Genomic DNA, 144,179 nt, shown 5'->3' with positions numbered 1-144,179 from the left:
CACTGGGATTCTAAAAGCCCATTATTTTTAAGAGTGCAGAGAGGATCAATAAAATAAAGAGACACATAAAAGCTCAAGATACTCTTTGCACATCCAAATAAAATAAAATAGGAAGTGCAATGTTCAACTTACAGAGTACAAGATGGGAGATGAGAAGAGAGTCTGTTAGGGATATACCAGGTTTCCTGAGTGCATCTTCTGTGGTATATTACAGCAATTTTCCCCTGAGCAAGACCCTAGCATTTTGTCTAAGGTTTGTTTCATATCTAGACTTTGGGTGAAAGAAGAATCTTGAAACATTTACTTTTCACAAGTACCTACACGCAAGGATGTGATTTAATATATATTCCTACTTAGTCAGATATCAAACTCCCATAAGGTCACAAAGCAGATTTTTCTCCCAGTTTAGTACAGATCTAAACAGAATAAAAATGCTTTCTGTCAGCCACATGGTATATAAAGTAATCAAATACCTGAAAGTGCTTTCTCACAAAGGAAGGTCAGAGTTCAGTAATTTAAAAACATTAATAATCTTTTATTTACATATTATAGTAAGATATTTTATGGGAATATGTCTTTGGTACCAATCTTGCTTATGATTATTTATACATTAAAAACAGATTAAAATTCAGAAAGTTCATAAGATTTGAGCAAAGCAGACCTTGTTTATTTTAAAACTATAATACTGATACCTCAACTGAATATTTTACACTTGGCTTTGTAAAGAACTGACAAACATCCCAAAGACAGCAAACAATTTAAGGAATGCTAGTGAAGCTTTGACCTTGCCAAATTAGAGTCTAAATTATTCATGATCAACATTAACAATATATAATGGATTTATAATTGAAATAATTGCTTTGCCGAGGTGTATGCATTTTTTTGAATTGAAGGGTCAAATTGTTTTTCCTGTTCAGTTGCATTTCATAGTTGAATGTTTGGGCTCTTTTAATGCACTTAGCTCTCTATGGTGGAAATAATTGTAATTTATTTTCGAAATTTGATCTGATAGGTGCTACTGAAAATAAACATTTTCAACAATTGGGAAAATAGCTTCATAGAGATAATTTGAAAATTGGCATTTTCTTTAAAGCATTAAGATTTATGCAGCTCACAGACCTGTGTTTAACCCCTTAGTGGGATCAGCTCTGTTGCTCATACCCTGACTGAATACGTAAGTCTCAGGAAACTGTGCCTTCTGAAAGAATTGTCTAACCTTGCCATTTTGGGAGATAATCTGAAGAGCTTTCTTGACAGAGTGTGGCATGGAATATATCTGGTTATTATAATTATTATAACTAGCTGAAGGTCCATTACACAGTAATATATACTCAATAAATCATTTGCCAGTTGTGGTTGCTCCACCTGTCAAATCATATTTCAGCTAACTGCTAAGTGTGTGTGTGTTTTTGGTGGTGGTGTTCTAATCTGTTTCCATTTTTTCAGTGATGTTTGAAGGATTACTATTTCTAATTTTCTATATTAGCATAAAAATAATCTCTTTTCACCTAAATAAAGAAACAGAGGGAAAGGTTAAGTCCTGAATACCTTACTGCTGAGAGAAATGTCTGTACAGAGTAATATGATGCAAATGAACTGGGCGAAGAAAAATATCTACCTTTACAGTAAGTAATTCATGTGACAAGTTGGGTATGATAGCTGGTCATGATGTGACATATTTGAAGAATTTAATAAACTAGAGAAGCTTTTCCTATAAATATTTTGAGAGAGAATCAAAACTGCGAACTCATTTACACTTGTAAAAATTTCCATGTGCACAATAGCTGCAACTGACATGTACTTGTTACTGGAATGTACTTTGATAGCTAAAATCACCAAAACTACCCTATTTTGAAAACACAAACCTGAAATGTCCACTGACACAACAATGTCAGGATCTGTTTAGGCCAGGACTAAAGTAATAACTTAATGTTCAACGTATTTTATCTTTCTTATGGAGCTTATCATCACTAAGAAACTTAAGCAACTCATGTAACTTAGACACCTGAATACTTGCTATTTTAGGTGGATCATATAAAGGACTTTATGTTCCTTGCCTATAAAACTGGTAAAAACCAATGAACAGACTCCATAATGTGTAGTCATTCAGTTGAGCAACACTTTGGAAAATTATAATTGTGTGATAGAAAATTATTCTTACAATATAAAAATGTATAGATACTGTTTACATTTTTTTGGGCCCTGGTATATTAGAATCAAAGAGATTTTTTTCCCCATATTTCAGTAGTGCTAAGAAAATCAAGGAGGGACAAGAAGGCTCAAAGCAGGGAAAATAAGTATATATTCCGCAGAAAAACATATTTAAAATGTGCTAATGTTGCAGAGACAACCTGCATATGAAATGTAGACAATGTCTAAATTAAGTTCATTTGTGCACCCTGTGCATGTGCATCATGACAGTTTATTTACATGTCTGTCTTAGTACAACACTTGAATTAGGGCAAAAGGTGATGGGATACTATGAGTGAAAAAAGACCATCTCTGGGAAAGATGACAACGAAGATATGCTTTAATATTTTTATGAACCACGATAGTAGAAGACAGATTCTGACGTGAGGTGTTTTAACATCCTTTAATGAAGGAGATCTGGCACACTGACCATAGGCTGGGCCAGCCTGGCAGGAAGCTGTTGCACAGGGAGAAGGAAAAAGATGCTCTAAAGCATCATCCAGAGCTTGCCAGCTGTTAAGCCCATTGAAAATGAGGTGTTCAGCTGGTAAAATGTCTAGTATTGAATCTCATTAATAAAATAATTTATTTGTGTCCATTGTTTGAACTCAACATGCTATATGATCTATCCTTTCCCTTTCAACACAAAGGACTGGTGAACAGAAGATGAACTGGCCTCCACTGCCATAAGAAGATGCATATTCTAGTGACCTTCAGGGTCTACCCTGGGGAGAGATCTGGAAGAGGCAAAAGTAGCTGCTGTTCATGCAATCTATTTACACAGTTTTTGTAAGAGGAAGGCTATAAGCTGAAATATATCTTTCCATCTGTTTGGTATCACAGTGTGTCAGTATCTCCAGGGTACTGCTCAGGCACCCTCTCTTACCACTTCTCTGCTCTTTTCAGGCAACACTGGCCAGTTAGGTTCTCCAGAAGACTGAGTGCTGTACATAATTTTAATCTTAACCATTTTATGAGTAGATTTTCTATGTATGAGTCCCAGTGCACAGTGCCACCCTAAATCTAGTCATATGTCAGTAGGTAAATAGATTTGCTTAGCTCTACTTGTTTATTCTGTTTCTTAGATGGAGAAAACAATTGAAAAGTTCATTGGTGGAACAGAAGGAGGAAAGAGCACATAAGTATTATTCTAGCAGAGATTTTATTATTACTATGGACTACAGAAAAAAACTTAAAACCTTTCTCTAGCAAAACCCGAAATTTATACAGACTTATTTAAAATCCACACTATATTTTCATGCCCCTATTTTTCAGTGACTGGAGCAAAATGGCAAGACAATGTAGGTGTTGTTAATTCCATTCCTGAAAGGGAGCTGTTAACTCCATGGTTAAGTAAATTATTCATTAAATGTAAAGGAAAAAGAAAGAGTAAACAAAATTAGCATGTAACTTGCTTTTAGCTTTGATAACCTCTCACATCTAATTAAAAATAAAAGCCTTCTCTGTATCTGTTGTCAAAATTAAAATAACGGATATTTTCTACTTCCTCTCTGGCCCTTTCAGACATCCTGTGAAACTACAATAGGGTGCTGAAGTTCTGCCTCTCTCTGGGTGACTTCTCTGCAAATGAAGATGGATGGAGTTTTTCCATTTTAATTAGTAAGACCAGCTGCTCTCTAAAAGGGAGAGTGGGTTGGATTTTTGCAGGTCTTCCAACCTAATGTATCATCAGAGTTCTAGTGATTAAGTAACTTGCCGGCCTAAGTTTCTATAGATAAGACTTCTCAACAATTTAATCAGACATCATACAAAGTCTTCTATCCATACATATGTAATTGTTCATATCACATAGCAAAGATACTTATTTTTGACCCATTTTTAGAGTCCTTTTTAACATTCTAAAAAAATCACTATTATTTTGCATTTATTTATCATATTTCTTAAATTATCATCCTCCTCCACCTTCTTTCTCCGAAAATAGATTTTTTGTGATTAAAAAGATGTTTACACCACTAAAAGTGTGTTGCTGTATACTTTGTACTCTTTTTTTTTGATCCACTTCTTTTTACTGAACAGCAGGAGCTTGATTTTTTTTTCTCTCAGCAACTTTCTCAAACACCTTGCTTTGCTTGGAGAGCTATAGTTCTGCTTAACAGCCAGAAAATGTTTCTACAAGCACAAAGTAGCTGACTTTTCTCGAAAGAGCCCCTCTTCAACTTGATAGGCTTCTATCCATGGATCTCTGTCAATGAGGTGATATCTAGTTAAATCTGAAATTTCTACATTGCAGTACACAATGCAGGCTGTGAACAATCTTTTAAACTTATTTTCTACTGAGTTTCATTATCTTGTGAGTTTTTCTTCTGTTTTGTGAAATACACAAAAATAGTAGTTCTGTGCTCCGTTTTATAGCTTAATAAGTTTTCACAGCTTATATCATAACACCATAATTGAAAGTGTGTAATGATTCTTAGAAAGGGGTGGTCCATTCCTGCTACAGATAGCCAATGTGCTGGTGTCATAAATGGCCATTTTATAGATGGATAATGTACTATAGTCATAATTCTTTATTGCTGATAGTTATTGCACTAGATCATGACCCTTGGATATTGAGAGTCAGTTTTTAATATCACAGGCATTTACAGAGGTTAATGGACTAGGTTTTGCAGCTTTTGACCTTTTGATGGTGAGGGTTAGGAGGTTGCATTTGTGCACTAAACTGCCAGAAAATATCTGTTTATTTATCTTTGCTATAATAGACATGGTTACTGCTTTTAATCAAGAAGCTGAGAGCAACGTGACTTGCAAGAATTGAAATTATTGGAGCTGCATCTTCTCAGGTACACTTAGTATGAGATTTTTCAATTCTTATTAATGTTTATTAACATTCAAATCTCTAATGTGTTTCATCTACATAAATATAGTTGCAAATGAATTGTGTTAGCCTGAAAATATTTGAAAAGCATTGTTCTCAATATGGAATTGTTTTGAGGATCATAATCAGGTTATGATTTTCCTGGATTACCTATGAATGACTTGCTTAGGTGTTGCTTGTACTGATCTGAAACAGTCACAAGAGGCTAATCACAAGGTAAAGTTAAGTTTTCTGGTTGAAGAATGTGAAGTCTTTTTCAGAAACCATTTTTTCTCATGCTATAAAATGCCTGCAAGATGAGGCAGCCATTTTACTGCTTCTCCAACAATGAAATAAACATCAAGTCTGCACTATCAAAAATAACATGGACCACAAACAAACAAACAAAAAAAGCTTTTTTTCTTCTAGAAGTTTAAGTCAGCTTTATTACCTACCTAGAAAGTAAAAGGCAGAGGTGAAGGAAAGACAAAAAGCTCAGAAAAAAATGCAGGAGAATCCAGTAATTATTCTGAAGTCAGTACTTCAAAGGATGAACTAATGTTGAATCTGGGGAATGGTAAAGGACTCTGTCCATATTTAAAATAACCTTACAAAAGTAGGTTTTGATTTGATTGTTTAAGATTCATATCACAGTGGAGATGTTTAAAACAGGTGGAAAAAAGGTGGTGAAGCTATGGCAGAAAGAACTGGGAACACTGAGTAGAAAATAGTAAAAGCACAGTGAGTTCTCTAAGTACAGACCAAAATCTGATGCTCTGAGCAAGGTTTCTAAATGTCCTAGTCATCTTTTTATGAGTTAATTTTAAGAACTAGAAATTTAGAGATTCTTACTTTGTTTCTAGTCAGAAAAGTTTTGCAGATTTCTGATTCGTTTAGAATTATTATTACTATTATTTCATTTCAAAAGTGTTTAGACTACAGGGTAACTTAGATAGGCTCATAAGAAATTTGTCCAACTCTAACCTGAGAGAATTTGTAAAGCTCCTCAAATGCACTGGCTCTTTTATTCTTTTTTTCCTCCGTACAGCTTTTATCCTCCCTTTCCCCTCTCCTTTACTGCCTCATCTTTGCTATCATAGCAGTGTGGGTGGGAGTGCTGCATTTTGTTTTCTGAGCCTGTGATGCTGAATGATTCCAATATAATCAAACTACACTTTTATAGTGCCGCTTTATACCATGCAGCCCAGGGTGCTAACAGAATAATAAAATTAGCAGCTCAGATAATGACGACCAAGGCAGGTCAAACAAATAATCTTTTAGATCTGAAATTGAAACTGGAATGGTATCAGAGTTGCAAATAGCCAGAGGCAGTGATGAGAGAGATGAGACAGTACTTAACCAAGCCCCAAGCATAGATATTTGGGGAGTGTTTTGGAGATCTCATCATGGATGATACTGAGTGCTTCCTGAAGGCCAAGGGAAAGTCAAAGTGAATGGGATACAGCTACAGTAGCAGTACTGACAAATACACAGCATCTGAAAGAATTGGACTCTAATGCCCAACCTGAATTTTTATTTGTAATCAGTATTGTGCTTTTGAGGTACCTAGGGGCAAGGGTATTTCTACTCTACCTCATCTGTAGTTGATTATCTCATTTTACCTTCAGTTTGACTCCATTTACAATGAAAAAAATGTATCAGTTAACCAAACATTGCTGATGTGATGAAGTACTTACGTGGATTTCTTTTAAAAGGTGTTTTGGGAGGTAAAAGCTAACACTGTATTTGCAGTTTGAGATCATGGAAATTTCTTCTTTTTCAATCAGGTAGCTTACAAATCTCACAGCAGAAGAGGAAATGTTTATATTACATTACATTATGAGGATCTAATCCAAGTCTATCAAGAAGCTGCCCTCTAAAAGTGTGGGGGATTCTTTAAGATTTACACCGGTTAGGTACAAGTGCTTTTCGCTTATCAAATGGTGACGGTCAGATCGATTAACTACAGTATATAGTACTTAAAGTGATGAAGAAAGACATTGGATGGTCAAATGATTAATGTCAAGCTATCTGTTTTGATGTTCAAAATCCTAATTGTGTTTAGCTCTGACCTCCACCCTCATTGCTACCAATATAATTACAGGATCTCATCTAAATGAGATGGATAAAGAAAAAAAAAAAATAAATTGCTGTCTCCAGTTTTTCCTCAGAAGATTATCTTATATATACACATAGAAAACAGTTAAATTCATCATTCTTTTGGATGTCTGAAATAGGCTCTTAGAAGATAATAGCACTTCATTGCTTAGTTTTACATTTGTATGTATTTCTTTCTTTCTCTTTTTCTTTCCTTCTCTCTCTTGTTCATTGCTTACTCTTTTGTTTGTACAATGTTCTTTTATCCTGAGCAATATAACATTTTAGTTCTTGTAATAAATGCCTTCATGTGAGGCAGTTCAGCTAAGAGAATGTTATTAGACTGTGCTCTCAGGCAGTGCACCTTCACACGATCAATACGAATCTGAGGCTCTGTTCATTCCCTCTTTGCTTAAATTCCCTGCAAATGTGCAAGGGAAGCAGCAGAGGGTGTCATCAATCATGGGCCACTCTGACATATGCTGAAACCTGACCAATGCTGAGATGTTTTAATAAGGCATCCATTAAAACCCTCAAATAAATTGCAATTTGAAAACAGAACATAATACCAGCCAAGTTTTCCTCATCCATCTCATGGAATGTCATGTAATGTAATTGCACTGTTAATTTCTCCAAGAACTTTCTCTGTACATGATTCCATTGGTGTTGCTTAATTTCCCTGCAGGCTATATCTGTGTGTATGTGTGCATGTAGCTGGGCGTGCATGCATGTGTTGTGCATATATGTATATGTATCTGTTTCCCCTTTAGGGGTAGATTAATGGTTCTGTTTAGCATGGCATTAGCCAGAGAAACAATCAAGGATTTGAAATGTTTGACATTTTGTCAATAGCTCCCAAGCTTTCTGGTATTTCCTAACCAGTTCTTGCCTGGAGCAGGCCCCCCCTTCCCTCCCTTCCCATCTTGCCATTGGTTTATGCCCCTCAAGAGTGGGATCACTCAGAGCGCCTGTGGATCCCATCAATAAATATTGACAAAAGGGTTGAGGGACCATTTAAGATCGCAAAGCAATGGAAGTCAAAACAAGACAATGCTGATTTCTGTTTCTGTGCTTAGGAGGCATGCATGAAGTTTTGACAGGGGTGAGGAAAGTGAGAAGGTGTAAATCAATAGGACAGTATGAAAAGGTATTTCTGTAAAATAATGTCAAAGCAATTATTTTAATTTTTTTTTTTTTTTAAACACAAGTGCTGCAAGGGAAGATACAGGCAGATACATACAGGAACTCATATAGATGTCATCTCCCATGCATAAATCTAAAAGTAATGCTATTCCTCGTGTATGGCTGCATCAGCAGTTTCTTCACTTTTATTTATACTTCTGGTTTTTTCTTAATCCTTTATTTGCCATGAAAAAACCCCATTCATAGACATAAAGGCTGCTGCCATGTACACCCACTTTAAATTTGGTCTTTCATTCTAACTTTAATATAATTTAGGATTTTGTTTGTTTCAGTTTCCATTTTGAAGTCAATAACTGCCATATGAAAATAAAATTCAGTGCTGAGAAATTAAAACCAAATATCAAATACTAATAAATAGCTTTTCAAACTAAATAAACCAGAAGAATTAAATTTGACTTCTACAGTTTGATACCTTCTAGCACAATGCACCCCATTTCTAAAGAACTGTTCCTAAAGCTATTTTTTTATTTCTGTGTTTTCAGTTAAATTGCAGACATGTATAGGGACATGTTTTGTATATGGATAGAATTAAAGGCCTGGCTTTCTGAGTCACTGGGTACCCCAGTTTGTGAATGCCACAGAAACTACAGGGACCAGTACTGATGGTAATCACAGCCCAAACGTACATGCAGCACAAGGTTACTCAGCACGTAATGGATATTCCAGTCATTGTACTGCTAGCATCTTAAATCTTTATGGAAGTAATTTTAAATCACTAGGAAAATAAACCCCTAAGTTTTAGTTTTTCAAGGACCTGATTCAATTTTTACATCAGACTTCAGGTATCAGTGTAATGCATTTAAAAAGAGACATGAGACTTTGTTAATGCAACCACTCACAAAGGCTTCTTTCCATGTTGACATTCAAACAACTGAATAATACGTGTTACTAAGGTCCAGAGCATCAGTTAATATTGGCTTCAGCCACAGACAGAATTTAGAAAAGTGTGAATATACCTGCTGATAAATATATGCACCTGATTTTTCATCATTTTCTTCCATGAAATTATTGTAAGTGTATGTTCAAGTTAGGCAAACACAGATTTTCCAGAAGACTCCATTTTGTTAATTTTCTCACACGTAAGGCAGGGTTTTATTTCTTTGTTTCTGTTTAATCAACCTTAAGATCAACACTGCAATTATATGAAAGATGCGGTGGGGGTATTTGATCAATTATGCTGTAATCATGCTTGAAATGCTCGTTTTGATATCAAAATGATGCCACTGTAATCATCCTGAGTAATCATTACTTCACTTACCTCTTTCTATGTTTAATATTTCTAAACTGCAAATATTACAGATGAGAAAAAATAAACAGACATCTATAAATAGTGACTTGTTTAGACATGTTGGTATTATTTTTGAGATATATATATATAGGATTAGTGAAATATTAATACACTGAGAATGTTGAATTCAATTCTGTCAGTCTACTTTAAGGAGAAGAAATGAATATGAGTCTTAAAATGATATGAAAAACATTAAATAGAAATGTGCTTGTTAAATAAAATTAAACAGAGTTTATGTGTCTGTTTCACACGCACTGGGCATGATTCTCACATTCCCTAAGGACACTATACATCACTTTGCTAGTGTAAAGGGAGCATAAATCATATTTACACTTACTTCATGGCTGCTTTATACTGCCAGAGTCATGTAAAACACTGCAAGTGTAAATGAAGTTTGAAATAAAAGGAAATGCAACAAAATTCTGTAAGCACAGGTAAAGCACAAAAGACACACTCATGTGTTTCTGGTACTGAACTACAGCCATTATGGAAATGAATGGAGGGACTATTTAGTTTCTTCCTTAGGAAACACAGGAAAACACAGGAACATTTAAAGGAAAAGGGCTTGACTGTTGAGTCCACTGTGGCCTGCCCCATTTAACCCTGGGATGTTTTTAAAAGGGCTGATTTGTTTTACTTTTTGATTTCCTTTCTCTGAGTTCTTTCTTGAACTGATTTATAATTCTTGCATCTATTGCTGCCTTCAGCAATGTGTTCCATAATTCAGCTACCCTTTGTGTAATTAAATTCTGCTTGAATTGCTTATAGGCTTATATTGTTTATAAGCTTCCTCCTTAATTTCAGTCTGTGATCTCTTGTTCTGAGTTACTAAAATTGTACTGGGTATACCAGGAATAACATAGTTTGACTACTAAAATACCTGTGTCTGAATTCAGTCTGAAACTCAGATAAGTAGGCAAGAAAAGTCTCTGTAAACTCACAACTGAATTGAAATTTTGTTTCTTAGCATTTTCTAGTGTGGTGTGTGACAGCTGAAATCTACAGAGATAAAATACGTGACACTATAAAAACTCCATCGAAAAGAAAAGAAAATTTTCAAACCTGGTCTAATGACATTTCTCATATTTTCTTAACTGTTTCTTAGTCCAAATTTGGGTATGCCTGAATGTTTAAAATTCCATTTGTGCTATTTATAATGGACATTTTTACATGCTTTCCTAATGCTCTGATAGTTATGTGTCTCTTAAAGGAACAGGCTTCTTTCTCCTCCTCCTCCCCCCTTCAGTTTGAAAACAATATCAGGAAAATATGCCAGTAAACCAACATGACCACATGCAGAGATATTTTCAAGAAAACCTCAGGAGAAAACCATTTAAATTTCATAGCATAAATCTGAGCTCTTGGCCAGCCTTCCGTTTTCAAGTTGCCTGCACAACTCTCATGCTAATTCTCCACCAAACCTCCAGTTTTATGAAAGCTATATTTTATCTGTTTGGTTCTTTGCAGTCACATGAGAGTTGAAAAAGGAATATTAGCACCACTCACATTTTATAGTGGGAGTCACAGTACTTGGTTGACCCCTTTTTCAGGTCCTATTGAATTTCCTATACAAAGGAAATGAAAATGTTTTATATTTAATACAGCAACATATAACAAGAGGTTTAGTTATTACACATAGTGCTGCAATTTTCTGCCTTTTGTTTCAGTTGCCTGAACTGAAATTTCAAAGCACAATGTTTTGAGGGTTTTTTTATGTTGAGGCTTCAGAGAGGAGGAAAAAGGAACAGGATCATACATAAGCAGTTCACTCTGAGCAGGTAACATGGAAATCAGAGAATCCAAGCACTGTATGCACCTTTTGTTATTTGATCCCCAAACCTCAGTTAAAATAGATGGGAGATACCTTTTGAGTAAGGTCTTTTTATTGTAGAGCTATTCACAAATAGGTAAAGGTATTAGTGTTTAATGCTGGCTCCCTGCACCTACCCACTCTCTTCCACCTGCCCTGAGAGGAGTTTTAGTATTTGGGTAATTCTGGCCCCTGAATCTTTTCTTCTAATCTTTTGACCTGTATATCTCTTCTGGTTGCTATAAACCTGAAAAAAAATGTCAGCTCATAGTACCTAAATTACACCAGCTGTATAAAACAACACTAAATTCTACTTACTGTGGCAAGCAAATAAAGCATATTTCCTAACAAGGAATTTAATACTGATGCCACAAAGTCAATGTTATGACATAATTTAGATTGTTTAAAACCTCTTACTGTGAAATAAAATAAAGCAAATGTGTGAAATCCTAATTCTGGGAATTAAGCCATTAGTTTCAATGGGTCAGGATTTCACTCAGAATATTTGAAAGGCCAAATATTTGGCAAGTCTGGAATAGACAGAAAGCTCAAGTAGCTTTTGGAGGGATAATGAAAATATGCGAGTTGGGCTATATATCTGTTGTTCAAACCAATGCACTTATGTATACTCAATTTATTTATTTCAGCTTTAAACAGAGAGAGTACAAATTCTTATCTCACGGCATTGCTTACAAAATAAAAAATCCAAACAATCTCCTATGGGAAATGGCTAGATTCTTGGCTGGATTATTACACTAGTGATGAATGAAGATAAGAATTTAGAAGAGGTTAAAGTACAGAACAACATCAAATATATGCTCAAGAGGACGTTGCAGGCAAGATGGTAAAGGTAAAACAAAGCCTAGCTGAAAGAAACCTCACTGCCTTCTGGCAGATGCTATGAGTATTTGTAATAAAAACTGATTAAATAGAAATCACATATCTTCAAGGATGAATATGAGATTATAATAACAGAGAGACAGCAAAACTAAGTTCATGGCAGGAAAATGTAAAATATCGCAAAATAAAACTAAGAGAAGAGATAGGTAATTTAAAGGGTTTTTTTAAAAGAAAGAGCAGTAGTATGACTAACAGTTTATATTCAGAGCCTACAGTTCCACAGTATCTGGAATCTTGAATTAAGATTTTCTTGCAAAACTTGATGTCTTTCTGCAGTATTACTTTTACTTATATGCAATGAAATTCTCAAGGTTTTCTGGTTGCGAGAAAACCTAAATTTTCTCAGCATTCTTTATTAGCTCCCTCTTGGGTTCCTTCTCCAGTCACTGGCCTGTTCTTGAATCTTCCAGTGTTTGCTATCAGCATGGATGCATCCCTAATATAACATCCCTAGTTTAACTGAGGAAGCCCTGCAAGCATGACTATTTAATTGGCTAAGGGTCTGCATATCACAACACTGGTGTTGCCTGTGTGAATGTTTCAAACATCTTCTTCATCCCAGTTAATGGAATCCTTATCTACACTCTTATCTTTATCTAATCCTTATCTACATACTTGTTCATGTGTTAACTAGCTGCAAATAATATGAGCTCATGACCTCTCTCATTGCCTCACTGACTCCAAGACCATCTTTGTCTGAAGAGGACAAGAAAAAGGGTGGAGTCTTTTTTTTTTTTTTTTTTTTTTTTTTTTAAGTGTTGTGTTGCTGTCCCTGAGTTAGAATTTGGTGGGATCTCTGTTGTCCATTTGACATACAAAATGCTGACATGACAGATAATGCTGAAAAGGAGAAATATCCAGATCATGCAATCAGTGCAGACAAGAAAGATGATACTAAGCTGAGATTCATAGTACGATACGATCAAACAGTGGTGACGCTTAGGAATGTCTTTTCTAATGGACACCATGATGAAAGTTTGAAGTGAGGTTTGGATTCCAAATCTCAGCATTTTGGGGGGATCATATTCTGTGGTTTTGTTTCAGACACAATTGAGGGAAATTTGAAAGCATTTTTTGAAATTGTTTTTTGTTTCTTTCTCTCTCTTGGAGTAAGGCACTACCACAAGAAGGAAACAAAGCTTTTTGGTGGTCAGTGTTATTCCTAACAAGTTCATCATTTTGCAGTATATTGAAATAGGATTTTTTTTTAAGAATTGACTTTTAATGTTTGAAAGTCTTACTAACACTTTTTTCTCAGTCTTTGGTAGGGAAAAGGCAGAGTTGATGCAGATATTGAAGAAGAACTTATCTATTAAACAGGGATAGCAGACTTCGCTTTTCTGCCCATAATATCCTGTATAAACAAAAGCAATCCAATGTTGAAAATTTCCAGGCTCCTGAACATCGAGCTGAGCAAACTGCTTCCCACAGGCACTGTACAAGTTATTGAAGGGCAAGAAGTGAGGCACAGGTAATCTGAGCTTTAGAAAATCAGGAATGGAGGGAAAATATTGAAATTTTAGGAAGAAAGAAGGAAGTAAACTTTTCCTGGGCAAATGAGGTGATGAATTAGTCAAATATCCTCCTCAGCTCTTTCCCTCATTTGGGGTGGCTAAGCAGTCTATGCAGAGCTGTCATCTATTCATTTTCACCGTCAGGAATGATAAAAATGTGTACAGCACAGCTGGGTTGTTTTTATTTGCTATCCACAGGCAGTTCTGCAGCAGGGACTTTTCAATGGCAGGGCCTGATCTGTAGCAAACAAGTTGGATCAAAATGGGTGATAAACTATAAATATGAAACCATGTAAGTAGTATATCTTTCTATACACTGTATCTTCTCTTACAGGGCCAGCTATTATTGTAAGACAAAGCTGATATAGTTTAGTAGGAAAGACAACATGCTCTGCTCTTAAGGAGATCTTGTTTTCCTTCCTTAGTGTTTACTTCAGATGAAAATAAAGGCAGTTCATGATGTGAATACATGTACAACATATAGGGACTTAAGTCTATTGGACCTGGAATAAAGTTGATTTTCAGACCCAATTTTTTCGTGTATAACAAATCTCAGTTCTGATGTTACACAGTGACTGATGTCACCTACCTTTTCCTTGCACCTTTCAATAATGAAGCCGTCTGCAGTATCTGCTCAAGATCCTGAAGAAGCTGAGTGCAGCTGGCTGACTACAGAATATCTCAACTCTCAACTGCCTTGTACTGCCTTCTTGGCCAACAACATTCAGTATTGCTGCTGATGTATGGGAAAGCGAAAATTGCTTATTCTCAAAGATTTTAATCAGAAGGCACATTTTGATCTTCGGCTGTAATTTCTTGTCTAAAACAGTATCTCTCATATGACACACTGTAATTTCTGCATCAAATCTAGCAATTCTTTTGACGTCTTTTAGGAAGGTATTAAACCTTGACATAAAAGCTGCACAGCATCATGTGCATCACTGAGAATCCACCTCACTAAAGTATTCATTGTTACTACTGGAAATTTATTTTACCTTCAACAGCTCTGTATCTGTTGATAAAATAAGATAATCCTGTGTAAGCTTAGTTCTTTATGAAATTTTAAGTATATTTTTTCTATACAATGTACCAGGGACTAATTTGTTAAATCCATTAAATAGTAGAAAAACTTGTATATACATTTGTCTTCCATTTCACATAAGTGAGTGGAAAGAAGGGAAGTATCTATCTGCTAAATGCTGGTATAATCTTGGAATTCTGGGACTTCAAAATAGAATTTCAATATCATATTCAAAATAAATTGGTGTCTCTGATGGTATCAAGTCTACAGAGGAAACAGATGTAAAGATTTTGTCCAACACAACAGAAACAATTTGGAGACACATTAAGGAAAATAGAGATCACTTGTCCTAAAGGTTTCTGGATTGGCTGTAGACCTCTTGTGTTGTTAGAAAAAGGAAATACAATCTCTCTTAATAGGTACAACAAAAAACGTGAAGAAGCTGGGTTTTAACCCAAGGACTTTTTTTGTTAAAATGTTTGAGAAAAAGCCTGTGCCAAAGATAAGAACTCTGTTTCTAATAAAAAACACTGCAGTTGATTCAAATCAGAAATTTCAAAGCAGAAATTGCAACTGTTGATATTTCTCCTTGGTTAAGAAGGCCATGGGTTGTGCATAGCTCCAAAAGTGACTGAAGTTTCTCATAATGTCTGAAAAGGTGCTGAAAAAAGTATAGTGAGAAATACCATATTTTGTACATGTAATATCTTTTCTAGTTATCACAGTTTAATTTCTTTCTGGCATTCTATGCTCATCAATTTATGTATTCTAATCTATTTGGATAACAAGGTGACATGAGAGCAATGCATATAAAAGAGAGATCTTGAGCAGTCTAACGTGAAGATAATAACATCCATTCTGCACAATGACATTTTAAAAAATCTTGTTTGTGAAATGATGGAGATTAAGCTTGAAATCCTGTATGCAATAGCACTGTAAACCAGGCTCTCCAATCTTAACGCAACACTCCATCACGTAACCAAAACCAGTGATTCTAAAATGAATCAAGAAACTTGGCAGAAATCATGTGTATGAGAAACTCAAAAGTTTGTTCTTCAGAGATGATTATAATCATGCAGTGATCCATTAGTGAATCCATTTGCCTACTGTTCAATATCTGTAGTACTATCTGTAGCCCTGTAGAGCATTAGATTATCCCTTACTAAGCACTATATAAACATGGAGGAAAATGACAGTCCTTGCCCCAGAGGATTTACAGATTGTTTGTAAAGCAGCAGCAGATTGTGTGCATACAGCCCAGCAGAAGAGTTCATGGAAACAATAGCAGATACTTCCAGTTCTCATAAACTGTGCCCAAACAGCAGCCTAACGTACATGAAGCTTGCTCTTACACTCAGAAGTTGTCATAGGACTAAACTTCAGATTTATATCTACCATATGTAAAGGTTATTTTAATTTTTTTTTCCAAAGTAAATGGATATTTCAATAGAAAATCTATTTTTTTAAAGGAGTTGAAGTTCATTCGTAAGCATTTGTATCCAAATTAATACCTACCACGCTTTGAAAAGAAGGTAGAAATTTTAAGTGGTGTAGTAAGTAAGTAAAGAAATAAATAAGACTGTCAAATATAGTTCATGCAAAACAATTCCAAGGAAACTTGTGAGCTTTACAATCTTCTGTGGAATTATTTTCTAATTTTAAAAATTTCCATAGAAACCGTTATATGTAAATGGAAGTCTAACTAAATAAACCTAGATATGAGCTAGAATAAGAAGTGATGTAATTTCATTCAATTTTTACATTAAAAACTGCAAGAGAAACTCCAATTACATTGTGAAGATATTTGCAAAAGTCCTGAAACTTATTGGACTAATATATCTAGACATTTTCTTGCAGGCTTCTGAATTGATTCAGTTCAGGGAAATGCAGTACAGTTAGCATTCAACTTTAATTGCAATGAGGTGACAACATACTGGGTAATGAGTTGTTTATGAGTTGTAGATGTGTTTACAATGAGTTGACAATGTGTTGGATAAAGTGTTCTTCTAAAGTTGTAGATCTATTTACAGTGAGCAGTGGGGAATGTTCATTAGTTGTCGATTTGTTTGTTTACATTGTTTTCGATTTGCAATTGCTATAAAACAAATCTTAGGCTGATGAAGGATGATTGTTTGTGTGCTTTAATGATTTACTGTAGTAGCTTGTCTGAAAAAGTACTTAACTCTGCTTCATCTGTCAGTTCCCACTGCAAAAGCTCCCAGTCACAATAGTTTTATTAGCACAGCATGGGCCATTTGTAAGAACGTTCTGCATCTAAAAAATCTCAGTGCTTTCCTGTTCAGTCAGTTGTATTTTGGCTGGCTGAGCTGAACAGAATTCCTTCTGCTCTGTACAAGTTCATACCTTTTAACGTGCTTCAAGATGTACACTTGAAGCTATACATATACCATTCCTGGAAATTCTTTCCCTGCTATCTCCTCAGTAATATTGCACACTTAAAGTTATACTGCTGTTGCTACCTTCTCAAAAAATAGTTAAAAAAAAAAAGTCTACCATCAATTTATGCTGGATTACATAACATGAAGAAAAACAGATATACACTGGAGGGTACTGGCTTTTGGTTACAGAAAATATTTCAACAATTTGCAGCAATTTGGCAAAATATACATTGTAACATACTTTGTTACTTCAATGACTGTATGTTTAATATTTTTTATTCAAAACAGACACAAAAAATAATTTCTGACTGTTTTGTTCCCATGTTAGTTTTTCCCAGTTACATTTCCTGTGGCCCAGAACAAGACCATTTCACAGGTTTTCTCCTTGTTATTTTCAAAGAACATTATATTACATATTCCACAGTTCCCCTTTCATTTTCCCCCTCCATGCTTCATTGTGCCCAGTGGTAACTCCTGCAAAAAAAAATGTGATCATCTAGCAGTGATTAGAATGGTTTTTTCATGAAGTCAGATTTTGGGTTTTCAGGTAAACTGGAAGCAGCATTGACTCTGCAGAGAAATTGAGACAGTACCTAGCTCTAGATTTAAAAATAAAATAAGAACTAACCAAAGTAAAAATGTACTAGTCCTGATTTTAGCCTTCAGCTTATTACAGTATTATGCATATATTCCTATCACAAAGAATCTGTACTGGGGAAATCTCAGAGGAAATTATGCACCCTCTTGGTTGTAAATAGTAGCTTTACTTATTCGCACTGGCAATTTCCACCACAACAGATAGACCAAATTAAAGCAATGCACATCAGTGATGTAACCCAATATGATAACATCCAGATTTTTCAGACCCCTGTTTGTGTTCCTATGTGAAATTACTAAATGTGTGATTGTGAAAATGTGCTTCATCGAAACATCAGCACTAACTTTTATTGTCCATTGGAAAAGGAATGGTGACCTTCACACCTCATGTCACATCACATTGCAGAGAAAGGCCAGTGGTGTGGAGAGACAGAGAAGTCTTTACGTGCAAGTATGGAGCTTGAAAGTGCTGGGGGGGAGACAAAGTATGGGAAGGTCAAAGACAGGGACTAATGGAAAAATTAAAGTCCTCTTAACCTGCCTTCTTTCCCATCTGTAAAAGCCACACCTGCTTTTCCAGCTGCACAAAATTCGTGCCAGTAAATACAAAGTGTGGACACAGACATACTCTAATGAACTAAATGTAAGCTTTGCTAATCATGTCAGATGCATCTTCTATAATACTTTTAATTTTTTTTTAATATAGCTTCTTAGTATTAAATGCTACAGAGGCAGGTAAGCTGAGCTCATCATTTCAGCATCATTAGATCTCTCTGAAAAGAGATCTGAAAAATATGAAGCTTTAATCTTCATTTTTGCCAGACTAAAAAAAAAAAAAAAAAAAAAAGTTTTTAAAGCAAGTAGCTGATATTTATACAGTTTTTAAGTACTCGGTCTTGACTAAGTTTTTCCAACCCATATCTTACCATGGGTTTTTCCAAGTGTTCAAACACATTTTGCCCTCAAATACCTGTATAAAGCACCACAAAAAGCTGGTAAAGGAGTCTAAGAGAGATGTCTGAGGCCTAGATTGCATTGTTATGCAGAAAACCTGCTCTACCTAGTAGAAGCTAATAGCTTCTGGACCATGTCAAAACGTGATTTTGAATGTCCTGAATAATATCATAACTAGTTCCAAAATATAATGTCTAAAATGTCAGGCATCTGATGAGTCTCTGAGATCTTAGACACATCAGAGAGATCTGGAAACCAAAAGGCTGAATATATAACATTGAGAAACTTTAAACTGCTGGTTATAATGTGAATGAATTACCAGTGTCCTGACTTTATCTTTCTTCCTTATTATGCTTTTATCATTAGTTTGTAATTAGCAAGTTAATTGGGTTTTTTTTACACTGTAATTCTCCATCCCTTTTCCCACAGTGAATGTACATAAAGGATTAAAGCTGTATCTGCAATGAGAGGTGTCAGTTCCGCGGCCTTCCCGCTCCTCGGAGAGCAAGGTCTGGCCACACTGGGGAAAGGGGGAGAAGAAGATTAATGGGACCACTGGCTAGACTCTTCTGTAATTCTGTCCCACAAAACCAAGAGTGGGCAAAGAGCTAATCCAGATACATTTTTATGCTGCCTAGGCTTTCATATCATATCAGTCGTGATGTTAATGCACTGAAGCTAAAGGCTGGCAAGCTAAAAATCATAGGGGCAGCGTGTCAGTACAAGAACTTTCTGTGCACACTTCTATATGGCTATGGACCTCAGCTGGCTTTGCAGCTTTTTGAGGAGAAAAAAAAGTTAGATCAGCAGAAAAAAAGTAACTTCTCCCCAAATCTAAACTTTCTTAGGCATTTCAGCAACTAGAGATACCCTTTTCTGTGAATGACCTCAGCACTAGGAGTGTGGTCCATGTTGATGAAGTGTCAAATCTGCATTTGTTTTATCCCATTAACAAATAATACCTCTAGAATACTGATGATTAAAAAAATCAGCACTTATTTTATCATTATATTGTCTTAGTGAAACTTCACAAGATGCCCATTTGTCCAGAATAAATAATAATATTGAATTTAATGTACTTTTCTGTTGGTTTTTTGGGAGGAGAGTAGTATTGTAAGACATGTATGTGTGCATGACCTTTCTCAAGTATAACATTTAAAACTAGAATATATATATTTTTATACCTCTATATCATGCTATAGAACATTTATACTATAACGGGATATTTTTTTCATAGTATAGATTTTTAAAAATCCCAGCCCTATATAAATATTATTTAATTTTTAAAAAACAGTGTCCATTTATACATAACACTTCTGTCATGGTGAAATTTCTTATTTTTTCAGTTACTTATTAGTTTGCTCTTCATATTTAGTCTAATTATGGCAAATGGAAAATATTACTACAAAACCAGCTGCTGAGGCTGTGAAACCTAGTTCAGGATTATTTTCTCTCACTGGGAAGTATTTCAGCATGTAAGCTGTTGCTTTTCACATTAGGAAATAAACAAATATATAAGGAAATAAAGCAGATTTTTTGTGAGTGACAATTAGGGGGCAATTTTCTAAAGCATGAATGGGAGGCACTCATAGAAACCCCATTAATGAATAATCAAGGCTGTGGTTATGCATCCATTCACACTGCTTTTGAAAATATACCCCAGGATGAATAATTTTCATATGTACAGTAAGTTCACAGCTGATGCTTTATTGTCCACTGAGCCATCAATGTCCTCAGCTGGGAAATCAGCTATGTACATGTTTTTCCATCAAGAAGTAAGGTAGTGTTTTTATTAACTAATATGCAATGCCAGAAAACTTTGAAAGGAATTTTAATGATATTTGCAAATTACTTGAGTCTAAAACTCACCTAGCAGCAACGAATACAGAGAAGGTAATAGAGAAACTGCTGTTCATGTCATTTTCATAGCTTCTTACATATTCATGTTCCAAAAGGATTTCTTTCACAGAAGCTCATGCTCATCTAACCAGACACTTTGTAAGTAAAAATGCATGAAATTTAAACCAGCTTTTCATATGGACATTTTTTTTATGGCTGAGTGTTTTAGCAATCCAGCAATGGTAGACACCTATAAATGTATAATGTGATGGATTAGATTGTAATGCAGTCTGGATGCATATGGAGGTGGTGTTTGCCCTTCAGTGCAAATCCATTTTAATGTCAAAAGGAATCCATTGGAATTAATAGTGCATTGTCCAGGCAATAAGTAAAACATTACAGTAGTTTTTCCTTTGGAAAAGAATCCAATCTTGCTCTTAATGATAACAACTATGACAAAAGATAAATATGCTTCTAATGAAGAAATAGTAAGAAAATCAAAATATCAGTGCCTCAGTGAGGTTTGGATACCTGGTTTGAACCTGATTTTAAAATAGGAATTTTAAATAATTTGTTAAAGAAGATTTGCTCTCTTCATGGTTTGTCAAGGCACATTGTAAAACCAGCAACAAACTTACACCTTACACAGACATACATGAATTTGGGGCATGTCAACCTGGGGAACTTGGGAAAGTTAAACCAAAATAGCTGAAAGGTGTGAATATAAGGCATGTTATGTAAAGTGCTCTACAGTTCCGTGTGAATATGCTCACTGAAAACGAAAATGCTTCTGTAGCTTTACAGCAATAAGACCACTTTGTTTCTCTGCAGGACTCAAAGGCTCTTTAAACAGAGGTCATGCTTAGACAACTCAGTTAAGATTTTCTGAGAGTCTTCTAGTAAGTGTATGCCTAGCTTAAACACTACATTAGAAATTATTATTTAACAGAAAAAAATATCACAATTGGTTTCACTTCTGTGCAACCTATATATACTTTAAGACTATTCATATGTTTGAAATGAAGAACAGGCTTCGATATCTTATTTCAATGAGCCTAAGAAAAGATTAGTGGAACTCTCCAGATAAAAAGGAATAGGTAGATTAAAACAATTGAATACATGAGAATACTGTTTCAAACAAAAATAATGTATTAAGGGTGCAACATCTTCATGGATCTTCAAGCAAGCCCCTGATGCTTAAATCCCCATTGAGCATATTATAGACCCCAAAGTACTTATCTGTTCATTAGAGTCAAAGGAAGATTTCCACAACATTCTGTTCTGTAGGAACTGATATAAAATGCCCTTTCCTTTTTCCAGATATCACTTTCAACATGATTTTACTTACACTGCTTGATTTAAAATAAAATCAATACTTTGTTGTAATATTGCTTAACTAAGGGGATATGTTTTTAATTTTTGTGAATAAATCCTCCTCTCCTGACAGTATGAAGGATCTTTTCAGCAGCCCTCTATATTAAAATAGCAAATATATACAAATGACTCTTCTTACCCTTTTTTTCCCTAGGACCACCCACATATTTATGAGGATTTCCAGTGATTTACATCACTGGGAAAATACTCTGGGAAGTAATTTGTCTTCCAGGCTCTGTTGGAGAAAAGAATGCACATGAGTTCCACAATGATGTGTCAGAGAGTGATGTCCCCTTGTGATGTCTCCACTGAAAAACAGTGCACAAGGATGTCTCATAAATGACTCAGTATTGCTGGTCCCAAACATTCTGTAGTAAAACTTCCTTCTCTTTCTCAAATTCCCCCAAATGGTTAAGAAGAATGACATTTTAAAACATAAAAAGCCTCTTATATTTTCAACATTCTGGTTTAGTTGCAAAGTTTTTTTCCATGATAGTAAAAATCTTGTTTCAAAAGCAAGGAAAGAATTACTAATTTCATTTTACAAATGGCTTATATTTAAATTCCTGTGGCTACAAGTCTCAGAACAATAAACTTTAAAAGAAAATCTTCATCAGATATTTGGATTAGAGAAAAACCTGTAAGTGCACATCCAGCTCCCCTAAACTTAAAAAATTACTATTCTCCTAAATTAATTTACAATAATATATTATCGCTCCAGTATTATGTCCAAAATTTTAAAATGAAAACAGGTTACCCATATTTCTGGTACATGCAGTTTCTGTCAGCATATTAATTGGCCATTGTTTTTATTTGAATCAGTCTTGTCCCAAATTTTCATATCATCATATTTTGATATTCATGTAACATTTGAAAAGTCACGAAATTTTTTTTTTTTTTCAAAAAGGTTCTTCTGCGATATGGAGAGAGTTATCCTTTGCTATAAAGTCACAGAAGGGCAAACATGGTAATATAATGGTAAAAACAAAATCTATGCATTCAGGTTGCATAGAATGAACGGCAGTTAATAGTTTAAATCCTTTTTTACTAACTTTTCAACCTTAAAAAAAAATAAATCTCTCCAGTACTTCATTAGCTATTGAAAATCTTTTTTCTTTTTCCAAAATAAATCCCTTCAAAAATACAAGTTATATTAAGCTGCCTGTCAAGTATTACTTACTGTGAATGCCAACAAGACATTTTCTTCTCTTTTCTAATTGGGTAACACAGCTAATTACTGTTGTCTGTAGAATCATGTTTGATTGGCAGCTTGAATGCAAATGGAAACCATAATTTCAGATGATATTGTATAAACATTTGGAGTAAGGATGTACAAGCAATGAAACTTCAACCAAGGGAAATTTATATGCTAGATAATAAAAGTTACCTGTGCTTCATGGATATCTAATCTCTGATAACAATTCTTTAAAAATATATGGATTCCTGCCAAACCTCCACAATACTTTCCAAGAATGCTTTTGGCAAACTATTCATCAGAAAAGTCAGAAATGTATTGAAAATTACACAGAAAACACAAAATCCACATGTCAAAGTAAAGTAGTCTTTGGATACACTTTAAAGCCCTTCTAGATTAAATCTATAAAAAGTTAAGGAAACAGAGATGTAATCTGTAGCACAAAAGCACAGGAATCAGGAGATGTTAAAACTAAGTTTGAAAATGTCTCTTAAAATACTGTATACAAATTAATTTCAGAAGTACTAGGATTATTCATTGAAGGGACTTGCATTAGGTTGTGAACATTATCAATATGTCAGATTTTATAGTTGTATTCCAGAGTTGTCTTCCTAAATTTCCTTGATCGCTATATCCTTTTTGATCTTAAAAAAGAAAGAAAATAATTTAGCACGTTACATAAACACAGGTCAAAAGACAAGATACTTGGGACTGGGGAGGGAGGAGAACATTAAGTCCTGATTTTTAAAAAAAAAAAAAAAATTTGATCCAGTACATCAAAACCATGACAATGCAAAAGACAATAGAAGGGATGAATATCTGTCTGAAGGATTTATTTAATGAACTGATGTCCTTCCTTCACCTTTTCTTCATCTAGCTGTTTACCAAGTTAGCTTAACCACTGCTCTTTATATTCCCAGACCTGATTTGATTTATTTATATGCTTAACGAAGACATTTGGGGAATATTCAGAATTACCATTGACTCAATGCAAGTCCTGCTGGACAATTGAAACTGCTTCAACGTGTAACCAAAAACCTGTTAAAACGTTGAGTTCTTTTTGAGAAGAAATTTGGAAACTCTCTTAATTCTGATTTTTTTATATGATCTGTTGTTTCCACCAAAAGTACCCAGTAAAAGATCTTTTTAAAGTTTACTCTCAGGCTTTTGTATTCATGAAGCTGACCTCTCTAAATTTCTTATTTGAAGACAAGAAAGGAAAAACACATATCTCATTTAAACTATTTTAAAAAAACAATATTGCTAACTTATAAAATATTTCAAAAACCACAAAATAAAATATAATCACAATCCCAAAGTAAGTCTTGGTTGTATTGAAGTTCTATTTTCCTAACAGAAACACATTGCATAGAATGCTCTGCTGAGTCTAGCAGACATGGAAGTTGCAGTTTTGAGCTGTAATTGTCAATCAGAGGTCTGAGTAGCAATATTTTTCCTAAAATTTTTTAACTGAAGCTAAATCTAAAGGTTCTGTCTGATTGTTAAGAAGAATTATTTTTCCAGAGCCAAGAGATTCTGTGCCTTGTACTCTGCTATACATAGGGACAACCACGTTCTAGAATATCATGTGTTGTCCCTTGAAAAACACCGCTTCAGGATCAATGACACCTGGCAGTAAATGATGCAGAACATGACTTTATGTGGCAATTCAGGCATTGAATGTTGTATTACTTTGAATGGCAGTTGCAGTACTGAGTGTTTTCCATTCATGAATTTTTTGAGAAGCTGAAATACTGCAGAATATTGCATGATTTGTCCCTTGTGCCTTTTTTCCTTTGAGCTTGGCTGAATAGTTGTAGTATCTGAAGTCCTTGATTTATTTACAAAGTAGGGAGCTCTCACATTGAATTATTCTCTCTGGCCTGTAATGCTGTTTGTGATTTGGCATAATTTGTACCACAAAAAACATAGCTGTGGTTGTCTTATGTATAAACGATCAGTTGCCTTTGTAATAAATCTGTTTGCATATGTAAAATTGCAAGAGCATATATAATTTTGATACCTGTACACTAAAATTAAACCTTTTTCACATACTATATGTGCAGTCACATAATGTTCATTTCTGAAAACACAAACCTTAACTTTACTGGGATTCAATACAGTCTGACCACACCATCTTTTTTTTTAAGTTTGTATCATGTACTATTGCTCTTGTCTAATTATTTTGCTATGGATAGGTTTACCTCCCGATTTTGTAAATTTAAGATCCCGTGTGGCTCTAAGTTTTTTAGCTCAATGCATATTTTTAACGCACTAGTCTAGATGGCATTGCTTGGGAATTGAATTAAAATGTGAATATATGGAAAAAACCAAACTGATTTATTAAAGGCCAACAATTACATTATATAATGACTCAGCCAAGCAACAGAAGTTAATGTGATATATCTGCTAAGAAGGGAATCTGCTTTCATGACTGGAGGCAGATAGCTCAGCAGGAGGAGCAAACACATGGGATTAGCTCGCTTGCAACAGTCAGCAGCATCTGGTACACTGCATCTGAGGGGATTGCAGAGGGGATTCCTACCACAGTGAGCAGAATAGAACCATGATCGCCTAATCTGCAAAATACCTCTTAAGCATAGACTCACAGTGAGATCTCAGACCTAAAAAGCACTACCCTTATTTGCAAGGACTTTTCACTCTAAAAATTTTAAGCATATCACAAGGTTCACAGTCCTGCCCTACTCTGAAAAAGGGCCAAATCCCTCTTCCATTCCCAAATAAGACGTTTGTCCAATTGCCAGCAGCATGTCTGGTCAGAGATTTCGATACTTCTGTATGCCAACTACTTTTTTAAAAAACGCAACACCAAAAAGGAAATTAAATTCCAGCTTTTCACACTATTATAGTCACTGACCTTTAGGACAACTACAGGCCATCTTCTGCCACCTCTGTGAAAAAGCTTCTTATTGCATTTATTAAGCATTAGAAAGAATTTAGAAATACAAGATAAATATTTTCATGTATTGATATTTCAAAAAAAATATTTCTAGATCACTAATAAAATCTTACTTAATACATAATTTGTACCTAGATATTGTTCATATTATGCTATATCTTGCTCTCTGATCCAATTGTAGTTGATGATCATATCAGTAACAGGTATATCCTCAATATGGATGTTCTACTTCCTTCCCTTTCTTATCCATACAGCATCTCAGGACTTCTATGTACACACTAATAATAGTAATACAGATTCTACCAGAGTTGGCTTTCTTTGTGATATAGCAAAGGTCATTTGCAGGGGCTAAGTGACATCATGTTACTTAGTGTAATAAATATCAACTGCAAGGTGAGCTGACTGGTACTGACACTACAATAAATAAAAAGCAGAATATGTAGTGAACCTTGCAGTGTGTGAAAGGGGAAACCTTTAGAATGCAAAGTTAGACCTTGTTACCTGGCAAGAAGACTTGGGGCTGATGAATGCATGTAAGTTTTACAACTGTAGGAGTAGGCCAGTTAGTTGTATGCCTGCAAATTTATTAGCTGATAAACATTAATCTTCAACAGCCCTGTCTATTAAAAGTAGAAGTGGAGAAATTAAATACCATATTGCTGAAATCTGTCATGTTTAAAATCTTCTATATCATGTCTAAAATCTTCTTCCCTGTGAGGGTGGTGAGGCACAGGCACAGGTTGCCCAGAGCAGCTGTGGCTGCCCCCTCCCTGGCAGTGCTCAAGGCCAGGCTGGACGGGGCTGTGAGCAACCTGGGCTAGGGGAAGGTGTCCCTGCCCATGGCAGGGGGGTGGAACTAGGTGATCTTTAAGGTTCCTTCCAACCCAAACCATCTTGTGTTTCTATGATTGTACAGAACAGAAATAGAAGTTTTAATTAGTCTCAAACACTTTAACTTATACTCTTTTATATCTGCTACTACTTCTTTATCAAAGGAATTCTTTGTGGAGGATTTAAGCTATGCTAAAAGCAAAGAACACATTTGGAAATAATTTTTGATTTATCATCTAGGAAGCATCTTAGATCAGACATCCTCTGAACAAATTGCTGTATACAATGCTTATATCAACACTATGATTTCTGCCTCCCTCCATTACAAAGAAGGATAATAATTTATTTAAAGATTTTATGGTTTGGCAATATCAAGACTTTAATTAGAAACCATCAAGTCAACCAATGTTAACATTTAATTTATATGAATATTCTCTATTTACAAACTCATAAGTATTTCCTAGTTAAAAGAAAAACAAAACTAATATTTCAAGCTTCTTTTTCTTCACATAATGGTAAATTAAACATGAGTTCTGAACAGTGGAACAACCCTTAGACAAATAGTTAAATAAAGGTCATAGAATATTCAAGGAAATAATTCAACCAGACTGGCTGGCCTAGCCATTTAAATGTTTTGTTTGGTAAGCATACTTGCAAATAGTAATCTAGAACACAATTAATTTCATTGTATTTGCTCACAACTCACTTTTTCATTTGATCATTCTATTAGGAAAATTATTTATTGAAATAGTCACAGAAGTTAACTTAAAGGAAGACAAAGTACATGTTTATGATCTGTTATTATCTAAATAGGACTTGTTTTGGAGCATTGTTTCATCTTGCAGACAGAAGCATAATGTCCAGTGACGGAAGGTGGAAGTCAGCAAAGTGCAGACTGGAAATAAAAGGCAATTTTTGATGGTGAGGACAATTAAGTGTTGAAACAGTTTTCTAAGGGATACAGTAATTTTTTTCATCACTTGGAATCTTTAAATCAAAATAGGTGAGTTTCCAAAAGATAATCTGTTATGCCTCTGTGGGTTATTGTTTCCTACAGGAAAACTGGATGAAATCTCTGGTCTTTTTGGTGCAAGTCAGACAACATGATTATAAAGGCACATTCAGAATGCATTAATGTATTAATTTAGCCTTCTAAAATTTGAACTAATATTAACAGGCTTTTTAAAATTTTCTGTTTTGTGGTGTATTCTGGTCTAAAAATGAATGTCATGTTTGTGACATTGATAGCAGCAAAATTCAAACACCATAATTTCCTTTGCTATAATCACTCAGACACCAAACAAGGAGAGGTTTCCACTTTCTGCCTTGTTGCTGTATCGCTCACAGGTAATTTGTAAATAACAGTAACTGGCTATGCTAAAATTTGTCCTTGTAACAACAAGGAGAGAGATGAGAAAGGGGGCGGGGGGAAATTCTGCACACTTAGTGGCAGTTTGGGGATCTGTTTGTGTCAAATTATCATTTCCATTTCATCTTGTGATTGTAACCTTCATTGTGAATTAGAGCATTCATTGTGTACCAGCATCTTGACACCTAGTGAGGGAATCATAATAGTCTGTGACAGACCAATCAACAGCTGAGTTGAATCAGTACTGAGTGGCTCTTCCTTACTAGAGCAAAAATACTCAGATTGGTAGAGCCATTGATGATAAATAACTATGGAGGCAAAGGGGAGGACAATGATGGCAAAGGTTTAGAGCTGAAATCCGGACATTTTCCTGCCCACTTCCAACTCTTAACACATAATCCAGATAGGAAGAAAGCACATATTAAAAAAAATACTTCCCTGAGCAAGGCAGGCCAACTAGCACCAGAAGTAGTAAGACCAGGCAAAGCACCAGAGGAGATTTACTTGACCTGACTCAGATATAGATCAATCTTAGGACTCTCAGGTGTAGTAATATCTAGTCATATAGGCTAGACTCTAGAAAACAGTGTTCTTCACACAATGTTACTCCAAATATTCCTATTAAAGAAGATAAGGTGTTGAGGAAATGTTTCTTTTTCTGACAATTCTCTCATTAATTTTGTTTCTTCAATGACAGCAAAGAGTTATTTCCCCCTTATAATTGTCACAAGGAAGCAATTCGCTTAGCTATGTTCATCAGAACGCGTTACAGATCAGTGTCAGAGAGAAGGGAAGTTTCAAAACTGAAAAGACCAACCACTGTGTAATATTCTGTCTTCTGCCTGTTGATGTAACTGGAAAACCCTGTCTTAATTATGCCAGAGCTTTATATAGTCAAATATATATTTATTCAAAGTAGCTTACTTGCACATTTCTGTACTACCCATTCCTTCTTAAAAACCCCCCAACTATTAGGTAAGATAGTTATTCTAAAGAAACAAGCAGTATATTATAGATATAATCAAAGCTAATTTTTTTTTGAGCCAAGTCACCTATGCCATTTGTTTATTAATTTTGTCAATTACATCTATTAATCGGGAATTTAGTGTGTGATGTACAGCAAAATCGTTGAAATTATTATTTTTGAATACTGAATAGATAACTCATAAACAGATGGTGCCTGTTGAAAACCTTATATAAATAAAATGTAAAATAATGTTAATTAGAAAACATTCCCATATAAATTGCTTTTCCAATATGCTAACAAAGTTGCCATCTATATGCTTGTTTAAAATGAGTTCTCTAGTAAATGTGATTTATAGCTATACAGTATTAAGAATTACCACTGACTTTCTCTATTTCCAGCCGAAGAAACTGCAATAAAGGCATCAAAGTCCATGAAAATCTCTTCATCTTAGATGTTTTAGGAAAAATCATTGTTTTTCTGTGCAGGTAGATTATATGAAAAGATAAATACCTAATTGCATAGGTTGTGAAGCAGCACTTTCAGTAAAACAGAATAGACTACAATATAGCAGAACTGCAAGCAAATGAAAAATTAGGTCACCTACATTTAGAAAATATATTTTATTTTTCACAAGGAAAATATATGACAGGAGTACTGGTATGATTGGAATAAAACACCCTCCATTGTTATACTGAATCAGATTGTCTTTCAGTGATGTTATAAAATCACCGGTTTTCAAGATCTTTCTCCTTCTGCACTAAATCTCTCCCTGATACACCAGTGAAATCAGCAGAGTTTTGCCAGGAATATACAGAGCTCATTGCCTTTGAAAACTGTTTTGACATTTTAAAACCTCATTTACTAACTGTTATGTCTTTCTCAAGTTTCTTAGCATTATTTCCACTGAGATCTGAATATATACAAGGGGCTTTTTTCTGGGTAAAGAACCAGAAGAAAAGGAAACTTTCCTCTTTGGATTAACAGTCCCTACTGAGGAATTTGCCCATTTAACTAGCTTGATCAATTAGACATTACAGACTTAACATTTCCTTTTAAAAAAATTGAGAAATCCTTTAATTCTGCAAATCCACTGGGCAAGTGTACCCAAGAATATCAATATACAAAAATATATGAGAAGCAAGAAGACCATTTTAGAATCATATTCTTCCAGCCCAGTCAGTGCCTGCCTGTACATTTTCTGTACATTAAAAGTGAGAAGATGACAGTGCAAAGTGGCTGGTGGTTTGTTCTGAAGATTAAACATTATCTTACATTTATCACATCACAAAACCCCATTAGTGTAAACAGATGGTCTAAATTATTTCTGAACAGTTCCTGAATTATTGGACATCTGATCAGTTCAGTATGGTAAGGTGCATGACTTGCATTTTCAGGTATCAGGTCTACAGTTCAGCCCCACATATCACAAAGTATTTATATCTGCCGTTATGCCTTCTTTTTAACGTATGCTTGTGTAAGCATACTGGTGGCATCAAACTCTCACGTATCTGATGTGGAAAAAAAGTATCACGTATTAATACTGTAGTACTAATCAGAGGCCATATCCTGATTGTCTCAACCTTTTGCAGTGTGCTGTAGGTTTATACAGAAAAAAGACCATCATTGCCTTCATAAATTTACAAGCTCCTCTTGCTGGAACCCAATGTGTTTGGTGAGAACAGGATCATCTTCCTCAGATTTCTGAAAGAACTGTACATGAAATTACAAGTCTGATACTTTTAGAAGAAAACTAACAAGTGTGATACTATTTGATGGGAAATGGGGAAAGGAAGACTTCATGAAAGACTGAAGGAAAAGATAAAAATTTAGAAATTAAGTGTAAGTAGGTTAAAACACAATGTAGGTTTACCAAAGCTATATTCTAATGGGATAACCTGAAAAGGTAACCTACCTGATAGACAAAAAAAAATACAGCAGACCTCATCTCCATTAAAACATACCAGATAATCCTACATTGCAAGATATTTGTCAGACTGAAGTAGATACAAAGATTATCAAGGAAATAGAAAACCCATTTTATGAGAGTAGTCTTCTGAGCATGGCCTTTGAGGCTGAGAGGAAATATGAATGCTGTCTACAAATATATCAGAAAATACATGTTAATGAAGGAAAAGAACCATTTAAAGATAAAATGCATTTAAAGAACAAGCACTGACGACAAAATCCATTTAGAGTAGAAAACAGAATAGTTTCCAGCTGTCAGAAAAGTGAAATTCTGGGACCATCTTCCAAAGGGAGAACATGTAAGAGTAACTTACTAGGAAGTTCATTACATTTCTGAAGGGAGATAGATAATGCAGTCTCTACAGGAGAAAAGAGCGCTACTCAGTGTCTTAGGAGGTTTCTAGTTTTACTTTGAACAAAAAGGAAAAGAGGAAGAAATCCTGACAAAGTTGGAAGCCATGCTTTTATATGTCTCTTAAATATCTTTTAATTATAATTTGAATTATTCCTTCACACACGCACACACCTCAGCAACTTTTCTACATACTTATAATCAGAATTCAATATTCTTCTTTCTATCCATTATCCCCCCAAAAAACATCCAGGGTAAGTATGTGAAAGAATACTGACCTTTAACTGAAATCTCTCCCCTATTGCCAACACTTGTACAAATATAAAAACAGAACTTCAGTTGCTGGAAGTTACGGTGAATGCAGGACTTTGCTACCATGATACTTTCTGGTCACTGAGATTGTCCTGGCCTTATGTTTGGTGATGAAAAATCTCATTTCATGGGCTTTTTTTCAGAATCCAGAAATGAGCCGTGAGCTAATCCACCACCTGGCAGATCTTGTAACACATTAAATACGATCTATTCGTGTTGCTTGCCCTTCAGTCGACTTGCTTCTTAGTTTATAAAGGCACAAAAGTTTGAACAAAGTTAACCAGTAGATCATTGCTAAAAGTACCATTGTTTTGTGGTAGAACATGAGTAAAATTCAAGTGTTATGGAGAGTATCTTTCCTGAGCTGTTGAATGCCAATGCTGAAGGAGATGTGGAAGCTGCCAGTACCAGTACCTGATGTCATGTGCCTGTAGTAAGACATACTCCTCAGTGTGGCATCCCTTTCATGATGGAATTTGCAATGGATGGGTGTGATAGTTAAATAATCTCAACAGAATTTCAGCTGGAAGGATTTTTCATGGGTTTACAACTGTGACATTATGATATATGAAAGATATGCAGTGTGGACCTCATTTACACACTATTATTATTATTATTAGTTGTATTATACTTTTGACTTAAGCCTCACACCCCACACCAAATAAGGCCCCATTACAATAGGCACTGAATAAACATGTAACTTAATAGACCTCAAACAGAGGGGAGTGAATCAAATAAAGGAAAACGAAAACCAAACCAAAAGATTGCTTTTAAAATTCCCTCATTGGTTCATTGTTCTTCCTCCTAGTGATTAGCTTTTCCACAGACCCTTATAAATTTCATTGCCTTTGCTAGTTTTAAGAACTTGCTCCAGGAGTCTTAATTCTCTGGGGAAATATTCTATTTGAATGCTATTTTATAACACTTAAAAAAAAGGTTATTTTTAAAAATAAGTCTTGTAATTTGCAATGCTTTCTTTTTCTCATGATATCTATTCAGATATTCTCTCTAGCTACCATTGTCCTCATCAGTCTCAATTTTCTGCTTAGCTTCTTTATTTGTTATTTAATAGCCAAGACAAGAGAGAATATAATTTCTTGACTATGATAATAACAGACCTGTAACATCTTAACAATATTGAATTGCACAAGTAGCCAAAGAATGCATCCCTATCCAAATAGTCCTAAATATCAGTAAATATTTGATTTAAACAGATTCAAGCCTATTTCTCCTTTAGAAAAGTCCCTCTAAAACCAGCATTCCATGTCCTGGCAATTTTTTGTTTGAAAGAATGTATGTCTTTATGCAAATCTCTTTCAAAAGCTGCTTGACCAAAATGGCTTACAAGCAGGTTTAGGATTCACTTCACACATTCTGAAGCTATAACATTCTGACATATTAGTTCAGTAGGGTTCTGAATGGTTCACTAGTCTTCATTTTCCAGTGACTCGATGTTTATGGCATGTGCTCAATTGTTTTAAGGCATGACTAAAAAGTGTAAAACTGGTCTATGAAATCACTAGTCCAGAAAAAATTCTCTGCTCTGTTGAATTCAATAAGCAGTATGTATATTCACTTTCTTTGTCTATTACTTTTTTTTTAACCTTTTGAGTGTTTCAGAATTGTAGGGTTGGAAGAAGTACTTATTCAGAAATACCAATTTTCCGTATGCAAAATTTATAGCACAGAAAGTACAGTTTTTATGTGAAAATACGGATCTCTACAATAATTACAGCTTTGCAAAGAAGACTACAGAATTGTACCTACTTCCTCAAGACCACTGACAGAGGGAGAAAGAAGGGGAAAACACACTCTACCTCTGTATTCAGCATCCTGCAGTAGGGAAAACAAAAACTGAACAGAGCACTGTAATTTGGAGAACTGAGGACAAAAGGACATTAAAAGTCATTTCCCTAGAATAGCACATGCAAAAATATCTTTTCTTCATGGGCTTCTTCAGTCTGTACATCATGAAAGCACATTGAAATAAATCTTTGAAATAGCATTTCCCCTTTGGTTGCTAACAGCTTCTTCAAATAATCTGTTTTTCTTAATGATGAGAGAGGTACAAACTTTAAGAAAAACCAGCAGATGTTTATGGCCATTTTAAACTAATTGTATTGACTGTATCCTGTTGAACTGATGAATTGTATCCATTAGAATTCTCTTGTCTAACATTCTGTCTGCTGAAATTTTCTGTAGTGGCAGTGGGTTTCCCTGATCACTTAGGTAACTTTTAAAGTGAGATCAAGTGAGATATATCAGGTTCCCTTTTTGACCCCACCTCTCCCCAGCTGTGAGGAAGCCATCATAATTTTGAAAAAATAGAAAAGTTGTATGAGTTGCAGACTTTTTCTTAAAAAGCTACCTTTCTGTTGTATCAAAAGTGTCAAAATTGACTAAACAGAATAGTAGCTTTTCTCCTTATGATAGGTTAAAAATTTGAAGGCAAATGTATTTTCAGTTTCAGTACAGGTAGAAAGTATGATGTCTAGTTTTACATAGCTCTGCTAAACAGGTATGTATGCATCACTGAAAATGATATCTAATATTCCACAGATGGCAATTACTTTCAGAGGCATGGCTAGGGACTTAATTAAAAGGCTGAGACTTAGCAAACTAAAATGCTGAGAAGCACATGAAAAATCTATACATTATGCAAGAGAGTCTACAGAATATTTAGGAAGCTAAAAGTGTCTCTTTAATTTTTCCCTTCATTTCTTCATAAAAGATTTACTGTAAAATAAATGTTGGTATCCTACGTTTAAAATTATATTTTAGCTAACTGAACCTGCTACACAACAAAACAAAATATATTTGACTGCACAATATTGATTTTACATGAAAGCACATCAGTTAGTGAAATGCAAAAACCAATAAAGCATCACCCCTGGCTGGGATAGATATCTCTAGACACAATTTATTTTTACATTTAAACCAATTATTGGGCTTGTTGCATTTAAAAATGGGCACTATATATCCTTACAAGGACTTTTTTATTCAATCAAATCAATTGCATTGATCTCCATATTCCATATTAAACACCAATCTTAAATTAAAGCTGACACGTTTTGAAGGCCACAGTACAAGCTTCTAAGCAGAAATAAATTCTACAAGGCTTTCTTTGTGTGTTTTTATGCCCAAACATGAATACAAATATTGATTACATTTTAAAACACAATTCATAAGCTATTTCAATGCTTATTTCTTCCTAAAATTTGTTCAATAATAATACAAATTTACAGAAACGGAATGCTCCCTGAATATCCTTCTGTTGCATTGGAATATGAAAATAGTTTCCATTAATAATGGAACGACAATAAAAATAGATCCTTAAGCATAATTGTTGATGAAGAATCTACAACTAAAAGGATCTACAACTAATCTACTACTTGTTGAAATTCAGATATAGGGACAAGATTTGTTTCCTTTGTACTTGTTATTCAAAAAAGTTAACATCTACCATGAGCCTGACCAAGTTGTTTTCATTCCCAAGTAGCATCTACAAAGAGAGGCAGCAAGGCTGTAAATTCAGAGGGGCCATTCACATGGTCAAAGCTATTATGTGTATGTGTAGGACTGATAAGTATTCTCTTGGTAAAAGTCTTGGTCCACTGAAGACAGTGGCAAAGCTCCAATTTTTTACAGAGGGGCCAGTCTGTATTTATCCAGCTGCCTTAATCCCTTACTGCATCACCTCTCTACGCCTGCTAGAAAAACAAGTGTGCTGCTTGGAAGAGACTTCTCGCTTCTCCATCTCATCAGTTTCCCAGTTTTTAAAACTCTATTGACATTGTTTGTACTTTGTAACTTCTCTCTCCCAATAGTTGCCAATTAGCTTTAGATGCATTCAACTCTCTGAAGCTTTCCAAAGTTTACAGAGAGTTTGCATAAAAGTAAAATGGAAGAATCCAGACTTTAGAAACATTATTGAACATGCAAAATGTTCACCATCCTGTTAACACTTCTCCATCTCTTCATATTGTTATGTGCATACCTTGCAGCCAAACGAACAGTGTAAGAACCAAGGAGGGAATTTGTCAAATACTCCAAATAGCTGCACATCACTACAGATTATGACTGCTTGGATTTAGGGAACGTTTTTTTGGCTGAGGAAACATTCCAATGGGATAGATTAATCTATGTAAACCACACAGCTCAGCTGAAACTGCTGTTCAGCATTCTAAATTGCCACCTTCGTCTTCTTTCAGCACAAAAATGTGCATTTCTTCCTATAATAAAGATATTTTATAATAGCAATAAGGCAACTCCAGGGTGTGCGGTTATCATGAGATAATCATACCCTGGAGGGATTGCAGATACTTGGCTGTGCCTCATAACACCCCATGTGTGTGTTTATCTCATGATAACCCTACTCCCTTTTGTATCTTATTGCCTAATTATCCTCTGCTAATGCAAAATACTAATTTTTTTGTCTGAAACAATATGTGCAAGAATGCATTGCTAACAATCACTGGAGGACATTGACAAACAATGCTGTCACTACTTTGTACTCTCTTCCAGTCAGAAATTTACATAAAAAACCAACTTTGGATATTTTTTCTAAACCAGTTGAAATCCTTTTAGGCATCATCAACTAAAATACTGGAAGCAGACCAAGTAAGGATCTATAAAGATTCCATGTATATTCTTACGATGATTTATATGGCTTTACTTGCATAAAACACCAAACTTCTTTCTTCTGTATTTACGTCTCTTTATGTTTCTCACTCTAATACGCAGAATGTAGTTTGTTGACTGTTGCTTATGGACCCTGAAGGGACTCCATTTATATCTCAGGATCATCCATCTGATATTTATTTGACGATATCAATTTTTTGTTGTTGATGTGCATATAGGAAGTAATAGCTACATTTCAGATACTATTAGGAGATATTCTGAGAGAATAAAGATTCTGGTCCTCTCTTAAGTCTATGTTCTGTTCATTGCATCAAGAAACAAACATAAGTTATAATACCTGTTTTCCACTGATGTTGAAATTTGAGATATGAAATCTAGATAATGTCCAGTAACTCCTCAATTGAATAAATGTGATAAAAAATACATACAATCACAATCCATTGAAAAATAAACAAACTTAAAAATTGGTTTCAATTTCTGATAGACTTATTCAGCAACTTAAACTGTGAACAACATAAAACATTATAAAAGCTAACCTAACACATCAGAATGGTATGTGTAAGAACTGTCTTTTCCTCTTTTAATAAAAGCTGTATAGATTGAAAACTGGTTAATGGTCAAATGATAATCTGACATAATTAAGATGACATCAAACTGCACCAAATGTAGTGGAGAAAATTATATAAAAATACATAATGATTGGTTAATCACAGAGTTCAAGTTGTGCAGATTTCATCACTCTACATTAATAATATTACTGAATATTTATTATGTATGGTTTATTCACATATCAAAACACTGTGTGAGTTTTAACTAATTTAAAAGGTTTTTTTTCCATGGGTAATATTAACAGAATAGATAAAGAAACTTATAGGCTATTCAGTAATGACAAATAATTACCAGAATAATTTTTATATAAACAAAAATAGGAAGAGAAGGCAAACAGTAAAATATTTTTGACATAAATACATTTAGTACAATACTAAACACAATAAAAATATGCAGTCCTGGGAACTCAAATTATATATCTGTCATATACACACGTGTGTGGCTTTTTTATGTCTACGTATGTACACATAAATATTTGGGTTTTATCTTGTATTTTATATCTTTCTTTTCCATACCATTTACATTGAACAAAAATCTACTTTTAATAGCACCACCTTAGTAGATCTGCAGGATTTGGTCTCTTATTTCCTTTGTTGTTAGCTACAGTTAATAAAATAAAGATTTTTCCTTTTAGAATATCTATTTATACACGCTGTTTCTATGTAAAATGCTTTCATGTTCCCTGTCCTCCCACTCAATCAGCTCTTCTGAAAAGCATGCATGTTTATCTCTCTTAACATTGCAGATGTCATTTCTCAATCCTTTGATTATTTTAGATGTCCTTTGCTGAATTCTGGTTTCATGGTGCCCATGGAAAAGAAATGCCTTAATACAGTTCTCCTCAGAAGTTTCTAGCTCTGCTGCTGTCTTGCCTGTGGCATTCCTGGCAGCTCTTACCACTGTACCTTCTTGGAAAAGGAATCAAGAGGCATATTCACAATCAATATATACCAAAACAACTATTAAAAAATAACAACAATACAGGATGATGCTGATATGCAAAACCCACACCAATCACAACAGCTGCTGTTTTAGAACAAAGATCTGAGCTCACAGTTTCTTTATCTTGATAGAAAAAGACCTATAAAATTGTGTGGGGCAGGAAAAGGCTCAGAGAGAAAGTTACATACACTAAAATCAGCAGGATTTTCCCCTACAGTGACCACTATACAGTTATTATTGTTAACAAAACCTTGAACTGACATGAATGTCACATGCTGCTGTGAAGATGTCCTTCGTAAGAGATAACTAGAAAGATCTTCAGAAGTAATAGTCCATCATTCTATCCTTGTCTTAAATTCTACCACCCCCACTCCCCCCCCTCCCCCCCCCTTTTTTTTTTATTTAATTAAAATTCATCTTGGCCTTCAGATTGGACGTTGATTTGCCAACAGTAACAGAAATTACTCTGGATAGCCAGACAAAAAGCTTTGTGCCCTAGAACATGGTAGGAAATTTACCTGAAATCTTCTTTATCAATTGACGACTGATAAGAATTGAACTTGTTACCATAGTCAGGATTTCATCTCTTCTATCCGCTTTCCTGGAGAATTTTGATAACCTTTACCTTGAGTCACACCTTATCGACAGACTGCAGGACTTCTCCTCCTCCACAGAAACAACTTTCCTCCTGCTGGCATTAGCATTAGCTGTCAGCTAACATTTAAATATGACTAAATGGAAATAGTCCACCAAGTTCCAGATAAAATGTTTAGCGTTAAAAATTTATCATCTGTATTATGAAAATAAATTTTGGATAAGAAATATTTTACTTCAAAGAACATTATAATGCATGTGCAGCTCTTCCGCAATTTTATTTCAATGTCAACAAAGGCCTAACATGACTATGCCTCACCTCAGCTTTTGGGGGTAACATATGATGTAATAACAATTTGTAATGGAGAAGTCCTGCTTTGACAGATGTCATTGTCTATAGTCTTTTCTAATTCAATACAGTAATGGATATATTAAGGGCAATGCTATATATTATTTCTCCTGTGATCAAACAATTTCTTATCACTTTATGCTGAATTAAACGAAAGTCTAAACAGTATTTCATACTAAAAACTAAAAGATAGCATACTGAATTCTGGTTTCAGTTCTTTGCACATTTATGAATTTTGCATTAAAAAGCTGTTGAACTAAAACCAAAATAAACAAATTATTATTAGGTAATAAGTATGATTTTTGCATTCTATAAATTCAGACAGCTAAAAGATCTTATATTTCTTTCTTAAGTGACCCTTATGAGTACTTGAATAAAAACAACTGCTGTGGTTTGATGCTGCTTTCACTGCTGCTGATGTGGCAAAGGCCCCTGAGTCAGATGAGCCAGCACTCTGGTTAGTGTCATACGTGAATTTAAGACAAAAGGTAAACCAGACTTTACCCAGGGTGCAGAAAAAAACAGTTTCACTTTGAGTGGGACATCTTCCAGATGACCTCCAGAGATCCCATCTCACACTGACTTCCATGACTTTGTAAGGAGAACTGCAGACACTTTTAGGCTGAATTTTTAGGTTACAGAACATGGAACCTAGAAAACTTGGTAAATTTAATTGACTGAAGACTTCATGTGGATTTTGGACTGAAATTTGGGATGTTCCAGCCTGTATTACAGAGTGGAAGGAAAGCATTTTTTGCTAATTTTTACAAAACTACTCATGTAGTCTTCTTCTGGAACTTTACAGATTCTTTTAAAAGTATCCTTATATCTTTTTAGATGTTTTACAGTGATTATTTTTTTACCAGCCTAAGTTGCTTGCATTTTTTTCAACTAGCAATTAAAATAGATTCAAAAAGAGTATTTCAGTTGGAAGTGATCTACAAGGATCATCTAGTCCAACTGCATGACCAAGTCAGGGCTGACCAAGAGTTACAGCATGTTGCTGAGGGCACTGTCCAAATGCCTCTTAAACACCGACAGGCCTGGGGCATCGACCACCTCTCTAGAAAGCCTGTTCCAGTGTTTGACCACCCTCTCAGTAAAGAAATGCTTCCTAATGTCCAGTCTAAACCTCCCCTGGCACAGCTTTGAACCATTCCCACATGTGCTATCACTGGATACGCAGGAGAAGAGCTCAGCACCTCCCTCTCCACTGCCCCTCCTCAGGAAGCTGTAGAGAGCAGTGAGTTTGCCCCCTTTTCTCCAAACTACACAAGCCCAAAGTCCCTAGCCATTCCTCACAGGTCATGCCTTTCAGCCCTTTCACAAGCTTTGTTGCCCTCCTCTGGATGCATTCTAGGACCTTCAGATGCTTCTTAAATTGTGGGGCCCAGAACAGCACACAGCACTCGAGGTGAGGCAGGACCAGCACTGAATACAGCAGAATGATCACCTCTCTTGACCAGCTGGTTCTGCTGTTGGTGCACCCCAGGATGCAGTTTGGCCTCTTGGCTGCCAGGGCACACTGCTGGCTCTCATTGAGCCTGATGTCGACCAGCACCCCAGATTCCTTTCTGCAGGGCTGCGCTCCAGCCACTTGTCTCCCAGTTCAATACTTGTGCCTGGCATTACTCCATCCTAGGTGCAGAATCCGGCATTTGGACTCATTAAGTTACTCAAGAGAGTCAATGGCACCTCCCACTTTGGTATCATCAGCAAACTTACTAATTAAACATTTTTTTTCACTTTCATTTGTTATTAAAAGTTCACTAATGTTTTGTCATAGAAAATCTTTATGGGCACTTTATTAAATTCTCTAGGTTTTGTTTCTTCTGGAGGTTGTTGTTTGGAAATGTAGTATATTGGTACCATTTTTCTGATATTCAAAATTTCAGTTCCTTGAAAAGTGGAACCAGGAAATGATAGAAGATCAGATCTCTCAAGCTGTAAACAAGACTAAAGAAAGGGAATGATGTGAAATTGTCAACGCAATAAGATCTCATAATAATTTCAACTGATAGAATTTGCATGCTTAATGAGTGTTTACTCTATTCCCGACTACTGATAAAGTCCGTTCATAGCTGAAATACAGGTTCTCTATTTACACTGATCAACTAGTGTTGATGATCAAGACCTCATTATCAAAGGAAATCAAGTCATAGGTTCTGATGGACTGAAAAAACAAATTGAACTGTATACAAATAATATAAAAAGATTATATTTAAAAACTACCTTTTCTATTCATCACCAAGGAACCTTCACAAATTCTCTGTAGAAATGAAAATTTAATTACATTTTAGCCAAATTTCATCCATTAATATATTTTTAAAACTAGGATCTCTTTAAGTCGAGGAAATTAGAATATCTTTTCAACCTACATATTTAAAAATGTACATCTAAAATGCTGAGATGATACGCCTCAGTAGGGATACTGGCAAAACCTATAGACCCAAAAACTTCAGTGCCACAGAACACAAACAATTATGGTTTGGGATGCCATTGGTGACTGAACCTTTAAACAAATGATTTGTCCTCCTGTAAAATCTCAAGCACATTCCACATAGATTTAGGAGATTTGGGATATACTAACAGTACATTTGTGCTGCTATCACATTACTTCAGTTTAAAAATATTCAATCAGCATCTCCTATATATATTACAAAAAATACATTTAATAAGAGTAATAGCAATGGCTTAAGGATAAGTATTTAATTTCTCCTACATGAAAAATGAATTTTGAAATATCTGAGTTTTTAATCTTAAAATGTTGCATTTGTCATCGTTATTAATAAAATATTATTTAAAAAGACTGATATTTTTACTAAGGTCTCTCAAAACATGAAACTAACTTTCAGTTCAGTTGAAACTGATATATGCTTAGCAGCTTACAACAGTAAACACAAAAAAAAGGATACACTTATATAAAGCTGACTCAGATTTGCCAAGGATGGCCTTTCAGTTTGCATTTGCACCCTCAAGTTGTGCAGTAAAGCTAAACTACCCTTGGCATGCTGCTTCAGCTTCAGTACGGCCAGGATTTTCTTCTATATTCTGTTACCTTTACATATATTCGCTGTGTTGGCCTTATTTCAGCAAAGCACTTAAGCATTTATGTAAATTCATTCCTTCTCAAAATATATTTAACTTTGTGCTTAACTTTAAATATATCCTTATGCTGCATTTCCATCAGTGAAATGTAAGCACTTGCTGACGTACTTTTGTGGAATAAAGATCAGGTTAAGGTACTGCTGGCCATAATGAGAGATTAAAATCAGGGCCTTAGCTAGGTTTTAAGAAATGAAAGACAACATTTACTGGAGATTTATAATAACATTTATAATTGTAAATGTTGTAAATTTAACATTTACAATACTGGAGAAACGGCCTTAATATAGTATGCTGAGATTTTTCTGTAGTATTCGGTGTCTGGAATGACTTTCTAAACATTGAAAAGTTTTCACTTCACTTTCACTTCAGCATCTAGGAGCAACATCCTTTCCTTCCCTGGAAAAACTACACCACAAACTTGAACTTGTCAGTCATAGAAGTAGTTGGGCATAAGACTATTTTTGGCTCCTTCCCTCAAAAATGTTTTTGCTCTTGCTTCTTGCTACATTACATTAAGAGATAGACCTTGCAATTTCATAACTGACGTTTAAAGGCTTGCACACTAAAATGTCTTATTTTTTATTTAGCAATTGTTGATATATGATATCAAATCATGTGGCTGAGAAAGGATTACACTCTGTGTGATAGTCACACCTCCCTGTAGACATAGTTGCAGTTATTTTCTGCATAGAGGTCTGAAAATTGGGATGTTCTTTTCTGGGTAAAGTGATATTTAAGACATGTCTATTTCAGAAAAAAACTACTGAAAAGAAAAATACCTTCTCTTGAGCACTGCAAACATGTTTACACCCTTAATTTCTGCAATTTAATTTCTTTAACACCATTTTTTTGGAGGAGTTTAATAAATTAAAACATAAACAGTTATCACCGAGATCACTAGACATGAGAAAAAGAATGTGAGTCGTGTTCTAATCCCAGAGGAAATCCTTGTTTAAGTGATGAAACACTTGCAGTAGAAACCTTGGAAATCTCGGTGGGTGGAATCTCTCATTGTCAGAACTTTCAATAAAAGAGCAGCTGCAGATACTGAAAGCATTAAATAAAAATTACCAATAAGCTGTCTTACCTGTGTGCACTCGATAGAAAGGAAGGGCAAACATGAGCAGGTAGTGCTTGTACATCAGTCAAAACTCTGACAGCTACTGTGTAACATCTGACAACACTGACATGTGCTGTACTCTCTAAGATATTCTTCTAACTGAACCATAAAAAGACAAATAAATTAGTAATAGTACCTTGCCTGTCAATGTCCTTTCTTGCAGACTTCTCACACTGTTGATTAGCATTGTTTGAAGTGATTCATCAATACATTTACTTTCTGAGGGGAAAAAAAAAAAAAAAAAAAAAAAGGATACTGAATTATTTTATTACTTAAAAAAAAACCCAGGAAAATAAGGGGTATCTGATTCCTGATGATCACTTTTTCATTTTCTGGAAAAGGACAGACAAAAATCAGCATAATGCTTCCTTACTAGTCAAGCATTACGGATCAAATTTTGTCTGTATTCTGGTGTGTTGCAGACAAAGTTCTCTTAACCAAACCAGAAATCAGGCGGTCAGCCACTGCCTGTCAGATTTTGTCCATATATCTGCCTCACAGTAAATCAGGATAACATTTTTCATAACTGTTTATTTTTTTTTATAAATTAATACACTTTTTAGTGAATTTTTTCTTAGCCTATGTTTTTGCAGCTTGAGGCATAACTGTTGTGAAAAAGAAGGTGACTGGCAGGACCCTGAGTGAGCTAATAAGCATTAAGAGTCCTGACAAGCCTCACCCAGAGCCTCCACCCACAGCCCTACCCACGCGGTCCACCTGAGGTCAGGTGTGAGCAGTGACGCTCTGAGAAAAGGATATCTGTGCAAGTAAGAGGAATATTTACACAAGTCATTAAACACCAGCTGACATGTAATTTTGATGGGAATTATAACTGAATAACATGCGTTGGGGTTTTCAGTTGCATTCAAGTTAAAGTTTGTCCTTATTAAAAAAAAAAAAAAAAAGGAAAAAGGCTTTCAGTGGATTGGTCTTTTCTCAAGGTGTTTGTAAACAGGCAGATGCAGCCTTTCATACAGACTGTGGTACTAAAAATATGGTTTATTGGTTAGAAAGATATGCATGGAAATTAGGTGGTGCAGGCTTGGCTTTCAGCATATAACACAGGGATTATGCCTTGGAATTGCCAAAAAGATATAATTTAGTTTACAGACATCCAGTTCTTACCTATGTTTTATATCAGTGTATTATGCAATGGCTCCAGACCAACAAAAAAACCCTCCAAAACCAGTGTGAATCTGAACTGTTGTCAAAGACGTTGTGTCCACATTTCCCTATTCTACTCAGAGAGCACCAAACAAAGGCATTTTTTCCCCTCTTTTTTTCATAATGATCCAAGTTCTCCAAAATATATTTGTATGATATTTTAATTCTTTTCCGTCTATCATACATTCAGTCTTTGATACATATCATCCTGTTTAATAATGACTACGGACACATAACCAGCTTTCTGCTTTCAGTTTATCTGCTAATCTCTGGACTATATTATCATAAATGGACAAACCAAATAATCCTGACCTGTCTGTTTATACAGAAAAGAAAATATTCAATTTTATTATATCTTCTATTTTTATTCTGTTCTTTTATGACTTACCTAAGGAATAGAAAATGTGATCCCTGAGATTCATGTTACATAGATGCCTGACCACCATTGTGGAATTCAGCATCATTGTGCTCCACCACTTAACTAGTGCATCCTGGAAACTCGGCCTTTCTCATCGTTGAGAACTGTCATTCTGTACAGCGTAGTAAGATGAAAAATTACTTAGTCCTTCCACTGGGTTGTGAAATGTTGCTTATATGTTTATGTGGTTGTGCTACTATTTAGTAAGACATTATTTAAGCAAAGTTTATTCAATCATTGCCTGACTTCCTAAAGTTTTTGCACTTCCTGTCTAGAAAAAGACTATTTATTATCTTTACAGAATCTGCATGGAGTCACAACAAAGCCACTGAATGATACGGAATATCATACTAGTCACTGAAAGGAGGAATGTCACAGTCAGAAAATATAGCTACTTGTTTATAGTCTCAAATAATTTATATGTGCATACTACCATGATTTCCATACCTCCTGTTTCACAGTCATGTATAGCTAACACTGCTACAGTCACAGCACAAAAACTGCATAACTTGTTCTTATCCATACTTGGTTGCTTATGGTTCTTCTAGTTTTACCTTTGCTCTAGTAAGTGACTTTGTTTCTTTTCAGTGTAAAGCAGGATGCAGTGCACACTTTTTTCCTTGTTTTAAATTCAAGAAGAGCCTTCATCTGGTCTCTGAAATTAGGAAGTGTTCCCAGATTTCCTAATCATGTTTAGCCTATCTAGCTAGCTCTTTCTCAGCTGACTTATAAATGTTGTTTTCAGGCTGTTAAATTATAAGGTTTTAAAAGTTTCCCACGATTAACAAATGGTTAGCACAGGAATCAAAATGAACTTGAAAAGCAAGTGAAACAGTCACTTAGCCATCATAATGATATTTTAGGAACTTTTAAAACATTGTTAGATTTCTTTGGACTGCTTGTATTAGCGAGCACTAATCCCTTGCTGCCTTGTCTTATCCATACTATTTCTGAAGATCTAACATCCCTCTAACAATACTTTCTGTCTTACCTTACTTGAACTCTCTTAAATTTATGATGATTCTCCCACTGAGTAGATACCTGCTTCTGGCAACCTTTGAGTCTCAGTCTTATTTTTTAGGCAACTTACCTTCTTTACAGCTATGAAAGGATCTGATAGTCTCATTAAGGCTCAATTATTTTGGGCTTTGTTCTAAAATATTACTTTCTTCAAGTTAGTGAATGCAGAAGAAATTTTTTATTATGAATAGACATAAAGCCTTAACAATGACACACTTTTCTTATTCTTTATACATCTAATAAAGTTTCATTCATTTTAGGACTGATAGAAAAGTCTAAAGCTTGTAATTTGTCAAAGTGTAAAAAAAAAATCATAAATATCATTCTGATTACCTGGATGTTTTAGGTGATTGTCATGTATAAACTGGAAAGTTTTGAAAGCCGTTTAGCTACTTATACTAAGAAGCATTGATATGCGAAAATGGTTTCTCATTTCAAAGAAGCAGTGTTGAGGGATTTTGCGTGTCAACCCTATAATCAGCATTTACAACTTTTTTTGTCTTTACACAGATCTAAATAAGGAATTTACACAAACCAAAATAAGCACAAAAAAACCCCAAACACATGAATGCACACATGTAAGAAATAAATTCAAGTCTACCCACTAAACCCCAGCTGTTTCATAGCTGAAAGTGGAAGTAAAAAGAACGGATGTACTGTTGTGGTGACATGACTAAACCAGGCTTATGCTCTTGCTCTTCACTTGCCATTGGGGTTAGTACATATACTTTATGTTATAGTCCTATCAAAAGATATGTTATAGTATGTTCTGCTTGAAAGATACTCATTGGAAACCATGCAAAAAGAAACATCTTTCTAGACCTTTTCACTCATCTCAGAATGTTTTATAAGCTAGACCCTGTACAAAACAACAAATATATGGCCTTTTAGAAGTGGTCGATTTAAAAGGTTTCTTCTTCTTGAAGCAATCTTTCAATATTGTGATATTTGATGTGAAGTTTCTGAAAATTCTGAAATTATTTTACTTAGAGATTAAGGCAATCATGACAATATTTTGTGTATGGTGCAGTATGTACGACCTATGTTTCCTTCATTAGAAAATGGTCTTTACATATCTTACTTGAGCCCACATAATGGGATTTTGCTTGCCATGTAAATGAAGCAAAAGACACCTTCAAGTCAGTCAGTCATCACTCTTTCTTAGATAAAGGATACGGTGCAGGACTCAAAGAGTAAAATGAAGTACTCATTGAAGATGAAATATAAGTTCTGTTTCCTTGCCAGACAGATAATGCAGCTGTAAAAATTCTTGGCCTGCTAGCAGCTGTAAAGAGTATAATGTGTAATAATATGTCACTAATATTTACTTTAGAAAGAGAGTTTATGATTGGGTATTAAGTACAAGTGGTGTTCTCTTCAACTCCTGAATATGATGACAATTCCAGAAAAGAACTAAATCCAAAGGGTAATAAATTAAACATTGCACTCTTTATGAAGAAAGAGTAATTTCTAATGCCAACAACAAACAAAAAATATTTGAAAGGGTAGGAAAAATGAAAAACAGAAAGACTGGAAACCTCAAATTGTTTTTACCTGATGTGAAATTTTGCTTTCTGTTTTTATAAAGATCATGCTCAGGAAATTACTTAAAAACCAATTTCAACAAATGACTCTGTTAATCTCTTCTATGAAGCTTTGCTTTGTTTTATGAAGCATTGTTTATTACATAACAAAACTGAACATTAGAGATTAAATACTTGTGAAGTATATTTGATGGCTCTAAATTTTCATTGGGCAGTATTGGAGTCTAGAAGTTGCATAAATTTAATTAAAACACAGCTGTTTTACAGGGAGTTTGATGCTAGTAGAGCTGTTTGGTTTTCATACCTCTATTCAAGAGCTCATGGATTCACACCAGAAAGGCAGCTAGAAAAAATAGTGTCATTTGTACTCCATCTTACAAAGGCATCCATGAGATATCTATTGATGTCAGTAACCAAGACGGGAAATTGTTCTGATGGACTAGTTTGTCCCCAAAATAAAAACGGACTCTGCTTAATTTCTGCTGTAAAAATGTGCATGTTTAGGGTAAGAATTCAGAAAAGTTTTGGAAATAAGTGTTCTACTAGTAGATATAGATCCTTATGCAACTGGTTTTGGACATGCACACATTTCTATGGTTTATTTCTCTGACACTTTCAAAATCAAATGAGGATGAGTTCTCCTTATTCAGATTTCTTTATCGTTAAAAGGAATGAAATATTCTCTAGTCTCTTTAGAATAGATTTAAAGCAGAGGATGGTTGAACTATTTTTTAGTCTATATATGTCTTTGTAAGAAAAGTTTACTTATATCTGACTGAAAATCAAGGACCATTCAATCTTGATTTGAATGTACTGGACTTCTGTGCCGTTTCACTGAATGTAGAAAAGATAAATCAAATAGACGTCCTCCACTATCATCTCTCTAATAATATGAAGGATATAGCCTCCTACTTGTGAAAAGAAATAATGATCTTCTTTGCCAATGTCTCAACAGTTCAAAAGAAATGTAGCTGTCCACTTGTTCCCTGTTTATTCTTCAGTGTAGAGAGTAACACCATGACTTCTCAGTGTGAATCTGTTCAGCTTCCTGTGTACCACAGCTTAGCTCCCCTCCATAATGCTCTGAATGTGTTGTTCATCATGAACAGCCAGACAACAAAAGTTTAAGGGAGAAACTAAGAGCACAATATATTCAGCCCTTCAAACTAGGATTTTTATGGGACCCAGGGTTTCCCCAGAAACACACTTGTCATGTTGAAGTTCTGGGCTCTGAGAATTTATCCTAGTCTGGGTGGAAAAAGCCATTTTCATTGTTTGAATCCTTGAAATTCCAGATAAATTTTAGCAGTAAGAATGTTATTGGGCTTTGTCCAGAATTACACACTGTTTTCTTGTTGCACAGTGTGATATCAGCAGTTGCTTCAGTAACTGTAATTATGAATAATAATTTTTAACACTTTTAATGGAGGTTCCCATACAACCTATGCATTAATCAGACACCTCTGTATCTGCATCAGACACCTCTGTATCTGAGGCTATCACCAGCAGATGAAAAAAACAAAGCAGTGAGGCCTAGATTCAGCCCTCTTAAATGTTGATGCAATCATTTAAGTTAAAAACATAGGTACCTGTAACAGACAGCGGAGAACCGAATTGTTCCAGAAGGTGACTGAGTCCTTAACAGGCCTGAACTGCAGTTAGGTGCTTCAAAAGTTAAGCAGGATAAAATTGGTTACTAAAGATTAAGTCACTTAACTATCCTTTAATTCTCCAAACACTACAGAAGATATGCAGCTAATCTAAGAACTTATTTTCAGTCAGTTCTAATTGCCTTCCTTTTTCTACCATATATAATTTAAATGAAGGAAAAAGATGCAGATATGGGTGGGACAGTCCTATCAAAGCTGAGACTTCCACTCTGAAGTCAAGACATATTTTAATGGTAGCCACTCAAACCACAAATTTGCAGAATCTAAAATGACAATACATCTGGTAAGGAAAAGTAAATCCCTTTTTGCATCTAAAACTAATACCTAAGCAGCAAAAATAATTTTTAAAAGGCCTTTTTAATTATTCTCCGTAGTAACCTTTTCTTTTAGGACCACCATATGTATCCCATTACCCAGTGATCTCTAAATTTGTATGGCACATTGGGGCCTTATTGTTCTGGATGGCAAAGGGACATATTAAAATGCCACATATTTCACTATTTATGTTTCCTTGGCAATTAAAAAAAATCAACACACCTTGTCATTAACAGTGATTAGTACTAAGGTCACCTTTTCATTTTAAGAAACAGAATAAGATCTTCAGAAAGGTAATAAAATGCAGCCCAGGAGTGTCACTGGATAGAGATTTGCATAGAGGAAGCTGCAGAAATTCAGACTTGTTTGCTGATGACATCACAACATGGATTAAATGATCAGTTACTAAGGCAATACCAGAAATACTGTGTTCTGTTTGTCATTATGTTCCTTCATCTTCTACTTAGCTTGTGATTATAGGCTTTAATATCTGACATTAGCTAGGATTTTGGTCAATCTATTTAACACCAATACTTGAAGATAACGGTTCCTGGGTTAATCAGCTGGAAATCATTCCTGGAAGTTCCAGCTAATCAAATTTGTACATGCAATCCAGTGATTATATTGCCACAGTAAGTTTTAGAACAGATGTCTAATGCTATAGAACCTCTTTATAGTAGAATTTAAATGCTCCTTGTTCAATAATGACATAGGTTATTAAAACACACTTTTTTTGGGTGACCTAATTAAAGCATTCTATCAAAAACAATCAAAGCAGCCACCCTTCCACTGATGAGGCTTTTCAACATCTAAAAGCAACCCTGATGAAAGCACAGCATGAAGAATGGATAAAATTATGATATCTGCTGAGAAATTAGCCTTAAGCACTTGTTAATAAAGGCAAATAGGATTTCACACACCAACATGTAAACTTTGTAAGTGTGGATTCTCTTTTATTGCTTTTTGCAGCAGGTAAAGTAGATTGTTATAATTATCACCCTGATATTATTGTTTAATTCATTAAGATTTTGTAGTGATGGGAAGCCTAGGAGTTAGATCGTTAGACCGTGGGCTCTTACTAACCTATCTGTCTGTCCCCTGGCTAAGCTATGATTTCCTGCAGCCCTGTCACACTTTTGTTATACACAGTTCTACTCTTTCTGTAGTTAGAGAGTGCAGTTTCTGGGTTCTGAATGCTGCTACTAATGGAAGATTCACTATGCATCTGGAAGCAGCAGTCCTTTCAGTTTCAGATTTATTGCCTAGTGAGATAAAAAAGGATTCTTTTCACAGTGCTTAAATAGAAGAGATCCTAGTCAATCCCAAAAGGGCAGTCTTAGTTTTCATCCAGACTGCCTTTCAGACTATTTTCTGAAGGTGTCTTTTCTTTAACTGATCATCATTACTAGCAAGCCTAAGAGAAACTGTGGAACTCACTTTACGTTTTGGGTAACATTTTCCAAATAAAAAGCTCAATTCAGAAAAATCTGTGAAAAATTATTTTAAAATTACTTTAGCCTAAAGCCTTGCAATTTTGAAATATTCTTTTTTTTAAACACCAACTTGAGAAATGCCAGATTTTATTTATTTTTATTTCCTATACTTTATCTCTTCATTATGCCCTTTCTTTGTGGAAAAAAATGAAAAAACATTGACCATAAACAAAAGAAGAAAAATTACAAAACTTCAGTTCATATGCTGGACTTTACTTGATACAATAGATATGGGATTTACCTCTGATTGTAGCTATCATTGATAGCTTTTGATCTGTCTTTCTTTCTTTCCCAACTCCATGCCCAAATTAAGTAGGGAAATTAGTATTTCAGTGAGAAAAAAATCTTTTTAAAGTCCTACAACTAAATACTTTTTAACCTTTTGATAATACTTGCACTGCACCAAGTAAATCTCAGCTGAGAATACATTGTAGATCTGAAAATTATCCACTCCATCTGAAAGATGTGTAGGAAAGTGAGAAGCAAAAATAAATTAGCAATGAAGAAAAAAACCCTTATTCTTTTCTCAGATAATCTACTTTGTTCTTATTCAAAGATCTCAGAATAATTTTACAGTATTTCCTTCTTTCTTTCTGTGATCCTGAGGCTAAATGGTACATCTCAGTTTGGATATACATGCCTAAACTGTGATGTAAATTTACCCTTCAAAGGGGAGTGGTCCCATCCAAACTGCCTACTGGGATGGACAGTCACATAGACTATTCCCCAGATCATGAGCTGCTGTTGTCTGGGAGAGCACTACCTGGCATGGAAAAGTAATGTGCCAGTGTGTGTGCTAATACTTAAAATAATGGTCAAATGAATGACAATACTCTTTGTGCTTTAGCTGCTACAGACATAGCTACTAATAGCTACTATTTGAGCAATGTAAAGTGGCTCACTGCAAATATCTGAATAAGATATTTAAATCTCATTTATTTAGTCAAATCTTCAGTGTTACAAGGATTCATTCCCTCCCTAAAGCAAATGGCCTCTGGATAGCATATTTGCGTCACAGCAATAAGAGGACGAGCATGTCTTGCTAAGCCTGATGTGAACCTTCCCACCTAATATTCTGAGTTAATTTTCACTATTGTCAATTTTCTTCTTTTTTTTTTCTTTTAAATTTTTATTTACTGATTGCTACTAACAGTATTTTCAGTTTGTCACAGTTCTCATGTTAGCATGTTATTTTCTTAATATGATAGGAGCCAGATCTAGTTGGAGCCTTGAAATAGCAAACAACAATAACAAACCTCTGGATTGAAATGCTATTCAACTCTTAAATTATCTCATTTTTAATGAAGTTAAAGAGAAAAGCACTTCATTTAATCTGAAAATTAAATCAGAACAAGAACTAACAAAAAATAGATTTTGTTTTTAAGATAGGTAATAATTTTTACTGAGTTTATACTCAGACTGAGTCAAAAAAAGTTGAACTGATTTGCACACAAAGAGAAACAGAACTGATGTGGCTGCACCTGTATCTTACATTAGGTGAACAGAAAGCAACAGAACAGATCATAAATGAGATGCATATTTGTAAGATACTTCTGTCTTGTTTAACTCTTCTATGACATTTTGTGTAGGTATTTAATAAACTGTCACATCAATTGCAAGCTATCTAACATCTCATTGAGAAATTTGTAAAAAAGTTCCAGGTTCAAAATATTTATTCTGCATATAATCATTCTTTCTACAAGATGACTTCTCTTCTGACATAGCTTTTTAACAGCTCCTTGTAAAACAGCAATGTAATGCTCAGGAGCCATTCAAAATGCCCACTGGCAAGAAATGTCTCTTTCTAACATCAGATTTACATTAGACTTGAAAACTTGTTGGAGGGCATCTTTGTTTGTTTGGGGTTTTATTTGCTTTGTTTTATGGACAGGTAATATTGCCAGTTTGTACTATAAATTAATAGAGCAGACATTCAGAACCAAAACAGCATTCTCCTTCTGGACTAATAGGAAAAATGCCAAATAGAAAAAAAAATTACAAACATTCTATTCACTATGTGCAAACTGAGTCCCTTTATACCTTTGGTTAGGTAATAATACATTAAAAAAAAACCCAAAAAAACCAAAACAAACCCACAAAAACAAAAAAACAAAACCCACAAACAAACAAACAAACAAACAAACCCAAATTGGTTTTGGAGGGAATTTTATTTCCGTCCACTAACTCACTTTGAAAACTCATTTTAGACCCACACACCTACTTACAGTGTGCTGTATGACACACCATATAGATAAACAAATTTGCCAGATCCTTGTGCATGCTATCTACTTAGTGTTTTCTGAAAATAATGCAGTTTAATATGAGCAAAGCACTCTTGGGCAATAATGCATAATGGAGTCTGACATCACCAATTGCATCTGACACATGCACCCAAGAGCAAACAAGCCAAACAGCATGTAGTTCATCTACAAAACCTCAGAAGGAGGTGATTGTCTTCTCTGATGTCTTCCTTTGTGTTTTCAGTAAAATTAATTGGATGTCCCCATATTCTGAGCAAGCAACACAAAGAAAATGCACTAAGAGACAAATGTTGCTGCAGAGATATCCAAAATAATAAAGCGTGATGGTTATATCCATGTGCAACACTAAGAAAAACGAATTATTTTTAAAAACTTTCAGTAAAATTTTAACCTATTGACCTTTTGGTCCTTATTTTACTGCTGTCCTTTTACCCAGGCATTATTTGTATAGTCCGCTATATAATATAAACTACTTTTTGTTATGCACTTGTTTATCACTCTCAAACCTAACTTCCTTAAACAATTATTTTGAAGGACGATACACTTTATTAGTAAACCTTTTGACAAAGCTGAATTTTATAACTTTAAGAAAAGAAAAAGTGATTTTTAAACTTCAGACTCATTTTTTTACCTATCTTCAGTGATCAGGCTTTAGGCATTTATGGACTGAAATGTGGATTAAAAGATATAGCATCTCAAAATTTATCCTCTGGAGACTCTGACCATACTATAGTCTCATGAAAAAGCTTTGTAAATATCAGAAACTTGATTCTTCCTGGGCATGACCTTTTTTCACTTTTTAAATTTAACTTTTTGAAAACTAGTCAGTGTGATGAGAAAATAGATACTACTACTAGTGTCCAGATCTTATGTGTCTTAAAGGACATAGTATAGGACCTAAACATAAATTCCTGAGTCCTGATAGCCTTAAAAATTGAATATTAAGCATCAGACTTAGTTGTGTTTTAGGACTGACATATTTGCTTCCCTGCAGGCTCTTCAAGTAGCATAGCTACAAACACTCTTAAGGTGGAAACATCAGGTGAATGTTAATAATACCCAGTGCATCTCCTTCACCCTTATTCAAACAACTTTTTTCATGTCTGATAAAACCAATGTCACTAATCTGTAATCCATGTAATCCTTGACAACACCAGAAATAGATTACGAAATACAATTTGGATTATTTTAAGAATTCTGAAAAAGCCACAATGTAGAATAGAAAAACTGATCTATGAGTGTGTTACTAGAAGCTATTTATATACTCAATAACATAAGCATAAATTTTCTGTGGGACATTATTTGGATTTTTAGTTGTGGGAAGGTCTGAAACCTTTAGATTCTGAGTTTTCATTTTTTTTATTTTTTTAAAAGATTTTTTTCCTTCCTCCCTCTCTTTTTTTGCATATTTGTTACTAAAAAATAACAATATAATAATTAACATTTATTATCAATATGTCTCAATAAAAAATAATTGTTGAAATTAAAAGAAAAGATCATTATCAGTGAATTCACTAACTCATGAAAGATGAAAAAGTTTGAAATGTCACATTTCAACATTTTGACATGCTCAATTTTAGTTTTCCAATTCAAAACAAATTTTAGCTTTGAAATTTAAAATAGCTTAATAGATTACAACAAATGTTTTTGTAGCACTTTCCGGAGTTCTTTCTCTTTCTCTTCTTTTCTTTTTTTTTTTTTTTTATGTCCGTAGTTAGAACCTTTTATGACCATTTGTGACTCCCATTCAGGGATGTAAATGTCCATAGGAGACACAAAGAACTCGAGAATCTGCTTCAAGGTCTCCAGTCAATATCTTACATTTTAAAGCTCTGTTAGTAGAACTGCATGGTTTGATAATGGTTGATAATGATATGAAAAAATATTTTCCCTGTCCTGTAAAATAAGTTAAAAGTTTTCTATCTCCAGTGAACAGAGTCTTCTTGAGATGGGATTTTATAAGCACTTTCAACATATATATGTGGAAAAATTATTACAGAGCAAAATCTAATCTAGCTATTTAGCTGTTTATGTTTGTAAAATGTTAGTAAGATGCACAAAATCTGTTTATCTGTGTTTAGAATGACCATTCTTCATACTTGTTCTTAAATCTTTTAGATTATGTATGAGAAAATGTGTGCAATTAAGTTGTAGGTCCTCTTCTCTGATGTTATTAATTCAAGTTAATTAAGAAGTGCACAGTACATCTCTTATTTCTCTGTCCACATTACAAACTATCTGCATAGCACCTGTGTGCAAGTTTGTGCATATGTATCTATCTGGTGATACACACCCACATAACATGTGCCTTGCACTACATAAATTACTAATAAATAGTAGGTCAGATTCACCCATAAATTCCAGCTGCTTTGTACTGCTCCATCCAATATAAACCAGCTGTATGCATGTCTCATCTGGCTGATTCAGATGGATTTACGGCTATTTTGGTTTGGTGACACCACACAAATCAATCCACATATATTGATGAGACTTGGCCAATAGCTCCTCTGAATTCGCCCAAAATGAAGAATAAAATCTAACATTTCAACTATTTTTTAAATATCCACCTTAAAACCAGAATCTAAAGAGATAAGGCCATATTAGTGAAGATAGCTGGTAAAGGTTAACCATTTCAATAGTACATCTGTAAGATGTTAAAATACTCTCAGCAATTAAACTCGTTAATGTAGGTCAGCACTCTAAACCCATGTCTAGTTTAATCTGATCTGCAAAAAGGACAACTTTTAAACACTACAATCTTTTCCTAGTGCAAATTCACTGTAAAGCTCAATATGAAGTCAAAATATCTGAAAAAGAGATTAAAACCATCTTGTTAGCAAAACAAACTTCATCAGAGACAATCTCACAAATGATCTGTAGCTTAAAAACATATTTCTGCGTATTCCTGAAAAGGATCTTCATAAGATCAGAGGCCTATTAAAAAGCAGAAATGTTCAACATCTGTTGCTGTGTTGCATGAAGTCAAGACAAAGATAAATTAATACCATATGTGGTGGAATATGATTCAAAAATCTAGTTTTGTTGGAATTTCCTAAAATAGGTTGTATAATAAATAAAATCAAAGATAAAGGATTTTTTTTTTAATTCTCATCCTGAAAAATTAAGAAATCTCTCAATCAAAAAATACAAAAGTATGTTTTATATATAATACAAAATATCTATTACATTCAGGGACGTGAACTCTTGTGTAAAATAAAAGAGTGAGCCTGAAAAGCATCATGTAAAAAAGTATTTAGACTGAATGATGTCTTAGAGGAATCAAGACAAAGTAACATAAGAATATTGCTATTTGCCTTTGGCATTTGTGTTTTTGTATAGTTTTTAAAAACCACAGGATTTCAAAAAACTGTCAGGAAACATTATGTCCTAGAAAGGTTATGTCCTAGGCTATTTCTTGTAAATTTTTATTTTCTTTTGCAGAGGAGTCTTCATTTGAGTATTTCCATAAAAAACCAGACAATTCACATATCATGGGCTCACATTACCTTTCATGAGCAATCAGGTACGGGATGTCAGCAAAGCAAGATGATGATCTACAAAAAAGTCATTCAAGTTCCATGCTGCAGTAGATACTGGCCCTTTTAGATTGCTGATATGCTGTTTTGTAGATTACTATCGTTGTAGCTTCAGGTCATCTTCCGTTGTAGTGCTGCCTTCCAGACATCCTACTTCAAGGATAACTCAGCCATGCATTCTTTCTTAGCTATGGGTTCTTCCTCAAATGATGTAGTCATTTATTGCCTCTGTATTCTCCTAGACAGAGGTCAGAATTTGCTCCAAGATATTTGTAGAGTAGGCTCTATGGTTCAACAGAAGTGGTAGCCTCTTTCACTGATAAAGGTAGGTCAGGCCTACTTTGTGGTTGATAGAACAACATGCATATGCACTGGTGTTGACTGTAATCCTAAATGTAATGCCTAGTTGCTGTCTGGGGTTGCTGTAAGACAGAAGAGATGCAGAAGAGATGTTTCTCCTTGATTTCTTTCAGCCAGGGGGACTAAACAATACAATGAAAATGTTTATATAGCAGAGAAGTAACTAAGATATTGCCAAATTAAGGGAAAAGTCTAAGATGTTCTAAGATGTTTAATTGATGTTGAAATCTGAAGAGATTCTAGGCAAGGAGAATGAATGTTTAACTCTTAAAAAACCCCCTCATAGATAGTGGATAAGTATCTTCTTGGTAAAATGGTGTTCAGAAGACAAAATTCATACAGAAAAAAAACCCAAACCAAACCAAAACACAACCACCATCCTCTGATGTTGTTAACAGTCCCATGAAGTCATTGCCACTGTGTTCCAGCACGACAAGTAAAAGCTAAGTGGGTTTCACAGCATATTTTTTTCCAAATAATGTTGCTTACAGACTGGGGAAGAATGTTTAGTTCTCTAGACTGTACCTTGAGACTTCTGCAAGGCTAGTTCAGGCCTCTTCACCAGAAATAAGTCTAATAAATCTCACTCAAAAGACTAGTATGTTTCTACCATTTTCCCCTCCCTTTTAAACACAAGACCACAAAAAATAGCTAAACATTTCATTAGAGGCAACTGCATTTCAGTCATGTGTGCAGTAAGATCTGGGGGAGACATAAGCTGTAAGGTTTAAATGTTTCTCCTTCCTACCACCATACATGTGTTCGATCCATTTGGGTATTTGTCCTGAAGAGACTGCGTATTAACTATTAAGTGAACCTAGAGACTTGTATAATAATTGTGGAGTTAGGAGAGGGTGAGTAATTAGTGGAAAAGGGCCTGGTGCCTTTCTCATTTATATCGGTGTGCATTGACAGCAATAAGTATCTTCAGAGGTGTCAATATGGATTTACATGCATGTATCTGAGAGTGTTATACGATTCCCTTTTTTGAGAACTTGATTAAATTAACCATTCTCAGAGGTTTAAGAAATCACTTAGGAACAGTGTGAACACAGTATTGAAAGAATTCACCCGAAGAGTGAAATAATACATGACTTTACATTGAAAAGTTAATCTGAAATTATTGTTTAAACAATCATCAAAATACCACATTGAATTTTCATTTATAGCTACTAGATTACTTTAATTTCAAATAGTGCCGAATGTAATTACAAACAAGCTCTAGATTCAGAGCTTGAAGGTCAGACTGGACCTTCAAAGAAAATTCACATGGTTTGTTTTACTATTAATATATAGGTTTTCAATGAATTCCTAAACTCTCAGTTTGAGGTGGAAGTGCCCTTTATATGACCCTCTCCATCAGAAAAATGTTCATTTGCAGTGCAGCGAAACATATGGTTTTCTGACTTTTGGAAACAATATGGAAAACGAAACTTTCTCCAGCCATATTTTATTTTAATTTTTCAACTTTGGAGATGCGGAAATCTCACAGGCAATCCCCTTTTGAATTTATGAGACTGCCTATATTTCTTTTTTTGTGTAGCTGCAAAGTATTTAAAAAGACTTCCTATATAAATCAGGAAGAAAAAGAAAGGTGGAGAAAATCAGGTTTTATATGCAAAGTATAAGATCAAGGTATATTACAGCTACTGATAGATTATATTAAGAATTTTTATTGGCATATGGTGGACTTCAGAAAAGAAAATCTTAAGAAACAGCAAGAGAACATGATATCATCCAAAGTCCATACTTTGGAAGGCTGTATTATTTTTGTTTAATTTATATGTCATCTGTAAATCCTGATATATTTACATTTTTTTTTCTTACTGAGATCTTTATCCAATGAAAATATCATCTGATTTTAAAACATTAAATTTTCATCAGCAGTTTGAGGACAAGGTAAAATTTAAATCATTTCAGTCAGAATAACAAGGATTTAAAACACACTGATCATTTAAATGTGGATTTTAAGTGTACTGTTGATAAAATCCTAATGTCACAACTGACATCAGCATTACAATTTTGCCCTGCTATAGTACACACTAGAAAAGTAGGATGTATGGCAGTGTGACTGGAGTGAGCAGTGGATGCCACTGTGAATCCTTTCCCTATATTTCTAGCTTTTCCACATCTGGAGGCTCATAACTTCATCTGTTGACATGATCTCTGAGAGCAAAACAGTTGCTTCTCCAATTTAGAAAAGACTGTAAGTGGTAGAGTGAATGACCCTATTTGCATCACAATGGCAGTGCTTGAAGAGGTGTATTAATTTATATAAGGAATTAGTCCTTCATTGGTTTGTGCTCCACTGTACTCTTGCAACTTTGATTTAGCCATCAAGTCCTTGAGAAAACAGGAAAACAAAACCAAAATACTGAATAAACTCTTTTACTTTTTAGTGTTTAAGCAACAGCAGACAAAAAAAAAAAATGGCGTCAAAGCTATCAGTTTTAAGATAATCACAAAATGAAAAGTAAGCCTAAATGCTTAGTAATAAGGGAACCTCTAATCACGTGCACGGTGCATATAGTGACCACCCTCTAGTACTAAGAGCACAGTACCAATCAAGAGGTGGATTTCAGTAACTTCCCATTTCAGTGGGGACATAAATCCTGCCCTTCAGCTGGGCAAAAGCAGCAGCACTGGATATCATGGTGCTTTTGCATACATGGGAGTCACTTTATATGCTGGTGGATCACCTTTACTCACAATTCAATACTTGCAAAGCACCTAATCTCACTGTACAGAGGGCAGCCATTAATGCCTAAGCTTCATTATCTGGGATAACTGTCTCCTTTCCTGACAGAGTTTATATGTGACAACTCATTCAACTGAGTTCCATTCGTTCTCTCACAGCTAGCATTCAAGTCACAGTAGTTGAAGCTGAGTTGACTCCTATGAATGATCTATAGATGGTTTGAATTCCTGCCAAAGATAATACATCTACTGAGGAAAGGAGAAAAAAAAAGGCAATAAAAGAATAAGCTTTATGGGAAGAGCAGCCTCTTTTCCCATAAATGATGAATCAATCCATTATATTTGTGATAATCAATGCCATGGATCCTCTTCATGTCAAGGTAAAAAAAAAAAAACTTGGTAAAGAGGCAAATCATTATTAATTCATTCATTGCAATAACATTAATCATGATGAACTAATGTGATATTAATGTGGCTGTAATATGTACTTCCATAGGAATCTCACTGTAATATAGGAATTAACTAATGTAGCATGGTTTTAAAGAGTGACGTAAATTGATAAATAACACTGAAAAGCTTTTTAAATAGGGGAAGGCATGTCTACTGACATGCTACCTTCTGGTGGAGACGGGAGGGTGCCCACATCCCACTCCCATGCCCACATTTGCAAGTAGGCTAACGTTCCACTTTCCATTTTCCATGAGTTATTGACTACAGCAACAGCCAGTCAGCTTTTCAACATTGTAGACTTGTTCCAGGAAATATTGATGTGGGAGATTAGTAGTTCTGGGAATGGAATCAAAGCTGTGATGATACTCGCTGGCGTCTAGAAGGAGTTTGGGAGTTGTGTGTGCATGTGGTGTTCACGCAGAAGGAGAGGACCGCTTCACAGATATGCCTCTCATGAGACTCTTCAAAACTGACGTCTGCCATATTCTTATGCTATGGGTAATAATTCAAAGTCGACAACATCCTATGCGACCAGTTCCTGAATGCAATGATATGTCATGGAGAACTACATGAGACAATGGAAAAGGACCTTCTCCTTACAGAGTCCTTCCCACTCTAACACAGCACTGCGTTTGCCAAGGTACCACAGCCCTCAGCTGAGGTTGTTATCAGTGCTGAGGAAAAAGACCGTAATGGAGAGCAGTCAAATGGAGGAAATGGTAAACTAAAATATGAGGATGCATAAGAAAAACAATGAAACTTAAATAGTAAACCACCTTTCTACTTAAAGCACGGCATCCTTAATCTCACCTAATGTTTATATTCCATGGAAAACTGTAAAACTCTAAGGTGATTATGATAATCCCACTCTGAACAGTAAATTGAACTAAACCTCCAGTAGTTCCTTTCAATCAACATTTCCTTGACTATATGATCCAAATTACCAGTAGAAAAAAGATGCAATTTTCTAGTGTAATCTACTTGATTTTTTTCTCTGAAGTATTACCTGCATATTACCAGATATGCTAAATATATTTAGGATATAATTAGTGTTTTTCAATCAACAAATACTGTTGTTATACTGAAAATGCTCTATGTTTCATTAAAATTTTCTTTATTTTAATGTGTGGGTTTAATAAATTTAATGTTTCAGAGATATCCTATATCAAAGCATTTCAGCATTAGAAAATAGGTTGTTTCTCTAACTATACTCGGGAGCTCAAAACAGTAAGTTACTTTGTTTCTTAATATCCCATGTTTATGCCTCCTTTAAATGAACAATTTTCCGTGCAATAATGAGCTTGTATTTTAGCAGCGTAAACTGTATCTTTGGTTCTGCAGTTCTGAATTCTTGGTTCATATTTCTAGACACCTTGCATATACAGAGCATCAATGCTGAAACAGCTTTTCTATAGCATATTAATATTAATATTTGTTGTCTACAATGTCTGTTGTAGACTTTAATCTGAAATATTTTCACAGAAAACTAATATAAAATATATTTAGTATGAAATTTCAAACTTTGCTTCTGACAGATTGTTGCTCCATTCAATGCAGCGGCAATGCAGTGTGGTCTGCTTGGGTAACTGGAAGTGAAAATCATAACATTTTTAAGAATCTTTTAGAAATTTTGTCATCCTGAACCTCAGGATTTTTTTTCAGACCTCTGGAATTTTTTCTACCCTTTAAAATCCAATTACATACAGAAATTTCCAGAAATTTTTTAGCTCATCCAATGCCGTAGCCTATTACCATGAGAAATTCTTCCTGCTATTAATAAGCAGAAATATTCAGTGTGTATAGGTCTTCTGTATCTTAGCTGCTTATCATAAAGCTGAGCAGTTAACACTTCTGCAATTTCATCTTTTGTCTGTCTTGCTAGGTGACTGATAACTCTCAGAGAAAGCACAGTTTTTATAAGTGCATAATACAATAGGACCTAGATCATTGTTGACACCTTTGCTGAGATCATATCAAATGATCATAAGCAATTATTTGAAAGGAATTTTTTCAGCTGATGAGAGTTGTGATAAACTGGAAACATTAACATTTGTGTTAAAACCACAGACATAATCCATTCATTGTATAACCTGTATCACCAAAGAAATACCACAATGTTTTCTATTATGAAGAGGTAATTTTGAAGGTATTTTTGTTAAAAATCTTTGGCAAAGGATTTTGTCTGAAGATCATGACTGTACTGCTATTTTCTCCAAGCTTCTGAATGGTTTTGCAGCAACAGAGAAAATTATATACCTAAAGGTAAAGGGACACAGTGGATATGGGGTAAAATCTGCCTATAGCCTTAAGTATTCTTTTAACTTCAAGAAATATCACTTTCATATGCCTGTGATATTAATTGAACATTATTTTAATTGCTTCTATTACAAAGAAGAGGAAAAAGAAAAAAACAGCATTTAAAAAAATATTCCATATTAAGCAGAGGTTATTTTCACTGGCAAAGTTATCTTGAATTAAATCATCAGTATTATAATGTTGACTATATTTCAGTTACATGACTATTCTCCTTATTCTTTTAAAAACATGACAGTCACGTTAAGATAATAAAAACAGTGGACCACTTGTTCTTTTGCCTCAATTGTTTTAATATCAAGTCTTTTAACAATAATCATGGTTTTCAGTCCATTTCTGATACAATGTCTGCAATTGGTAAAAAAGAAATAGAGGCTTCAGTAACTGTTATTCTCATAATAAATCATAGGCATCTTATATCTTAACCATGTCTTGAATTTTCTTAGCAAATGGATTGGGAAATTTTTTTTTTTTTTGAGAAAACAGAGCAAAATGCAACAAACATGAAAGCACTCAGTAAGCCTCCAAATCTCTTGACGTTACCCAGAAACATGGCCTTTCTTGTTTTGTTTTTAGAAATGGAAAAATAATTATAAAACATATTGTGCTAATAAATCAAAAAAGGCGCTTGAAATAATCTCATAAAATGTTATGGCTTAAATAATGCCCTTCATCAGTATTCTTTGTTTAACATTTTATGTTTATTGATAAATGAAGATGCATTTAAATAATTCAAAAAAAACATTAGCTGCAAGCAAGGAATTAATAATTGATAGGACTGGAAGGGCTTTTTTTCACTTGGGAAATAGATAATATTAGCTTAATGTGGGGTTGTAGGAACAGAGGAAATGTAATGGATCTGCCTGCTTTAAACTGATGACGGTTATTGTGGTCTGAAAGTTGCTACAAAGGCAAAAGCAGGACAGCTCTGTAACTGCAATAGATTTCACTCATAGGAGCTGACAATGCAAATAGTGGTTTGATATGCCAGATTTATACATGGGATGGGATCTAATAAACTTAACATACACTAAAAGAAAAAATAAATGCTATTAAACTTAAGTCTGAGAGTTTTAAAGGGACAAAACCACAACAGATATGATGTCTAAAAATATTTGGGGGGGGGTGGGGGGGGTGTGTCCCCCAGTCTCTTTTTATAAATATCTTCATCCACACTTTTCTGTAAATCAGATTGCTACTAAGGGTACTATAATACAGAAGCCAATGCGTTCTTGAGGATTCTCAGAGGAAGACCATTTAGTCTAGAAACACTCATCGTAAGGTTTTATTTAGATTTGCCTGTAAAGAAGCCAGACTCTTCCAGCTGCACATTTGAACATGCCAGCTTCTTCCATGGAGATGTGGAAAAACAGCTTTGTCAGATTCTCTGTTAGGAGAGAAATTTCTGCTGGTGATCCTCAAGATGTGTCTGGTGATAGAAAAACCCACAGAATTACTCTGAAATCAGTTTTGCAACTCCCATTTCTATTTGCTTTTGGAGATATTAAATTCATAGTGATCTGAAAGTCTACCAAATGACTTTTTAATTTCTGTATGGTATTTATGAATCTGCAATCCAGATGTTCATACTACACTCTAGCAGCCAGAAATTCACGTTTGGACATGTAACCAACATTTGACTTTATTAGTTTGAAATGCAGGACAAAATTTAACACGAATAAAATCAAATAAATATATTGTAGCATAAATCTTCAAAATCTTCACAGATGTTCATGGTCCAACAGTGTAAGATTATAATCAAGTATTTTACTACACAATTAGAAAATTAATGTTATTCTAATCAAAGAACTTTAGTCATAAATAAGAACACAAAAAACTGTAATCTGATTTGAAAACTGATAACATTTTAAATTTTAAAATTTAGGTTTTAAAATTAAGTTCAAAAGATCATAGCCTTATTTTGACCCTAACTACTAGAAATCATGCTGTTACGATATCAGGGAGTTTTACTTAAAGGTAGTGCTAGAATAGCCAAACATTTCCAATAAAAACATCAAATAGAACATTCTTCATTATTTAAATTGGTTGTATCTTGTGTCATCACTTATGAAAAATGAGTGTGCCATATTACTGAAAATGAACAGTTGTGTTTTCTACCTATTTTCTACAGGGGTAAATGGTTATAAAGGGATCAAGGCAGTGAAGAATCAAGTTCTGTATCTCGAGCTGTGTGTGCCAAGTTCATACCTGAGCATCTCCCAGAATAGGTTTTCTTAAGCAGACAGATTGTAAGCCTGCACAAAACTGATTTCAGAAATGCAAATGGGAGAAAGCAGCTTTGTTTTCCAGCCATTGCAACACTCGACATGACATTTAGATAGACTTGCTTGCATTGACAGTAGGCACATATGTCTACTATTTTGTTTTAAAATATATGTATTGCTTTTAATAACAACATTACAGCTGTTCACAAAATGACGCCTCTAGACAGAAGTACTACAATGAAAAGAGAGTATCAACAGAAGGACTGTATCTGCATGCAACTCTTCAGTTGCCAAGAAATGAAGATATAACATATGGTCACTTTGTAAAGGTGAGCTGAACAAAAAACAAGCAGCAACCTAGCCAATTTTTGTCATTTGAATTCTCCTGTTCAAAACCCAATTTAATTTCATATGAGTCTTGCTAATTTGAATGATATATTTATTAAAATATGAAACAGCCAGCCCGGCAACTGGGAAAACAATTTAAAAATAAATTCATGGAATGGTATGTTGCCAATTTTTCACTTGTCTAGAGCTATCCTTTAAAAATTAATGTATAATTTTGCAGCAGAAGAATCGAATGCTATTAACAGCTTGCTAGTGTGAAGAGAGGAAGTTGTAACTTATATTAAATATCCCACTGTTGATATGCCTATGAATGTCTTCCCTTGATTTATCTGTTTATTGAACTGCCTTGGAAGGGCCACTCCTCATAGCAATACATGGGGGAATGTTAACACAACCCAAGTCTCTTTGATAATCTTTCTGGACATCACCCAGAAAATGACAAGATTTAGGAAAAAAGCGATAAGTTTGGAAATATTTAATTTCCCACCATAACAATTTATAGACTCTGTAGGGAATGTGTGGACTCCAGACAAGCTGCTGGTTTAGGCAACATTACTGCTTTCATACCTGAAGAGCAAATGCAAATGAAATTTAGAGTTGCGTGGGGTTTTTTTCATCAAGAGAAAAAAAAAAAATCATGTCCTTGGCATAATTCTCTTTACTGATAATGAACATATACATGTCTGGCTCCCTGAGTGCTTCAGTGAAAAAATGGGAAGGAAGCTTTTTTTGTCTAAAACACTATATATCCCAAGCTGCACTTTCCTTTCTTTTTTGCTATTTCAGATCTTTTTCAGATACATTCTACAGCCCCTTCTGTGCATGCTGTTTTCTCAACATTTCCTCTCTGATTGTCTAATTCTCAAGCTCCCACTTGTCCACAAAGGCAGAAACCTTTACAAACATAGCCTACATATATATATATGTATATATATATATATATATATATATGTTGTTTGGGATTATAAAACATGCCCGTGTTTAGAATAGAAGACATCAATTTTCCAACTGTATTGTTTAAGACTTTTCATTGTCATTTAAACTACATCACACAGAGAAGTTACAGTTACTTGTCTTATTTGCAATATATTACAGCTCTGACCTTACCAAGACTATTTCTACTGTGGGCAAAAACATATTGGAAGATTGTTTAATCCAAGCTAAGAGTTAGGTGCTCCTTAGCAAGCCCCAGCTGTTATTTGGCAGCATAGTCAGCTTAAAGAACTCCATCTGTCATCATTGTACCTGAATTCTCACTTCTCAGATTCTGTAACTGAGAAGCTTGAATGATAAAATCAATAAAGGAATGAAAAATAAAGGAGGGGAAAAAAAAGATATTATGTATATAACTTTTCATGAGGATTAATTCTTCTCTAATTTATTTGTTGTATCCACATTAATTTTCTGCAGAGGATTTCTTCTTAAGTGTACTAGAAGTACTGAGGAAGCATTTAGGCCAGTGCTGTGATAAAGAACTGGAAGACCTGCACACCCAAGTTCCCTAGCAAAATTGTCACAGTCAGTACTGTCTGTATAAGTAACTTGAGCAGAAATGTTAACTTATCACATTAAACTGGAAAGAAGCCTATCAATCAGGCAGGAAAAATAATTGTAACTGCAGCTCTGACGTAGACCTAATGAAAGATGAGAACCTGTGAGAGAGAGAAAAAAATGCCGGTCTGCATCTCAGAGCAGCTACCTACTTTCCAGGAATGATTCAGTGGCTGTGGCAGGGTATTCTGCCCCAACTGTTGTAGCTATTTCAGACTCCAGAGTCAATGCCGGTGTAAAGCTTCAGGTCATCACACTGGCTGCTGGTCAGAGCAAGAATTAGATCTGTTAAGTCTGTTAACATTTGCATCTGGGTCAATAGGACAGAGCAGTGGGAGGGCTGAGAAGATCAACACTCACTAATTAGGACAGTGTTCAGCTATCCCCAAGAAGCTTCTGTTCGTTTAGGATAGATGCTATGGGGAATATCAAACAAAATGTCCAGCAGTGCAATATTTTGGTTGATCAGGTAACCACATATTCAGCCAGTTCTACAAGGGAATCAAGTACCACAGCAGTTTCCCTGCACACATTGAAGAGAGTACAGTGAGACCCTCACTTTTAAGATCTTTCTAGAAGAGAGCTTCAATTTAACTCACCGTTTTTCATGGGTATAGGCTGAAGGAGTTTGCATTTGCACCGTTAAATTCCAAATATTAAACTGAATCCTTGGTATTGTCATTCTCTTTTCTGAGAAGAATGTGATGCCCAGAGTCTACTGCATAGCCATTGCAAGCATACTTTGCATTAACCCACAGTAACTCCACTTCCCAACCCATCCACCCAAGTACAGTCACTGAAGTCAATGTGCATCTGGTAATTAGGGGGGGATGAAGAGTCAGCCCTTCCTTTCTCTTTATGATAACAGGAAAAACAGCTCGTGTAACACAACACTGTACATTGATCCTTTTTTGATCAAGGGAAAAAGATTTTGCAGAGGCATCAGATCAGGAACGAGGTGAGTATATAACTCTACACAGCTTTGATAAGACAGTCCCTTGTGCATTAGATTCTGTTCTAATCACTTCAGTGCTCCAAAATATAGACAAATAAAAGTCAGTGCAGTGCAAGCTGAAGAAATAAAAGTAATATTGAGAGCTGTGACCTCAAATTAGGAAAAGATGGATAAAAAATATATTACCTCAAGTGAGGATGAAGTGATAACATGATAATTATCTTTCCATTTCTAAAGATTGTTTGGTGTGAAAAAAAAATATTTGTGGGGTTGAAAGGCTATATGAGAAAAAGGTGACAAATATTAGTTAGGGTGTATATTTGCTGAATATCAGAAGAGACTTTGTTAGCTTTCCATAGGCTATGAAACAGTTTCTCATGGGAAATGGAGAAAGTCGGACTTTTTAGAACAAATCTGAACAAAGCATAAAAAGATTTACTGCAGTGCTGCAGGTGTGACTACCTTTTAAGCTTTTATTCCTCTTTTTTTTGTGTTACAAAACATCCTTTTGAACATTCAAGTTGTGCTGGGGACATGCAACTTAATCTATTTTATAGTAGCTTTGTATAGCAGTTTCCTTTTTCTTATTTACTTTTTTTTTTTTTTCCCCCCAACTTCTCCTGGCAGGTATTAGTTTTTTACTACAACTTCTTCTATTAGAATATTTCAGTTCCAGAAAAGCAAAAGGTCATAAAAATTATTTAATATTAATTTGAAAAATGAAAGAGTTCAAATATAATTTTGATAAGGATGATGATCTGTTGGAAAGGAATATATGGATAACATGTTTTTAAATTATTTTTCATTTACGTTGTCGAGTTTAAACTTAAATAAATCTCAGTAGGGAAGAAAGATTTCAACAGAACATCTCATTTTGAAAACTGGAACTTAATTTTTTTTCCTCAGAATTTAGATTTAAAGATACTTTGAGTTATTTTCTTTACATTCTGTCTAATTTAGGCCCTACCGCTAAATTTGTAAAACTTCCCAGGAAACAGAATAAACATTGCCTCTTCAGCTTACTGGAAGCATACTTAATTCTTCTACTTCACAAGGTGCTGTTTCTTTTATTTGTTTTATTTTATTATTTTATTTTATTTATTTATTCTGCTTCAATATATTCAGAGGCTTTCCAAGACACTCACTGTTACTTCCTGCTTTTGAAAGAATGTTCTGTTTCCCTGGTCTGCCTGCTTTCCTGCACTGAATAATGATAAACAAATCTTGCAAAAATCTTTTCACTGATGTTTAAATTGAGAAACAAAATTCAGAGAGAGATAAGGTATCACTTTTCACCAAATATGTTATTCTAGCTTTATATCCTACATCTTGATTTGATGCAATGTTTATAACAACACGTTTTATGTATAATGCCACGAAGTGATGACAATCTGCTCTACTGTCATGGTGTGATGTTGAATTAATAGGAAACAAGGTGAGGGCAGAGCAGGCAATCATTGTATGTGTTAACTTCATGATTAACCATTGGGTTCTTAATAAAGTCTTACTGTACAGAACAGACTGCCAAATATTTTTGTCACTTCTACAATATTTTGTCAAGATATATGACCTTGAAAGTCACCTTTAAAGTTATCTTAATATTTCATGCAACTGAGACTAATGCAGCTTTTATGAACTTCAGTGAGAACACACCTGATGCGTAAAATAATCACTAATAGAGACTGGAATTCCTAAAAATAGATTGTGTACAGTGAAGCATGTTACAAGAGTTTGCACGTAATTTCTTTCAATTTAACTAAACTTAGTGCATGGTATTCATTAATTATGCTAGAATGTTTTTCCTTAAATAGAGAATAGAATAATTGGTGCATACCATTTCCATCACGGTTTGTGAAATATGTCTGGCAGATTACCGAGCTCAAAAGCACTTGCTTGGTTTCAGGATCAACTGCTTACTGCAAAATTATTAGTTGCTTGGCTTGCTGCACTGTTTCAAGAGGAACACCACACATGCACTCACACACACATGCAGAGAAGACATGTCATGTCATGACAAACCAGTCTGTCCTTCTCGTGTCTCAGTGCAACTACTTAGACCTTTCGCAGCCATCATATATAACAACCATTATTGCCTACAAACCCTACTTTATCTAACAAACTCAGTCTGATTCTCAGTACTTGTTGATCCAACTATTGTGTCCTTGAAAAGGGAACTGTAGTCAAAATGCAGTATCACACTCTACTAGGTGAAGAGCACAGCAAACAAAAAGATTCCTGCCCTGTAAAGTTTACTCTCCAGATATGATTAAGAGATGAGTATAAACAAATAGTAATACTAGCTGTTTAACAGTTAATTATCCCAACAACATCTTTTCTTAAAATTTTTTTAAACACAATGGTAAAATGGAATTTAAAGGGTATGTTGATAGTAGACAGAAAAAGTCATACAGATACTATTCTCAAGCATGGAGAGCAGCTAAAAGGAAAGAAATAAGGTGCCTACTTCAAATTGAACTAAATGAAGCTCTGAAGAGAAGGTTAGCTAGAAGCAGGTGTTAAAATATTGACAGTAACTTGAGATGATAGGGTAGGGCTAGATGATGGAGATTCTGAAGAATGAGATGGAAAATAAAAAGCTTATTTTCTGCATCTCAATGGGCCATGCTCAGCAGGAAAAGTTGTGGTCAGGACTCTTTTACACATCATCAAGAAAATTTTGCCTGCTCATTCCATCTGAATTTCATCAGAAGACTTAAGTAGTGAGTGAAAGCACTCAACCTCAAGAAGTAGGAAGCAATAACTAACCAAGATGTTCACTGCAAATTTGAAACCCATGTTTGGGCAGACTGTTACAGGTGAGGATTATCAATATTTACACAGTTTAATGACAGTACAAGCCTTCACTTTCATTCATTTTGCAGATGTCTGTGCCTTAGTTTCTGTATTTGCATCACGTGACTTAGTGTAGTCTTTGTTAACCATTATTAGAAATACAATATCTAGAAAATAATTTCAGATATGTTTATTCTTAAGCCTTTCTAGTTTGTTTGTGTTAGTCATAGACATATCTTATTGCAATAGTATGGAAACTGGATTTTATCACATTCTTGCTGCTATGGACCAAAGTTAACCAAATAGTTATTGTGCCCCCCAGAAATAAATCCAGCTGAATCTATGCTACTCTGAAAGAAAAACTAACAGTCATATGTGGAAGCCTACATTTTTAAAGGTTATAAAACATCTGATAAAAGTCAGATTTTCCTCTAGGAGGTTTTTACACTTATTTGTATAAAACCTTTACACATCTCTATAGATGTGAGATTTATGATCATATTCTCTAGGACTTTCCTCTGAGAAAAAAACTTTTATTCAATTTTTTATCATTAGTAGAGATTATATAGCATACATTGTAATTAACAATCCATAGCTGCAACAGGAAGTTTAAACTATGATTTAACTACTACACAAAAGCTTTATTTGTCCAGTTTCAGCAGAGACTAAAATTTAAGACTTAATAATAGAAATGTTTCCCTTTTGGCTATCATTCATTCACAAAATACCCTTAGATTTTCTACGGCATGCTTACAAATGCCTATATGATCTGACTGAATCGAGGCCTTGAGATTCTGACCTCAAGTCTGCTGCTCAGCTACTTTCTGTCCAAAGTTGGTAAGCATAAATTCATTAGGATTTATCTATTGCAAATATTTATAGTTTATTGATACTCGACCCTGCAAAACCACGATGGGTTTGCCACACGTGTTGCTGCTCTGGGCTAGCAGACTGCTGATTTCAGGTGTGGGTAAGCAGGCAACCAATAGGAGAGAGATGAACAACTGGGAAACTTCATGGAAACTATGAGAGTGTGGAAGTCTGAGGGTTATTTATACTGCAGTACGTTCTCTCTGTTTTACTGGCAACAGTTAGGTGTTGAATTTCATTCCTGATGTACAGGTAGGCCCGTTTTCAGCTATCTGGCAAAGATAAATCATGTAAAAGTCTGTGAAGAATGTAATTTTTGCTGCTTGAGAAATTGTTTGAGGCCTTGTGACAAACAAGCTGAGTATAAAGGAGGTTGAGAGATCCTGGAAGAAGGCAGTCTTGTGGTTGTAAAACAAAAAAGACTTGATGACAAAAGATACTTGAAATAAGCCAGCACCATCTATTGAATGATAGCTCATTCAAATACTTCTGTTATGTGTGGAATTGAGGTAGGAAGTACATCTTCTGGAGTGTTGCAATCTCAGGGTCTGACCTAAGTTTCCATGCAAAATAAATATAATCTTATCTACCTCCCTCTTTGTGACTTTCTTTCCTTCCATTTTCTCTTTATTCCAGAACCTTATAATGATACTGGGACTTGGATTCTAAAATAATAGCTGTCATGGTTTAACCCCAGCCAGCAACTAAGCACCATACAGCTGCTTGTTCTCTCCCCACCAGCAGGATCAGGGAGAGAATCAGAACACTAGAAGTGAGAAAACTCATGGGTTGAGATAAAGACAGCTTAATAAGTGAAACAAAAGGTGTGCACAGAAGCAAAGCAAAACAATAAGTTAATTTACCATTTCCCATCAGCAGGCAGGTGTTCAGCCATCTCCACAATTCTTAACAGTTACTTGGGAAGACAAATGCCATCATTCTGAATGTCACCCCTTCTCTTCTTCACCCAGATTTACATGCTGAGCATGATGTTATATGTTATAGAATACCCCTTAGGTCAGTTGGGGTCAGCTGCCCTGGCTGTGTCCCCTCCCAACTCCCTGTGCACCCCCAGCCTACTCACTGGTGAGGTGGGGTGAGAAACAGAAATGCCTTGACTCTGTGTAAGCACAACTCAGCGGTAACAAAAACATCCCTTAGTTATCAAAGCTGTTTCCAGCAGAAATCCAGAACATAGATCCAGACTAGTTACTGTGAGGAAAATTAACCCTACCCCAGCCAAAACCAACACAGTAGCCTAAATAGTACATCTTCCTCTAATGCAATGAATTGTGCACTTAATAGACCATGTTGGCCAGAAATAACATCATTATTATAAATCAAATATACCTGGTTATGTTCTGATGCTGTTAATATGAGGTTAATAATGCTGGTATAAAACAGTCTATTCTGCAAGCAAGACATATTTTCCTCAATATCCATTTCAAATTCTGCTTTTTTTTTCTTTTTCTTGTTAGACATAAACATCAACTGCTACTTAATTCCAAGCCTGAAAACAAAAAACAATATCAAGAAAATTACAGTCTCTGTGTTCCTCTCACTCCCACAACCCATCTCTGTCTGCCTTTCCACCTTCTAGCTTTCTTTTTTTAATGCTAAAGAATATATTTATGTGTAAGAGGAAGCCATAAGAGTAAAAAAGTGCTGTCTGAGAAAACAAAGAACAATTAATGAAGAAATAAAGAATATCTACAATGGAATGCCTGTTATTTGCCCTTAAGTAATATATTAGGTACAGGAAATCACATTACAATTTGATGTATGTGTCACTTTAAGAGTGATTCTTGGATTGTGGAGGTAGCTTGTGTGTCATATGATGTAAGTACTTTTATTGAGTAGGTAAGTATGTAATAGCTAAAAGCCTCATAAATCAGCTAAATGTTCTCCCAATTTATAGAGAATATTTGATAGGAGAACATTACCGTCTGGTGAGCCACCGAGAAAAAGAGAAGACATGAAGAGTGATGGAGATGGATATGTTGTATAATTTTTTTAGATATATAGTATCTGAGGCTGGCTCTTCTTGTCTGCATCTTTTGTACTCATTAACACCTGTGCAAGTGCACTATACTATCAAATAAGAGTTTTCTACTCACTTTAACACTTTTATAGCTGTTTTTCACAGGGGTAGAGTCACAGAATGAAACACAGGACGGGTTTTTAATCTAGAGGTCTTTCTCTTTTAAACAATAGCAGTTAACAAATTGCATGTTTGAGAGTTGTTTGAAGTATGTAAAATAGTCCAAATTAAACTAGCCATTGTTTCAGCATTACAGTCAGCCCTATGTTATTAAAGCAAAGAAACACATTTTTTTTAATTGCAGCTACAAATGACCAATGTTCAGTCTATCTCTGCATATTAATTTTTAATTGGAACAATGAGGGACTTTGAAAAACTGTATTTATAAGTACATATATAATTATATATATAAACTATATATATAAAAGAAACAATACCATATGGATTCACTTTGATTCTCCTTTACTACTCCTTCTTTATGTAGTACTTAATAAGTGCATTAAAAGTATTTCATATTTAATAGCATCTGTCAGTAGTATAGTAATCTCTATGATGAGTCTATGTATATTGACTGAAGCTGAACTTTTGAACCTGTTGCAACATAAGAAAGCAAAGAAGTGTTATTTATTTGCCCTATTGTAGTTATAAAATTAAATAACTTCTATTTCCTGTGGTTACTCAAGAAGAGTTGTTGAACATGCCTCTGATTGCTAAATGGATGCTTCAACATATTTTTGAAATTGTGATTTGTGAGGGCTCTGATGCTCTGAGGCATTGCTTGTTGGATTGTTCACCTATTCATATTTTATACAGCTGAATACCTTCCACTTTAAGTCACATCAGAGGCCTTTAAAAACCTTATTTCACTCAAAGCCATTTTTCATCAGGCAAGTATGGAAACAGTAGCAGTGTAAGTTTCTTTTCCTTTTCCTTTCTGGGCCACACAGTTGGTATATAAGGCATCATTCCCTGATCCCAGAAGCTAATGCAGAATTTATTGTCTGGGTGAAATATTTAAAATTTCTCCTAATATCTCAGTTAAAACAATTGTCTTTCATGTATAATCCTTTCTGGATATTTTGCCCTGCAGTTTTGGACTGATTCATTGAAAATTTGAGGTTTAAGAGAAAAAGATGGCCTAACAAGATATGAGGCACACTACTCTCTGATTAAACAAAGCACTATGTCAAGCACTTTAATTTAGAATGCACAAAATTACTATTACCACAAAACAGCTTTTTAATAAAAGTGGGTAGTTTGATATGTCTGTCCACGAACAACACAAGATGAGGAAAAGATGGTAGTCCTAGCAGAAGTACAAGAATAGAACCACTCTTTCTTCCTAATCCAACCATTTTGGGTCCACAAACAGCTGTTTGTTTGAAATGTTTGGTGCAAGGACCACACAGCATCTAACTCAGCTGTGAGCTAGGCTTGCTTGAGCAGCAGCAGGCCCAGCAGTAACACAGACTGTCACAGACGCTTCTGTGCTCCCCTACAAACTCTGTCTCTAGGAAGGAATATAGCCTAGTCTTACGAATTAGATCCAGGCTGCTCAAGTGACACTCTACCTCCCACCCCAAGTTGCATTTCTGTATGCCATTCCACTTGATTTCTACTTGACCACTTGTACTGGGTCTGAATGAGACTTAAGTCCATTTTGCACTGGTATATGATTTTCTTAGTAAGGTCTATAAAACACTGTCAAGGTTAGTAATTCCTGTTGAAGAATAGTCCTGTTCAATTATCCTAATAATTCCAATTTGACCTTAACCTCTCTAGAAGATAGAGATCATGCATTATATCTTAATTCTAGCTTTGATGTTCTTGAGTGTAACCCAACTCTTTAAGATCCATTTTCCCTAAGCTTTTTCTTTTTAAAATGCACCTTCTAAAAACCCTCTTTTGCAGCCCTATTTAGCTAGCTAACTCAAATTACCATTTTCTTCTCAAGAAATCTCCTTCACATGCTGAACCACAGGCACATTGAAAACTGTAAAAAGTAAAAGCATGACTTATAAATGGAAGCGAAGTGTTAGATGTCCAAAGTCTATAGAATTAGGAAATAAAAGGACAATAAGTTTGCCCCTATAAACGGAAGTATGATGTCAATTTCAAGACCATGAATAACATGAAATTTCCCTCCAAAACAAATAAATAGTAATGGCAGGATGTTTTAATAAAAAAATCCTGCAGGTCATGTTGCTATTGTTCTTTGTTTTTATGTAGTCTTGATGGCTGTTCTATAAATCAGAAATCTTCAGGCATTTTTTTGGAAAACATACAAAACACTGAAATGCAGGCTAAGATAACTACAACTGTCACAGTGACACCAGCTGTAGAAAGTGCTAGTGTGATCCTTCTAATCTAGAAATGAGCTTAATCATAGTATAGATGTTTTGTCATCAGCCTGCTGTCGAGATAAATAATCTTTCTCTACTGTATCTACATGACAAATGTCAGTCAAAGCAATGCGCAGTCCTCTGAAGTAAAATTGTAAGCTATAAAATTTACATATTTGAGAAAGGATTAATTCAAACATCAGATGAAACTATTTGGCTTTGTACTGAAATACAGTTAATTTTTTCTAAGTGACACTCTTGGTCAGTCTTATATAACTAAGGAACTTAAAGTTCTAGAAGTAACTATAAGATTGTTGAGAATGTAAGAAAAAAGATAATTTTTAGGACAAAGTCTTGGTTATTTGTCCTTACATTTCTGCCTTAGTTGTGCCCAGGGATCCTCATCCAACTTCTAGTGAAACAAATGAGAGCTGGAAAAAGCCATCACAGAGTAAGCTTTGTGCCTGCAGTTGGTTTCTTTCATTTTGATGTAAAAAAATTAGGCAGATGGCTTTGAACATGTAAGAGGGAAGTAACTGCTGCTTCAAAACAGGACTATGAGGGTATTTTTTTAATGCATAAAGGGAGTTAGGCACCTAACTGTGACTTGTGCTTTTGAAAATATCTGCTTTGCAGTCTAATAAGACAATATTGATAAACTGTAAGTACAGATTCCTTCTCAGTAAGCTTATCTTGAAAAAAAGATCTGTTATTTTTTCGCTAATACTACTCTGCCTATTCTTAGGATTTTCTTTTCTATTTTTAGTACTTATTAAATATTCAGTACTATTTTTAAAATTCTTATTTTCACAATTAAACATGGCAACAACATTAAACAAAAAAAAAAAAAAGGAAGAGAATTCTTCAGGACAGTTCAATGTGGCAGCTTCAAGGGCAACAGAAATACCTAGCATAGCACAAAAATGCTGTGGCAGTTTTTTATTTCTTCTTCAATTCACCTCAGATGTAACATTCAGACAGTTTTTCTCCTTGTATACATCATTCTTCAGATAACAAATGAAAGCACATGTACTCTAAAATACATTTGTATTTTTCATGTCACTATTACTATGGTCCTACTAAGGTCACCCATCTACAAAAAGTTTGGTTAGATTCAAAGACACTAAAAAATACTAAACATATTTAATATTTCAATACTAAACATATTTCGCAAGAGTTCCAAAGGAAAAGATCTCTGCCAGTAAATCCATTAATGTAAATTAGGATAACTGCTTGTGCAAAGGTTTACATTTTTCAAAAAGAAACAATTAATTTCTCTAATCTTCTCATAAAGATGCTGATCGTTAATGCATTCTGACATACCGTCTGCTTTTGCAGATAAAACCATCATGCGATTCTGTTCAAATTTGACAAAAATAGTATTATTAGACTTCTAGATCATACATGGATTGAAAATTTTACTTCAGTTATGGCAAAAGAAACTATGTCCGGAAAAAAAACCAAAACATTTAAGTCATCACATGCCAGAATTAACATCTGAAGATATAAGTGAAACTTTAACAGGAAACTGATTTTTTTTATAATTGCAAGTTACTTGATCTCTGAGAAAGGCTGATCAACTTGATACAGAAAAGATTGCTTGGCACAATTCTGAATTATATTATCTACTTAAAATTTTTCTTGCTAATTCAAGTTTACTGGTAACAAGTCATCCAGTTGCTGACCAAACTTCTTAACCACTCCTATGATTTCCTCCAGCTGTAAACACTGAATAATTGATGTTCACGCTCTTGTTTTTCTTAGCCAAACAAAGTCCTTCTCTATATTTTGGTGACATTTCTACATTCACCTTTCAGGAAGTGATTGATCACAAAATATGGAAGGCAAACGCTGGCTGTGATTCCTTGTAGATCAGTTTTACACTGGTGGATTTCTATTGCATCAACAGAAATTCTTCCTGACTTTCAGCAACATTTTGGTTTTACAGGCTTTAAAAGACAGTATGTCACTTAACACAGTTTTATTTCAAAGATTTTTTTAACGTATTTTTTTTCGTTGTTTGGTTGGGGTTTTTTTTGACTGAAGGTTGGTTGGTGGTACAATAAGACATTTTTATTCCTTTAAAATAAATTCAACACAGGGAACATAAATGTACAACCATGAATGTTACCAGTGCCTGCAGGGAAAGCTAGGGCACCTAGTGGACTGTGTATATACATATATATATATATATATATATATATATACACCATTCCTTAATGTGTAAATATTTCTCTGTGTAAATAAACCATGAGATTTTAGGATGAATGCTGGAAATCGGGCATTCTTTTCTGTTCAGCCTTTTCCACCAGTGTCTAGATGGTGGTACATTCACTGAGGAATGGATCTTGACAACAGTTGTTCTGAATTTCGTTTGAAAAGTATTACTGGGTGTGGCCCATCATTTGTTTAGCACTCTAACAGTTCTGGCAAGAATGGATTCCATGAGTATTGTTTTTGTTTGGTTTTACCTCAGCATTGATCTTACTCAAACTTCAGGAAAACATGGATTAGCATCCAAATTGCATTTGATTCATAACTGCAATACTGTGTTCCTTATTCTGAAAATAATTTAATGATAGTAACTCCATCTATTCTGACAATGTCACACATTGCTATTTAAAGATGGAAAATTACGTATAATGACATATTCTTAGTTTGTCATGGAGAATTCTTTTCATATTTGATAACAGACTATAAAAGTTACAAATTTCCAGACTTCTGTGTCTTAATTTTTGTCTAGAATGTTCTCAAGAGGCTACAGAAGAGAAAAAACCACCAACAGAAAATTTATATTCTTTAAGGAATCTTTTTTTAATTTTAAAAACAAAAGTGAGAATGCAAATTATCTCTGGAGAATGCAAAGAACTTGTGTGATTTGAACTAGCTTCTAAAATTTCAATCACAATGTTCACAAGAGTTATATCTATGACAAACACCTATGTCTTAGTATTTGGTATACCCAATTAGAGATTTTGAGCTGGTACATCTAGCAGCTACAGTATTACAGCTGTCTATGAAGTTGTGGCTCTGTTAGACTGCAAGTAACTTTTTATCTGCCATTTCTATCACCTTTCTCCTTTACTGCTCAGCTGCTTCAAACTATAAATGTTATCAGCACCTCAATTTTTTAAACTATCTGGATGTAGTAAAACAGTAGAATTACTAGTTGCTTTTTCTTATTGCCTCATACTAACAATACACGCCTGTCATATGTTATTATACTCTCTTCCAGCTCTGTCATCTACTTCGTAGCCCACGTTAATGAAAATGACAATCGACTCGAGTCCTCTCTTCTTCCTTCAGCCAGCCTACAGGGGGAAATAGTTCTTCAAAATAGAAAGAAAGAGATAAAAGGAAAAAACCGGGAAAACATTGATTCACTGTGAAATGACTAAGTGGATTTAAAATCACTCATATATCTCATGTACAAACAAAATACTTTTCCTTTTTATTTGTTTCAATTTATGCCACAGACAGGCCACACGTTGCACTTCTCTGGCAATGGCTGCCTTGTAGAATCATTTTAACACACAATCTTCCATAAATAAACTCAGGTGATAAAAGCCAGCCAAAGGCTATTCACCAGAGAACCCAGCATCCTCGTGGTCTGGCTTGTAATGCTTGAAGTGCCACCCAGTTGACAATACTAGCAAACTTCCCTTCTTGATATGTTGCTTGATGGCATTTCTTAACAGGTCTTTGGGTTTCTTTATCCAGTACTGAGTTTTTTAGGTAATTCCAAAGATTCTCAGAAAATTGAGAAACATAAAGTCAAAGAGATTCATATTTACAAAGAATTAATTTCTTTGAGAACCCATCCTGACAAGGCTTAGTGAACTCTGACTATTGTATATGCTGCTTCAGTGATTCTGGGGGGAAAAAAAGCCAACTTATTTCATAGTATTTATGGTTCATGGCATAAATGCTGTATTTCTTAAAGTTATTTCACCCTTTGTATTGGCTAACATTGGTTTACAACAAATATTGGTTTACAATCTTTCTTACTCTGATTGTGCAGCAAGTAACAAGGCCTTAATACTGATATATTAGCATGCTCAGTAGTGACTTATGATGATTATATTACAATTATATAATACTTATTGATGTCATGGCACTACTAAGTTTTTTTCTTATGTTACATTTGACATTTCCAATTTAGAACCCATAGTTATAAACAAAGGTATAGTTGCAATACTGTATGTGCACAAGTATGTATTTACTTGTAACTTCTCTGTAACCTGTATCATCAATGACATTCACAGATTTTTCTTGTGACAGCAATTTAAGTTGTTGTTCCAAACGGTCCCATGAAAAGATTTTTCTCCCCTTACATTTGGTTGAGGAAAAAAGAATCTAAAGTAAGAAATTGTACAAACACCCTTATTCATACTGAGTTATGCAGAGACCAGCAGCTACTTTACAGTTCTGATTCTTCTATGTAAAGGTCTAAGAGCAGCCAACATGTCAGAGGAAAACATCTGAATACCTTCCTTTTTTTCTGGTCTTGTATGCAGTTCTTTAGAAGACTGACCACAGCCCACACTTTTGTATTTTGTACAGGTGTCCCTTGATATTAACTGCTTTCCAGGAGAGGACAATGCCTTTTTTTAAATGGTGGAGCCTGTCAAGCCGATTGCTCTGTTCTTGTGACTCAGGCAGTATGGCTTCCACCAAAGATATGATATGAATTACACGGTATTTACCATCGTGCCATCCAACTGCCAGTTCCATCCTGTGGTCCTGGCTTACTTTCAAAGGAAAATTCTGAAGTTCAAAAAACTTCTCTGATACAGGCTTTCTTCTAGTGAAAAGAGGACAAACAACAATATGGCAATGAACGTTCTATCATGTAGACAGTTTGGGTTAAATATTACAACAAACTCTTTATTTCTTTCTTCTGCAGTGGCAGAGATCCATCCAGGGGGTATCTCTGTGATCACGAATGGGATTCTTGGGAAAACAGATGCATCCCAGACATTCTCCTGAAGTTGTGTCCCCCATTTTCCACAACACTCTTCTATCTTCAGCAGAAAATGGTAATTCCTACCACCCCAATCAGTGGCCCTTTGAAGCTCACTACTGGGTTCCAAGCCCACAGGTCTCCTGAGCTTTTAGAGCTTTCTGCATGAGCAACCTGAATGACATCTGGTAAGCATAATACTCTGCATTAATCAGATACAAGGTAAATTTCCTGCATCCTAATAACCAATGTTTAGAATTAAGATCAAGTGCTGAAGAGCAGAGATTTTAACCCATACTAATCTGTCAGTTTTTCATACCTGTTGTTAATTTTAATTTCAGCTAAATTTTCACTCTCAGTGTTTCTTGACCTCAGTGATAATTTTAGCAGTGAGTTCTGAAGCGTAATTATGTGTCAAAGGAGAAAGGTATTTTGGAGCAACAGTGTTTTAATTGCTTCTTCCCACTCCTGAAGAATGTTGCTTTCCTTTATCATGAAAGAGACCATCAATCTGTCTCCCTCATGCTCTTGATATATAAAACTTTTTTTTTTTTTTCAAAAATAAAAAAACCCAAATCTTTCTATTCTCTTTCATACAATTCTTTGCAACTTCCAAATTCTATTTCTTGTCTAAATTTTCTCTAAATTCATACAAATAATTTGGACAATATTTTAGATCTGATAAAAAAATATGATGTATATAAAGGTATTATATAGTCTCACATTATTCTCTATCACTTCTTTCATACATCTAATACTTCATTTGCTCTTTGAATGCAAATGTACAATGAACTGAAGTCCTCATTGAGCTCTTTTCAGTGTTGCTGAGGCTCATTTCCTGAGCTGATATGATTAATTTAGAAACATGAAAGTGATATGAGCACTTAAGGTGTCTCCCTTCTGTGTGAGCTCTTCTTCTTTATGGTATCACTGCTGATTTTTATGTATCTCTGTGGTGTCTGTTCATTTTTATATATATATATATATATATATATATATATATAAATCCCTGTTCTTGATTAAAATTGTAATTTGCTTCTCTTCTTTTGGGTCTCTTAGTGAGTTTAACATAACATTTGCATCTCTTCCCATAACAATTTTGTTTTAGTAGCTTATAGTAACACACCTTGTCAGATGCCTCTTAAAACACTAAATATATCAGCTGAATTATTCTTTCCCTCTCCTTTATTAGTATATTCAAAGAAATTGAACAGATTGATTCTCCATTGTCATAAATCATACTGGCTTAAACACTCTTTTTAGACGATCGTCCAGGTGTTTTACCATTCTGTTTAAAAGTTTCATTTCAACATTTTTACCAGATACAGTTTGAAGGTTTACTCCTCTGCAATTCCCTGGATCACCCATGCAGTATTTAAAAAACATATGAGTATGCTATATGCTACCATCTAACCCTTCTTTATAAGAGCTAATGTATTACTCAGAATCAGTTCACAATTACCTGAGTAACCCTGAGGAGGAGCTGCTTATATGAAAAGCCTCTGATTTCAGTGGAAACCTAATGTGAGTATCTGATCATTGGGCATGATCACCTGGTTGTCCTGTACATGCTGCATGATGGCACTCAAGATGATCTGCTCCATAATTTTCCCTGCAACTGAGACACCTGCAGATAGATCCTCCATGTGGATATTCCTATGACTGAACTACACTGAGTAATGTTTTGCTCTACATAGCCACTCATCATTCTGTACCACATCAATTGGTATCAAAGTATTACTTGACAAAAGGAAGTAAAAAACTAGTGCTTGTCTTAAAAGGATCACTCAGAGAGTAAGGTTCTAGCCAAGATGTGTAAGGGGCAAATTTTTGCCCTTAGGTGGCATCTGCTTTTTAATCTTACACAGACACTATTGTAAAATTTAAATGAAGAAATAGAAGACACCGTTCAAAGCTAGACAGCAATAGATGAAGGAAAAGTCTCTTCACTGACACTAGTCTTTGATGTGTGCTCATCTGAGAGAAAACTTGGTCCAGAACTGTATTTACATTTGTTATGCAAGTATTACTGAAAGAGGGCTTATGAGTGTAAGGAACATATGGAGAGGCTGGCAGGCATGGATTCCCTGGTGTGGTGGTTAGATGCTTTGCTCTGAAAAGGCAAGCTTTTAAAATTAATTTGAAAACTATAAAACACACAACCAGTACGCCAAGTAGGTCTGTATTTAGAGAAGAATTATAAGTGTGAAATCAAATATTTTAACATCTAATGCAACTTTAGGCTTTAAATAATTATTCTTTAAGTCTATATAATAATCAAACATTGCAACCTGAATTAATTTTCAGCCCTGTCACACAATGAATGTTCCAAACCTAACAAGTCGGGGTTTTTTTAGCACCTTATCTCCCCCACCTTTACTTATTTATCATTTATTGTAGTAGCTGCTCTAAAATCCTGAAAAATTATCCAGTTCCATAGCGACAGTAATTGACTTCCTCAAGAGGTCTTTCCATTGCAAGATGTCCTTCAGTTAGACTAAGCTTGATCCACAATCCATCAAAGTCACTGGCAGTCTTTTTATCAAATTTCAGTGGACTTTAGATCATGTGTTTGAAACATGTGACTAATTTCTAGCTCCTTCATCCTAATCATATTGAAATCATCGTGACATTTAAAATAGCTTATACACTTAAACGTTTGATGAATCATGAACCATATGTGTCTAGGTTTCTTTATCAATGTAATATATACAATGACAGCTAAATATTATTTCATTGGACTTGTCTAATACTGCAACTATTTCAATTATTGTATATAAAACTCAAGAATATCCCTCTGTTGAACTTGGATTTATTTGTATTTTATATATATGTATCATATTTTATTTTACACTATATATATAGACACGTTCGCAACAAAAGGAGGGTTAAGGAAAATCTTCATCCTTTATTGGGTGCAGGGAGAAACACTGTGACAAACCATGAGGAAAAGGCTGAGCTACTTAATGCCTTCTTTGCCTCAGTCTTTAATAGTGAGACCAGTGGTTCTCTAGGTACCTAGCCCCCTGAGCTGGAAAACAGGGACGGGGTGTAGAATGAAGCCCCATAATCCAAGGGGAAATGGTTAACAACCTGGTACACCACTTAGACATGAACAAGTCTAAGGGGCCAGATGGGATCCACCCAAGGATACTGAGGGAGCTGCCCAGGGTGCTCACCAAGCCACTTTCCATCATTTATCAGCAGTTCTGGCTGACCCAGTTGCCTGGATGTTGGCAAATGTGACACCCATCTACAAGAAGGGCCAGAAGGAGGATGTAAGGAACTATAGGTCTGTCAGTCTGACCTCAGTTGCAGGGAAAATTATGGAGCAGATCATCTTGAGTGCCACCATGCAGCATGTACAGGACAACCAGGTGATCATGCCCAATCAGCATGGGTTTATGAAAGGCAGGTCCTTCTTGACAAACCTGATCTCCTTCTGTGACAAAGTGACATGCTTAGTGGATGAGGAAAAAGCTATGGATATTGTTCACTTAGACTTTAGTAAAGCCTTTGACAGTTTCCCACAACACTGTCCTGGAGAAACTGGCTGCTTACGGCTTGGACAGGCATATTCTTTGCTGAGAAAAAAACTGGCTGGATGGCCAGGCCCAAAGAGTTTTGGTGAATGGAGTTAATTCCAGTTGGTAGCTGGTCACAAGTAATGTTTCCCAGGGCTCGGTATTGGGGCCAGTTCTGTTTAATATCTTTATCAATGATCCAGACGAGGGGATTGAGTGCCCCCTCAGTAAGTCTGGAGACGACACCAAGTTGGGTGGGAGTGTTGATCTGCTCGAGGGTAGGGAGGGTCTGCAGGAGGATCTGGACAGGCCGGATCAATAGGCCAAGGCCAATTGTATGAGGTTCAACAAAATTTAGTGCCGGGTCCTGCACTTGAGTTACAACAACCTTGTGCAATGCTACAGGCTTGGGGAGGAGTGGCTGGAAAGCTACCCAGCAGAAAAGGACCTGGGGGTGTTGGTTGACGGCTGACTGAATATGAGCCAGCAGTGTGCCCAGGCGGCCAAGAAGGCCAATGGCATCCTGCCTTGTATCAGAAATGGTGTGACCAGCGGCACTAGGGGAGTGATTGTCCCCCTGCACTCAGCACTGGTGAGGCCGCTCCTCAAATACTGTGTTCAGTTTTGGTCCCTCACTGCAAGACACTGAGGTGATGGAGCGTGTCCAGAGAAGGGCAACAAAGATGGTGAAGGGTCTGGAGCACAAGTCTTATGAGGAGCAGCTCAGGGAACTGGTTGTGTTTAGCCTGAGAAAAGGAGGTTCAGAGGAGACCTTATCTCTCTATAACTACCTGAAAGGGGGTTGTAGCAAGGAGGGGTGTCAGTCTCTTCTCCAAAGTAACAAGTGATAAGACATTGAGGAAATGGCTTCAAGTTGCCCCAGGGGAGGTTTAGATTGGATATAAGGAAAAATTTCTTCACTGAAAGTGTTGTCAAGCATTGGAACAGGCTGCCCAGGTTGAGTCACCATCCCTGGAGGTATTTAAAAGACGTGTAGATGTGATGATTAGGGCATACTTTAGTGGTGAACTTGGCAGTGTTAGGTTTACAGTTGGATTTGATAATCTTAAATGTCTTTTCCAACCTAAATGATTCTGTGATTCTATGACTCTGTATTTAAAATGTATTAATCAAATTTCTATGTAGGTACAGGTATAAAATTATTTAGACATTCTCAGTATAATTACAAAAAATGAACTAAATGTAAACTGCAAGCAAAATATGTTTTTTTTAAAGATTGATCTTTAGGTATATTAACTTTGCATTCCAAGACTAAGGATGAACATCTTTATGAATATTAGACTTCTAGAACAAAACTGAAGCAAATGAAGATATTAGTCATTTGAGTATGTATTTCTGCATGTGAGACCAGTTTAATCCAGTCTTCATGAAAACATAAGGAATATATACATCACCTGGAGAAGCACAATATCTAATGCTAGAGCTTCTACCTAAGGATCATGAAGAAACTTTTATTTCACTGCAGCCATAAGTCCCAATGAAAGTAATAGACTGCACAGAAATTATTATTTCAAATTACTATTACAAATTAGTAGAATTATACTATCCATAGGATTTCACTTTCTGTATGTGTTATATTTTTTCTTTAACACTCTAGACAACCAACATAATGTATCACCTTCTTGTTATCATAAAGATATTGTTCTGGTTTTATTTTAGAATGCTTGTCTAAAAATGTTTGATATTGATTTTGTCCAGTTGACCTGTTTCCTCTCCTCTCCTCTCCTCTCCTCTCCTCTCCTCTCCTCTCCTCTCCTCTCCTCTCCTCTCCTTCCTATTCTTTTTTTCTTTTCTTTTCTTTTCTTTTCTTTTCTTTTCTTTTCTTTTCTTTTCTTTTCTTTTCTTTTCTTTTCTTTTCTTTTCTTTTCTTTTCTTTTCTTTTCTTTTCTTTTCTTTTCTTTTCTTTTCTTTTCTTTTCTTTTCTTTTCTTTTCTTTTCTTTTCTTTTCGTACAACATCCTTTAAACAACTTTAGTATCTGTCTGCCTTCCAAAAATGCATTAACTGATGTTACTAACATCTGTCATGTGTAGTTCATTTTCCCTCTCATCTTCTCTGCAGGGACAGGATGAGAAAGAAAATGAACCACACATTGTGTGTGCAATGTAGTGTTATATGCATATGCATTATGATAGAGTCTTTAATTACATACTCTCATCTTGTTTTCCCACAGGACCCCTGCCTCATTCAGAACACAGGACAGACACATGGGAGAGATTTAAGAGTACATAGGCAACCACCAATTTAGCAGTTCCTGACTTGGCTTTTTAATCTAATATAGTGCTTTTACTGTTTCTTCCTCTCATGTTTTGTTTTGTTTTGTTTTGGCTTTTTTTTTTTTTTCACGTGTTATTGATATTTTCTATAGAAAAAATAGTAGGATAAGATAGTAATCATAAGACAATGAGATACAGGTAAGTTATTAATTAGACCTGAAAACAATACACAGTTAATTCTCTAAGCCTCAGTGCACTTTTACACATAATCCCAAAACCTATGGTTTCAGAAAGAAAAAACAGGGGATGTTTTTCCCACCTGCTTCACCCTGCCTGAAAATTGGAGGATGTAACTGTAGATCTGTGAAGTTGGGGGAAACAGGAACACTGCTGTAAGTGAGGGTTTTGAAGAGATACTCCTCTGTTTCCACATGGCTTGAACATTAAGTGAATCTATGTTATCTCTGCATTGAGTTTCTTTTAGAAATAACCAGTTAGAGAAAGTTGGAGTCCTTTCTGTTATTATCTGGTACCTTATATGTACCATTCTTCACCTTACATTATATCATAAGAATGAAAGTAAATTATTTAAAGTACAATCAGTCTCTCAAAATGTCTATTAATTTGGTACCAAGATGCTAAAGAATATTAAATTAGAGCTTGAGGTTTTTTCCTCCAAACTGACTTCCCCCCCCCACCCCCCCCCCCCCCACCCCCATTATTCCTTATCAATGAGCTAAAATGTTTGTGGGTTGGTGGTTGGGTTTTGGTTTTGGTTTTGGTTTTCTTACAATACATGGACGTAGAAGGTAAAGAATACTGCAAATCAAACATATAGATCATGTATTCTTTTTCTTATTCTGCATAGAAGTTGGTTCCAATTCTTTTTAAACAAAATATTCCATATTTTACAGCAAGTAGCTGTTTTGTCTTTTTGAAATACATTCAAAACCACTTTAGATTGACTGCCATAAACATTTGTGTAAATGAAAGCCGACATAGTTTTCTTTTAATGAAGTAGTATCAAGGTTTCATTTCTATCTGCTGATAGAAACTTTTAGTTTCATGAATGCTATTGCTAATTTCTGAAGGTAAAACTTTCCCTTCTGCTGCTGTGTGCAGTAGTTTCATATAAAAATGGGCATGGATGCTGGCTTGTATGCATGTTTTGCAAGTACTTGCCTACGGTATTAGATTAACTCCATCTGTTAGTCCACAGGCAGGACAATTTGAATTTTGCCTGTGAAATCTGAACCCAGGCTGAAGAGGGAGTATGAACCCAAATCTTTTTTTTGTCTGAACCTGTATAAATGTATTGTAGTATGGAAAACAGCCTTGTTAAACCAATTTCAGACCAAACTTGGAAATGTTTGAACAGCTTTAAAGCTTTTAACCTTGAATCTTATTGCAGTTTGATGTTTTGTTTTTTGGTTGTTGTTTTTTTGTTGTTGTTGTTTGGAGATAATTTTTATTGTTGGTGGGTGGGTGAGGAAGGTATCCAGATTTTTTCTTCAGCTACAAATCTTTGATCTCTGCTTCTTTGCAGAGTGATTCCTCTGTTCCAGTTACAGGACCCCTATTATATGAAGTAAAGTGCAAAATTACACTGTTTGTACATGTGCCTCTCTCTAGACAAATGAACAAAATTTACATTCACATTTGCACTGGGAGATTATGTGTCTATAAAAGGTCAAGTGCAAATTTATCAAGCCCCGATAGACCTAGATCCAGGACTTTGGGAAAAATATGTTTACTACCTGAATTGCACATCTGTCTTCATGCCAAGAAACCTGAGTGACTATCCCAGAACGTTTGGATGTGCTGCAGACAAGTGTCAAAGCAAATATAATATGTTTGCTAATGAACGTTTTCAGATCAGTTACGTGATATTTGACAGAATTTGTTGCTGAGTAACTCTCCTCTGAATGTTTGTAAACATTAGCTTATAAGCAGGTAGTGGGATACATACCATAAACACAGGTGTTGCAGCAAAAATACATGTTACAGGTCCAATACTGAGGATTTCTGATTGATATTCAAAAAAAGTTTTAAAGAATTTTGTTGACTCTATGAAGACCTCATTCCTGTTTTACAGAGAATGAAGCTGCATGCCTGTTTGATGGTCATTTTTCTGAGATGAGTGAAGAGGAATTTTGGCTAACTGAAGAGAACAGAGAAGCTCTTTCTGTCTTTTGATGTGGTGTATACTGTGTGGAGAAGGGGGAGAGGGGGGGAGGCTTTGCTATCCAGCCCTCTTTTTCATTCCCTGAAGCAGTTGGGGATTTTCTATTTCTGTCACCACTCTTATCAGCATGAATGTACACATATCAGCACTCTGACAAAAACTACAGAGACATGCATACTACCTGCCAATCCTACAACCTCCCTGTCCGGTCTAATAATTACAAGGTATTCCAGAGAAATACCTGGATTAAAAAGCTGGTATATCATCCCACATTATCTCTTGCTGCAGGGTGCAAGTTTACGATACAGCATTGCCATAGTTTTTGATACTTTATTGCTTGCATTCATTTTAGCCTATTTCAAATGTGATATATGTCAGTAGTATGCTTACACTGCAGTTTTTATTGAAAGAGTAATACACTATTACTGACAGGCATATCTAGTAGTGCAATAGCTTTTATGCTGAGTTTCTTTGATTCTCTATTTCCTTTAAAAAATTCTTCTCTCCCACTTTTGGTGAATTACACATGCATCATCATGCACAGAGAGAAATCATTTTGCTAAACAAATGCTTCATTTACACATATCCCATAGATACAGGGAAAAACATACTGCACCATCTAGCATAATACTTTATTTTCAAGAAAATAAAAACTATTTCTACTGTACTCCTACTCTAGGAGTCTGGGGATCTCCTTTATTTTAAAAGAGCAAAGACTCTCACGTAACAAGTTAATAACATTTTTACATTATTTGTCTTCTGGATAATTCCATACAGAAATAATTTGTTGATCATCAGCAGAGTAATTTCACAACACAGCCTTTTTTTTTTTCAGTCCCTTTAGAATAAGTTTTAAAATGCCTCTCTGCTAGCTTTCAGACTCATCATTCTAGCCACTTTTTTTGAGTCTCACATAAAAAAAAAAACAAAACAAAACAAAACAAAAAAAAAAAAAAAAAAAAAAAAACAAACAGAAAATAAATTAAATAGCATAGAAAGGCTTCGGCCAAAATCAGTGAAGTCACTAGGACTGCTGACACTTTCCACACGTTGCAGCTTACGAGCATAAACTAAAATCACATATATCTTATTACTTAAACCATTACTAATAACAAGATAGCCTGATGCTGTTTCACCAGTCCAGGAAGGTTTGTACATACCACTAAGAGAATTATAAACTCAGCTCTTGAGTAGCACCTTTCATCCACAGAGCTCAAAGACCACTTCACACAATATAGTATCTTTTTTTAAAAAAGTTTTTACAGATGAGAAAAAGCTGGAGCAACAACAGAAGTGATTTGCTCTAGTGACCCAGCAAATCAGTGACACAAGGTAGAATTGGACTTTGATTCAGACCCATGTTGACCATGTAACCTTATCTCACTGATTTGGTGGGAATACTGTTATGAGTGGTCAGAAATATTTATACGCGTTTTATACATTTTATGTGGCTGGTTTTACTGCTTTGCTGAAGACTTGTGTGATTGCATGAAATCAACACTTTGGTTGCCCTTTCTTTGTCTTTGAGAGAGAGATTGTCCATGTTTAACCACAGAAACTTTCTAGTTTGGCAACTTTTTTTGTAAAATACTGCTTTATTCAATACTTGCTCAACCTATTATGTATGCTATATATTTTATGTTAATTTGAAAAATTTGCTGTCTGGATATATATTTAGTTATCGACTTTACATACTTTATTTGTATACACTGTTATGCAGAAGTTTAAGTAATTTATATTGTGTATTTCCTAGGTTTACTCATCCCAGTGCTGCCTTGATAATAAAACTTAGCAACTTCAATATTCTTAGATTATATTATTTTCAGTAAGTATTGCATATATAAAAATAAATTGTAGAGGGTGGGTTTTTTTCTGACTCTTAGCTATATTGCCACAGTTAATATTGGCTTATGACAATTGAAATGGTGAGCAAAGATACAGTTAGAGACCTGGGCTATATTGTGGTCTTTATATAGAGTGTTATAGATTCGGTTAAATTTCTGAATCTCAGAAGTTATTTCTAGTTTTCCTCTAGAGTAACTGAAGCCAGAATAAGCCTCTATTAGTCTTAGATACATAGTGTCTGTTATATGCTCACTATGTCATAGATTGCAAGATTTTTATCTTACTAGTTTATTTTCTAAAATATAATTGGCAACTAAACCACAATCTTTTGCAGATCAGCAAATATTCTCTACAGTTAAATTCTATTCTTCATCATCAAAGAATGCAGCACTATTAAAGAAGGATATGAAATTTCAGTCTCCAAAGTTCACAGCTTGACTGGTATTCAACCCACTCAACAAAGTATGCAGCTGTGCTACAACTCAAACTACTGTATTTTCCATCTAGATCATCATGGTTTTCAGTCCAAACTATCAGATATGGAGTTGGAACAGCAATGCATGTAGTTTGACTCCTGTGTTAAACAAATTTAAAAGTCTATTCAAAATCTATGCCACAGCACTGGTTAAATGTGTTCCCGATTCTGGACTTCAGGATCAGGAATATGCTCAGTCTGGCGATCAGCAAACACCATATGAACTATTTTACCAGAGATTCTCATGTACACTGACATTTTAAATATTCTCAAAAATGGTGAACTAGATTAAACTGTTACAGCTATAATGTGCCATATGGGAAAAGGCTGAGTCCTGCGTTTGTTCAGTCTTAAGAAAAGAGGGTGCAGAGGAAATCTTACTACTGCCTTCAGTTGCCTAATGGGAGGTTATAGAGAAGACAGACCAGACTCTTCTTGGAAGTGCAAAGAACAGTAGGAGACAGACAAAAGTGGCAACAAATAAAGTTCTGATTAAATATTAGGGAAAAAATTTGCAATGATAGCAGATAAAGAATGGAAGAGGGAGCCCAGATTGGTCTCTTTGGGTAGCTTTTTGGTTTGGTTTGGTTTTATAATTGGCTTGTACTTTTGATTTAAAAGTGTGGATCATTGTGGTTGTATCATTAAGCGTCTGTTGACAGGAGTCTGATGATTTCAGTGGAAAATTTAGCCTGAATATGAATATTCTGCTTTTGCAGATTTGTGAAGTCTTGTGAAGGAAGTCTGGGTCTTCATCTTGGAATGTTTATCCATACGCAATAAAGCTCAATTTCTGTTACCTAAAGCAGTAGTCCTTTAGTCTGTGCCAATTTCTATCCATAATACGTAATGTTTCTCTGTTTGAAGTATTTATTAATACTTCCCCATAATTTTATATAAAAAATTATCTCTTTATTAGTAGTTGTCAAGATATAGAAGAAAAAATACTGACATCAGTGGCCAAGTCTGAAAGATGTTAATCAACTATGCAAGTATCTACATAATCTCCAATTATGTACTTAAGGTATGTTTGAAAGCCCAGAATAGTAAGGAGATGTTTTCTTATTGATTTTATTGGAAGAAGAATCAGACCTCTAAGGAATGAATTTGAACTATCTAAATGACGAAAGAGAAGCTTCTCATTGCTTCCTCAACCCATGCTGTAATAAAACATCAAGTATTTCCAGATCAGTTGGTATAACAAGAAAGCAGATGAGTGAGAAAACACTTTAGATTTCAGAGGAGTTTAAAAGTATACTTCTTTGATCTTGCTTTGATCTTGCTTTAAGTTATCATTCAATGTCTCTTTTAAAAATACTCTTATTTCTGCAGAATACTGTAAGTACTTTCATTTCCCTCCTTTCCCTCCCCAATGAGGAAAGGTGATACACTTGTAGCACTCCATTCTTATTGACAGAGAGGGGATGGAACACTTTGAAAGTCTCTATTTTTCCATTTTCATACGTTTTCTCTGACATATTAAATGATTAATTGAATTACATTAGCTGCACAAACATTTGTTAGTTGAAAATATACAAACAGAAACTCTGGATCTGAAAAAAAAGATTTAAAAAATAGGAGTGCAAAATCACAGCTATGGGTGCCTTTACCACATGCAAGTCTGTTCCCTCCCCTAATAGATCCCTCCTGGCTCACAGGTTTCTAAAACTTACATTTTAAATTGTTCTTTTCTTTCTCATTTGCCTGCATGATACAGCAAGGTTGTGTGCTACGGTTTGGTTTGTTTGGTTTTTTTCATGGCATCTTGGTTGTACTGATGAAAACATGTATAATAGAACTCTAGGAAGGGCATTAGTCATAAAATATTCCCCTCTCCAACAGCAGAGATTCAATGACATTCAAGTTCAGGCTGCAAATATTTGAAAAACACTAGATCATACATTATATAACCATAACATTACAATAGCTTCAGCTCACAAACTATACAATTGGGTCAATAATTTTGTCTGCTGGAGAAGAAAAGTTTTCTGCATATGTGATTGCAGGACAAGGGCTTCTGGATAGAAGCTTAGAAGAAACCGAGTATAGTTTATACATTAAGAATGAAGAAAGGGCATATTTTTCTTTCCTTAATCAGCTCTCTCATGCTACATCTTATCTGACATTTTTTCACCACATGCCGATGAAAAGATGTGCACAGTGTGCAGGAGTTTACTTCCTTATCTTAGACTTCTGTCATCAAAGACTATGTTGTACCAGGAATATTGTAATCCATTGCATAGTATGCATCGTAACATGAGTTCGTCAGTAATATCACTGATGAACAAAACAAAACCAGTACTTTTTTAGACATAAATTCTAATTATTTTCCATCACACTCTGTCTCCCCTGCATTACAGGGATTTCCAGGACAAGACAGGCAGCAGGGTCTCTGTTCCTAGGGGTCTCAATGAAGCAGAACCTCTTTATATAGTTAAATATGTATATATTTTAAGATATGTAGTATGTTAAGTGTGAATTCCTTACAGTGCCTTGGTTTACACAGACAACATGGTGACGGAACTTGACATTGTACTCAGCAACTAAGGAAGATTTCAGCAGTATAATAAAGCAAGGTCTCTTATAAAACCCTTGATCTAACAAATTACATATGATTTACACGGTAAACTGTCAATTGAAACAAAGCATGCTGTGACCAGGGTCTGACAAATGGAAAAAAATTAAACAGATAAGAATGCGCAGTCACCTTGAATTTTATGTTCTTAGAACTGAGTTAAATTCTAAATCCTACAAGGAAATGTTCTCAACTCTCCTAACAGATTCTGAGGGATAATAAGGTACAGAGGCATTATGTGTTATTCTTTAAATGATCCACCTCTAAGGAGTACAAAGCCAGGATGCAATCTTAAACAGGAGATTCTATCTGTTCTTAGGGTATGTTTATCATTAAATTTAATGGAAGTTGCACATATGCATTAAGGGAAATATAAGCCCCCTCCCCTTCAGTTTCTCATTTTGTAACACAGTAAATGCTTAGCCATATGTTTGGGGTTTTTTTAATGGAATACACATTTCATCATCTCTGTTCATTTATATAGATTTCCTAAGATGTATTTTAAAAATGCACATCAGAATATATTTGTTAAAGAGAAAATTCACTACAAATTCTAGGCATACATTTAAAGAATGTTTTTAGTAACTAAAATATTTCTAACTGTGCTACACATTTTATATGGTGAAATTGTGTAAAATCCCTAACAATCTCATTTGCATTTTAGAAATTCCCATACTAAAAATACTTTTAACCTTTCATGTTTACTCTAAATTGCCATTTTGGACTACCATCCTTCATGAAAGGCGGGAAGTAAAAAAGCCTTAGAAATATAGATATTATCTTTCTTTGAGAAATTACTTTTAAACATATAGGATGTGTCATCAGGATGAAGTACCACATGCCATTAGTTATACATGGTTCAAGTTCTAAAATTTAATCAGATACAGATTCAAACTGATGTCTCAGTCTGTTATCACAGGAGAATACTTCTTAGGTGCACATGCACATTTCTTGTGCTTTTAAAGATATGTTTCACATATTTGCCTTCACTGTGTCAACTTTTGTGGCCATTCAATGGCAATCATTTCTGTTTCAGAGCAGAGTGAAAAAATAAGAAAGTTTAGGAGATCCTTCAGAAACAGGTTCTGCTACTGATGACAGAAATCACAGCATAAGCTATTTGCTACAGAAAGAAACAATAATAAGACTATCACTCTCATAACAGTCATAAAACTGTCGCCTTCAGCACTGGGGATTACAGAGGCCCTTGTAAATGGCCTGAGAAAACAGAGCTGGTGGAAAATTCCAGAGAAAATTAGGGTCAGAATTCATATAGCTTTCCTATCAAATCAAAATCAATCAAAAATCTTCCAAACTGCTATTGAAACTTCACCTTAACATGTTTATGAATTTTGTCATCAGAGGGCTCATTGGTGCAGAAAGAGGATGCTAGTCTGATCAAAGAAACCAGTCATACCAAAGGTGTGTATGCACAGGACTCCAGGAGTAGTATCTGGTCAACAGGAAGTCCTGTCAGTTTAGATGTGAAATATTTCACCAAATATTCTGTAAGTTACATATTGTAATCAGGCTACTTATTTTCATTCGAATACTCTGATTTCTCTCTGATTCAGTTAACCTTATTGAGATTAATTGGTTCTGTCTAATCCCCTAAAGACAGCCCCAGAGAAAACAAAGCTTCACAGCCTCTAAGAGGATATGCTGAAGTATAAAGGCTGAACACTGAATCGCTCACACCTCTCAGTCTTTGTCAAAAATCATGGACAAATATATCTGCTCCCTAGAAGTTGTATTGTTGTCAGGCTGTGAAGATTAGATGATGTACATTCATTTTTCGCAAACCAGAAGCCTGTTTCATTCACTAACAAGACTGACTCATCTCATGGAGTGTCTTGCAAAACATTTTTGAAAATATTTTTGTTGTAGCCCATACTGAATAAAACTCAAATTCGGCATTATCATATTACCAAACACATCTCATGCTTAAGAGATATAACTGTACTTTATTTAATAAGAAGGAAATTTTAAAATCCATGAGAGAAAAAATAATATTACCATGGTTGTTTGAAAGCATCAGATAAATGAAATATGCCCATTAAGGCCAGCAAAGTTCTAGAAAAATAAACGAATGTTTATGGGCAAACTACTGAACTGAAATCATCAAAACATTCAGAAAACAAGGTCTTCTGTGAAATAGATTAATTCAGTTGGCAGGGAAACATCTACAGAACCATGATATCAACACCAAACCATGCAAAGCAGAAACACAGACAGTGATCTATAGGAATTCTATTTAATGCCTTATGTCTGAATGAAATTGAATTTGTGTATGTATGTATGTATATAATCATGCATTTACAAAGGCATTAGTATTTTTTCCGGTATTGAAAACAATCTAAGATACAGTACAGTAAGGTCTATGTGCAATAAGAGGAATCACACTGATAGCTGCTGATAGTAGTAGATCATCTGAACAAATAATAGGTAAGAGAATGACATGGAAAATAAGTAGTTTTGAAAAGCTGTAACACCACAAACTTATTCTTTAAAAAGCCTCCCAATCCACTTTATGGATTTCTGGTTTATTACCCTAACAATTTCTGCTCCTTATTTTTGCAGCGTTAGTAGAATGATAGAATCCTTTAGGTTGGCAAAGACCACTGAGTCCACCACTAAACTCTGTCCCCAGGTGCTATGTCTATATGTCTTTTAAATTCCTTCAGGGGTGGTGACTCAGCCACTTCCCTGGGTAATCTGTTCCAGTGCTTGATAACCCTTTTGGTGAAGAAATTTTTCCTAATATCCAACTTAAACCTCCCCTGGTGCAACTTGAGGTCATTTCCTCTTGTCCTATTGCTTGTTACTTAGAGACAGACACCCCCCCTTGCTACAACTTCCTTAAAAATATTAGTAGAAAACAATACCCAGAGTTACATCATGAATCTGTGCCTCAGTTTTCCATTTACATAGCTGCAATGGAGACAAATTGCTCATTAAGAAAAATGCTTCCAAGTTACATACAAATTAAATTTTCAGTCAAAAATTCAGATGAAGACTGAGAGTCTGACCCACACCTCTCCTGGTTAATAAGAAGAGTTCTGAAAACTACACAACAAAAAAGTACTATGAGCATGATAAGCAATTGGAAAACATCAGGGTGGTCAAAAAGTCTCACAGAGAAAGTCAAATGAATTAGAGAAACCTCAAAGGGTGTTGTACTAGTTAAAATAAAATCCTATCAAACTCCACATAAGAGTTTCAGGTATGGAGAAATAAAGAACAGACTTTCAGCAATGAAATACAGAAAAAAATGCATAATGGGTAATCTGAGACCAGGGAAGAAAGAAAAAAAACAGGAGGTACAAAATAAATACATGGAGAGTGAGAGAGGAGAGATATTCAGAAAGAAATAGTTAATTTATGAGATTAGCTTGTTCAGTTAGGCAGGTGGTGAAAGTGACAGGCAATGCTTACTGTTCTGTATTTTTTGACTGAGTTTAAAAGGCAGATTTTCTGATTAATAGCAGTTTGATATGGTGGATTTCTATAGTATGACAGTATTTTCAGTAAGAACAAGAGCTTAATATTTTTAAAACTGCTATTCAAAACAACTTATCATGCATGATAAAGCAATTTTATTATGTGAGGGGGTTTTATTACCTCATATATATAATATTTTCTTGGTAGATTCTTAATTTAAAAAAAAACAACTCAGTGTAAATCCACTTTTTTTTTGAGATAATATTTAAATTGCCAATCTCACAATTTCAAATGTGTTTTAAACAGTATTGTGAACAATCTGATGTATGAATATAAACTATTTAACATTATATAAACTACTTAGTACTCACAATCAATATTTTTAGGAGAAAAATGAAGGGATCTAGGAATACACTATAATGAAATCAAACAGTGAAAACTAGCAGTGCTTTGCTTCTTGATTTACAGGTTTTGGTACAGGACTGTAAATGCTAGACATCTGTACTATTTCCATTTCCCAAGCAGTAACTAAAATTGTTGATGAAGTTGAACTTCACATTCACTTTAAATTTCCCAAAGCAGTGAAACTCTGCCAGTTTCTGAATTTTGGCCAGATGTGATATATGGCTTGCCCCCAGGATCTGTTGGATTTCTCACTGGCTGATTTAATATAGCCAAGAACCTATTTCTGTTATGTGTTTGGAGAATCCAACTTGTTCCAATTCAGAACTAAGTGTGCAACTGAACAGTTTACTGCTTGCATTTATCTCTATCCCGCTCCTTACTCAAATAAAGCATTGAGGGGGACACAAAGATTGCCATCTCTCCTTATTTGAGGTACAAAAGAAAGGGGAAAATGTGGGAGTAGTTCTTAAATCTTTTTTCTAAAATGACATATGAAGGCTAGATCAGAACACACTTGGTACACTATCTCATTCACAGCTAAAATATTTTTAAGTACAGTTCATTATTCTGCCACATTTCATCAGTAAAAGGCCTCATTCTTTCTACTGAAAAGTACCTTGAAGTGCTGAAAGACAGAACCAAAGCACCCAGTGCTTCCTGAGGGCTTAGGGACATAGGAAGAACAAAGTATGTCACAGCTTGAAAAAGAAGAAAATGTATTGTCTCCTTTTTAAGTGTTGCAAGTGATAAAGCTACTGTCTTGATACTGAATAAGTTCAAAATTTTCCTGACAGTATTGTAAGTCATGGTAAGAGCTAGCCCGAAACATTTTATATATTATTTGTGTGCCATAACGCCTATGAGCAGCAGCCACAGAATAGGATTTTGTTTTGCTAGACATTCTAGCATGGAACAAATGTGTATAAAGTTCTTTTCCAAACTGTGATTCCTTTTGTCCCAGAGTAAATCCTTATATACTGGCCAGAGATAACAAATCATTGACAATCATACCGCAGTCCTCATTAGCATACAATACTTGATTTTTAGGATGATCCAAAATAGAGTAAATAGAAAAGGAGTACATGGGAAAATTGAGCCTCTTTATCCATAAAGATTCTACATGCATTTGAAAATACAGACTCAAACCATACATATTAGTTCAAATACGTGTTATTATCAGCACTTTCTGTAGGGTAAGATCTATGGCAGTCCATCAAAATGTTTTTGTGCATGTTAGGAGGTTATAGCCAAAAGGTGATATTATACTAGGAGCCAGAAGCTGGTGGTTCTGTGACTAGGTGTTATCCTTCTGAGGCCTTTCGTCAGAGGCAGTAGAAATTGCTTAGATTGATCCTATGAGACATGGCCATTTCAAACTGAGAGACTGCTTTGCTTGGGAAAACAGGTAGTTTTTGTAATTGCTGCTGAAAGGGGTGCAAATAGAATGAAAAGGAAAGAGAAAGTAACTATGAGTTCCTGTCTATTGTCTGCCCAACAAAGAGAGGCTTAGTCAGCCACTGTCATGTCTGTTGAAGGTGAACTTCATGGTCCTTCATCATACTTCGTTACCTGGAGACAAAAACTTCTCCCAGAAAAGGAAAGACTGAGACACTTCAGGCAATATGGTGATGACAGAACAGAGCAGGTGGAGAGGCAGACTCAACTATAGCTCATCAGCAGAGTTCTCTGATCTTGTAGGTGCAGTTTTCTTCTTTTCTTCCCAACATCATTCTGAAAGCAGACCATAGGCATTTTACTTTTTAGTTTAAATGGTTTAGTTCTGTATGCGAAATTGTAGGGTCTTTGATTCTGTTACATAAAACAAACCATGTGTTAGAAAAAGTAGTAAAAAAGGGAGGGAAGATACCATAGGAAAACAGGCCAGACTTGCTCAGCAACGTGCATTCCATGAAAGACTTGCATTGGAAATGACAGCAAGGCATACATTAATCTGTAAACCTCTCTCACTATGAGGTCTAAAAAAGCAACTTATTCTGCCTCAAAATAACATTATACAAGGTCTAAAATAAATACATTTGGTAGCTTAGCAACCACAAATATTTATATATACATGTCTGGTCTGTCAAAATATCACAGAAATTTTATACCATGAAAAACACTTTATAGACAGACAAAATTAGTCTTGTTGTGCAGGGTTGCCTCAATTACCCTTCATGGCAGAGTAGAAGTGTTGTTTAGGTAACTGGCAATAAGTGCTAAGTGCCTGATAGTCTTAAGCTAAAAACAAGTTGTGCAAAGAGAAGATGTGCCTCAACTGATACTGCTTATGCCAGTAACGTTTGCTAAAATACTAAAATAGTATCCGCCAGACAGAAAGTCCTGGATCGTCTAATGGAAATCCTGTTCTGACATGATAGAGCTGCAATATGTACCTTGAATGAGAATCAAGTAGTCACAAACATTGCTATTTCTAGTAGACAGTGTTTGGCCAATATTTAATCATAGCAAATGCTTCCAAAGTCAGTCCCCAGTTTAATTTTCACCAGAAATAAATTTTCATCCTGAAGGATTTTGCATACTAGGTTCTAGCTATTCAGCTAGCATGCACTGAATGTTCTGTTCCTTGACATAAATAGCTTTATGTTAGTTAAGGATCTTTATATAGGCTGTTACCTTAATAACCAGTAACTTTTAAAACAGTTAAGTAGTTAAAATTAAGAATGGAATAATTCAGCTTATGTAGTGATACGTAAGAAGCAGGATACCGTATATAAAACCCACGCTTGTTTTTGCAAGTGGAAAATATTTAGATCATAGAATCATAGAATAACTCAGGTTGGAAGGGATCTTGAAAGATCATCTCATCTAACCTTTCATGGGAGAGGGAGACTAGATGAGATCATCTAGCATTTTGTCCAATCACATCTTGAAAACCTCCAGTGACAGGGACTCTACCACATCCCTGGGGAGGTTGTTGCAGTGAATGACAGTTGTCACTGTAAAAAATGTCTTTCTTATATCTAGATGAAACCTCTCTCAGTGCAACTTGTACCCATTGCCCCTTGTCTTCTCCAGATGGCTCCCTGTGAAGAGAGAGCCTCTGTCCTCTTTATAGCTGCTGTTTAAACACTAGGATATTGTGACGAGGTCTCCCCGAGCTTTCTCTTCTCCAGGGAGAGGTGATCTAGCTCCTTCAGTCTTTCCTCATAAGGCAGATTCTCCAGACCTTTGAAAATCTTTGTGGCCTTCTGTGGATCCTCTCCTGTCTCTGCCTTTTTTGAATTGTGGGGACCAGAACTGGGCACAGTACTCCAGGTGTGGCCTGACAAGTGCTGAGTAGAGTAGGAAAGTGTTGAGTAGAGTGGGAAGATGAAGATGGTGATTTTAGAAATTGGCACTATCATTCCAGAGGACAGAATTGGGACACAAAATACAGAGTTCAGAATAAAGGTGAAAACAACCACAGCTCCCAGCTTCTATCTCCTCTTTTCAAAGGCAGATGGTCCATGAACAGATTTAGCTGAATGGTAATTAAAATATATTCTGCTTTCATATATAGGACAACTCCTGCCCAATGTGGTTTGAATGAACCAGTCCAGCAAGATGCACCTTCACTGTGCAGGGAAACAAAGATACATCTCAGGTGGAGGTGCCTTCATGACAGCCATGAACAGAGGCTACTTGTGTTGCCTAACACACAATTTATACTTGCTTGATATACATATAAATCTTAAAAATTTTAAAAATCTTTTGTACTTTGACAGCAACAGTAAAACTAACTACTCCTTGAGTAAATATTTTTCTGCAAGATAAATTTCTAATTTGGTGTTTGGTATATTTGGACTTTTTAATTATTGTTTCTTGGTTTTACTAGCTTTAGAATGCTGCCATTCACCAAACTTGGAAATTATCACAACAATCTAGATTTGCACATAGTAAAAATATTTATTGCCCTCAGGCACAAAATATTTTGTCATTTGTTCAAAATCTCATTTAAATGAGAAATATGATCAACATTTAATCATTTCTTTAGAAAATAACATTCAGACATGCCAAATTTTCAGTGAACTTATTCATACTGATTCTAATAAGCTGAACAACTTGTTTTGGCTGCAGCTATCTTTTTTCCATATGGAAGTGCTTCTACTAGCTTTCTTCCAGATTATGTGGTTGGGAGGAGGATGTGGAGAAAAATCTTCTGGGTTTTTTGTGGCACAAATTCATTTTGGGGACTGAAACATGAAATATAAATTGCTCTCAGTAAGCCTGAATCCCAAGGGCACATTTTGGCACTGTGACAATGACAACCTTAACAGTCTGTGTCTAAATTCACAAAGTATATAACAGATTTAAGGATCCATCCACTTTACACTAAGAATACATCTGCAGAGACAGCATGTATTTTCACTTAGGTGTATTGAGCTACAGCCACAGTGTTGTGCACAAAGGCAATTTTATTAGCAAGGTTAAGTAGGAAGACACTGGTGATATTACAACAAAGAGACCAAACAGATCAGTGCAATGAGAGAAAAATAGATGTAATAGAGACTAGAAAAATATTACTATCAAAGAAAATAAAATAAAATATTGGGTTTTAATTACCTAAATGTAGAGGGGAAAAAAATGTACCAAATAAAACCAAAGGTATTACTAAGAAAAATTAATAGTTAGGGTGCAATATCACAAGCAGAATTTAAGTCCAAGACTCAGCTACCACCAAAAGAAATATTCTTTACCTCCTCATAGCTTCAAATACGAATTTCTGAAACCAATTTTCTGCGAGATCAGTGATGTGATTGGATGAAAATAGGTCATTTGTTTTATTAAATTCGTTCTCAGTAGCTGAGTAATGGCCACACAAGCAGCGTCACTACCAAAAGGAGGTAGTGGTAATGCACAGCAAGGGCTGGGGAAGATAGGACTCCATTTGGCAAAAGCACCATCTAAAACTGGTTTAACCTGCTTATAAAACTTCAGCCACAGAAAATACTGGTCAAAGGATGTGAATGAATGTAACATCAGAGATTAAAACCACATGCTTTCCAGAGGTAGTTGGGCAGAAATATTTTCATGAATCCAGATTTGATATATTGCAGAGGAACTTTAAATTAACAATTCTAATCGGAGTTGGGGACCTGGTTTTTGATTTGCCTTTAGCAACCAATGCACTGAACCAAAGTCTGTGAGAGAAGAGCTGATTGCTCATTCAGGTGTTAGCCTGAATGAGCATCAACCTCTTGTCTTTATTCTGACCATGCATCCATACCACAGGTCCTCCTTTTACACAGACTCGATGCATAGTGAAGTTAGGGCAGAAAATGTACACCGGGAAGAATTTATTGTTGAACAAAGACTTTTCTATGGCCTATATGACAACATTTGCACAGACATCAGAGGAAATTGAGATTAGAGTTGATAAGGCAACAGGTAAACAATTTGCTTCCATAGACACCCTGGAATAAGGGATTTCTGTCACCTCCTTATTCTCTTCTTTAGATTTTGCTTTAGTAAGTGAAGAAGATCATCTTGAAGAGGCCAATCCCAAATGTAATAAATCTTGGTAGAATCGAGATTTATAAAGAAAACAACATCTTCTAGATGACCATACCATATATCTTATGCACAGATTTCTGACACATACATGAAAAAATAGTTGTGGAGCCACAAGAAAAGAAAGAGAACAAAACAGTGAAGAAGTTCAAATAATTTTCCAAATGCCCCAAGTTATCTCAACAGATTATTTTTAAATGGTGTAGAATCATCCAGATTACACTGTATAATTGTTTCAACAAATGAATAAAAAAATGAAGCCATTTTCAAGAACTGGAACAGACTTCTTTAAACTTTATGTGTACTGAGCCACAAAATGGAATATAAAAGAAATAGGGGAAATTAATAACAGACACGAAAGCCACTCTTCTGAAGGAATAAACTTTTACAGGCAACAAGAAAAAGGAAAGGCAAAAAAAGTCCAAAACCACCCTTGCTAAAAAATAATTCTGTAAAGTATTTTTCATGTGCATCAAATCAAATTATACTTAACAGAACAGCATTCATATGTGTATATGGAATAGAAATAGCTCTGTAACTAATGGTAAAAATGCAAAAGCTTCAAAGACTATGCACAATTTCTCAAGCATTTGAATTCTAGCAAAAGCTTATCTGAGCTATTTTGAGTTACTTCTGGGTCTGTAACACTGAGCAGGAAACTGCTGAAGAACAGCCTCTCTTGTGAGATTTTCAAACCCTTTCTTTGGTCAGCTGAAAACACTGGGATGGTTTTTCAAATGTCTTCATTGTTGGCCTGAACTCTGAACCTGGAAAGGTCAACGGAAAAAGCTCTCCTATTGACTTCTGTGGGAGGGAGACCTTGTAGCAAGCATTTTAGAAAAGTTTTACATACTGTGAGAATGTTATTAAGGTATTTCAGCACTCTTTATAACATCAGCCTTTTCTCTTCAGGTTTGAGTAATTTTCCAGACAAGGGTACAAGAGGAACAGAACTTTTCATTTGAACTAAAAGCTTCTCCATTCACCTTATGCTTAAATTACATTCATACAGTTGATACACTGTTCCTCAAGTTGATACAAGTTCCTCAAATTATGTAACACTAACAAATCTTAAAAGTCATTAAATAAATCTTCAGATATTTTGCTTGGAGGGTGAAATCAAAGTTTAAATTTTAAATGCCTGCAGTGCTTTCCCTTTCTTTGTCTTTGAGGTCAGAAAAATAGCACAGACAAATGTGTTAGTTTATAGTACATATGCAAGAAAGTACACCTACTAGAACTCACAAGTAAAGGGTAATTTAAGGGAAAAAACCATCAGATATCATGATCAAATATAATAAGTTCCTGAAGCTATTTCTCTGTGAAAATAAATTGTTTCCTTTTAAAACTTTTCATTTAGTAAAACATGTGATGAATTCCATGTAGGGAACTTGGCAAATACATAAGTATCACATGTCATTTTATGGCACAGGTCTTACTTTCTTCAAGTAGTAGGATGTCAGATGCAGCTTAGGCTGCATGAGCTGAGCTGTCTGCAAGTAACTATCACACAGAAGCAGATTCAGGCAGAATATGCACAGTTAAATCAGTACATGTTTCCAATCCAGCAGAGTTGTGGCTGGATGCCAAAGGGGCAAATAACATCAAAGCATTTTACAAGCAGAGTGAGGTGAATGATAATGATCTACAACAGTGTTTTTCACATTGTAGTCCAAGAGACAGCCCAGTCCCTACAAGCAGCTGGCATCAGCAAGGCCCAAGAAATGCTTCAGGTGGTGGTGGTGCTTTCTGTCAGTTATTTTGGAATGGCTTGTGCCAGAAACAGATTACATCAGTGGTGTCCTGTTATGGCTTAACCTCAGTAGGCAACTAAGGCCCGCAGAGCTGCTTGCTCACTCTCCCCAAGTGGGACGGGGGAGGGGGTTCGAAGGGCAAAAGTCAGAATACTCACAGGTTGGGATAAAGACAGTTTAATAGGGAAAGAGAAGCTGTGCATGCACGCCAAGCAAAACAAGGTAATCATTTACCATTTCCCATTGACAGGCAAGTGTTCAGCCATCTCCAGGAAAGCAGGGCTCCATCTCGCATAACCACTGCTTGGGAAGACAAACGTTATAACTCTGAATGTTTCCCCTTCCTTCTCATTTTCCCGACTTTCATTGCTGAGGACGACATCATATGGTATGGAATACAAGCATGAGCTTCAATAAGGCCAAATGCCGGGGGCTGCCCTTGGGCCACAACAACCCCCAGCAGTGCTACAGGCTTGGGGAGGAGTGGCTGGAGAGCTGCCAGTCAGAGAGGGACCTGGGGGTGCTGATTGACAGCCGGCTGAACAGGAGCCAGCAGTGCGCCCAGGTGGCCAAGAAGGCCAATGGCATCCTGGCTTGTGTCAGCAATAGCGTGGCCAGCAGGGACAGGGAAGGGGTCTTACCCCTGTACTCAGCACTGGTGAGGCCGCACCTCGATTCCTGTGTTCAGTTTTGGGCCCCTCACTCCAAAAAGGACATTGAATGACTCGAGCGTGTCCAGAGAAGGACAACGGAGCTGGTGCAGGGTCTGGAGCACAGGTCGTACGAGGAGCGGCTGAGGGAACTGGGGGTGTTTAGTCTGGAGAAGAGGAGGCTGAGGGGAGACCTCATCGCCCTCTACAGCTCCCTGAAAGGAGGGTGCAGAGAGCTGGGGATGAGTCTCTTTAGCCTAGTAGAAAGCAACAGGACAAGAGGGAATGGCCTCAAGTTGCACCAGGGAAAGTTCAGACTGGATATCAGGAAGCATTTCTTTACAGAAGGGGTTGTTAGGCGTTGGAATGGGCTGCCCAGGGCGGTGGTGGAGTCCCCATCCCTGGAGGTGTTCAAGAGTCGGGTCGATTTGGAGCTTAAGGATATGCTGTAGGTGGGAACTGTGCTAGGAGAACTGTTGGACTAGATGATCTCCAGGGTCCTTTCCAACCTAGATGATTCTGTGATTCTATGAATATCCCTTTGGTCAGTTGGGGTCAGCTGTCCTGGCTGTGTTCCCTCCCAGATTCTTGTGCACCCCCAGCCTACTCAGTGGTGAAGCAATGTGAGAAATGGAAAAGGCCTTGATGCTGTGCAAGAACTGTTCAGCAATAGCTAAAACATCAGTGTGTTATCAGTGCTGCTTTGGTGACAAATTCAAAACACAGCACCATACTAGCTATTATGAAGGAAATTAACTCTCTCCCAGCCAAAATCAGCACATGTCCCTAGTTCTCAACGGTGATGCACCGAGAGGAATTTTCTCAAGTTCTCAGCATGAGAAGGAAAGCATTCACAGTCACTGTGGTGCGTTAGCCTCATCTTGCAGCCAAGTACCCACATAGCCTCTTGCTCATTCCCCTGCCTCCAGAAGGACAGAGCAAGAAAAAGGAATGAGAGAATGAGAAAACTTGTGGATCAAAATAAAGACCAGGAGATTACTTACCAGCTACAGTTGAATGCAAAAGAGATTTTTGAGAATTTAATTTATTGCAGATTAATATAAACATTTGAGGACAATATCGGGAGACAAAAAAAAAAAAAAAAAAGGAAAAAATAAACAAACATTTATACACTTAGGGAAAGCACCTTTCCTCCCCCTTTCCCAAGTTCAACTTCATTCCCATACTCAGCTTATCTCCAGACACCTCTCCTCTCCATTCACAGTCTCAGCCTCACTTTTTCACCACAGACACCTCTCCTCCACCCCTTGATATCACCACGTTGCACTCAGTCCCTTCAAGTGAGACAAGCAATGCGTGCAGCCAGGATATATTGGTTTCCTTCTGATACTCCTTCCCTCCCACTTTTTTCCTCTGCTTCAGTGAGTCTCCTCCACAAGCTGAACTCCCTTCAGGGAAGTACATGCTCTGGTGTGGGCTCATCCGTGAGTCTCAGTCCCTTTGGGGTTATACCTATGCCAGAAGCTTGACTGATGGGGTCAGCTTTGGCCTATTATGGGCCCGCTATGGAGCTGTGTCCAGTGCAGGGCAGCCCCTGACCTCCTCCCATAGAAGTCATCCCTGAAGCCCTCCCTCAGTCCCAAAACCTTGCAACCTACACCCAATAGAGTTACGTATCATTATGGTATGCATTTTGCCCATTCCTGTTTGCTGGTGTCCCTTAGCCCAAATAAATATGGGAAAGATAAATGCTCTTCAACACTTCTGACTCCTATCAGAAACTGAACAGTCCAGAGTAATGAGTAATCAGTTTCATGATTTCCAAGTATAATACCCATGTATATGTGGAAATTTCATCTAAAAATCCTAGTGTTCCTGTAGAGAAAGTTTCAACCCATCTGACATACATCACTGTATTTTCTCATATTTTTAACCTGTCATAACTGCAATAAAAGACAATTTTCTCTGAAGGTTTTGAGGCTTCCCTGCACCATTAGTATAATGCTGTAAAATTCTGCCTAGTTTTACTATTACCATTATCATAAACAATGCCTAGCTTCAGAGCATTCAACGTTTGAATCAGGGACTTATTTGGGTTAAAAAGAATGTTCTTATAACATGAAGTAATAGCAGAAACCTTCCAAGCAGTTCTGATTTTAGTAAGTCTTGAATCACACTTTTCCAATCCTCTGGACTTTCGAGATTCTACCATCACTACAAACCTATTTCTATAACACATCAGATAATGGGGGTCTTAGTTATTTAAATATATGTCTAAATTGCTACTGGTTTGCTATGCTCTATGTGTTTTTTTTGTATTAAATCTTATTTTAAAAAGGAATATTTTTCTGTTGTAATATAGGTAAATGGCACTCAAAATCTTAAAGGACAGTGATTACTAGTTCCATTTGAAGACACAGTGCAGTTTCTTGATTCAAAGTAAGTATTAAAAATGTCCTGGTCTGCATTTTCCCTCATTTCTGAATTTTCTAGGAAATCAGAGTGTGTTTCATGATCTTCCAACTGAACACTATGATCCAGCAATTTTTGTGTTATTGCCAGAACTACGTTCCTCTGAGAATAATTTTTGTAGTCTGTAGACAGTCCTGTCTGATAAGGTCATAAATAAAAAAGTTCTACTTTATACAAATAAGGAAGAACTCCCTTTCATTGTTTACTGTGATATTTAAAATACAGGGAAGGATTATTATTATTCAAAAATCCTATTTCTATGCTGATCACATTCTCAAACACATGCAATTTAAGCCACAACTACATTTAGTATGCAGACACAGTTACAGTTTAATAGAAATACATAGCTCAGCAAGGCAAAAGAGAGTACGCCACTTTTCAATAATTGGTGTTTACTATTGAGAGAGTGATACAAAGTATTGTTAGATGACATTATACAAGTACATATATGTATTGAGTTATGAATGAGGAAAAATGGAACTGATAACATGGACAGAAAGCAATAATGACTTCTTATTCAGAATTCTCAGAATTCAGAGGGAAAACATAATACAAGAACAGGTTTGTGGTCATTTTAGGACTAGAACTAACAGGGCATGGTTCTGCTCTTGCCTCAGTGTTCTTTTCAGATCACAGGACCACTGAAAAAAGCAACATTTTCAAAACTAACTAGTGGATTTTAATTGTTCAACTTGAGCTTCCTGATATTATCAGGCTTCATATTACAGTGATGTCAGAAAACCAAGTCCCTGAGAAGTATCTCAGATACTGAACTACTCCATATCAATCTCTTGACAGTACATACTTCAGATTATTATCATGTGAATAGTATTACTTCCTTTTTTTCTATTTGTCATCATCATCTTCTTAGTCTATAAACTCCTTGGAGAGGAGTTATTCCTTGCTGCGTATTTCACACAGATCTTTCCACAGTGGGGCCCTGACCTTGCTTAGGATTTCTGTTTTCTTCAGTATGATTCATTACAATTAGCAGTTAGAACAATAATGGAAACACTTTGATTTTCCATTCAAGACTTAAAGACAGGCATTTTCCTTTGGATTTGTAATGAGGGGTTTGATCACTTAAAAAGTAATCCACAAAAATACATCTGAAGGGCAAAATAAATTGGTTCCACATTGTCCTGTCACATAAAACTGCTGTAGACATTGTCATATGAAAACCAGTCCACATTTGTGGGCAAATTTCTGATTTGGCATAAGGGACCATTGGTTAGTCTTTGCGATGGCAGCTGAGAATTTTACACTAGAAGATCCTTAATTTAAGATATTTGTGAGCTCTAAATCATGCAAAGGTACTCAGTAATTAATGCTATTTTATGTAGTTAAAATCCTGGATTCCTTTAAAATAACCTTTCAATTTTTTTATTTTTTTTTTTTTAATCTAGTAATAAATGAATTCATGATAACGTGTGTATTTTATCATCTGTAAAAATGCCAATAAAATCTGCATTACTCTGAGCAAATATATATGCTATTAAGAACTTCCTACAAATCATAGAATCAGCCCTGACTCCCTCCAAAAATGTTTTGTAGGAAAAATTCTTAGAGGACAGGACAAAATATTCAAATATTACAGTCTGTTCACCAATATAGGCACTGTACCTGATAGACATGAGATCTAATTTTGCCTCATGGGATTTTGTACCACTGACTTCAATGAGAACAACACTGTATTATTATAAAGATATATCATTGTATAAATTATCCTGATTAACTAATTAACTCAGTAATAACTTTGACAAAATCACTGTGGAGAAGGAAAAATTCAGAGTCATTTTACTATGAGAAATGTTGACATAGAGAAATTCATTCCATGTTAGTGTACTCTGCCAGTAAAGTGCAGTAATTTATGAACAGAAGTATCTCAACGTACAATGTTGTTCCTTTTAAAATGCTAACTGCAGGTAAATTGGAGAAACCAGTGTTTACTCTCCAGCTACTTGTATTGTGAATAACAGCGCTTTGAAAAAATAATCAAATGCCCTTAGGAAGTTTACAAATTTATTCCGCAAAGTATACATGATAAAGTAAAATAATATTTTTTCCTCTAAAGGACACAATTTTAAAGTGTTGTTTACAGTAACCTGTAAAAGAACATGATTCCTAACATATCTCTTCTGTAAGTTACCTCTGATAAAAGATTACCATTGCAGCTCATTGTGATATCTTATCATCATCCATTACAATGTTTTTCTCAACATTTTAAAGCTGTGTTTCTGAAGCAATCTTCTACAGAGGGTTTTGCTGTGATATCTCATCAAAACCAAAAAAGAAAGAGCTAAATGCATGTTATGGTTTGTCTGTATGACTCCAGTTCAAATAAATTGTCACTGTAGATTGTACAAATCACTATGAACAAATACAGTCTTCAAGCCTGGTGTAAAACATCCCCAGATAAGACACTAAGACTATCAAATACAGCTTTGGGACACGCTTTTGTCCCCTTCATCTTTAAGCTCATAGCTCAATCCAATTATCCACAATTTAGCCTCTGCCAGCAATTTGTGTACACTTGTGTTGCAGAGAAGGATTTTTTTGTATGACTCAAGTGTAAAACTTTAGCTTACAAGCCAAAAACATCTTCAAAAGAAACCCATGAAATGAAACAGTAAAAGCATGAGACAGGACTCTATGGTACAAAAAAATTACAAACCCCCCCAAAAAATTTCTAATCACACATATTAACTTTCACCTCAATGATGACTTCTTTTAAATGAAATCTGTAAAACACAATTTGCTTATTTTGTTCATCAGTTAAAAAAAAAAAAAAAAAAAAAAAAAAAAGTATGCAAAAAATTTTTCTTCCAAAAAGAACAGAACTGAGGAAAATTTTGGGTAGAGGTATATACAGTTCTGAATTCCAGAACAGAAACCACTAGGACTTAAAACTTTTCCAGAAGTTAAATGCTTGTTTGTGTATAACTTTTCAACATTATTACCACATCCATTGGAATTAGAAACACAGGATTAGATCTTTAGTTCTATCCAACTAAAGCCATCCAGAACAAAGACTCAAAATATTAGTCTAGTTCTTAGGATACAAATATTTTCAGTTTTTCATGGCACATTGTTGCAAGAAACCATTCTGGCAGCTGAGGACTAAGTGACCTCTTTACATTCTAAATTTCTCACAGCAAGTGAGAAGGCCAGCTGAGTTTCTATTGACTTGATTCAGCTTGGGGATTCCTCAAAATACAGCCACCGGCCTTAAATAGCTGTAGACCGCCACTAGAATGGCACTGTTTTGTTTAGCTCTTGGCATCATTCTGGAATGCATTTCAAGTTGTGACTTGAATTATTATGGCTTGGTCACATGCTTTTAGTCACGTTACCCTAACAGTTTTGAAGTCAGTTTATTCTAATAATTTATTCCATGGAAAAATATGCTAATAAATGTCAGAGGATTTCCTAGTATCAATGATTCCACTTTTCAGTGTAATGATTCTGCTCAGAGGTTAGACTCTCATTTTCAAACAGAAATTATATGCAAGATTTTATTAACAGAGTTTCATCTTGCATAGCATTTGAACACATAGGCAGCAAAAGGAGATTCCTACCAAAAAAAATCAGATTTCAACTAAAATACTAAGTTATTTGATAAGACAACACTTGAGGGGGAAACCTAACTCTTCTAGGATCATCTATGCAAAAGAAATAAAATTGCTGGCATCCAACTGTAATTTCTTAGCTTTCTATTACTACTTCAGGGAAAAATGAAACTCCATCCAGGTAAAGGGTTCCAACCACAATTACACTATCATTACTAACCTCTGGCTGCTGTCAGAGTACACTAAAGCTGTTGAAAGCATTGTATATTACAGCAGAGAGGTCAAGTGGCCTTAACCTGGCACTGGACACCGCAAGAAACATGTGACCATAAGATCAAACGCTGGAAAAATAAGATTTCAGCCACAATCCACAATAAGATCTCAGCACACATCACATGCCACTTGAATGTCTTCTGTTCCAGTGATTTAGTCACATGGAGTAAAGGGTGTGTTTTTATTCTAATCAGTTTGAGTGTCTGACTTTAAACAACCCACAGCAAAACCACAGTGTTTTAGAGTAAAAATTAGTAGTCATGCTTTTTTATGTTAAGTAAAGGTAATTGTGTTTAGTGTGATATTTAATGAAATGGTAAATTATACTCATCCCTGATATTACATTTATTTCCCATTCCAGAATTAAAGAACACATAATCCTAAAAACCGAAGAAGCAAACGTAATACATGTACAATCTTCAGGCCTAGGATAAAATGTAGTATCTAAACACTCAACCCAAATATTCCTATTGTTCCCCCAGCTGTGCCTCCCATTTACTTGTTATACTTTTACCACCTCTGAGTTATCATTGCAAAATTATTTCATGACTTATCAAGTAAGGTTATGTATGTTTGCCAGCTTTCAGATATGCAGTACAAATGGTAATTATAACAATTCTAAATGGTACATCTTCCCAGTGTTTCAGATTCAGTGAGTTAACCTTAAATGCAAGGCAGATTTAAAGATGAACAATTTACTTAGATAAAGGAAAGCAGAAAATATAATTAATCATTTGCCTATCCTTCAACCCTAGTTTACAAAACCATGGTGCAACTTTATTGAGCTCAAAATTGAAGGGTGACAAGGTTAATACATAGCTTTAGACCTCATGGTTTCATTAGCAAAAACATTACAGACTGCAAAGCTGAACTGACAGTAATGCTAGGCCCAAACAAAGTAAATAATTACTGGCTTGGCATATGAGGAAGCACTTGCGGAGTTTGTTTACATTTGGTTTTTGGAAAATTCATGTTGGCAACAAGTCAAATACAGTTTGACTAGTAACTGTGACAATTGCTCACAGATGCAGCTGGAAGAACAACAAAAGAATGGATTTATGGTTCTTTTCTCCCCTGCATTTTTCCCCTTTGTTGCCTTTTTTGTCATGCTGTTTCTTCTATCTTTCTCCTTTTTTTTTCCCCTTACTTTTTTTATTTTCTTTACCATTTTGGATCAATAACAAACTCGTAGCCACAAAGATAAGTGGGTTTTCATGGCAGATGGGCCCTGGAATGTATAAAAATCTCATGTTGCATTTTGTCTTTTGGCCACATATTGGAAAAGACACAGCTGTGTTCAAGCTGCACTCATAAAAGCCTTGCTCCCTGACAAAATGTATGAGTGCCCTCAGTTCTTGTAGGCCTGAACTGGATTTTGAAGAGAAGTGCACCACTTCCATGCTGGTGCACTGTTAAAAAACTTTACTAGATGCCAGGGGTACAGAATTGTGTCTAGCCTCAATTAATTTCATGCAATTCTTGGTTGGTCACACAGGAGAACATATTGCCTGGAATTCAAATAATACGACAACTTATGAAAATGGAAAATAATTCGACAACCCATGGTTGATCTAGAAAAATTGTGAAACTGCAGTTCCTTTACCAACATGTTATACAGAACACAATTATTTAAAACACTGAACAGATTCAACTTCTTAATATGCAGTAATATCAGAGGGCAAAGAATCTGTAAGAATCAAACATTAATAAAGAAAGCTCAGATAGAATCAGACAATTATATAACATATAGTCAACTATCTATACAGATAAGTGGACTAATCATGTAAATTCAATCAAAGTTTGCAAGCAGAAGACAACTGTAATTGTTAGAGTAAACTTTCAAAGTGAGCTGAAAGTATGGCCAATTCTTGTCAGAACAGTTCATTTTATTAACTGCATTTCACATAGGAAAATTAAGATTCCTACTCTGATCAACAGAAACATACCTTATCTTCCTTACCTTAGTGAACTACCAAACTGAAATCTCATTAGCCCATGTTTCTTAACAGTGGTAACACCACCAAAATAATTTGAAATGAAGAATGCAGGTCATAAACAGAAACTTTAGTGTTCATTTTGTGTATCTTAGTCATTTTTGCAGTTATTTACAATGTATTGTTTATGGTATGATAATGTCACTACATTTTTATTCGTTTAGAAATAAATAAAATACAAAGTGTATTAAATTACATTTCTGCATTTCACAGAGCAAGTGTAAAATAACATGGTAATTTTCAGTGCTCATTGCATTTGTCTCTGGAAAACAGAATGAGAGGGAACACTCTCTGAAGACTGATCACACCAGGATAGACTAGGCATATATATACTCCTCCAAGATCTTAGGTAGATGACAAAATTTTCTCAGCTTGCTGACATTCACTGATTAAGGACCAGAAAGGGCCATGTGTGCTGTTTTTCCAAGCTATAGATGCATTGACATTTGAATATTGCTTAAGAGGTTGTCCTGTGATCAACATGGCTTTAATTTTTTTAACTGTTGCATTATTCAAAATATCTGTGGAAAGCTGCATCATATGAACATTCTCAATTGAAATGAAGGAAGCCATTCAGTAAAATTGAGTATCGTTAATTGATATTATCCTTACTAAGTTTTCCACTAAAATGTTGGAAGAAAGTGAGATAAAAGATTAAAGTTCTCAACAGCTGCAGAAAAAAAAGTACATTTGTAAATACAAATTTAACCAGGGAAAAATCCATAACAAGAAAAAACAATGAGAAAATGGCATGGTGGAAAGTAATTCCAGATGGTGTATAAACAGAGTGCAGTATTGATTAAGGTATATTCTAATCAATATACAGATACTTCAATGCTTTAAATGCAGTGGCTTTGATGGCCTAAAGGGAATATTCTTCCACTGAGTGCAAAGGTTAGATCCGTATGTTCTAACTGTGAGGATGTGTTACAGTCTAATTATTATGGGGAATTAGATTCTTACTCAAAATGCCAAAAGTACTAAGTATCAGGAAGGTAGGCATCACTGGCAGAAATGTGCTGTTTGTTTGATTTTAACATAAGCATTATTTGAGTAAACCTTATAATGACATTTCAGTAATATTACATTAATCACCTCGATATCAGTGCATCCTCTAAATTTATCCCTGATAATGTTACTGAACAGTAGAGAACATCGGTGAAGTACATGGAAGTTTGAATGTCTTCGCAGAGAAACATCATCATTACACTCAGTGTATTTTATAAAAAAAATTTGGTTATTTCCTTACCTTTTTTCCAAAACCAGTTAATATTACCCAGACATCAGAAACTCTGCTGTGTTCTGCTGATGTCCAGTGGGAGATCTGTGCATGGAATAAGTGACTGTGACTCAGTGAGTGACACCTGCATCAACTTTACTTTCCCCCTTCCCCAGTGTAGAAAAATGACTTGAAACAGCACCTTCTAAATCTGCACAGTTCTTAAAGCCATATCTGCCACGAGCTAACTTATCTTTGATTCTCTGCATCTGCCTCTCCAGGTTTGACGGGAGTCTCAGCAATTTGCAGAAGAGTGAGGTCAGTTTGCAAAACCAGTGTCAATGTCAATTCACGAATTTTCAGCTTCCCTATTCTCTACAGACCAAAACCTGTTTGATCTCAGTCTTTACCATCTGCTATCTCATGACTAGACCAGAGGAATCATTTCCCAAACTCAGGTAATAGTCATCTACATTAATACAGGTCTGTGTTGGTATGCCCCAAGAGAATTTTAATTTTTCCAGAGATCTGAGGTTGTCCTCCATTGTTTGATATATAAAAAAAGGTTTTGTAGTTCATTCTTTTACACCAATTTTATTTTCAGGAAGGTGAAAATTGAAATGTCTTGGTAGAAACAAAAGCTATAGAACTTAATCTGCACCACATATAAACTGACCAGAGTTTAAAATGGTCATGAGCATCTCCATTGTATCACTTTGTGCTATGCAGACTTCATTTGTTGAATTCAGTGGTTACTACAGATGTCAACATCTCTTAGTATCAGGCACATATAAATCTTCTGAACAAGCTGTGCATACACATACATACAACTGATAGAAATCCAAGATTGCCTCAATAACATACAATGTGTTCCACTAATCCCTTCCAGTGATAAATACCAGCTAATTGTAATAATCTTCTTTGGGTATACATCACAAAGTGTTTAAAAGTCAACATATTTTTTTTCATTTTTAGAACAGTTTTTAGCTTTTTTCTAAAATTGAAAAATATTTGCAAAAATTCTTTAGAGAGATCTGAGAAATTTCTGTGTTCATCAGCAATTGATAATTGTGATACTAGGAGAAGCAGTTTTTCAGGAGTGCCATCTGATTTTGTAGACTTACCTTGAGATGTCAGATAAAAATGTTATATTAGAAGTTTCAAATTCAAGTTACAATCTCAAACAGGAAAAGCAACTAAGGATGACTAAATGTAATGTCTCTGTTGTTACTAATACAATGTATCAGTCCAGTATAACAAACTACTCACAAAAATGTCATGGCACTTTTAGACAGATTCTACATTTACTAGAGAATGACACTAAAAATGTCTAGGTTGAACATGCCCTGCATAATCTGGAATGCCTGACAGTTAGAAATTTTTACCTACCAGATGAGTTTCCTAACTAGAGCAAAGAAAATAATTTAGGATGGCAAGAGATTGTTAACTGCTTTAATAGCTCAGAGGGTTTCTAGAGATATTCTATCTATCACTCTGAAGTTGAGTATATGTGAAATATTGAGATTTAGAGTAAAGCCCTCTGAGCTAAGGGAAGGGCAATGGAAGTGAACTCTTTGCTCAGGAGAAAAAAAGAATAGCATTTGATCCCACTGCTTTGTCTTGTGGCCCTCACAAAGAGCATTTCCAAAAGAGAAAAAGTACCAACAGTATTCACCGTGCCTTGGTGAGAATTTAGCAGAGTTTATCTGAGATTGATTCATTGTAAAATGAATGGAAAAGAAAACAAACTTCACAGCAATTCAGGTAAACAAAGTATCCGTAGATGTAGCACTGCTTGGAGACAGAAGAAAAAGTGCTGTTGCTTGTAGATGCCTGGTAGATTGGCTGTTTGCTTTAAAGATTTTTTAATGGCCTCAAGAAAATAGGTCTGAGCTAAACCCAATTTAGCACAGAGGCTACTTTTTAAGAAGCAGAATGCATGAGTTAGGATTAACATTTGAGAATTCTATACAGTTGCACCTAATCGCCAAACCCACAAAAGACCTAGGAAGCTAAAGCAAATCACTAGAATTCAGACTGATTACTTTTAAAGCACCGAAATTTATGTCTGAATGTTGTAACCTGAGACACAGCTAGTCAAAACAGAAAACAACCTGAGAAAAAAGAAGAAACAACCCAATGTGTCCATCCTTTTTTGCTTAAATTGTAGTTTAATTTGTCTTTATAATGTGATTACATCTTTATACATTCATAGTACTAGTAGGGATATTGAAGTCTAATGTGAGTTTTCAGATATTCAGATATATACTTAAATAATATAAAAACTCATGCACTGTGAACTTAAATATTAATTTCTCTTCCAAATATATCATCAAAGTCTAAAACATAAGAACAACTGTTTTGTTTTACTAGGGAAACTAACAAATGGAATAATATCAAATAGCTATATTATAGTAAAATATAGATGAAAAAATCTTGATACAGAAAAAAATAAACCAATTTATTACTATCAAGATCCACTTTTGCCATGACTCTTCTAAGCCATCACTGAGTAAGTCAATAATCTTATTTTAATATCATGTCTACTTTCTGTCTGCTGTTGCCTTTTGCTTTCCACTGTTCTGTTGCTTCTGCATTTTCCTATGAAGAATTAGACCAAAATATCTCTGAGGCAAGGACCTCACAGAGTTTCTGAATACAATAAACTGCCTAGTCCAAACTGGAGAAGTGTGAAGTAATAAACAAGCTAGCCAACCAGCCCTCACACTTCATCATCTCCCAGTGGCTTGCAGTAATATTTGAATGCATTGTTCCATCTCATAAAATCTGGCCGTAATACAGTACTTTGGGGAATCAGAAAATAATGAAATTGCTGTCACTGTTGGCTCTGTCTACATTATACCAGGGCTGAGCCTGTGGTGGCTAAGGGACACAGATACCATGTCTGCTGATTTTCCTTAAACAAAAGCAGTCAGGCAGGTCAAAGCAGATATTTCCCACCGTACTTCCATGATCTTACATCTTATTCTTCAGTAGACCAAAGGCCTACCTGGCCAATCAACCAGATTTTTACCTTCTATTGGTTTTGTTGTTAGAATAGAAACCAGCAAGCTAACCAGAAATTCAAGTCTGGGACATTTTTGCTGATAGCTGAGACATAGTAAGGAGTAATATTGGGCATGGGTTTAGAGCACCTACAGCATGCCCACATGCTGCTGCTTATTGAGTTGTTACAAATCTACTCTGTTGGATCGAAACTATTTAAAATCTGTGAAAGGGTAACTTTGTCACTATATGTTTCATGCCATATTGAATATCCATTTATTTCTACAGTCAATATAAAAGATAGTGAAGGTAAAGCAGAATAAAAATCATGTTGCGCAGCATTTCATGATAAAAGCTTTGCTGTATTTACCTCAATGTGAATCACATTCCTAATGACAGCTGATATTCAGGCCAAAGAACATCTTTTAAGCCTACCATTACTGATCATGTAAGCACACTAATCTATTTTAATATAAAATCAAGCAGATTATCCTAAACCACCTTCCGCAGTAGCTTTAAGTGACTGAGAGTCTTCAGTACGAGTTCAGAGACCAGACAAACCACACACAAAAGATGTTCTGTATTACTCAGACTCTGGGATAGTTTAAACCATGGTTCTCATGGAGAAATCATGAGATGCAAATCAGTGAACAGGCTTCATTAATTCCATTCAGCTGTTAACTTGTTTTGTTTACATACTCCTGGACAGAAAAATTAATTTCATTCGTTCTGTTATATTGAAGCTGTGTTAAGTCCAGGTATGTACACCAAATCAAATACACAGAAAAGACAATTCTGACTCCAAATTTTATTAAAAAAACCCATAAATCAACACTGACCAAAGAAAGTAATTGATGGAGACAGACTTTTTAGCAGGGCCTGTAGTGATAGGACAAGGGCTAATGGTTATAAACTAAAAGAGGATAGATTCAGCCTAGATATAAGGAAGAAGATTTTTATAAGGAGGATGGTGAAACACTGGAACAGGTTGCCCAGAGAGGTGGTAGATGCCCCATCCATGGAAACCTTCAAGATCTCTGAGCAACCTGATCTAGTTGGAGGTGTTCCTGCTGACTCTAGTGGAGTTGGACTAGACGAACTTTAAAGGTCCCTTCCAATCCAAACGATTCTATGATTCTACAGAAGTGGGGTTAAAAAGTGTATCATCTGTGGCAAAATAAACATTTAGTAAGATCATAGCAAATAAACATACTGAGGGGGTTGTAGGTGGAATAGTGATTAATAGTGTCTTTAGGCAAGAGCTATATGTGAAGTCTTTCAAAGCTGTGAAAGCCATAGGCTTTTACTCATATAACCCAAAATTGCTGAAGAACTCTGGCAAATGTACAGCAGGTGGGAAAAAGATTTCACTCTTTCAATTAAAAATAAAAAAATGTAGAAAATAATAACAATACCCCCCCTAGATGTGGGGGAAAGAACCAAAACCACAGATATCTAAATAACACCCATTTTAACTTCCTAAGGAGCAAATCTATGTAATAGAAATGTCTGTAATTATAGCATTTATGGATGAAGAACATCTAATGCATAAATAAACAATAGGTTTCAGTTTATACAACCATGTAATTATGCACAGAAGAATCAAAATATAAATACAACAAAGACAGCAAACCATGAACAAAAATGCGTCATCAAAATCTTTACATGTTCCCCAACCAGTTTTTTAGATTTAGACAAAGTTAATTTGTGACCAAAAGCTGTTCCTTAGTATTTTAATGCTTCATATATTAGATACAAGATCTTATTTTGCATTTCAGTGTTTCTGGCCTGTATTTCAGTTTTAACATAAAAACAACACATACAATTTGGTATAGTATTGATAACTTCATACTGTTTAAACGGATTACTGTATTTTGCTTGTTTTGCATATGACTATATAGGTCTGATTTTCACGATCTTGTAATTTATATTTTAAATTGTTGAAAGCATGCATTTTAAATGCTTATATGTAGTTCTACATTACATATGGATTCTGCATACCTCTGGATTCCATCTGTGGACATACTGAGACTAGGCATTTATTATGAAAACTTTCACTTAGCAAAATATTAGGAGGCTTAAACTGTACATCAAGAGCTAGACTGTACTTGCTTGCTATCAGTTTCTTTATATAAAGACAGGTTTTTTAATGCCTTTTTACAGGCATACACCTAGGTAATCACATTTTGTCAAAATCAGTAGATTTTTCTCAGATTCATAAATCATGTAAATCAAGAATTGCAAATAATCTAAGTGCAATTTTTAGGTACACTGTTATCAGCTATGTTTTCATGATGAGAACCCAAAATTTCAGCCTTAATTAATCTCTCTTATTCATTGTAATGGGTCCCTTCTATGGAAAAATTAATACTTTTCCCAAATAAAGGTAGACAAAGCCATGCCACATGATAGACCAACCACTCTTCACATTTAGATTTAAGACTAGGCGTAGCTAGCAAAATAATATCATGTAATAATACCACACCTGAGTTATGTTTATGGTCAGCTATGGTCCCTTCCTAAGGAAGAAAACCTGTCGTAGACTCTTGTTTGTTAATATGCTGAGGTATGAACCTTCAGCCAGACAGGATCAAAGTACAGCTTTGCTCTGCAAGTACAAAGTAGTCTTTGACAGAACAGTGCACACTGATGTTATTTACACCCTTCCCAAAATACAACGGTAACAATCTAGTAGGCTCTGAATCTGTTTACTGGCCTCCAAATGCAGAGGATTTATTTAACATTTATCATCAAGCTGACTTGCCTCATAATGACATATCATATCGCAGGAAATGAAAGAATCATATTCCCCTGCTTTTTCTGTGAAAATAGAAATTTATGTTCAAAGATTCTACTTTTCTCTACTTGTTAGATGTAAATATGTCAGAGATACATTAAAATGGCATTCAATATAGAATACTATTTTTAAAACAAAGTTGTCATTCTACTCCTGCTGAATTGCTCATAAATTCAAGTTTGAATAAAGAGATCAGATTACATTAAATGCATTTCGGTATCTATAACTTTCTGCAATGAATTAAAACTGGCTGATCATGTCTCAAGTGCATTTCATTTTCCGTTGATTCATGTACTGCAATATAACCTTCAAAATTCCCTTATGCCAACAAACTCACTCAGATATGCTGAGTGTAGGAGCAGATTAAAGTGGCTATAAGATTGAAAACTGTATCAAGACATCAGATAATGCAGTAGAGGTATAATGAAAGTGTAAACAAAACCTGTAAATGTACAAATTACTGTTCATATAATCCACTGCTGAATTCAAAGGAGGGTTTTGGTGTTAGAATAAGATATATTAAACCAGAACAAATTTGTAAGGTCACTATATTGAGATTGTTTCATTCTGTTCCATTTAAGATTTTTCTATTCAGGACTCAGCACTGAAAAATATTTACTTTTCTGTTCTCTGGAAATAAATTTTATCCCAAAGCTGAATTTATAGCTAAGGTGTTCTAAAGGCAGGGCTAAGAAAGCATTGCATCTCTCTCTGTCATTTGCTTGTTTTTTAAGTTACTTTCAGAAATAACCTTTCATATTTTTCTTGTATATAAGCTTTTTGTTCCTGTGTTGTGAAACCCAGTCCATCCTTTAAACACTTTTTAAGGTGGCAAAAATGCATTACTACTGATCTAGTAACTTCTGTTGTTTCAGTGGTAGCTATGGTTATGGATGAATGCTTTCAACAGAAGTTAAAGGAGATAATGAGTCTTTAATGATACAAAATCAGAGCCTTGTGTGGTTAGTGAAGCCTGACATAAGCTTCAGCTTTCAGTTAGCAATGAGAGCTTACACTGTATTTTAGTTTTCCACAATGAAAATATCCACAAAATTGTTTCCTGCACAACTTTGTATGTCCCAAGATACTATCAGCAGAAGTTATCTATGATGCTAAATGGTTAAATGGCATGAATTGTAGGGGGGGGAAAACAAAAACAAAAACAAAAACAAAAAAAAAAAAAAAAAAAAAAAGAAAAAAAACCCACATCTGTCAAGAATGAAAATAAAACTCAGTTTTGGTAATTCAATATCTCTGTTTATGGGTCTTTTGTTGTCATCTTTATAATTTTCCCATAGACTTCTCCTCAAAGATGTGAAAAGATTGCAGTCATCTAACACTCCAGCACAGCATAATGATACCAAAGATCCCTTCTTACATCCTTTACCTCCTGGTAAAGGATATGTTTAAAAAACAGGATATTCTTAATCTGAACATTGATTGTAAACTTATAAAATGTGCCTATCTTTGACTTGTAGCTGTGATGGTATGTTGATTTTGAACTGGATTGGTTCTGCATGCATTTACAATGCACTGTACATGATTTTCAAGTGGGAGATTTGCATTTGCACTAACTTCTGCGTCTGTCCAGGCAAACCTGTTTTCTATGCATTTGACCAGTTTCATGCCACTGTAGCTCCATATAGGTATAGTAATGTGTGGAATCAAGTCCACCACGAAAGGCACAGGATCAAAGAAAGAAATACTTGTACCATTCACCCACGTGTCTGCCCTTTAAATAGCTTACCTCTTGCAGCATGTAGAAGATTAGTGATGATAAATAGATTGACTGTAATTTCAGTCACACTAACATGCTATGAAAACATCTTGCGTTCAGTGGCTAACCCAGACTTCTCCCTTCTCTGCCAAACCACAAACCTTTCATCATAAACTTCTCCATTCATCTTACACTGGCATGAAGGGGCAGCCCATATTGAATACATCTACAGATGTTTTATTAGTAGCACATGTTTTAGATGCTGGAGTAATATGACAGCATACTGTGATTCAGCTGCAGGTGTTTACTAAATAGGAAATGAGTAAAAATATCATGGAGACACTCTAGGAATGAAGCAATTCTGTATTAATTTACTTTACTTTGTGTTTACATTAACTGATTTAAATGGAAATCTGCTGCTCTTCTCAGTTTGTCCTGATTCCTCATAACACAAATTTCCCTAGATATGCCTACTTCGGTCCTCCAACCACCCATTCTACACTGTCATTTTTAGTAACGAAATGTCAGCTCCACACTAAAGGGAGTAATATACTCTTCAATACTGCCAGGGAGCCATGGGGGCCAGTGGCAGTGGGGGGTTCCCATGGAGAGGCTCAGGGCAGAGCCTGGCAGCCAGGGCCTGCCCAGGAATGGGGCCGCTGGTGGGCACTGGGGCAGCCCCAGCTGCGGGCATCAGGCACTTCCCTGGAGATGGGGCTCATGGCTGGTCAGGCCAGCCTGTGGGGAGCTGCAGTCCGGCCCTGCTGCTGCATCACTGGGTCCCAGCGGGGATTGACCACCCCAGGGCCTGAAACGGTGTCCTGGGCTGTGGGCAGGGTGGGGAAGCCCCAAGGGAGGTTGGGCAGGGACAGTCAGGACTGTGGGTGCCCTCAGGGCTGTGGCAGATGTTGGAAAACCGTTTAGATGGTTCTATATTTAAATTTATCTAAGTATACAATATCCAATTCTTGATAATTTATTCTAATAAATGGTCTCTCTACATGTTATACAGAAAGGTAAAATTGGGTGAGGGAGTGGGAGGGGGTCAGGGGAACGGAAAGAGATATTTTAATACCATAAAGGGTTATTGAGTCATGGTTGTTTTTGTTTGAAAACCAAAGTCATAGGAAGGGATTTCTAAGTAAGTTGTCACATAATTAGTATGGAGAAGTATTAATTTCCTCTTATCACTTGCGGTAGTAATCAGTTTGTTCTTCCTCCATGTAACTTTTGTTTGTCCTCTATAGTGTATTTGTAATTCTGAAGGAAGACTAAAACATAACCTTTGTAAATTTATTAACAAAAAGAACATGAATAAATATCACATCTCTTCTAGCATGGATACTTTATGTTAAGAAACACAACTGTAAGCCCTTAATAGCTGGAATATGAAGTAACCACACAGGAAAGAGTCAAATTACCACGTTCAGACTCAGAGTCATGTTCAGATACAGTACAAGAAAACCCACAGATAAGAAATCAAAGGATAAAAACTAGCACTTCCTTTCACTTAATACTCTTAAACTCAAAGATCAAGTTATTTGCAGCTACTAAAGGGTTTTGGCCCTTAATGGTTAACAAAAAGGAAAACATTTCCGTTTGTTTAGTATGCTCCTAATAGAGGGTTTATGTTTTTATTCTCTAACAACATAATTAAACACCCAGTTAAATTCAGTCATATTGCAAAGAACATATATCAAGAAAAAAAAACAAACAACAAAACGGCAGTTTAAAATTAGGGTTAATCTTGTTAGAAGGTGTGTCTTGTAATCTGTCAAGACAAGTAAGAATGTGGCAAAACATAATTCAGTACCATGAGATATGTCAGAAGTTTAACAAAAACACTTTTCCTAGAGTTAAATAGTGTTTAAATGGCGGTTATTAACAAAACCTTCTGATTATTTTATGGACATATAATAAGAATCTGTACTCTCTGTTCAAAATGTCTACATTCAGTTTCAAGTGCATGTTTAAAAGATATAGAACAGGTTTTATCTTAAGGGGGAAAAAGGAAAAAATGTTTTCTAACAAGAATAGTAAAGATAGGTATGGATTGGGACTTTCAGAGTGTCTTCAGGAACAGTAAATCACATACATTATCAGTGTCTACTTAGATTAGCTTTGCATCACAAATAGTTCAAATGTGTTTAATGCAACTCTCACTATTACATTTGGATCCTTCAAACTGAACAGCCCTATTTCAAAGTAAGATCAGTTGATGACAGCAGGTTTCTATTAGTTACCATCTTTGTACTTTGAAGCAAATGTGTGAATACTTCATTAGCATCTTACCAGATCTTACCTAACCATGTATAGAAGTGCACTGTGTTTATACAAATTGCTGTATGCCGGCACTGAAGAGCCATTCTGACCCTGGACTACCCTCAGGAATAAAATAAAGAGAACAAAATTCAGAGATGAGCTGTGAACGAAATTCAGAGATGAGTTGTGTTGCTAGTGTTTACAACATTTTGTTCCTTATTCTCCTTTTCCACGGCATTCATGAGTTTATAGCTGTGTATCCTACCCACATTGAATCATTTCCAGATCAAGAACACCAGTATATATCTTTGCTTCCTTCTCTACAGCTTTTCTATTATGAGATTCCTGAGATCGTGGTAGAAGTGTACATAGGATTCAATACATGTATACGCCAATTACACTCTGTTAATTTAATAATATTTTGGGTTTGATTTCTACTGTTAATAAAATAATTTACAACATTATTTACCTTTCTGACACTGTGCTTTGAGACGATGTGAGCTGAGAAAACAGCAACTCCAGACATTCTGGAGGGACAACAGGTATTTTATATTCCATCACTTTTATCCATAGTTAGGTGATGTATTTCTTGCATGCACTATTTTTCACTCAGATATTCTGAAATTCGTCTGCAGCTCTTTGAAGACTTCTCAAAAATTGGCTAGCTTGCTTAATTTGGTATCATAAATGAACTTCATCACTTTTAACATATTTTTTCTCAATGATATGCAAAAGAGTTAAAAAGAGTAGAGCTTGGGAAACCTTTTTTCATTTTAAAAACTGTTAATGAATTCCTAGTCTCTGTTTCCTATTTTTGGTCTTATAAATCCATATGACGACTTTCCCTCTTATCCTATGGCAACTTATTTTCTGTAAAAAATTGTAGCGATTTTATAAGAAAATTTTTGAAAATAAAAGAAAACTTTAGCAATGCTATTATCCTTAACGGCTTTCTTGGTTTTCCCTTAAATATTTAGCAGAAGCCTAAGACATGACACCTCTTTGCTAAAGCAGTGTTGACTTTTTACCGGCATATATTTATTCATTTCTTTTATTCCTTTTCTAATTATACTTTCCACAGTTAGCTTATGACCAAAGATTTGTTAGTCATTAGTTCACTACATCATCTTGTAATGCTGTTTAAGATCATTTGGCATCTTCCATTTCTCTCTTGTGGTACATTATTCCAAGGAGACAGAAAATTAAATCACATTTCACTGCATTGAAACTTTAACCTAACAACATAAAAAGACTTTGAGATTCAAAAGAAATATTCAGTTCACATTGTTCTCTAGGCAGAAAAAAAGTAAAAAATATTTATCTATTCAGTAAAGTACTTATCTATTGCCTTTTTGAGGACATCATCTATGCATACTGCCAGAAATACATAACGTTATCTAGCATGCCTATTTTATAAATCTCTGTACTCTTGATGTTCAAGACTGAACGAGGTGTGTTTAATATGAACTTAAAGATACTATCTATTTCAGGCGAGCTTTTATTTTCTATATTTTCAGGTGACAGATTAAAAACTATTTCCAAAGTATCAGTAGTTTTGGTTGATGAACCTCATGTCACTTTTTATTTCATAAAAATAGTGGGACAAATTCAGTATTGACATATTTTATGCTAGTTGACAGCTATTGCACAAGGGTGTTCACACAGGATAATTTGAAGTACCTAATGTGTAGTAAAGGTACACAGCAGATTAGTGCACACCCTTATCCTCATATTAGACAAACAATCTCAGGTAAAATGCAGCAGCCATCACTCTGAACATTTGTTCTTCCTTCTTCTTCCTCCAGACTTATAAACTGAGCATGATGTCATATGATAGGGAATATCCCTTAGGTCAGTTGGGGTCAGCTGTCCTGGCTGTGTCCCCTCCCAGCTCCTTGTGCACCCCAAGCCTACTCGCTACTGGGTTGAGGTGAAAAGCAGAAAAGGCCTTGAGTCTGTGTAAGCACTGCTGAGCAGTAACTAAACCCCCTGTGTTATCAACATTGTTTTGGTCACAAATGCAAAACATAACCCCAGACTAGCTACTATGAAGAAAATTAACTCTATCCCACTATGAAGAAAAATAACTCTATCCCAGCTCAAACCAGCACACTCATCATGGAATATTCTGTAAAAATAGGGCAAAAAGAAAGGGAGGTAAATCCAGGGGCTGTGGATGGATTGATTTATTTGCAGAAACGTTTTTGTAGACTAAGCCTGGAAATTAGAATGTATTGTGAAATATGGAGAATGTTAAATCCTGACTAAGCCTAAACTAAAATATCCATTACACTGAACCCTTTGGGAAGAATCACGAAAATTTTAGATGAAATTACAGTGCTAAAAGCTAAAGGGGAAATAAATGTGTGAAGGCCAAATGTACGGTAACTGCACTATGAAGTTCCAGGTATAGAGTAAGAATGTTACACAATTTTGACAAGTTAAGAATTATCAAACTCTTTTGCCTTTAATTATTTCCTAAGTTATACAGTTGAGTTGCATAGCTCAAAAAAATGCTGACATCCTGCAAATGTCTACTGCAGTTTGTAGTTTGAATCCAAGGAAAACATGTATTGTGCCAGAGGTCACTTAACAAAACTTGATAAAGTCCATATTTGAGGGAAAAAATTCTAAAATCTTCCTGTCCAGGAAAGAGAGAGAGAGAGTGAGAACTGGAACAGATTTCAAGGCTTCCCTTACATTTTGCTATCCTTTTGTATTGAAATTGGAAAAATGTTCTTCCTTTTTCTCTCTTTTTCTTTTCAATGGAAACTTATTTGTAAAGGCACAAGACAGTGTCTTTCATCAGCCATTTAGAGTTCTATGTTTAGTGTTCAGTGTCATCAAATTGCCTTTTATGCACATCACCCTAAGCTATCTGTTTTTCCCTTTGGCATGCAATCATGTCTTGTATAAATTTACAAGCTGTGAGGGGAAACTTTCACTGAACTTAATGGCATTCTACTCAAAACTTTCACTATAATAAGATATTCTAGGTTAAACTCAGTAAAACTTTATTTAATTTGCATGTACAGCCAGTTGGCCATGTACTATTAAATTCATAATGGTTACATGTAAATGGCATTTTCTTCATATATAGCTGTCTGATTTCTCAATACAAATGCTTTTTTCATCTCCAGAAAAGTGTTTTCTGTATAAACTTATGTATCAAAATATGATAGATGTGAACAATTTATATGATTTGACATCATTCCTTCTTATCCCATAGTATGTGTTGCCAGATATAAATGTAATCTTAAATACAAAGTAGTTGTATAAATGTATTATATTCTGATTTTTAAAATATTTTCTTTTATATAAAAATATATCCTTAAGACTTTAAGTAGTATAAAATTTTACTGTCAGGTTCTCTTTAAATGCATTTTTTTAAACTTTCTCACTGATGTAAACAGGAGCAGCAGAGGATTTCGTTATATCTGTTTCAGTGAAATGTTTTGAGGGATTACCCATTGATAAAAACAACTTCTGAGAAACATTCTGTCTTTTATTTTGAAACCATCTTCTGTAATATGTATGGTTTTCATCAACTTTGAAAAAAAATTTAGTCTCAGAAATTCGTGAAACTTTACAAATATTCCATTGGGGGTCTTATGGTTTCTTTCAATGTACATTATTAATTATTTGTGAATAATTATTGATATAATATGATCTAATCCTAAGAAAACACATACGAGAAAGTTTCAACACTAGTATTTTTACTGAAATATATTAGAAAACTTCTATACATAAAGTGACTCAGATGTGTAAATATTTTCAGACTGGAACAATAAATTAAAACTAGAAATGCTACAAGTCAGAAGTGTCTATCATGTCACACTTGATGAATAAGTTTTCTGAAATACTGATATCTAAATTAAATTTAAAATTCTCTGTTGAAATTGTTACAGGTTGTTGTCAGTACATACCCCATATTTAAATTAATAATAATTTACTTAATATTCATGGTCTGTATTGTACAAGTGCAATCATAATGAATGGCAAAAAATGTTCAACAACATAAACTGTTATTATCTACAACAATTTGGTTTTTTTTAAACCTTGATATCAATATCTATTATGCATCAATTAAAAATGAAACTCAAAATCATGAAGAAAAGTGGAGGGAAATGGGTGGGAAAAATATATGGAAAAAAATGTTATTCTATTTAGACTCTATCATATTTGACAGCCTCAGGGAGCACAGTAGAAATCTACAGAAATAACTGACCACTTGCAATGCCATGTCTTTAAATTGTTGGAATAAAATTTTGAATATTTTTCTAGAGCTATGGAAGAAAAATAAACTTCTGACAGTTTAAAGAAATTCAAATCTACATAGTATTCGTTCATACCTAATAGAGGAATACAGATTATGAAACATGTTTATTTCCCTTTTAAGGGCAGACAAACTATTATAAGGACCATTATAATCACAATATTTATTTACTGGAAAAATAAAATCTCCAAATTTTTGCCACTCCATTTAAAATTCAGAAATAAGAGGATATGAGAATCAATGAAATTATATGTACTAACTAAAGTTGTTGAGAAATAAGGTAGTGGATAATGCTTCACACAGAGAAATCCATAACATGTGAAAGAATCTTTTTTCTATCTTGCAACTGTTTTTGCACGTGGACTAAATATATACTCTTTAGAATAAGAATGTGTCAGTACCATTGAGAAAAAAATATTTTTTTATTGAAATAAGCATGAAGTATGTTTGATTTTTTAAAAAAATCTTAAGAATATAATGAAAATTAATATTTACCTTCTATCCATCAATACTAGGATTTCTCGTTCTGTTGGATTTTTTTACATTTACAATTTTTTAAGTTCCAAAATATTTAATTTGGACTCTCAGACCCAAGCAATATAATTAATTGCATTTGTATATTTTACATAATACTGAAGGAAACAGTAGCAACAAGAGCAATATGACAATATTAAATGTGTTTATTTTTCAGTTTATTTTAGTTGGCTACTAAACCTCTGGACATAGAGCTGTAAAACAATATCCTTAACAAATAGCAATTTATTTATATAGCTCATATATGTCTAATAATATAACAGTTTCTTTTACAGTTTGCAACAAATATATCCTCAAATTCCTGTTGGTTTCTGTTATGAACTCTCCAGCCACATGGAACTCTGTATATTTGAAACTTTTCTCTGAAATAAGTTATCTGAATTTGGACTAAGAATATTTATTACACAACTTTGTTTTTCAAACTGCTTCTTGGAATGGGCTGAAGATTATAAACACAAGCAAGTAGGAGATGGCAGAACTGAAAATTCTCCTGCAAACCGAAAAAAAAAAAATAAAAAAAAGGTATATTTATTTTCTAGGGTTTAGAAAAAATAGTTAGAACAATGGAATTATGATTCTTGAAATTTTAGTACTGCATAAACCCAAAATTTACATATAAAAATTATTTGGCTAATGACTTTTCTCAGCAGAAAAAGTTCATATTGTATAAAAAAGGGAAATGGAAGAATTTGCAAACCAGATGATATATTCTATGCAGTGGATGGTTATACGAATATGTATTGTAAAGAGCTCATCTTGACTTTAAGTTAAAATCAAAGGACACTTGAAAAGGCAGCTTGCTTTTTGTGGGTAGAATCTTCTATGCCTAAATTAGGTCATTACTGAAATTACAGGTAGTGAGTGCAGTTCGGACAGTTGATCCACCTAAAATAATTGCCTCTGCACTAAATGGGGAGAGATAAGGAGTTCTGAAGATCTACCAACTTAGATAAGATAGGCATTTCTCTCTGCCTTTCACTCTCCTCCCATTGAATGTGTGGTGTACTTAGGTATCTCAACATGCCAGTTCACCTCATAAATTAATTATGTCCCCCTTAGCAAGAAAGACTATTAGTTAGGAAAGGAGACCACCTTTTTATGATAAATTTAGCTTGAAAATCAACTGCTAGCTTCTACCTCCTGACCACAGAAAGCCAGGTATCTTAAGAAATACTCTTTAACCAGTATACTAGAGTGAAACCACTGCACAATCAGAAATTCTTGGAACAGACCATCTAACAGCCTTATCTTAACACACTCTGGTTCTTTTCCATCATGAATATAGGTTCTAATCAATAATGGTTGAAGGTAGAATAGTTGTCCACTTAAAATGTAGAACCATGCCCTTTCTAAAGAAGAAGTCAGCTTCCTCTGACTTCATGGTTCCATGACTCAAGCTTGATAAACAGAGGGTCTACTCTTGTATGGGCAATCAAAGAAACTTTCACATAGGCAAGATGTTTCTCCAAAGCTGCTTCCTATAGAAAGCTTTTAGAAATACAAGTTCACTACCCTCAGACGGGAGAGCAGATGAGTGATCACACACATTTCCTTGGGGAAGGTGAGAACTACCCGCACACCAAGTTGGTCATAAACTTGAGAACATTAAACTTCATAAATTTTAAACAGTGTTAGGATGTTAATTTTTCTAAACATTAATCTTTTCAAATCTTTTAGATATATCCTTCCCAGCTGACTCTCTTGTGGATACATGTATCCACAGCATTAGCAGGCTATGAAGAAGATATCGAATGAAGTACTTTAGGTGCCTAGGAGTATAAACACTCTAGGCCACGTAGAGCTGAGTTGGGTTTTAAGCATGATTCCCAGCTTTGGTTAAAAGAAAAATTATTTCACTTGTGAAAGCTTTCATTTTCATATTATTATCACAACAGATTGAAGCATTATACATGTAAAGTTATTGTCAAGAATAGAAAAAATCATTCATATTATTGAGGTAAAGATATTGAAGGAATCTACGCATCATCTGTTCTGTTTATTGGTCAAACGCCCATATTTGTGGTGTCTGTCAGTTCTTAGGGCAATATTTTCAGTGGACTTGACTGTGCTGTCAGCCCTAATCTGGAGAAATTACTTTTGAGGTATTAGCCCTACACAGTAGAGACCTAAATTGGCCAATGTGGAAAAGAGTAAAAAGTAGAATCCTGTGGTACCCACATTAAAAAAAAAAAAAAAAAAAAAAAAAAAAAAAAAAAAGAGTGTGATCCACAATAAAGATTAAATAGTACCATGGTAAAATCGTAGTAAATTTACCAATTCAAATTTCAAATGGCAAAACGTTATTTCAGTGTGTCATTTCATCCTTTCCCTCTCTTTGGACAATGGGACAAGTCTTTGTCCATTAATATTCAATATGAATTTACACGGATTATGAGTAAACTAAGACTAGAAGCCAACACTTGCATAAATCCAATTTCTTTTCTTTCAACATCACTAATGGGAAATATTTATCAGTATAGGTACTTCTCTGTTGTGATTTACTTGAAATGGAAAACTGGCAGGAATATGCTGACTTTGAATTATGACTTTAGATATTATTTTGTGGAGTAGAAAAGTTTGGGTTTCCTCTTTTCCTGAATAATCAAGCTCAGAATTTGACTGCAGAACAGGGTATTTTTTTCATAAAAATTCTTTTTTTCTCTGAAAATTTCCCAGTTCTTTTTGCATTTCCTGTCAAAAGCATGATTCACAGCATGTCTGGTTTAGAATAAAGAAGAATTTTACAAATGTAAGGATATTAGCCCAGAATCTTAAAATCCCTTGTTCATCTATACAAAAGTACAATTGATTTATCTCCACCTTTTCCTGACTTGTGGAAAGGAATCAACTTTGCAACAATGGACTAATAGATTAATGCTGTAGGTGTTTTTTAGCTTTGTTTTTGTTTTCAGTTCCCCCATAATGTCTTAGTTCAAGCCAGCTCTAGTCGTATGATACAGTTGATACAGAGCCAGTATGACCAACACAGAGCTCCTAATTTAGTCATTTAACTTGTGAGAGGAGGTGGAAAAATAAAAAGCATATTCCTCCCAAATTAAATGTCTATCACAGAGAAACCAGTAATTCTAAAAGCCTCAAGAGACTTGTCCACTCTGTCTAAATAGTTGGATATATCATACCAAATAAAATTTTTATTCTCATTTTAATGCTATTCCGCATATCTCCATTCCCACTATATCTAAATTTAAATGTAAAAATGACACAGGTAATGACTTTGGACTCAGTAACTGAGAAAAAAACTTCAAGCAGTGTTAGATATAATTTAGTTTATGCTCATGGAAGATGGCAGAAGTGATTCAAACAGGGTGGAAGCCTCATCTGACTTCCTTAGGATAAAAGAAAAAAAAAAAATGAGGCAAGTTATACAATTGAGGTAAATTATACTATTTGCAGGGAGACTTAGATTAAGGACACGACACACAGGAGCTGAAATTAAATGCCAAGGGTCAATAAAAAGTGCAACTCTACACTATTTCACTTCTAGCTCTGGAATCAGACTACTCTCATCCTAGATGTGTAGAAAACCTGTGGGTCTAACTATGTCCATACATGGCTTGAAAGCTGCAGACTTTGTCTTTTTCTGTTGTTAAAAATATTACTTGGAAGAAAGACAATCCCTACTTCCGAAAAATGATCCTGGCCTATTATGAAAGAGAGGACCCTAAAAGGGTTGGACTTTTGAACTTTTTTATAATACTGACCTAAATATTTCTCATGATACATTAAGACATGGTACAGGGCCTAGCTTTTGTTTTGCAAGAATTATTCTGGAGACATTACTTGATATCAGCTATACAACCATATTCTTTGTAGAATTTGAACAGCTAATACTTACACAATGAAATAAAACTTGAAATACCTTCTTAAAATAGGCCATTTTTACAAATCTTACATTAAGTCATTTCCAAATGATACCATAAATTGTTATAAAATAGTTGCCAAATAATTGGAACAATAGAAATAGCTATATTTATTAACAAAGTGTGAATCCAGGTGTATGCATAATTTTCTAGTTCTCTGCACTTTTGTGATTTCACATTAGGTAGGAAAGAGGAGCAATCCTGTGTCCAAACAGCAGCACAGGCTGACAGAGGAGATTAACTAGAAACAGGCTAGTTCCATCTCCAGATCCCACAGATTTTCTACAGGCTTAGACTGGTTGGTTCTCTCTACTTAACAAACTGTTAAAGTCCAGAGGTCAAAGTAGCAAATGTTTTCTTTGTCAGTTCTGATTCTGTGAACAGTGAAGAACTTATGGACAAAAATTTTGCAATAATGACTACCCAAAAAATTCTGTGTGCATAACAGAAAATGTATATGCATGTTTGTATAAAACTTTGATATGTGCCAGCAGGTATACTCACTATATACTTTAAGCATTTTTAGTCCATTTGACCTGTTGAGCCTTTGAGCAGTATGTAATGAGTAAAGTTCACATGAAGTCTGTTTCCTTTATGGCTGACTGCAAAGTATTCTAAAATAGCCATGCCATCAGAAGTAATGTTAGGAGTCTTTGTACTTGACCTCCCTTTTAACAAAAGAGGCAACATTATACGGCATCACTTTACACCAATAACTCTAAAATTGATTATAGAGACCTAATCTCACAGATTTTATAAATAATAAGTAGGACATATAGGTACAGTTTTGGATTACCTATAGTCCCCAAATTAGCACTTTTGTCCATTTCATTGCATAACTGATCTGTCTTATAGTGACTGCTTGTGAAAGATTCACAAGTTTCTACATTACCCAAAACTCTGGAAATATCACATTTGCGCCTGTCTGAAACAAAATCTGTGATGTTTCTGCTTGGGGAAGATTTTCTACAGATAAAGCCTTGAACATGAGCTGTAAAAGACTAGATTTGAAGGGAAACTCAAAATATCTAAAATTGAAGAAGGGTTCTGAATCAGAATTCAGAAGCATAAGGGGATATTTTAAAAAATTAGAAATTAAAAATCTAATTCAATATTTTTAGTATTAAACATTCTTATCCAATCATATCTATTTATTTATTCCAGAACATGCATTTAAATCTTATATTTCATTATGTTATTAAATGTAAGCTATAAACCTTAAGTCAGCAACTTTTTTTTAAAAAGGAATCATTTGACATATCAAATGCTTTCAAGGTAGTACAAAATTTCATTTTGGATGCTGGAATTTTTTTCCCTATTCCTTCTTTTGCCTAGCTTTTTCTTTTGGGATAATGTCAAATATGGTCTCCATGCTAACTGATAGTTCTGTCTCTTTTCTCTTAATCTCCTTGTGTTCTATCCAGATTTATTTTTTTTTTCTTGTTTACTTGTTGTTTCCTTGCTGATGCCCTCTTTGCAGTATTCTTAGCATGGCTAAATCAGAGCCTTTTTCTCTTCCTTTCAATTTTTGCATACTTATTTTTGTATTTAGCACAGATCCTTCTGTGAGCTTCACAACAATCTTGGCTGTCAGTCAGACATGTCCATAACCAGGGTTGGTTCTGATATCACTCTTTCCTCATCCGTGCGTAATACTGGAGATTCTTCCTCTAAAATTCAGCATTCCTTTCCACCTATACAGTCATTTTGTGCATCACCTGAGGTATCAGTGAATGCAACTGTACTTGTCTTTGGCCTCGATGCACATCATCTTGCATCACTTTTTACTAGACAGTGTTACCTCTCAAGAATTTTAGTAAAAATGCTAGGGGTGTCTATACATTTTAAGAAGCAAAATCTAACACAAGCTATTTCTGGTACTAAGTGACTCACACACACTGCCTTCAGGATTACTTTACTATCACTAAAAAGCAATGCCTAAGCCTTTCCTGTTCTTCATTTACATTTGTTATGCCATTAGAATCTGAAAGTATCAAGGAAGTAATTTTAAAATAGGTAGAAATCTGTAATAATGAACTATAATGTATTACACAAACCGGTAACTTTTTCTAATATATGAGCTGCTATAAGAACAATATACATTAAACAACGTATTCTTGTTGAATCTGAAGAGATTATGAAGTTTAAGACAAATAAAAGACAATAAAAAGAAAACAAGGAAAATCAGCATATTTTAATTTTCAGATAAAATTAGGGTAGGATAAATTGAAGCTTTCTTCCAAAAGCAAAAGTAACTAAGGAAATGTAACTAAGAATCGTAGATAAATAGGAAAAGAAAACTGAGAGACATTATTTAGAGTCGTGTTATTTTTGTAGAACTTAGAACAAAGTGAAGAACTGGCAAGTGGGTAAAACTGCATACTTTTAGTGTTTAATACTCACTTGCTCTTTCTGTTTTTATTGTGTGCATGCACATTTTAAAAACACATAGATATACAGAGGCATCATGTATTGGATTGGTGCATCATGGGAGCTTTATATGCCGTATGTAACAGAAAGTTATTAAAGACAATTTCCTTAAATAATTTCTTTATAATGTTCTGTGGCCATAATTATGATTTTTAGTAGTATGTGTCATGTCCATTGATCTGTGCTTGAAGTTCTGCAAAGACACTAACATTTTATGCAAATCTATAACCTCTAAGGTTTGAAGTTTTGTATATAAGAACTGACCTTTTGCATCTAGGCAAAATGGGTATCTCTTGATCTCAATGAAATAGCTACTTCTGAAATTGCAAAAGTACAATGTACAGGGAGAAAACTATATCACTCATTTGTCTGAGATATCCCACCTTAGCTTAGGTTAGGCAATGTTATGTACTAGTGGTAAAAATATGCCTCCACACAAAACAGGCAATACACCCCACAGTTTCAAAATCACTGCACTCTGGTACCTTCTGACATTATTTCAGGCATTTTGAACTGTCTGAAAAATCACTCACATCTTACAGTATTTCTTCTGCAAATAATTTAGATGCAAATCACATATAGAACCAGAAATAAAGTGTATCAATGATGTGCTTTTTTTCTGTTCATGGGGTTAATTTTTTTTGTCTGTTGTTAATTTTGAAAACAAAATAAATCATATCTGCGTTGCATATATTAAGTCAAATCTTGTAATTCAATCTCCAGTTCACACTGTTCCCAGCCTCAACACTTCAAGTTTGTGATTTTTTCCACTGTAGGAAGGTTTATAACAAACTGAATGAAGTTTTTATTTAAGACATGTTTTTATCTATTAAGAATTCTAATTAAGATTTGTTTTTATCTAGAGGTTTTTATAGTAAGAGCTCAGAGTGTCTTTTAAGAGATTGAAATGTGAAGTGAAAATGCTTGATTTTTTTATGTGACCTGCTTATTCAGAACTCTTAGTGTAATTATTAGCACAACTGAAAGTCTTTCCTTCTAGGTTCATGTTTCTCCATGTGTAGCAGCTGTAAACCACAAGTGAAGTTTCTAATGTTAGACAAGGTGTAGCCATTAGTTCCGCTAAAAAGCTCTAACCACCAGTGCTCATTGATTTCTAGTTTCATATATCTTTAATGAGGAGATTAAATACTTGTTTAGGAAGCAGAGCCTGGCTTAAGTGGTGTTTGCTCATATAGCATGTACAGTCAAAGACCTCCCTAATATTTCCCTTTGGTAATAGAAGTGAAAAAACCTTTATTGCCCCAAATATAAACCATTTAGCTGGTTCTACAGCAGCATGGGATGTTTTATTATAGAAAAAAATCATTAGAGATGAAATGCTGCAGAAAAAAAAAAAGCCCTTTCTAATTGATAATAGACTTTTTTTTTTTCCTGATCTCTTATTCTTTATGAACTCCAGGGAGTATGATAAATTCCCATTTCAACTAAATAAAATTTAAAAAAAAAAAAAAAAAAAAAAAAAAAAAGAAATCTCAGCCAATTTCTACATTAAAAAGAAGAAAGATTCCGTCCCAGATGAATGAAGTATGATGCAGTTCAAAAAAGGTGGGGATGCATCAACTAGTTCTCATGGAGAACTTAGCATGAGGAGGATAATAGGAAAAATTGGGACAGATACTGCAAATACTTCTGGAATGAGTGTCAAATGACAAGACTTGAAAAAAGTGCAGAATCTCACTCTGTATGGGAAAAGCAACAAAAACATTCAAAATCTGCTAAGGATGCATGGAGAAAAGAAGTAGTGCTGTCCTCATGATTGATTTTCCTCACTAAATTCATGTAATGTTCCTTTGCTCAGGGTAGTAATCTGTAGGCAGTAGGACTGCAATCACATAGAGATAGATAGATTTAGATATAGATATGGATGATATAGATATATAGATGTAGATACATACATATTTTCTAATAGGGGGACTGAAATCTGATGTTAGAGAACAAGCAGGTTTTTTGTGTGCTTCCCTCCCTGTTTCGATTGGCTCTCCATAACTGTAATTATGAAACAAGATAATTAAGTGTGTAATGGAAAAAAGGTATTGGTTAAAACAAGTAATCTAGAGAGCTTTGGAGAAGCCCTGGGCTTTCAAAAGTATCTTGCTACCTATGTAGATTTCAGGAAATCACCTGTTAATGAATGTCAGTCTACTGCTTCTTCCGTGATGGAATGAAATTACTGAATTTCCCACTCACATGGAATTATATAAAACTGTGTCCATTAGTCCCCATTTTATGTGCCTATTTTGGGGTGAATTGGATCATATACAACTTCTGAGAACTAGAGCAAATATCACTCCTCATTGTATTTAAAAAGAAGAAAAAAAAAATATTGACTGTGACATAATAGAAAATGTTGTTTCCCAGGTTCTGTTCTGTTTTTAATACATAGAGTTCCCACTCAGGCTGCTGAAAGTGAGATGTGAATAGGGAGGAAACATTCAGAACACACAGTCAGACAGCTGAAACTCAGATTGCTAGGGATATCTCAGAATGCCTTTTCCACTAACAAACCACAATATTTACTAACTTCTTTTTCTAGGGCTGATAATGGAACAAAAGGATTTTGTTTAAAGTACAAAGTTGAAAATTACTCTATTCCAGAAAGCACTTCCTTGAAGAAGACTTTGAGGTTTTTTAGTTTGTGTAAAAGGATTTAAAAGGAAGGAAAGTATCAAGCACAAAAAAAAGCCAAGTGAAAGTATTTCGCTTCTCCTGTGTAACATGTTTATGCTGTTAGAGAAAAGCAAGACAATTCTATGTGTCCAGTGCTCATGGTGTCTCACCTAAAATGCCTGTATAACTTTGCAATGTGCCAAATCTGTAACTTAGAAAAAAAGAGTGTAAAACATTATTTAAGTGAACCATGTTTGCTTAAGGAACAAATAAGGTTTTCACGTTTAAACATGTTACCTTTCTCAGATTTCAAAAATCTATTTATTCTAACAGCTGACGCCTTATCACTAAATTTTATTTTACGAAAAATTCCATAGAAGAAAATCATGGAAAGATATTTGAAACAAGAAGATACCAAATCTCAATATTCCTTTTGTCAGTATCATTTGCCCCATATCACAGCAATTTTCAAGTGGGATCAAGAGGTAGAAAATTGATAGGGGAGGGGATGAATCTTGGAAATCAGCATGCCACTAAATTGATACCATGTAAACACCATATAGTATTGGAAAACCACTGCTGGGGGTAAATGAAATGAATTCACTGGGGCATCTAATCCTATTTCTGGAACACTTAAAGTGTTTAAATGCACTGGAAAGCAAACAAACTTCAAAGTGATCATTATACCCCTGACACTGGTACTTGTGTGGCTGAAATCTTTATGAGATTAACCCCCTACAGGGAAAAGAGTCGAACACGGTCAAAACCACTTTGAAACTGTCAGGAGGATACCAGTCTGAAAGCTCAATGTTAGTCAGAAATGCAGTTAAAAGTTGAATATTAAAGGCAGTTCAGTATTTCACGTGGAACTCACTAAGACATCTCCAACAAGAGTCATGGAAACAACGTGAGTCACCTCCACGTCCACATTTTGTTCCTTGCTAATTTTGTAAATGCCGATCTAATATCAATTTCTCACTAAGAGAGGAAGCTGAGTGACTTAATCACAGTTCAGACTAAACATATATGTGAGTTATCCTCAGTGCAGTTCAACACTCTTTCTGTGATGAAAAAAACTCTAAAACATCCAGCCATCCAGTTGAGAAGAAACCACCAAAACATTGTAAAACCTTTCCACAACATTAGAATTGCAATTCTAACAACTTTTCCACTAAAGGCATAATTAAATTTAAATATTGAGTATGTGGATAGTATGTTTGTAGCATATATAAGGATGCACAAACATGCTCTAAAAATTCTTCTAGGGTTGTGAATAAAAGATTTGTTTGCACCTTGCAAAGCAACCACAAACTAGTTGATTTTATACCACAAATCGTGCCTCACACGCTTTTTCCAGCCTTTTAATGAACTGCGCTGTCAGAGATGTCCCTTCCCTTTTGAAGAGAGTGCTCTTTTTGCTTTTCAGTCAGAAATCTTATCGATATTTGCCACTCCAGCAAAAAGTTTTACACAAATGAACTGGTGTAATGGAACGTTAGCCTATAATAAGAGTTTGTCACACAACAGTCACACTGGAGGAGATCTACCATTGATTTTTCAATAAATACAGCAAACGGCAAAAAATACAGCACACATTCCTCAGCAGTAAATATCTTGGTGACCATTTTTCTTTTTCTGCTGTTTTCTGTTCTTTTGTCTTCTGGCAATACTTAATAAAATGTGGTTTCTTTAAATATAACTTCTGCACTGTGACAACCAGTTGGGAGCTGTATGGAAAAAGGATAATTACCAAGCTACTCTTATTGCAGTGATGTTTGGTACTTTTGTTCATCGTCAAGGCAAAAAATAACAGATTGTAAGTGATGTGAACAGAATATAAAAACAGAAAAACACATTACCTATTTTAAAAAGGTAATGTAATTGTGAATAAGGACTGGAAAATTCTCTGATATAACAGATATATGCTTTTGAAAAGAAAACTGTATATATGTCTTTTTAAACATTTGGGTCTATCTTCACTGATATCCTGTAGAAATAATTATGTATGTGCGATTTTTTTATTTCCTTTTGTATTGACTGCTGGGTGTTTGGTGTCCTTATCCAAAGCTAATTGAATCAATTCATGGGTATGAACAAAGATGCTCAGTCACCTCACTGAGCTGCAGATGTTGCTGCAGGCAGTCCCCAGTCCAGCCTCCACTGCTTAGCTCCGTAGGGTGTCTGACCGCCCCTGGTCTCATAGTGTCTCCTGCAGCCTTAAGAGTTCAGGAGCTCCAGAGGGCTTCTACCCTCCCTGAAACTCATACTGACAATGGAAATTCTAAGTTTCACAAGATGCCTCTGGCCCTGACTATTTTCAAGGTATAAGTATTTGTGTAGATAAAGTGCATGGTGTAGCCATATTAAAACTATTTTAAAGTGAGCACTCCATCCCTGCAGCCTCTATTTTATATATACATGCATAACCACCTGTGTACACACTACTGCTTGTACACACTACTCTTAGCAATCATAGACTTGAAGCTTATTTGAAGGTCTTCTAAAGTCAACAGAAAAGCATTTCTTTCAAACCATATAATTTTGTAATTAGTGTGTATTATTATTAAAGGTCCCAGTGTATGCTACAGTGTAAGGCTGCTTGCTGTACAAAAATCTTGTTAGGTCATTTCCCTTAACAAGCAACACTTCTTTAAACTACACTTTAAATGTGCATAAAATTTCAGTACACGTATTCATTACACAGGTCTTGTTTTTCTATATGAAGAGGAAATATATTCTTTTAACAGGTTTGCTCCTCTGTAGCCTACTTGTTTAAGAGGTGTCCCATGGTATTCATTTAGCTACAATGCTTCATCATAAAAATACATGAAACTGGAGCCTCTTATTTACAACAAGGCCCTGGAGAGGGAAAACAAAACACAAGGGAACTACCATTAAGAACACTTCTTATCACCATAGCACAAATAAACATTAAGGGTTGGCATCTCTTGGCAGACTTTGGAAATTAGGATATGATTGATCAGAAGCATTGTGTGTTGTCTGCGATTTCATTTCCTCAGTATTCCCTGTATCTTCTAATTCAGTTATGCATCTTTTGTTTATAATGATTAATTAAGATGACTAGTGGGAGTAATTGACAGCTACAAAAATCTAATTAATGAAATGGAAACGATACAGTTCATTGAAAATTTATGTAGTTACCTTTTGGTGGAAAAACATTGAAATGCACAGAATCTTACCTTCTCCTAAGACAGTGGCCTCTGAGTATTTAAGCTCTTGAATTGATTTGGTCTACATAGTTAACGTTGTGGCAGTCTACACCAAGCACTGGTTGGTTTACTTTAACTACAAGCATTCTTCCATTGATTTAAAGTTGAATTATTCTGTGATATATCTTGTAGTATAACGTGTTTATGTAAAGTCTAAATTGATATAACTGGTTTTGAAGCAGTCTTTGATGAAGTTGTTATTCTCAAAAGCTAACCTCAGTCTAGAAAGGACAATCTCTCCAGGCTCCCTCTAGCGTAAATCAGGAGAGATAATTTTGCTTAGAAGAAAGAGCATAGGAGCTTAAATTTTACATCATCTTCTAGAATAACCTGTCTGTCGCCACTGACTGGAGGCTGAGGCTAGGGAGACTAGCAGCAGTATGCTGACTTGCGTCGCTATGCTCATTTTGGTGCTTGTGAATATTGCTTCCTTTCTCCTGCCTCCAAAAAGGTAATTAAAGGAATATGAAACCCTATCTTTATGTAAACTAGCAAACCTACACACACTTATAGGCTTCATAGGATAAGAACTTGGTGCTGACAGAAGACTTCACAGTTCAAAATTTAGACTGTGCTACCACAATTGTGTGAATGACGCTGTTATGATAAAACGTACTCTGAAAGGTCTCATATTTAAACTGAAAAAAAGTCTCCTTAAATAACTTTAGTACTTCACTGGACTTCTCCAAAATTCAATTTATTAACTTTTTTCATAATCTTTTTCAATCAACAAATCATTACTGAGGCAGCACTGCATAATAAATAGTACTAAGAAATACTACTCTAAATTTCGGCACTGAGATTTGCATAAACTCATTCCTGAGATCCATAGCAGCACACATATTTCCATTGCAAAAACTGGAAAATGAAAGCATGACAGCAGACTGTAAAAATAATGCAGTGGTGAAAAGAAAAATAAAATCTTCTCGTACATCTTCATCCTTCCTCTCCTAAAATAAAAAGGTATCTAGGAAAACAAAACAAAACAAAGCAAAACAAAACAAAACAAAAAACAACCAACCAAACCAACCAAACAAACAAAAAAAAAAACCAAAACAACAAGAACAACAACAACAAAAAACAGATTAAGGAAACAAACAGTACAAATCCTGAACATTTTTTGTACACAACAAAAAATGATATAATTCCTTGCCTAGGGACATCCATCACTATCAGAATAGAAAGCATGGGCAAGTCACCTGCCTGTTAAAGCAAACTTGTCATCTTGTTCCAACTCATTGTTCTACACCTAAATGTCCAAGGAAAGAAAGATTGGCTTTAAATATCATGATAAGAAGAGAAAAATCAGGTCATTTCAAAATTTGCACCTCAATAGGAGTCACAATTCTTCTAGCCTCCAGCTTATCTGGGTAAAGGAGACTTGGAAGCAGACTTCACTGCCAGTTGACCACTGTTCTTCATCATAACATCTTGTTAGGAGCTCATTGTATAGTATCAAAGCTTTTAATTGGAAGAATTGTGTTGCGAAACACACTTGTAACACTGATTACCAGTGGTGACTGACAAATGAAAGTAGATGTTCTCTTTCTTCTCTGAGTGTCCATCATGGTGTCCAAGTGTCCTGCTCAAGCACACTATCAGATAACCTGCTAGCTGGCTTTCACTATTATCCCGTTTCACATATTAAATGTCATCTTCTCTGTTATGTTGTCAAGTCACCTGCAGGTTTACTGTCTACCCTCTAATGCTGCAGAGTTATTCCCAGAAGGTATGGATCAAACCCAGGAGCCCATGGTAGGAAGAAGAAGTCTTAATCATAAAAACTGTACCTCTGCTCTGGTGTTCTGCAGTAGTCACAATCTTCTATTCTGTAAAATTACTTTTATCAAATATCTTGTTGATGGGCATCTCTTTCTCAAAATCTTCCGGTATGTAGAATTCATTCTGTGAACTCATTCTGAAAGACTTCTGTACTGTCTACTGTGTATATAAATTATGAATCTCACTAAGTTACTTAACTTGACAGTTGCTTGTGAAAATGAGTTGCACTGAGCTTAGCCTTTCACTATGTTTAGAAAAAAACTTTTACAAAGATTACTAAACTTATAAGTTCAGAAAATAAAACCACCCAGAAGTAATATTTTTAAGGGTTTTTTCAGGACCTTGTGTTACTGGTATTAAGTAATGTCTGATATATCTTCTCTATTTTGTTTATTTCTGTACATCTTTGTTTTAACAGAGTTCTGTTGAAACTTAACAAAAAGTTCTGAAAAGTTTCCTACTGTTTTAGATTTTAGGAGGGATGGTATCCAGACACAGGCATTCAGCATGAAGCTGTGGCACTGATTCATTTAATGGGAGTACTTTCGTTAAAACTTTTTATCTCTTTTTAAAAATAGTTCTTGCATATTGCTTGCTTTTTAAAAATCCACTGCATATAGAATGTTTTCAATTAGCTATTACAATAATTGCACAGAGCATTCACCGCTAATTCAAAACCTCATGAAGTGCAATGCATTACATTTATCAGTGTGCTTTACATTTGCATTACAACATCACAATCATCTTACCTTTTGAAGCTCTTTTTCAGTGTACTCCACATTTTTTCTTTGTTTTGACCCATCTAAACATTGTGTGAAATGAAAAATTTCCTGCTTGATTGATAGTCCTTCGCCTTTTCATGAGTCCCAAGATGATTTTAAGATTTTAGCATGTTTTGACTGTTCATTACTACTCTCAGTACCATTTTTAAACTCAATTTCTC

Source organism: Athene noctua, chromosome 6 (assembly GCF_965140245.1).
Source record: "Athene noctua chromosome 6, bAthNoc1.hap1.1, whole genome shotgun sequence".
NCBI classification, from domain to species: Eukaryota; Metazoa; Chordata; class Aves; order Strigiformes; family Strigidae; genus Athene; species Athene noctua.
The sequence above is the reverse complement of the archived record's forward strand: the minus strand, read 5'-3'. Positions refer to the sequence as shown.